Genomic DNA, 123008 nt, shown 5'->3' with positions numbered 1-123008 from the left:
CAATGTGTGAAGCCCATTTCCGGTGTCCCCCGCCGTGATATTGCTAAAATATTGCTAAAAGCGGCGTAAAACAATACTCACTCACTTACTTGCACCTACTGCACAGTGATCCATCATGTTAGGACAAACTGGAAAGACTACTCCAAAAGTCATCCTTGCGGGCATGTTGTCAGCTTGAGGGACGATGCTCTTGTGTTTGTCACTGTTAAGATGTGGGAAGCGGAGAGGGAAAGATCCAAACAACTCGGGGCAAGCAGTATGCAAATATGATGATGTCATTTCTGTTGTGGCGGACTTTATATAGCAGCAGGAGGACGCCTTCTATGCCAGTAGGATCCTGGCCTTTCAGCATCGTTGAACCTTGAAGGGGATTGTGTTGAAAAATAATTAGCCACCAATTCCATGAAAGCAGTCCAGCATAGATAGACATTTCAGACACCCCTCGAAAGTACACGACCCTTGAGTCGTCTGTGACCGCAAAATGTTCATTTCTCTTTATCACTGAGGTGCCACCATGTCTACCCAATATGGCGACCCATCTCGACGCCAAACCACGCGTGGTTATCGACCAAGGAACAGGATTATCTCAATATTCATTATTGACAAGTTTTAAGCATCCAGAAACCATCAGTTATTAGTGTTTAAAGCAACCTCTTTCAGGAATCAACCAAATTGGTTATCTTGAAGACAGTGTATTTCATTGTAAAATAAAAATTGGAACACAAATATCTATTGTCCTGCAGAGTATTGACGAAGTATATATTAGTTACGACGAAAGTTTAGTATTTTCCAACGATATACAGGGAAAGGGCAATAAACACTTGCATGTTCTTCACACATCTAAGATGATCATATTAGCTTCAACCCTCGTCGGTTTTCTGTCATGCATTCGTCTGTTCTCTCTTGACTTGCCTTTGCATGTGTTATTGACGTGTGTCGCACCTTTTATCATCACTATTTGATTCTGTTTCGCAACATAAGCACCTGCTTATAGTATAAACGGATATTTTTTTATTATTGTGGAAAGGTTTTTGTCGCTTGTATGTTGGTTAGTATCGTGGTGGTTCGATCACGTCATCATCAAATCTACGAATAAGTCGTAACAACAGATTAACAACAGAAATACATGGATACATAAATTAAAGAAAAGATTCACAATTCGTGAAACTGCATATAGAACGTGCACACTGTCAGGAATATATTGTTGTCAACAACAAATACAATGAGTATATTTATGTATATATGCTATTCCTTCTGCGAAGCAAGATTATATTTTTAAGCGGTTTACAAACTGTAACATCAATCAAGACGGGGTTAACCTGTAGCTCTTCAACGTCATTAGCCATTCCACATTCAAAACATAGCGAAACACAAAAGGGGTTACAGCTACGGACATTTGTTAGGTTTCGTTCTGCAAACATTAAGTGTGAAATTGAGCACCATTGTGTTCAGACTCGTAAATGTGTATCTCGCGTTCACAACCGTGTTCTGTCAGAGCAATGATACACGAAAGGGTCACTATGTATGGGGGGTGTAGTGCTAAACCGTATCACAAACATATTGAGCAAACACACGCGTTTTATGTATCTGCAAATTGTGACCAGTTTATTCATACATGGAGAAGTGATAGAGTCGGGGTATATTGAGACACCGGTACTAGTATCGCCCTCAGTGAGATGATCTAGGAATCTGTGCTGTCCATCCGTCGGATAAATGGTTAGCAAGAAACGTATAAAAATGTATTTAAATGAGACTTAGCAGACAGTCTTCATGTGAATGATCTGATAACATATTAAAATAGCCATGACTCATTTTTGCGTGTCTATGTTGATAAATTCATTCTCTACCTTTTTGATAAGATAATATATCTTTTTCAAAAGGCAGGCGATGTCGTATAAAGTGAGTGAGTGAGTTGGGTTTAACGTCGCTTTTAACAGTATTACAGTTATATCGCGGCGTGTCAGTTTAATGTGGGAGGAAAGCCCGAAGTGATGCAGGTCTCAGACGTTTACCACTTCGGTGAAACCCACGAGCACGGGTATGGTGCTGACAAACCTAGAAACATAATCGGGGCGAACCGGGATTGGAACCCACAATCATAGGTTTCTGGCATGCCCAAGGGACGCAACTCTGCACAGCGAATCGCGGCGCCTTAGACGACTGGGCCACCCGTACCCCCCTGATCTGACAATTATGTAGATGTGTAATGACAAATGAAGGATTTGACAATCGTGATCAACAAGTTCATGCCAGGATGAGAAAGTGAGTCTAAAATATTAAAACAAAGTCACAAAGGGTGCATTCTAAAATCACGCTACACGTGTGCCCAATACGATGGTACAGATATTTATCAAGACGTCCTCATGCACACACCTTTCTGTTACTTCCTTGAAGGTTTCATTTAGCACCGTTAAACACTGATATAAGATGGCCATCTGAACAGGTAAATGTTGTGAGGGGTATGTTATAAAGTGGATTCTATTCTTCTGTTTGGCTACAAAACATCACGATGTCTTTATCCCGCTCCTACATGTTGTTATGTCATGTCAGTCAAGCTAAGCCAATTGTGTGGCCTCGTACACTGGGGATCATGCCAACAATCGCTGATCCGCCTGGCAAAGACGCAATTAGTAACAGATTTAGCTGGAACATTGACTGAGGTTTAACTCATCCTTGGCTCACCACAGAACACGTAACCAACACGAAACACACAGGCTACAACCGTAATCTTGAAGGTAAAAGGATCAATAGATTCTAGACAGAAAACATTAATTGAATGTGTCATGTACATTTGGGCTGTTGAGACAACCAATACTACGAGATCAAAATAGTCAAGCAGTCCATATCCGACACTGTGTGTTTTGAAATGGTCCCCCTACAGACGAGTAGGTCATGAGGCGGATGAAGCGTTAAGACAGACAGGCAATGTCATGGGGAGATGAGGTTAGGCTGCTCAAGTCTCAGTGCGCCGTGGGCGTGACAGGTGCAAGGTAGGTGTGCACGTAGATGCGCCTTGTTTGTTTATATCTTGACATGTCATTCGTAACGCTGCAGTGTACTTTTTTATTAATTTCTTAGCATTTCAATATTTATTGTTTTTAAAATATGTTCTTCTGTGAATGTTAACACCGTGATCGTTATTGACATGTAAACTGACAATGTAACAAGAACATTCTTAACACAATCACCCGGTTGTGCTGATGAGCATATAGTGCATTCAGGATATCATGTACACAGGCATAAACAATAGCAGTGAGCAATGATAATGTTGTCAGTCGTGATGTACCTGTGCAGAACGGATTCCTTGCCACAATTTGCCACGATCAATATAGTCTGACTATTGACCTAAACTGTATACAACAAACAATCCTTATGACAATGAGCAATCATAATGTCACCAGTCACATGTACCTGGGCTATTGCGAAATCAAACCTTACACTTGAAATGCATTGTTCATATAGGAAATTGTGCTGTAGGGTTCAACATGCTTAGCAACAAACGTATTAAAGGTATTTAAATGAGACTTAGTAGACTTCATGGTAAGACAGATATTAGGATGATCTGATCACACTTAACATAGATATGACCCTTCTTTGTTTTAAATGTGGACTCATTTTGTTAGCATGTTACTTCTATGTTCTCAATTCAACCTACCGTTTGATAAAATAAATATATTATTTCAAAAAGTAAGCGATGCCCATTGATGACAACAGATCTGACAAATGTGCAGGTGTGTAATGCCACATGGAGGATTTGACAATCATGATCAACAAGTTGATGTGGTGGAGGGAAAGTGAGTTTAAAACAGTTCATCAAAGTCACCAAAAGTGCATTCTAAAAAATATGTTTTACAAAATGTTTAGAATGTGAACGTGACAACATCAAAACAGGACGTTTGCCACGAGTGGTGTACGTATGGCCGCTGTGTGGCTACTGTACACGTCGACACGGGCCTAGATCAGATTATGTCCACTGAGACAGGGACGTGATGGCACATAGAAACAGGGAGGAGAGACATGAGAACATACAGTTTTCCCGCGACGAAGAAAACGTATTTTATTTCCGTGAAAAGGATAACGCGACAGCATGACTGTACGTCAATGTGTTGTATGGTGTTGTTTGTGACGTATTGGTGTGTTTGGAAAGGTTTTTGTCGCTTTCATGTATAAGTTCATATTACGGTATAATACCGATCAAATAAACAGAATAACTAGTGAGTGAGTTTAGTTTTACGCCGATTTTAGCAATATTCTAGCAATATCACGACTTCAGAAATGGGTTTCACACGTTGTGCCCAAGGGGGAATCGAACCCGGGTGTTCGGCATAAAAAGTGAACGCTTTACTGCTGCTGCTCGCGCCAGATTAATTAGATTGTATTGGGATTTCAGTGACGTATTGATGAAACTCACGACCACTTATCTGCATTGTGCTGACAGACATAATCTTCTGTGCATGAAACACGCGATAGTTATGAAGGGACATAACCTTTTCAAGATAGATATCTTATAGCATCGTATTAAGAGAAAATGTAATGTTTATGCGCACAATAAAACAGTTCTCACTTTTGTGGATATTACACTGTAGAAACATTGTATGAATGTATCTTATGGTGTTGTGTGTATATCAGCAATTTCGTATCTTTATCACATCCAAAATGATCGTTTTACACAGTTAAATGTGAATGATTTTCATGCTCCAACAAAAACTTCGAAGATGTTTATATCCACGCATTCTAACCACATGTACCGGAGAAATGGATAATTTTATACGACTTTGTTGTACTGATTTTACGAAACGATTTTTTTATTACATGAGATCGTGAATTCTGACACGACTTTTGCAAACTCTGTAGGACAAACACTCGAATGTTATAACCTGATCATTATCAACACTAGTGAAGAAATAGGTAGTGTCCTCTTTTTTGAAAATCGTGCCGACAAGCTTACGTTAATACATGTGGTATTATTACGACATCAACATTACGTCAACAATGATGTCTGCATTATGTTCTATATTTTCTATATTTCGGCCAAATGTAGGCCAACCGCCCATGTTTACATTTGATTACATGACGTGCAGAATACATAAACATAGTTCTGAAAAAAGAGTTGACAAGGCTTTATCAGGATTTATGACATTATATCTTCAGAATTGTTTTACTTATTAGCATAGCATGATAAAGGTACAGATTCTGAAAACAAGTATCACTTCTTGTGGCCATTACAAAATAAACTTTATTTTTCTAAGGATGAAGGGTATAAGTTTCTTGTATATGTTTTGTACGTAAAAGTTTGTACGCAGAGTTAACTTATCGGAAGTGATATGCATCCTCATCTATAATTACGACATTGACATAATCGACACTTTGCGGTATACAACTGAGGTATAGCTGTTTTCCAAAAGTAATTATAAACATTGAATGTGATGATGTTTTGGTACCGTTTTGAGGCATACTAGGCCAATTCGATTACTAGGTATACTTCATGCGTGACATGAATTCAGATAAAAATATTTTGATTTGCGAATATATTGCTGTTCCCATGTATATCCGAATCCAAAGCTTAACAGGATATATTAACGTTTCGAAACCCGATTCAGCTTGCCTTTATTTGATGCCTGTAACATCATACTGGAACAATCTTTCCTTGGGGGTTGGGGGGTTTATAACGGGATTCAGACATAGAAATAAGGTTCGTCCGGTATCTAATACGTCTTTTGTATGCATAAATAGATAAAGGATATTGGCCGCATTCTCCACGCACAATGTGGTAAGGGGTAGATATCTTAACACGAAGAAGGCGCTTACACGCCTACCTGTACATTTTCTATTTCCTCCATACCTCTGATCCATAAAGCAATATTTCGGGTATTATTTTTTATTGTAAAAAACAGTTCATGACCAAGATTATCTACTCTACATAATTGTTTCAAAATGCAATTTAGAGCTTTTCTCCCTTGCAAAAGTGATTTTTCGAAGCGTTTTGACCACGAGAGATTTCTTGAAATCATAATACTTAAGTATTTGTAAATAGATACACACTTAAGTATAGTACCTTGTAAAACCATTTTCCAATTCTTAATAGACGCCCCTCTTGAATAACATCACTTTAGTTTTATCCAAATTAACATCTAATTCATAATCAATGCAATATTCTCCAAAACATCAGTTCGTTTCTGCAAACCCTTATATAGTATCTGAAATTAGGATAATACCGTTTGCGAATAGCAAAAGAAACATTTGGTGTCAGATAAGGGTGCAAATGGATTCGAGGTTGGCTGCTTTCCACAGTTTTGATTGCTCATTCATAAACAACCCTGGCGGACTCCATGTGGACATTGAAACGTTTCAGAAAATGAGTTAGCACGTCTTACACATGATTTTACTAACTTATAGACTGATTGAACACATCTCAGCATTTTTTTTAGATACACCCCTTTCTTTTTGGACTTGCCACAATTTCACACACTTAACTCAGTATATAATGTTTACCCTTTTGTGATCAACTGGCGAATACCCAGGTCGAATACCTGCTTGCGATTCAACAATGTTACCATACGAAGTGAAGAAATAGGCATTGTCGAGAAGCTGAAGTTAATACTAGTGTTAGGCCATTAGCATTACGTCAACAATGATGCATGCATTACGTCAACAATGATGTCTGTATTACGTCAACAGTGCTGTCTATATTACGTCAACAATGATGTCTGTATTACGTCAACACTTCTGCTTGCCTTACATCTACAATGATGACTTCATTACGTCAACAGTACTGTCTGCATACGGAATGGTTTTACGCCCCATTCAGCAATATTCCAGCAATATCACGGCGGAAAATGGGCTTCACGCATTGTACCCATATGGGGAATCGAACCCGGGTATTCGGGGTGACGAGCGAACGCTTTAACCAGTAGGCTACCCGGCCGCCCCGATAGGGATAAGATGGGGATTATAAATTGACGTGTTTGTAACATTAGTGCGTAAATCCGCCATAATTTGTCAAACATTTATTCATTCGACAAGACATACTGCGTGTGAATGTCCCAATGGCGATTTCAGGAGGTTTATCCCATTCCTCTTGCAGCGCCTGGCCAGGTTCGGCCAACGTGATCGGCGGCCTATGACGGTTTCCCTATCATGTTCCAGACCTGTTCAATCGGGGTTTGGTCTCCGCCCATTGCTGGCCATGCCATTCTATGGGTGTGGTGCTGCTGGAGTTTAAAATTGACGATTCATGCACGGTGAGCATGGGCGTTGTCGTCCTGAAAGACAAAACGTCGACCCACACGCCTTGCAAACCGAACAACAAAGGATTTCAGTATCTTGTCCCGATAGTACTGTCCAGTGACCCTTCCTTGCACAATATGGACCGGGGTTCGGCAACATTCATAGTGATGCCACCCCACACCATAACCGATCCACCGCCAAATCTGTCATGACGTCTCAGGCTGACATTGCTTGCTTGACGTCCTTTTCGACGTCGTCAGACACGACCACACCTAAGTGCAAAGTGAATCGGGACTCATCTGAATACATGACACATGACCAGCGACGATTGCCACAGTTTCGACGTTGCGTACACCATTGAAGTCTGTTGACAATATGACGATTTGTAAGGGGTGGCACAACACGTGGCCGTCGAAGCAAGGAGATAAACGCGCAGACGATTTCTAATCGAGTTCCAATCGTAACTCGTACAATTTGATTCGCCGTTTGAGCTCAATTTCGTAGAGCCTGGTTTCGATCGACCCTGTCCTCTGTCGTTGATATGGGACGCCCTGAGCGGGCCGAACGTCAACATTTTGAGTTTGTTGGTATCTGTTCCATACTCTGCTAATAACAGACTGTGTAACTTGGAACGTATTGGCAACTGAAAGCATAATTCTGCCAGCATGCAGTGGACGCTCCACGCGTTGCAACCGCTCCATACACAAGCAATGAAAGAAATACATAAACAGTGAATAAGATCCAGTAAATAACAACTGTATGATTAGCAGAATCAATAAGATTGACAAAAATATGCCCCACAGATTAATCGACCTTCCTTGAAAGTGTCAAACTCAGGAATGGCACCCTACGCATATCTGAGGCGATACTGTGTGCGGCACGTGCACACTAATGATATGTTTTATGGAAAAGTTTTACTGACAAACGTTTTTGCAAAGGATATTATCAACAATTATCCTTCTAATACTTGATATTAACATTTATACTTTATGATCCCATACGTAAAGAGTATATATTGACTCGCTAACCTTGAGTACCAGAAAAATTAAAAGAAATGCTCGAGATTAAATTTACGGAATGAGATAGTTTCATCATTTTTGTCGTTTCTTTAATTTCTAGAGCAAGACGACCATCTATGTGTACTCCTCCAAACACATGATCAGCAAGTCCTATTCGTCAGCCATTCTTCAAAGAAAGGACTTATTGTATTCATTGGTTCAGTACACACACCAACATGCCAAAATTTGACATGATGGACGGTTCTAATGCAGGCAAATACCATTCTAACAGAAAACGCAACCTAATCCTCGGTGGACTATGTGCTGTTTTGGTCGGATTGTGTGTTGGTATTCTCATTGGTCGTTATGGAATATGTCCTGGCCAATCAGACCCCGAGTCCACACCTGAGAAAGATGGAGTCTTCCTTCCCGGTATCCCAGAAGCAATCATCAAAGATGGCGACCCGGAAATTGGCAAACAACTCATAGATGCAGTGGATAACACGAAAATTGAGGAATACCTAAGGTAAATGTCAAAGAAAATATGTTTGTAAATATTATTGTCTTGTATTTTCCTAGGAGCTCTTATTTGCATGGACAGTGTGTGTTTGTTTTGGCTGATTGATACAACAGCCATTGTTCTAATTGGTGGTTCTACTCTGGTTGCTATTTATAGATGCAAACATACAACAGGATTGTCACAAGATATATCCGTCAACGTGGTGCTAGCAATAAACTTACATAGACATCTGCAGGAGGTCACCAAGGCGATACATTAACTGATATCTTTTTAACAAGCAAAATTGAAACAAAATTGGAATTGAAAAGATAGATCAACTAGTAATCTTAAAGTTTGATTATGTACGTGCGTCTGTGTGTGCGCGCGCGGAAACGTATGTGTAAGTGTGCTAGTTAATGCTTGCGTACGTGTGTTTCCAAGCATATTTTCGCGTGACTGGTTTGTTTTTGTTTTTCAAACCTTTTTCATACAATGCTTAATCATATTTTGATGTTGCAGTTGATTTGGGCGGTATTGAAGGCACTGTCGGAAATGTATTTCTGTTATCTTACAATCAATTAAGACTGTCCATTCTGACATGAGTCGATGCACGTAAACCGCTAAAGACGTTATGACACGGGTCAACGTGGCAACATATATGAAAATAAATATCTTGATAACAAGTAGGATGGTCCATTTCGATATCTCAAGGTTGGTGATTTTTAATAGTATGTTGTCGAAGCTATTAAGCGCCCATGGAAATGCTTGAGTCTGTTTACATTTTGACCGTGTACATGGCGTCCCTTTTTTGAGAGGATTAGTTATAAAAGTGTCAATTCTGTTAGATAAAAACCCGTTTATGATTCTTGTTGTTATTCCCTCTCTATATCTTATCTGGTGGCAACAAATGAAAAAAACACACCCCAAAAACCCGAAAACATTAGTCAACAATTTGAAACAAGGAGAATGGTTGGTGCACACAGTATCATGTATGGTGAGGTGTAACTGTTCCCTGTCTGGCCTTCTATAAGAGCCGACTATGATGAAACCTAGAGCGTAAAACTATATTCATTCTGTCGCATGTTTCAGTGTGATTACATGTTTATTATACAATGCTATAATTTAATATTGGAATCACATACAAATGATTGTTTCTTTCCCTTTTATATTTAATTATCGGTATGAGTGTGTGCAAACGAATAACTATATTAAGCAGGGCAATAAATATGTATTCCAGACATCTCACACACAGACATATATGTTCCAGACATCTCACACACAGACATATATGTTCCAGACTTCTCACATACAGACATATATGTTCCAGACTTCTCACACACAGACATACATGTTCCAGACTTCTCACACACAGACATATATGTTCCAGACATCTCACACACAGACATATATGTTCCAGACATCTCACACACAGACATATATGTTCCGGACATCTCACACACAGACATATATGTTCCAGACTTCTCACACACAGACATATATGTTCCAGACTTCTCACAGACAGACATATATGTTCCAGGCTTCTCACACACAGACATATATGTTCCAGACATCTCACACACAGACATATATGTTCCAGACATCTCACACACAGACACATATGTTCCAGACATCTCACACACAGACATATATGTTCCAGACTTCTCACACACAGACATATATGTTCCAGACTTCTCACACACAGACATATATGTTCCAGACATCTCACACACAGACATATATGTTCCAGGCATCTCACACACAGACATATATGTTCCAGACATCTCACATACAGACATATATGTTCCAGACTTCTCACACACAGACATACATATTCCAGACTTCTCACACACAGACATATATTTTCCAGACATCTTACATATAGACATATATGTTCAAGACTTCTCACACACAGACATATATGTTCAAGACATCTCACACACAGACATACATGTTCCAGACTTCTCACACACAGACATACATGTTCCAGACATCTTACATATAGACATATATGTTCCAGACTTCTCACACACAGACATATATGTTCCAGACATCTCACACACAGACATATATGTTCCAGACTTCTCACACACAGACATATATTTTCCAGACATCTCACACACAGACATATATTTTCCAGACTTCTAACTCTGAAGCCACACGTCGCAGGGTCTCAAAATAACCTTGACCTTGGTAACTGGATCAAGGATAAATGGATGGAATGGGGGTTTGATGACGTCAAGCTAACGCCGTATGACGTCCTTCTGTCCTTCCCCGACGCCAACAACCCCAACGTGGTGCGCGTCCTGAACGAAACCGGGGGGATTGTGTACGAGTCGCCTTTGAAGGAAGCTAACCTGACTGGCGAGGATGACCCTGATGCGCTGCCGCCGTACAACGCTTACTCCCCTGCAGGCTTAGTGAAGGTGAGCTAAACGGACATTTAGTCATCCTGACCACAAAGATGGTCTGTTGTTATGTAATCAATGTAATCAATCCCCTCTTCCTGTAGAAATCTCTTACCCACCCGCAATGTAGAGCTCAGCCCATTAGGCTCGCCAGAAACTGACAGTTTGTTCAAAGCTACAGTAAACCCAACTCAATCACATACTGAAGAAATGTCCTTCACACTGACAATGAATAGTTTGGACGATGATAAGTACAATAGATCAGAAGACGATGTTTTTGTTGCCAGGGTGACATGGTGTTTGTAAACTACGGGCGAGTGGAGGACTATGATTGGCTGGAGAAGAACGCCAGCATGAACGTCACGGGGAAGATCGTAATCGTCAGATACGGGAAGATCTTCAGGGGAAGTAAGGTCAGTATTGATAGAGTAAGATACCTACCTATAACCTGAATACACAGAGAGTGTTACATGACGGTGTGTGTCACACTGACTTTACGAAATGTGTGTCATGAATACATTGTACATTTACATCAGGAGCTGTTTGTTACATGTGCTTTATCATGATTAGGTTGGGAGGTCGTATAAAAAGGGATCTCGTGAAGAGTAAACAGGTTAAATTACCCAAACGCAATGCATCCGATAAACATGCTCGCGCCACCATTGCATCACCAATGCATCACCATTGCACCAACAATGCATCACCATTGCATCACCATTGCACTACCATTGCATCATCACCATTGCATCGCCTATGCATCCCCACGTGTATCACCTATGCATCACGGTTTAAGGTAAGAGTATGACAGGAAATTGATGCCTTTGTGAAAGTAGTCATCCAGTCGAGAGATTATCTCCGTGGTCTATGGATAGGGTGTCTTCCCGGAGGAGGGAAGGTCGATCCCCGCCGCGTCAAACCAAAATTCAACAAGATGGTACTTGTTGTTACCCTGCCTGGTGTTCGGCTTTAAGGGGATAAAACTCAGACACTGAGACGTTAAACCCCTTTTCTCCTCACCATAATGTCGAGACTATTGATGACAGGAGCGTAAAAATGGCAAGCATTTGGAAAGCTTTTGACGGGGAATTCATTCCGACAGTCTGCGGGTGTTTTCAACAAGTAAAGTATTGTTATTTCAAGAGATTTGAATAAATTATGTATTGGCAAGCCGGTAATGTCAAAATGCGTCATGATCATTGTAGACGACAGACCGCGATGACCGTCAGACAACACCCACGGCGACCGTAAAGAAGTAGATTCGGATTATTATCTGACATACACTCGTTATGGTAGAGTCATTAACCACATGAGATTAAGTCAATGAAATGTACTCAATCCGTTCAAAGCTCCAGGATTAAAATGTCGTCGACCAGTGATTTCATCAAGATGGACTCGGCGTCACAGCGTCAGACAGTTTTGTCATTGACGTCTTACAACGTGCAGTGAAGATTCGAGGTTTAGAGATGGCCGAATCGTGTTTGGAGACGTTGTCATGAGCGTTACACCAGCATTGTACCATAGCACAGCACAACTGGTATTGTGGTGGCTCGGTTATGGTGTTGGCTGGCATCGTCTGAGGCGTGCTGATGGTCGACTCACAGAGGTTTGACATGAGGTTTTGTGGCCAGTCGCAGTCACCTTGCGCGTTGAATTGGTCGTCGGTTTGAATTCCAACAGGGGGTGCCGCCCGACCCAAAGCAGCTCGTTTTTCAATCTATTTTGAAATAGGAATACCCGTCTACTACCCTGGCCAGCCAACGAGCCTGATCTTAACCCCTTTGGAAAATCTCTGTTAAGGTCGTGTGCGCCGCATAGTTATATGGCGCCTGACAAACAGAGTGCCAACTTTGAAAGGCTATCATGGATACCCTCATCCAGAGGATGCCAAGACGATGTCAGGCAGTTGCTCGGGTCCGCGAAGGTCGCAGTCGTTTTTAACACTCACTCCTCATATCACATCCTCGATGTGCCCATTGGGTTGTCACCATGCGATTCAGTATATAACTGAACACAGTCAACATACATGTATGCAGGACGTCAACAATTATAAGAGAGTGAAGTTGTTATATAACACGACAACAATGATAAATGTCTTATGTCAATGGAGTCTACATTGTTTCGACAATGATTCAGTGCGCGTGAAATCTTTGTCACACGATTAGAGGGGGGGGGGGGGGGGGGGGGGGGTTAATTTGTTGTTTAACACCACACTCAGCAATATAAGATGCTCTCACAGCTAAAAGACAATGATTTAAAGTATATAAATTCAGTATGATTAAGTCTGCGTCAAGCTTCGTGTTTGACAGATATTGTATACGTCAGAGTGCCAAGATATTAATGCATGGCATCGTGTGGAACTGTAGGTTCAGATAGCTGCGGACCACGGCGCGACTGGTGTCATCATCTTCTCAGACCCAGCTGACTACACGTGGAAGGGCGACCCACGTGTCTACCCGGAAACATGGTGGCTGCCAGGGTCAGGGTCACAAAGGGGGACAATCTTCCTTGGAGATGGCGACCCGCTAACACCAGACTATCCAGCAATCAGTAGGTTTGACACCAAACACGCACAATAAAGTTCTTGAAATCAGTATGATTCACATTCCTACAATGTAATCATTTCTTTGTTTTCAATGCTGGAGTATAACCTGAAAAGGAGAAGTGGGGATCTGACAGCTTTGAACATTGTGACGTCATTACATATGACGTTACAAATGGTAACACGTCATTTCTGTGGTTGGGCGCAGGACATCATTATTATGTGTGTGCTTCGTATTGATTTGTTGTTAATTGCTTATTGTAAACCTGTCATTATTTCAGAAACTGCATATCGGTATCCTGAGAATGCTTCTGAAGTTGTACTCCCTGAAATACCAGCACATCCTATCGGATATGACATTGCCGAAAAAATACTCAGGTAAATTCTTGTTGCTTTTCAATCAGAAATCTTCTTGGTCATTTAGATATCTCGAAACATCAATTCTGTTAATCCAAGGAAGCAAAATGAAGTTAGTTGAGGTGCATACATATTCATATGTTTTCAATTTGTTCGACCCACAGAGAGATGGGCGGAGAGGAGGCCCCGCTTGACTGGAGAGGGGGTCTCAACATCACCTATAGACTGGGGCCAGCTCTGGAGAAGACAGGGTGGTGGGTATGATTCTCCAATAACCGTCTCTACACCATGGATGTGTATATTCTTTCTTGGGAGTCACTGTTAAAGACTCCAATACTTAAATGATGTGAATGTTTCAGCAGCCATATTGGCAAACTCACCCGTGCATACTCAGTAGTCAGCCAATGTTTGAGGAAATGGCAAGAGATTTAGTCGGGTGTTCATGATATGTGTCATCGTTCTTGCATGGATTGATGCTATCAACAACTGGTTTGCTTGTTGCGATAACTTACTGGCTGACGTCATCTAACTGTGTAACAACATTTACTCTCTCATTCCGATAATCTGACACATGAGCGTCCATTTTGTTTTCTGGGGAGATTCAAAGTTAATGCAATACAGTTAAAACAGTGCATCCATGTCACACCGAGTTACCCGTAGTTCGAGGCGAACAGAGTGCCTATTTTAGACCAGAGCATTGATATTAGGCCAGAGAGTCGATATTAGGCCAGAGGGTCGATATTAGACCAGAGTCATGGGTTTAGGCCAGAGCGTCAATGTTAGACCAGTGTGTCGGAATTAGACCAGTGACGATGTTCGGCCAGAGTTTCGATATTAGACCAGAGTGCTGGTTTTAGTCCACAGTGAGTGAGTGAGTGAGCATAGTTTTTACGCCGCTTTTAGCAATATTCCAGCAATATAACGGCCTGGGGACACCAGAAATTGGCACCACACATTGTACCCATGTCGGGATTCGAACCCGGGTCTTCGGCGTGACGAGCGAACGCTTTAACCACTAAGCTACCCGACCGCCCTTTTGGCCAAGCCGTTGATATTAGGCCAGAGTATCGATGTTAGACAAGAGCGTCGATATTAGATTACAGCGTCGATGTTAGACCAGTGTGCCGGAATAAGAACAGAGTGTCGATGTTAGGCCAGAGCGTCGATATTAGGCCAGAGCTCGAGATTCGATATTAGACCTGAGGGTCGATATTAGGCCAGAGTGTCGGTATTTGGCAGGTTTTAGGCCAGAGAGTCGAAATTAGACCAAAATGTCGATATTAGGCCTGTGTTAACATTAGGTCAGAGCGTTCATATTCGGCCAGTGCTTCGATATTAGAACAGAGTGTCGGTGTTAGGCCATAGAGTCGATATTGGACCACAGCTAGGGAGTGTGTTTGGCTTTACGCCGTTTTCAGCAATGTTCCAGCAATATCACGACGGGAGACACCAGAAATGGGCTTCACACATTGTACTCGTGTGGGGAATCGAACACCGGCCTTCGACGTGACGAGCGAACGCTTTAACCACTAGGCTACCTCACCGCCCTATTTGACCACAGAGTCGATATTAGACCATGGAGTCGATATTTGACCATAGAGTCGATATTTGACCATAGCGTCAGTATAAGATCATAGAGTTGATATTAGACCATAAAGTTGATACTGGGCCAAAGCGTCGATATTAGACCATAGAGTCGATATTGGACCATAGAGTCGATATTGCACCATAGAGTCGGTATTAGACCATAGAGTCGGTATTAGACCATAGAGTCGATATTGGACCATAGCGTTGATATTAGAACTTAGAGTCGATATTAGACCATAGTGCCGATACGGCGGGATCATCAGGCTGCCTCGCGTTAATACGACAGTGCGCAGCAAAGGGGGCGTATTTAGTCGACTGGCTCATGTTACACCACCAGATCGGCCGGGTTACCTGTTGCATATACTCGCTAGCAAAGTCTAAGACGGGCATTCCAGACACATTGCTTTATGATAAATCGAAATTGAATAGCTTCATGGCTGTGTGTTTGAAGGAGTCGGGTGGATGCCGAACGTAAACACGCGGCCTGACCTTACAGTCTGACGTATGTACACAGCCGTGTTGAGTCGGCGCCTAGCAAATATCTGTGTCATAAACAGGAATAGAGGAGAAATAAACTGGTCGTTGTATAAAAGTAAACCTACATTCACATAGGTTTTATAACAGTAGAAGTGTTATTGTTCTTGCCAGTGGTTCAACGTGCGTGTTTGCATATGTGCTATGATAGTTCTGTGAGTGAGTTTGGTTTAGTTACCGGTATACCACGGCGTGCCAGATTGATGTAGTGCTGGTCTTAGACCTTTACCGCTTTGGTAATGGTGCACGGCTAGGGTGCTGTCAGACCTAGGAACATAATCGGGGCGGACCGGGGTCCGCTGATGCATTGCAAATATTGTATTTGTTGCCGTAGTGGTATGAATACTTTAGAGTTTGACACTGGAATATCAACCTAGTACATAATGGGTTCTGGCTGGTTGTGATTGGTTGGCAACAACGGAATTTATCAAGTGTACCAACAGGGTTCAAACAAACATTGAGATGGTTCTGAGTGAGTGAGTGAGTGAGTGAGTGACAGAGGGTTGGTGAGTGGGAGGATGAGTGAGTGAGTGGATGGATGAGTGATTGGATGATTTGGTTAGTGAGTGGGTAGGTGGCTGAATACCACGGTGTCATATACCTCATGGACTCTGAAACGTGCAAACGTGTGGTTGATAGCAAGAACAACGTTCCACGCACAGGGGCTCAGTGGGTGCAATCAGCCAGGGCACTAATGGCCACCTATGGTTACCAGACTTTCTTGCTGCCCGGAGAGCGGAAGGTCGACGGCTCGATCTCCGGCCGCGTCATTCCAAATGACGTTAAAAGATGGTACTTGTTGTTACCCTGCCTGACGCTCTGCATTAAGGGTCTTAAACAAGGACAGGTAGGCTCCGAGTCGGTATACTGCGTCTCAGTGGGGTTTTCATGTTAACCTGCACCATGATGTCTCAGTGGGCCAACACTATATGTCATCAGGAGGATTAGTAGACACACACACACACACACACACACACACACACACACACACACACACGCACACACACACGCACGCACACGCACACACGCGCACGCACACACACACACACACACACACACACACCGACACGCACGCACGCACGCACGCACGCACACGCACACACGCGCACGCACACACACACACACACACACACACCGACACACACGCACACACGCGCACGCACACACACACACACACCGACACGCACGCACGCACACACACGCACACACACACACACACACACACACACACACGTGCATGCACATCGCTATGTAAGTGCAATAATCTTGAACGCGACGTTGAACCCCATGACATCTCACCTCCTTCATCAGGTGGATTCCTTCATTCACCCCATCAATCAGTAAGCATATATCCAAAACGTTGTGTTCCTCATAAATAAAGAAGTTGACATCCATATAGTCTTTCTCTTATGTGAATTCACTTCTAAATGCCTAAAAACAAAAGACTTAACCTGTGACCTATTTTGTACCCTGCAATCACCACGTGACCAACTGGGAATACCAGAACACCAAACGGACATGGCATGACACAGCCCGCATATAATCAAAGTCATTATCTATTGTACGTACTAACATATATTCTTCTAAACTATTACATGTATGGCATATATTATTTGTGTTTCATTAATTCTAGGAAACATCATGCACTTTTTTTTTTTTTACAGGAAAATCCAAATGAACATTTCAACAAGAAATCAAATAAAGACTGCATACAACGTGATCGGCGTTATACGAGGGCAAATCGAACCCGGTAAGACAACATGTCTAAACATAACCTACTCAATGCAGTTGTTATAGTCCGCCTTGTGGTCTAGTGGATAGAGCGTCTGCCTGGAGAGCTGAAGTTCGGTTGTTCGATCCCCGGCGCGTCATACCAATAGACCTTTAAAGATGGTACTTGTTGTTAACTTGCCTGGCGCTCGGCATTAAGGGGCTAAAACAAGTGCTGGTCGGCTCAGAGTCAGTATACTGTGTATATGCAATAATCATGAACGCGACGTTAAACCCCATGTCACCTCACCAGGTTGTCATATTGAAATCCAGCACCGAATACAAGAGTAAAGTGGGGTGGGATTTAAAAGATAAGAAAATACAAAACTGTTTTTCACTAATTTCTGACATTTTAAAGTTTAGAATACTTGTTACCAGTCTTTAAATTAGTTTATGACGTAGACCGAAATCGTTTTTTTTAACAAATATAGCTGAAGAAAGATCGAGCTGACCTGGGTATTTTATGAATGTATAATTGTGGGAATATTTTGTTATAACATCGGGGAATAAATTGTCACAGCCGCGGGGAAAATTATGATAAGATTATTTGAATTATTTCACGTCGGAATGAATATTCAGGGCCAGCGGGAGAGAGGAACACACAGAAACAAATACGGATAGCCTTATACGAAACCAAATATTTTCCCATAGACTTCTGTAGTGACGTTATATATGTTTGAAAACAACTAGGCCTTCTACAGTCTGTATATGTACATGTATCCACAGTCACATTTTTTCTAGCTCAGCCAGTTCCTTTGCTGTGGAATCTGAACACGGCAACCCCAGTACCGCACCAAATGACACCTACTCGAAAAAGTTTAAAAGGACAGCATTAAAAATAGAAAAAAACATCGTCAGTTATAATTTCTGGATAGATGTACATTAAAAAAACCCATAAAGCTCTTACACAACATAATCCAGTCACAGCTGACAAATTTCTCAATCTGCATCCAATCGCACACTACGAAAGCGGATGTCCGAACAACTGATTCTGAATGGGTGAGACTATGGAACACGCCTTTGTTTGATTCGTTATGTTATGTCCACAGATCGTTATGTTTTGATGGAGGAACATACTGTGTACAACCCCATGAAGTAATGACGATGGCCATCTTTCTACATACACTATTATGTCCACAGATCGTTATGTATTGATGGAGGAACACACTGTATACAACCCCATGAAGTAATGACGATGGCTGTCTTTCTACATACACTATTATGTCCACAGATCGTTATGTATTGATGGAGGAAAACACTGTATACAACCCCAAGAAGTAATGACGATGGCTGTCTTTCTACATACACTATTATGTCCACAGATCGTTATGTATTGATGGAGGAAAACACTGTATACAACCCCATGAAGTAATGACAAACATCTTTCTACATACACTATTATGTCCACAGATCGTTATGTATTGATGGAGGAACACAGTGTATACAACCCCATGAAGTAATGACAAACATCTTTCTACATACACTATTATGTCCACAGATCGTTATGTATTGATGGGGAACCACAGAGACGCCTGGGTGTACGGGGCTATTGACCCGTCCAGTGGGACAGCCGTCATGATGGAGACAGCCAGGGTCACCGGGCAGTTGGTCAAGAGTGGTCAGTTAGCTGAAGGATAAACACACTATAATTATCACGCTGTTTGAATCTGATAAGACTCATTGAAACAAACTCATATATTGCAAGCCATGATATATTACAGACGTATTGGTATTGTATTACTCATGGCTTCTAATGGATTTGGTTCTTAGCCACTGATTGAATTTTAGAATTCATAAAGGATGTCTCTTTTGCCATCGAGTTATCAATGATGGTCCATTTTGTCAGTGAAGTCCGTCGTTCTATTGCTTGAAATTGCTAAAAGCGGGGTTAAACCATCAGGTGTCTTAGTAGCCAAACCCACACACCCACACACGCACTCACTCACTCACTCACTCACTCACTCATACTCCACTCCGACCTCTACGCTCGTATTATAACCTGCCCATATCTATCGCAGGACGCAAACAGACAATCCATATGCATGTTGTGGACACTAAATGTTTGTCAGTCTATCATAATGACTCTTCCAGGCAAGTGGCGCCCCCGTCGGTCCATCATGTTCTGCAGCTGGGGGGCAGAGGAATACGGACTTCTGGGGTCCACTGAGTGGGTGGAGGTGAGTAACACGTGGGTAGAGGAGTACAGTCCGCTGGGGTCCAGTGAGAGTGGGAGGGGGTGAGTGACACAGGAAGTAGGGGGTACGGTTTGCTGGGGTCCACTGAGTGGGTGGAGGTAAGTAACACGCGGGTAGAGGAGTACAGTCCGCTGGGGTCCAGTGAGAGTGGGAGGGGGTGAGTAACACAGGGTTTAAGGGAGTGCGGTCTGTTTGGTTGCTGTAAGGACTGGTTGAAGTGAATAAACTGGGGTTTGAGTTGAGTGCTGTCCTATGAGATCAGGGAGAAAGGTAATGATTACGATATTTTACTGTCGCTTCTAGAACCAAATATTGATTCTTGTGCGTGATGTTGCTCATCTTCGGAGACATCACATGTTTCACTTGTTCCAATGGGGATGCTGTTTTTGTATATCTACCAGTTTCAAGTTATAGTTTGTGATTACTTAAACGAGGTTTTGAGAAATGTGACCTATGGCCTTTGTTTTTAAAATATGTAAGATAATTCTCAATATTTGTAGATGACTTGACCAATCTGTATGTCCTTAACGTGCTGTTAGATGAATGGAAATCCCTAAATGAATGCGTGATTTTTTACATTTGAACTGAAGTTTATTTACAGTGGATTCATTACATTTTTTGGCTTACTGTTTAAAAAGATTGTTTTATTTAACCCAACCAACATTTTGACCAGAAATATTAATATTTGCTGCCAAAGCATGTTTAAGAATCATACATTTGTTGTGTTATCTATATAGGACTTGTAATCAATTATGTTTTATATTATTGGTACTAATAGTGGGTATATATCAAGTTCTGCCTGACAGACCCAGTTTTCTTGCCTGGGTTTTCCTTGTGCTGACCATTTAAAGACACTGTTTCTTTAAATGTGATTTCCAAAGATAACTACATTTATAACAACCAATTTGTACTTTACACCAATTCTCTCCTCCCATACCTTACACTTCCTTCCTCTGCACATTACATTATATCGCGGCGAACAGTTGATGCTCTGCAGCACTGAAACTGTTACTCCCGCAGCAGGGCCCGTGAAGATCTGGGGTAGAATAGGTCTGCAGTAACCCATGCATGCCGTAAAAGGTGACTATGCTTGTCGTAAGAGGCGACTGACGGGATCGGGTGGTCAGGCTCGCTGACATGGCTTATTCATGTCATCGTATCCCAAATGCGTGGTTCGATGCTCATGATATTAATCACCGGACTCGATTATTTACAGACCGCCGTCATATAGCTTGAATATTACTGAGTGCGGCGTCAACAACAAACCAACCAACCAACTATCGCAGGAGATTTTACCGGGGCAAAAACAAGCAAATAGTTGTCCTGATGGAGAGATCCGATCATGAAGTGGATCTTTAGCGCTAAGAATAAACAGAGGGAACACATGATATATAAACACCCAGCTTACCTAGTGTAACTTACGTGATAGGAACGCTGGCTGTGATTCGTACCAATATCATTAATACTCTTCCTTGACATTGTAACATATGAATATTTCATCTTCAGCAATACCGGAAAAACCTAAGGGAAAGAGCGGTCGCCTATCTCAACGTAGACATTTCAATGCAAGGTGAACATTGAATACACTTTTATTTCACATATCACTTTGTGCATATGTAAAACAGAAATATGTTATTACATGCCCATGTGTGCTATCATTGTATTCGCGAGTTGTATGATTAATATCTGTGAATGTATTTAATATCCCCTTTCTCATTACATGTTCCGGCTAGGGAACGACACGATCCGTGCCCTGGGAACGCCGCTCCTGTACCGTGCTACGTATGAGGCGGCAAAGAAGGTGAACACAGAAATAGTGTGGTTGATAGTATGAGTATCGAACTGTTTGATGAGATGACCTTGACACGTTAAATCAACCAAATAGCCAGGTGCTCGCCTAATTCCGTGGAGTGCACTGATGATGGTATAGGAACAAAGGTGCCCCTGTCGTCAAAGGCGCCGCAATGCGTTGTACAGAGTTGCGTCCCTTATGCGTTCTGGAAATCTGTGGTCCTAGGTTCGAATCGCAGATTCCACTGATTATGTTCCAAGGTTTGTCAGCGCCATACACGTGCTCGTGGGTTTCACCTTAGTGGTTAATGTCTTAGACCTGCATTACTTAGGAATTTTCCTCCCTCAAAAGGCTGACAGCCTGTGGCATATCTGTTTAAAGGGGCGTTAACCCCTACTCAATCATTCTGATACTGAGGAAGAAAAGTGACCATTATTAACATTGCCAAGGGTGATTTGATTGAATGAAATTGGTTTAAAGCCAAGAGCATTCTAAGCGACTTAACCAGTGTGGCAGGAAGTCAAGGCCGTTTGTCGAGATTAACTGTTTTGGTGAAACCCGTGTTTGGTGAAACCCGGGTTTGGTGTTGGCACAGCACGTTTCTTGGATTCGAACCCACGACAAACGAAACTTGCACGACTGACAGACGGACGTGTGTAAATCTGCACATCGAGTTCTGTCCAACTTACAATAGACAGCTGTGAGTGAAATTATTCTGGATAAAGCCGAAATCGTCGCTGACAAAGGTAAGGGGGTAAATAGGGAAAAAAATCAGTGTCCGGAAGGTGCTTTTTATCACATGTAGACATACACGAATCACATTGCATTACTCGGTGGTCTCAGGCGCCGCGTTGTTCTGTTCAGTGTTGCGTCCCTTAGTTGTGTCAGGATCCGCTAATCGCGGGTTTGAATTCAAGATCCCTTGTTTGTCAGGCACCGTTGAGAGTTTTACCAATGTGGTAAAACGGTTCAAAGCGGCTTTAAATTCACTCACTCACTCACTCACTCACAGTACCGAGTCTAATCCAGACTGTACATACAGGTCCCAAACCCTAACCCTGCCGAGAGGGCAGCTGGGAGGACGACGGCCTACGACACCTGGCTGCACACCTACCCCTGGAAGGATGAAGACGGCAACTCCAGGAACATACCTGTGTAAGACATGCTACCGCATACAATGGTCATTGAAATTTACCCTGAGAAGGTCCTTGACAGATATGGTATGTGTACGTAAACTGAAATTGCTGAATGGAAGATGGAGTTGCAGTTCACGATCGGTTGCGTATAACGGCTCAGGGTCGTTCCACAGCGTTTTCGTAACGTTGGGATGATTTTAACCCCCGTACTGTAACATAACACTTCGCGCTAAGCTTGTTTTGCGGAACGATGCCATGGCTAGGCTTCTGTGTTACTCTGTCCATGTATCCGACAACTCCAGCGATAAGAATATGGAAGAGTCCGCCATCTGTCATCCTCATCATAATCGTATGTTTAGGTCTGGCCTTAACAATCAATCAAAATCATTCTCGTTATTGGAGATCACAGCTTCATAGAATGACAGACCCGTGAAGATCCGGGGTAGAACAGGTAAAAGGCGACTCTGCTTGTCCTAAGAGGGGACTAACCGGATCTGGTGGTCAGACTCGCTGACTTGGTTGATGCATGTCATCGTATCCCAATTGCGTAGATCGATGCTCATGATGTCAATCACTGGATTGTATGGTCCAGACTCGATTATTTACAGACATATAGCTTGAAAATTGCTGAGTGCGGCGTTAAACAACAAACAAACAAACAAACAAACAAACAAATCATAGAATGACATTTCTAATTGAAATAATTATATTATATTATATATATTTATTATTATTCAAGGAAAGAATTGAAAGTTAACACAGATATGATGTTTTCTTTTTCTTGGCGTATATATACTACTAACAAAAAGTAAGGGAACTGCTGAAATGACAGTGAAGGCGTAATGACGATAATTGTGTGTAAAATAAATTTCGGGCTTGTAGATCAATAGCTGGTGTGTCCACCATGCATGTTGGAGGATACATGCACGACCCCTTGATTAACGTGCGTATGGTTGTCCTTGGTATTGCCCGAAGATGGTACTTGTTGTTACCCTGCCCGCCATTCCACCTGAAGAGCTACCCCAAGCTGATCCTCGTTGGCGGGTGCTGGGTCTCTTGCGTACGCTTAAAACTTTTGCCGATAATTATAGTGAATTTAACAACAACAGGACGCAAAGTTGTGTCAACATAACGCTGGCCAGCCAAATGTCCATTTACAAATCAGTTCGCCTCTGATGTGGGATACCGCCCCACACCATGACACCGCTCATGGTCCAGAATGGTTGTCCTTGCATACTCCTCGGCGCTAAGTTTAGCCAAGCCCACCCCAACCATTGCCGCAAATGGTAAGCTGTCATAACCTTCACAGGACGCCCAGCTTTCATGCGGGCTTCATCGAACCGGGTTTCAACGGTTGAGGTTGAAATTCGATTTCCTGTTATTGTACGGAATTCTCTATTGATAACAGAAGCAGGTGTAAATCTGTTGCCTAGGGAAGTTAATGTAATGACACGATTTTCTCTTGGTGTCTTGTTTGTTAGGCCTGCCACGCCTAGGTCTTATTGCAACCCCACCCGTTAGACGGTACTTGTCCCACAGATGCAACGCCATGGTATTATAAATGTACACCTCAACCATAGCATTATTCAAATCATTAGTTCCCTTATTTTTGGCCGTTTTATATAGACTGTCCTTTCATTTGGCTTATTCTTGTTGGACATAATTTGCTTTGAGTGCAAATAAGTACACATTAATATCTTTGAACCTTGTATGACATGTTCATGTTATGCTAGAGGTTTTATATGCAGGCCAATGCCACCTGTAGTTCATGCATAAGGTTAACTGATGTTCTGGTCACATCTACAGGATAGGCTCTCTCGGCTCCGGCAGCGACTACGCCCCACTGCTACACAAGGCGGGCGTGACGGCTGTAGACTTCAGATACACCTACGACACTGTATGTAACACACACAACTTTTTGTCAAAGACGGAATCATATCATATTACGATACGCGTATTATTAATTTCATCGATATCATTATGAGACTCATGATAATGTAGGTTCTTTGCACAGTTGGATTGGATTATTCTTTGTCATATCAAGAAAAAGAACGTAAAATAATAATTCCTCAAAATACCTATATTCGACTGGAATGATTTGTTCAAATGCCTGGTCACTTTTCGCCGACAATCTCTTGAAACACGAATTCGAAACGTTTTAACTGTAGCATCTTACATGTATGCAAATTAACGTGGAATCCTTTCTAATTTAGCTTACAACATGCAAATTAATCATTTTGTTTCCTTCTGCCAGAACAAATACAAGGTGGCGTCCTACCCGCTCTACCATTCTGTGTACGAGACGTTCTATGCAGTCAAAAACATTATTGACAAGGAATTTGAAGTGAGCCATTTGAAATGACAATATCCTTGAGCCCCTGCCAACATTTACCTGACGAAAACCCAACTTCATATTATAAATGATAAATGTATTACTTTATGGAATTGAAAACAAACCACTGGCACACTTAAAGCATTATCTGTTAATCGATCCCTACTCTACCTGCTAATATTGTCTGTTATATCAGTGTGGCTGAGCATAGTTCCGAGATGAGACAGATTTTAATTGAATCTACTTTCCTGCTTGAAACATAGCTGCAAAATCCTTTCCATAATCATAAGAAATCCCCCAGAAGACTATCAAATGGTGGGTCCCTAACATGCGACGAATGTATGCTGCGTTGGAACTCATGTCAGCCCTCACCCACTACCCCCAGTATCATCGCGCTATCTCCCGGATGGCTGCAGAGCTTGCACGTTCTCTGGCCGACTCCCTCATCATTCCCTTCAACGTCAGCGACTACAGCTGGGCCCTCGAAACCTACAGGAAAGCTCTCGACAAGGACTACGGCGACACGCTGAAAACGAAACTACCTAATTATGGTAGGTAGCGTGAACTGTACTAATGTACATGTGTGTGTGAGTGAGTATGGTTTTACGCCGCGTTTAGCAATATACCAGCAATATCACGGCGGAGGAAACCCAATCTCATTAAAATCAGATCTTAGTTTTCGCTACCGCTAAACAAAGATCTGAGGACATCCCATAACGGGTCACGTCAGAACGACCTTTCGCGAACTTTAACCGACCAATGAAATGACTGACAAGAAATCAACATTAGCCAATCAGAAGGCAGCTTTCTCGAGCTTTACGACACAAGTTTCAAACTGGCGACTACGCTTCGAAACATATTTTGACGTATTCTCGATTAAAAAATGTAAAACTTATAAAAAGAACACTCTGGAATGGCTTATAGATGGCCTAGATTGTATGGCTATAATAAAAAAAACTGTTAATGTCGTTCGGAATACCCTCTGTAAATTTTTTGAGGTTGCATGATTAGAAAACACATTCCGTCCATCACTTTCATGATCTGGTAAGCGACGCTCTGATAGGTTGGATGAAAGGTCGTTCTGACGTGACCCGTAATGGGATGTCCTCAGATCTTTGTTTAGCGATAGCGAGAACTAAGATCTGATTTGAATGAGATTGGAGGAAACCATAAATGGGCTTCACACATTGGACACATCTGGGGAATCGAACTCGGGCCTTCGGCGTGACGAGAGAACGCTTTAACCACAAGGCTACCCCACCGCCCCGTACATGTACTGAATCAAGTAATTCCACCAAAACACTGCTACGATCGATATGATCAATTACTCATCACTCGGTAAAAGAGGACTTAAATGTAGATGTATTTTATCACGACACATTAAATTCAAAACACGTGTATAAAATACAAATGTATATGCGTATACAAACATGCAGAAGAAACTCCATCGAAATCAAGTATTTGGGGGTTTGTGTATTGGATTGTACTGTCATAGCTGTACCTTGGGTAAAGAGCATACACGCTTATATTAACGCTTGGCATCCCACTAACTCCTGTGTTATATCTCCAGATGATCTTCGGGAGGTCATCGCGAACTTCAGTACGGAGGTGGAGGCCTTCAACGACAGAGTGGCCAAGATGAACAGGAATGAGTGAGTAAACATGGCGGAGGACGAGTTTGAGCAAACATTCAAATTATACGTTTGACAAAACTAGAATCCTAGAACATCCATAGTCAGAATGGGCTAGAAACGTTGAAGGATATAAGTATAAATATAAACCTCCACCATGGACAAACACGCCTTTGAGTGACTTGTATAATGTTTGTTTGTTGTTCAGCAATATTCCAGCTATATGACGGCGGTCTGAAAATAATCGAGTCTGGGCCAGACAATCCAGTTATTGATATCATAAGCAATCTATCCACGCAATTGGGATACGATGTCATGTATCATCCAAGTCAGCGAGCCTGACCACTCGATCCCGTTAGTCGACAAGCATAGTCGCCTTTTATAGCAAGCATGGGTTGCTGAAGACCTGTTCTTCTGTCATACAAAACTGATTTCGTCAAAATCGTAAAAGCTTTAGAAGTATCGAACTCGGTCACAGAAACAGTTGTAAAACATGATGTCATTTGGTATTTGGTGGTTATTTTGCCAATGTTCGCAAAGAACTATAAAAGGATTCCAAATAAGGTTAAATCTCATGTATACAGATACATGTACGTCAATTGCTGAACAACAGACAAACAAGCGAACAAAATAGCTGAATAGCTACCACATGCAATGCATGTATGTAAACAATGGGAAGTTATCTCAAAGTATGTCTGTACCACGAACTAAGTCTATAAGTTGTAATTGTTCAAAAGGTCATGCTAATTTTAAATTCACTCATTATAAAGCCTCAGCATATTTGGTTCTCCACCGTGACTTGCGGGTGTCTGCACTGACACTGTGCAAAGAAGCTACTTGTATTCGGATCGCCCAAATGGGGCGAGATGGTCCCGCATTTAGTTCAGTGTAAAATGAAGCTACGTGTGTTTCAGTCCTATGGCCATCCGGGCTGTGAATGATCAACTGTCGCTACTCGAGAAGGCGTTCCTGGACAATGAGGGTCTGCCAGATAGATCACAGAAAAAGTAAGAAAATGCCACACTCCACCAGCTACATATGACCCTGTTGTCCGTTTGAAGATACTGCGTAATTATGGTTACAATGAGTTAGAGAGTGATTAAGTGAATGATTTGACCTAACGCCGCTTTGAACAGTATTTCAGTCATATCACGGTGTTTCATTTTGCTGTGGAAGGAAAGCCCGAAGTGATGAAGGTCTTATACCATACCCACTTTGGGGAAACCCACGAGCACGAGCATCGACACACCTGGAAACAAATCAGGGCGAATCTGGCATTCGTCACATGTTTCTGACACACCTAAGGGACGCAACTCTGCACAGCGAATACAGGCGCCTAAGATTACCGGGGCACTCTTGTTTCTCATGCCAAAGCTGATGGGTCACGGTTAATCAATAATAACATTATACTAATTCTCAGTAGTGCTTGAACGATTAAATAAAACGTTCGTTTTTTGTTGAGATATATAAATATTTTTCCCTAGCCATAATCCTGAGTGTGCATATATTCTGATGCCAATTCTAAGTATAAGAAATGTCAAAATAGGGATTTTCCTGTAAAATATTATTTCTAAATGAGTCTTGTTTACGCCGCACTCATTATTTCAGCTATATAATGACTGCCTGTAAATAATCTAATCTGACCAAACCAAACGTAATAAAACAACAAAAACAACAGTTGATTGTACAATTTCCAATCGTCTACTTACCGTCATGTATTAATATCCCTATCCCTAAGTGTTCAGTATTGACGCTATTAACGTATACAATGTGTGTTTCAGGCACCTCCTTCTGGCTGAGAGCAGCACAGATTCCTACGCCAGTAGTAGTTTCCCTGGCCTGGTTGACCTGCTGTTTGAGATAGAGAAGGCCCCGGATGTTGATGCACGCTGGGAACGTGTCAAGAGACATTTCTCCGTCATTCTGTTCACCATCGACTCGGCGTCGTCAACATTACGGGATGTCATACGATTCATTCCAGAAAATTAATAATTATAATCAAGTCATTTTATTTTCAGTTTTATTACTCGTTTCCAATATGTGGACTATATAGTAGTATTTAAGAAATAAACGACGAGTGGGAGATGTTTATCGTAAATAAAATACTGCAGGGAGAATATTCTTATTGTACGATAAACATCTCCCACTCGTTGTTTATTTCTTATATGAGATAACAACACCATGTACAGCCTCTTTAAGGATGTTGATAAAATGTGCAACCTTTAAAAATAGTATCTTTAATTTTAATAATGATGACTCCCTGAATAGAATCTGACCTCGTCAATGTCGGAGAAGTCCGTCTTATTAACGTGCTACCAATTGATAAAATATGAAATTGTATAGAACCTTGTATCATCGATGCATTTCAAGTTCAAAAGGGGCGGTCGGGTAGCCTAGTGGTTAAAGCGTTCGCTCGTCACGCCGAAGACCCGGGTTCGATTCCCGACATGGGTACAATGTGTGAAGCCCATTTCTGGTGTCCCCCGCCGTGATATTGCTGGAATATTGCTAAAAGCGGCGTAAAACCATACTCACTCACTCAAGTTCAAAAGGGGAAGGAACTTGGCACGTGCGCATCAGTCGCGGAGAACACATATGTCACGTTCATCGTGCAAAGGCAGCACATACAATATAAATAAGTAATACAAGTTTTTCCTCTAAAAGTATTGTGTAAAAGTAAAGGAATGTGGTTGTTTTTTTAAGTTTGAGAACTTACTCTTAAAAGTCGGCACGTGATAAAAATCACATCTCCCCGACGGTGCTCGGCGATTCTCATTCACGAACAGGCAGTTGCGTGTATGTTCTCCTTAAGGCTTTCTTTTATAATTCAACCAACTCCCTTAACAACACCGTGTCTCAAGATTACACATAAAGGTCAGCATTTATTATATACATATGAATGAAATACTGGAATTTATCAGTGACGATAGATCAAGTTATCAGTCACTAGTGACTTATATAAAAAAAGTAATATCAGTCACTAGTGACTGATATAAACAAGGTGCCGGAACAACTTTCTCCTGAATCAAAACATTAAAGAGTTATCCCCCTTTGTTTACGTCAGATGCCGACTGTACTCAGTCTCAACCGCAGGTGCATAACTTCTCTTCAACTGACCACAGGGACGTTTTGGCGAGTCTGATATCTGAAAATAACATCTATGGCAACGTTAATAACTTTCTTGCATCGGACATGCTTCGCCAGACATTAGGCACAACTGGCGACAGCGAGACGTATCGCCGAGGCGAGAAGCGCCCGCTTGAATTTTCCGAGAATTGAACTTTCCAAATTCAATTCATGACAGCAAGCAACAATGTTTCAGTTAAAATGTTCGGGGTTCTATAAATGTGTTTATGTCAACTTTCATACTTATCTGTGAGAAAATTTGATCAATTTTGGCGGAATTTGTAAGCCTGGAGAGCGCTCAGCTGATCGTTCGACATGGTCACAGTACTAAACAATACACGTGAATTTCAGTATACCATTGTTTGCATGTATTATTTTGTTTATGCAGTTTACGTAAAATAAAAATGTTTGTGAAAACGTGTTCAAGCGGTTTATATAGAATCCATAAAATCCAAGAAGACATCAGTTTTCCAAGTTTTACATTCCACTGTTTATAAGCGTTACCATGATATCATTCCACACTCACCTCATACCCTCGACCCGTGAAGACCCGGGGTAGAATAGGTCTTCAGCAACCCATGCTTGCCGTAAAGGGCGACTATGCTTTCCGTAAAGGGCGACTAACGGGATCGGGTGTTCGGGCTCGCTGACTTGGTTGATGCATGTTATCGTATCCCAATTGCGTTGATCTTGATGCCAATCACTGGATTGTCTTGTCCAGACTCGATAGCTGGAATATTGCCGAGATTAGATTGGTAAGTTGACACGAGGACGGCATTTTTAGCAATTCTCCATGTGGTTAAAGGGGGCGCTACTCTTGTTTACAACACAAAGTTATGTCGTAAGATGACTGTTGATGCTCTCTCCACATAATGTTTGGTTTATAAGTGACGCTCTGAACCTTAATAATGCCACGATGCTTGCAATAGAACAATACAAAAGTGAGAATATGTATTCCAACGTATAATTGTTCCCGAATCCTGCGAGTCATAGGCAATTGCAGAAACTCACAGACTTGACATATTTAAGTAAAATATGTCAATGAGGGACTTGTCATTTACTAGAACCTCACCCCCACCCCCACACCCTTTCCATTATTAAATGACCAGTCCCTAACTTGAGCATGCCTACGTGTCGCTGCATCACTGGTTTTTGGTGAAAGTAACTTATAGGCTGTCTATCGGAAGGGGATTATCGTCTAGGAGAAGAAAAAACGTCGCAGATTACACTTCCACAATGCTTCTAACGAATTCGAATGACCCACTGATGCCAAAAAATAGCACCGCCTACGTCACGTTATTAAACACTGTTTAATAAAGGTGTTTTGTTAATAAACGGGTGATCGTTTCAGGAGTGAGTAAAGGTTTCCCCTATCCGTGCCCCTATGATGACATTTTTCATATTTTGTGCATGTTGTGCATGTAACTACTTTGTTTGGTGTGTGGTGGAATAATATATAGAGGTAATCACGCGAGTGTGTTTGGGGATGGTAAATATCCTGCATTAGGAATAAACATTGTATTTACCATCCCCAAACACACAAGCGTGATAACCTCTTTATCATATAATGTCATTCTTTAATTCTGTGCTTCAAAATGGCTTTCCCTCTCTCACAGACATTACCGAAACATTGCGAGTTTTCCTAGAATGCGCGCATTAATATGTATTACGTTACAGGGTAAGTGATGTGTCAGTGACAGCAGCCAATATAGTTCCAACTGAAATCTGTTTCTTATACAGTGGGGAAGCAACATGTACGCAAAACAACAATTGTTTTTTAATTGCCTCTCGCGGCAATCCATCGGTCTGTACGCTAGAGTAACTGTCCTTTGTCAAGGGGAAGCTACTCTAACCCTAGTCTATGAGACATCACGGCCACGGTAAGACGCTGTTGACAGTCTGTCTTGTCATAACGTTAAGAAGTGTAGTCAGATGTACACACATCGACAAAACGAAACAAGGTAACAATTCAAACATATTTCGGCCAAATCCAACTATTTTAATTTTTGGAGATGGTTTAAAGCCGCAGAGGTCTACAAGCACAGATATGGCTACTGATCACGCTCGGCTAGGCCTCGTGCCCTCGCAAAAAATGTTTCGAAATTTATGTCTCCAAAGTTGCCAAAACTTATAAAATGCCTTAGCTACGTCACAGTTAGACACTGATTTTCAGTATATTAGACTGTTCTTTTGATAATGATAGCAATTATCCCTGTAGTTTATCCAGTTTCCCGATTGTTAATTCTGACTCGATCGCCGAATGACGAGGGCGACGCCATGTTTGTTTATAAACAGTGAAAGTAGTCCCTACTTGACCTTTGATATTTGCATTTCTATCCGCATATGACCCCAACGGATATCGTTTTTATCCGTTGGCTTTATCCTGCCGAGAAACCTACCCAATATGTGATAAATCTCTGTTAAATGTTGACAAGCTATTTTAACAGTAAATCTCCTTGTTTGACTATTTGAGCAAAGGATAAGAAATTGTATGAGTAACATAAGGTTTCGAAAATTTGATGAATTCAATTTAGTGTCCTCTTACACAAGTGTAGTTTTCATCAATATGCCAGCCATGTCAGGGCAGGGGATAAAAGGGTAGGTGGTACTCCCGCCTTGTACCAACGCTGGGTCGGAATTTCCCCCGGTCGAACTAGCCGGTTATAACAGACACGGTGTTCAGACTGTGGTTTATTTGAAGGAGGGTTTGGTTTGTTGTTAACGCCGCACTCAGCAATATTCCAGCTATATGACGGCGGTCTGTAATATTCGAGTCTGGACCAGACAATCCAGTGATTAATATAATGAGCATCGATCCACGCAATTGGGATCGATGACATGCATCAACCAAGTCATCGAGCCTGACCACCCGATCCCTTTAGTCGCCTCTTACGACAAGCATAGTCTCCTTTTACGGCAAGCATGGGTTGCTGAAGACCTATTCTACCCCGGATCTTCACGGGTCGTTTGAAGGAGGGAAGCGTACACACTTTCAGTCACCGGTTCACCAGGTCCAGACCCACTTTTGTTTTCAGGTCGGAGTGATGAAGCCAGGGCACGGCTGTCAAAGGAACATTGTCTCAGTTTCATAAGACCCGTGAAGATCCGGAGTAGAATAGGTCTTCAGCAACCCATGCTTGGACATTCGAATAAAACACGTTTTTCATCTTCAAGATGATCATTACAATTAAAGCACACTCTGTCTTCAACCTTTAAATTAATACATCTGCCTGTTTCTATCCTTAAAGGTGCAATACCACATCTAAATTATGTAAAGGTAGATCTGTAACGCCGGGGCATAAAGTCCTTGACATAGTCTTCACAGCAGTAACAATCTTTAAAAATCCTATACATATGGTGTTTGCTTGTACCAGTATAAACATTGACTGGAACAACTGGTTGGGGGCTAAATCCGCGTATCCATCCTGCTATGAACCGTGCATGTACTTGGCTCTCTGGTTTATGTCAAAGCATTAAATGTAGTGAGCGAAATAGCTGTTAGAATAGGTCTTCAGCAACCCATGCTTGCCGTAAAAGGCGATTATGCTTGTCGTAAGAGGCGACTAACGGGATCGAGTGGTCAGGCTCGCTGACTTGGTTGATGCCTGTCATCGTATCCCAATTGCGTGGATCAATGCTCATGATGTCAATCACTTGATTGCCTGTTCCACACTGGAGTATTTACAGACCGCCGTCATATCTATAGCTGGAATATTGCTAAGTGCGGCGTTAAACAACAAACAAACAGTTTAATAGACGTAGCACTTACTGTATATATAAACCATCAAGACTAATACAAAAACTTTACAACAGATCATATATAGCACACACACACACACACCTGCCCGCCCGCACGCACACAAACATACACACACGCACGCACACACACACTAACTCTTGCTGTGTTCAACCGCAGTCAGCGTTGGGTTATCGATTTGTCACTCAGCAATATTCAAGCGGTCTGTGTATATTTGAATCTGGACCAGACATTGCTGTGTCTGATATCGGCTTCTGTCCACATATTTGGGAAACAGACCCGTAAAGATCCGGGGTAGAATAGGTCTTCATCAATCCATGCCTGCCGTAAAAGGCGACTAAGCTTGTCGTAAGAGGTGACTATCGGGATTTTGTGGTCAGGTTCGCTGACTTGGTTGATGCATGTCATCGATCCAGATTGCGTGGATCAATGCTCATGTTATAAATCACTGGATTGTCTGGTCCAGACTCAATTATTTACAGACCGACGTCATATAGCTGGAATATTGCTGAGTGCGGCGTCAAACAACCAGTTTCATAAATGTAGCACTTACTGTAACTTACTGTAAGTTGGTTAGTTGGCCACGGGGCCCAAATGATTGGTTGGTTTGGTTGGTTTGTTGTTCAACGCAATATTCCAGCTATATGACGGCGGTCTGTAAATAATCGCGTCTGGACCAGACACCAGTGATTGATTTCACGAGCCTCAATTCACGCAATTGGGATCGATGACATCTAGACCAATACAATCATATGTAGCACACACAAACATTTGGGACACAATGATATGCACAGGTTGCTGGGGGCCTACATTCTAACCCCGGAATCCCCATGGTATGCCATGGTTATATAATGTTAAACAACCCAACACAGGATGCCGTTCTCGTGAAACGTGAGCATTTCCCACGAAACGTCCCTACTTGCTCACAAAGATCACTGTAAGACACACAAACACACACACCGCCACAACATCCACTCTAGGCGTTGATCGTACAATAACAGGCGGTCACATCCACGTGGTTACCACGTGTCCACCAGTATATACCCACAACTGCACAACCACAATATAGTATCACAACCACTGCCGTTGTTTAACCGACTCGTTGTCTCTGCTATTAACAAGCAAGGCGAGCTTATATTAGCTTTACATATAATGACTTCCTCGGATTGGATCAGTCGACTTGGGGTCAGCGAAGTGTGACCTGTGTTGAAGTGGTAGCGACGAGTTATCGCCCTGACGAGAGTTGTGGACATTGATCACTGAGGAGACCCCGCCATGGCTACAGCTGACGGGGGTGCAAGCTTCCTGACAAGAGTGTTTGACACCGCCCGTGGGAACTACATCGCGTTAGCCGGGGTCGTCAGCGTGGGTGAGTATGGGTGAGGCGAGAAAGAGGCTGTGTGTGGAAGATATAAAACGTACATGCGTAGAGAAAGCATCACGTGTCTTCATTATATATACACATACACTCGCTGTGCAACGCCTGTACCTTGTCAGGCGAGTTTCGCTATGCTGTGAATCTGTAATCATTTGTATATTTGTCTGTTTCATCTATGTTGTTGGGTGTTGAATAAGGCGAACAACGACGATGAAATTAATATTAAGCTAAGTAGTAACTATGCTTATTCCTATGGTGTTGCGTGGCTAGAGCACTACTACCTGCTGAATTTTCGATTAAAACTAAACTTTAGGTAACACGCATTCCTATTGTGGATTCATAATACAAATCTCCTATGAATACACAGTTCCAAGTCGGCCACCTTAAGCACATTATGCCCTGGTTATTGTGTGGTATTCAGCCCGACCAGCCAAGCTTGCAGTCTCACAGATTGTTTAGGAAAGCAGGTCAGATTTTATGCACAGGTCGGGTATGCAGAACACATTAATAAACTCATAGCACCAGCGCCTGATCTACACAGACAGACGATAGTCATGTGAGTTTACTGACTGGGTTGTAAGCGACTTGACTCCTATTCAGAAATCTGGCATTGCGTCCCATTATTACTCACAAATAAGTTTGATATAAGTATCGACCCACTTATCGACATGAGTGGGCGCGCGGCAGCAGGTCAGTCAATACTAGAGCAGGTGCACAGACCCGTCTGGAATACAATCGTTTTCTACCACTGTGGCCAGACGTTGCATGAAATCATGCGCTCGGTGGGGGCACAGGTGGCCCAGTCGTCTTAGGCGCCGCGATTCGCTGTGCAGAGTTGCGTCCCTTGGGCACGCCAGAAACCTATGATTCTGGGTTCGAATCCCGGTTCGCCCCGATTATGTTTCTAGGTTTGTCAGCACCATACCCGTGCTCGTGGGTTTCACCGAAGTGGTAAACGTCTGAAACCTGCATCACTTCGGGGTCCTCCCACATTAAGCTGACACGCCGTGATATAACTGGAATACTGTTAAAGCGGCGTTAACCCCAACTCACTCACTCACTTATGCGCTCGGTCTGCAATTTCCAGTTAGAGTAGTTGTTCACATACATTGTTGGGATATTAGTGTTGCCTTTGTTAGATGCTTCCGATTTCCTGTTCGTCAAACATGCAGGAGAGCGGAAGGTCGGTGGTTCAATCACGGGCGACGTCATATAATATAAAATACCCAAATTATACTATGCTACTTCTTGTTACTCTGCCTGGTGCTAGTGGGCATTATAAAGGTGATAAACAAGCAGTGGCTGGCTCGGCGTCAGTGTACTGTTACTGTGTGGGATATCCACATAAAACTGCGGCATGCTATCTCAGCGGTATTAGTCCGGACACGCACAAGACCTCGCGCGCACGCACGCACACACATATGTATGCAGGTCACTGTATAAGTGCAATAATCTTGAATGCTATGTTAAACTCCATTTCACATCTCTTCACCTCTATTTTCCAACAACTGTTATCTGACAATGAAAAGATTATGGAACAAGGCTGGACGGATTCACGAGAGAATGATGACACTCTATGCTTTTGACATACATTTTGAAACACCTTAAAACAAATTACTTGGAGAATGTAATCCCATGGTAATCCCGAATGGACTCTGCTCCGGGGGGATCGGATGATAACAATGGCCCCCCTGGATAAGCATAGCCATAGGGTGGACGGTCACAATGGATGCCTACATCTCGGGTGTTAACGGACGTGTGATCTATGTGGCGGCTATGTTCGGTGCTCAGACTATCGATCACTGCTTCGTGTAGAACCGACTACCTGCATACCTCAGCAAGTAGTATTCCGACAAACCAGTGGTTCATAGCATGACCAACATTCCACACTGTCCATGCACGGTGACATTCACTCAACCAAGTCACACCTTGTACCAGCTCGATCCTCATTAATTGTACCCCAGAGCTCGAGATAAGCTGCGTATTTGCGTAAAATACGCATAAAATAACTGAAATACGCAGACAAATCAAATCCTAGCGTATCAAATACACAACAAAAACTATGATTACGCTATTGAAATAAAATTCATGCGTATATTACGACTATTAGATAAAATGCGTATATTACAACTGTTAGATAAAACGATTGCGTATATATTACAACTGTTAGATAAAATGATTGTGTATCAGCCGATCGCGAAATTCACTGACCGTAAGTTACATTCGGAAAAAAACCCTTCTGAAACAAACATACTTTTAGATGCCAATTGGAAAGCACATCGTGCCTAATCAATGTATATGTTGTATCTTAATTAGTCGCTGATTGGTGATTAAATAAATAAACAAATTAACAACAAAAATGGCTTCCCAGAGAGGGAGCCGCAAGCAGGCTCAGACGGGTATGCTACTATTCACGTTGTTTTAAATGATTTACTGGGATTTTTACGAAACAGGTTTTAAGTTGAATACCCAAATGTGACAAAACAGGTGGGTAAAAATTGAATACCCTCTAAAACTTGTGGATACCCAATCAAAATCAAACCCCTGGGTAAAATACCCAAATAACATAGCTCTGGGATGCCCATGGGGACTCGGAGTTAGAACAGCTATCTTTTCTTGAAAAAACTAAATTGGTGGACAGGATGATTGACATGGTTGAGTGTGTTCAGTGCCGTAGCCAGCCAGGGGAGCAGGGGGGTCAGTAAACGCCATGGAATCCCATGGAATGCAGACCACTGTAATACTTCTTTAGTACGTCACTGCTGTTAATTTACTAATGTGAAATCGTCTGTTTCCTTCATGTCTCCCAGGCATTGGGATAGCGTTGTTACGACAACTTGTCAGTGGGGGAGTATGTCGCAGCAACGTCCGTCTCAAGGGCAAGTTCGCCATCGTCACCGGCGCCAACACCGGCATTGGGAAGGAGACGGCGAAGGACCTGGCTGTGAGAGGTAGGGGTCCCCTTTGCTGTCCAAGTTGCGAATATTCAACGTAGTTCCACAAATTAAAGCCGAATGTAATCAGTCATGATGTTAGTGATTTTGTTGTCTCAGAAACCCGTCTTTCGTTTTAAAATGATTTCACAGTTTCGATAATGATCCCTAAATATGTAATTTTGTCTCTCTATACATGTACTTTCAACCATTTTGAGAATGAGTTCTTGTTGGTATTCACTTTGAAAAAGTGGGTACGGGTGGCCCCGTCGTCAAAGACGCCGCGCAGAGTTACGTCCCTTCTGCGTGCCATAACCATGTAAACGTTGAGAATCTAAATCACTTCGGGCTTTTCGCCGTAATATATAACTGCATACATGTTCAAAAGCGTCGAAAGATCCAGTTTACCCACTCTCTCAAACGCCCGTGAAGATCCAGGGTAGAATAGGTTGGCAGCAACCCATGCTTAACCTAAAAGGCGACTATGCTTGTCGTAAGAGGCGACTAACGGGATCGGGTGGTCAGGCTCGATGACTAGGTTGATGCATGCCATCGATCCCAATTGCGTGGATCGATGCTCATGGTGTCACTGGATTGTCTGGTCCAGACTCGATTATTTACAGACCGCCGTCATATAGCTGGAATATTGCTGAGTGCGGCGTTAAACAACAAACAACCAAATAAAACTCTCCCAAACGTGCTTGAGTCCACAAGGTGATATTCGAATTTGCTTTGTACATGTTCAGCTAATCACGATACACACAGTACACATCCCAATCTAACGTTGGCGAAGTCCATGTTGCTGACAGTGACTGTTGCCAGGTGCCCGTGTGTTGCTGGCGTGTCGAGACCCCCTGAAAGGTGCGGCTGCTGCAGATGATATATTCAGGACGACTGGACAAAGGTTGATGGTAAAGACATTGGATTTGGCGAATTTAGACTCGGTCAGACAGTTCGCGAAGGATATCAACGATGAGGAGCCGAAGCTTGATATACTCGTCAACAATGCAGGTACCGTTACACAAACATATGTATTGGGTGGTGATGGTTACTCCTAAGGTGGACCGCCTCCGTGGTCTAGTGGTAGAGCGTCCGCCCGGAGAGCGGAAGGTCCGGGGTTCGATCCCCGGCCGCGTCATACCAAAAGATGGTACTTGTTGTTACCCTGTCAGGCGCTCGGCATTAAGGGGCTAAAACAAGGCTCGGAGTCAGTATACTGTGTCTGAGTGGGGTATTCATGTTAAACTTCGGCATGGTATCTCAGTGAGCTAGCACTATAAATCGGCATCAGTCCGGACTAGTAGAAGCAGCCACACAAACACACACGTACATGCACGTCGCTATATAAGTGCAATAATCTTGGACACGACGTTAAACCCCATTTCACCTCACCTTACTCCCAAGGTGAACCTTCACATAACGATCTACCGCGTGTTTGGCTCCAACACCAAGCTGTCACGCTGTCAAGTGAAATACTGTTCAAAGTCGTGTTAAGACCAACTCACTCGGTCAAGAATGTTCCAGTGGTTGCTAAACATGTCACGAATTTAGTAACCATCAGTGAGTGAGTTGGTCTGTGTTTTTCACAATAACCCTGCTCTACCATGGCAGTGGAATCTATAAACTGGTTTTCAGACATTGTTTTTTTTACCTTGCCTATTCATAAAAAATAATGATCAATTGCAGCACTTTCTTTCCCAGGTCCAAACCCTTATAATATACTTGTTCCTTTCCTGGGAATTAAACCTCGAGGTTGTAAAATGCCTCCCTACATGTGTAACGATGTGCCCCAGTGTGCACATCACACTTGTACAATCTCAGCATGTTTTTGACGTCGTCAAAAAAGGTTTAAAACATCAGTTAAGTTAACGAATCAATATCCAGAGGAGTTATGGGCGATACGTCTTATAGCAATAACACTTCTACTTTATATATGTACAAGTTGTATAAATGGTTGGCTACGCTGATCTCCCTACACGTGTAATGATGTGCCCCAAGATCCTCTTCATATCATCTCAGCATGTTTTTTACATCGTTTAAAAGATTTCAATCAACAAATTAGTTAACGAAGCATTAATGGGACGCGTTACTTCTTCTACTAACTTCATTTGTATAGGGGGCGGTGGGGTAGCCTAGTGGTTAAAGCGTTCGCTCGTCACGCCGAAGACCCGGGTTCGATTCCCGACATGGGTATAATGTGTGAAGCCCATTTCTGGTGTCCCCCGTCGTGCTATTGCTGGAATATTGCTAAAAGCGGCGTAAAACCATGCTCACTCACTCACTTGTAAAGAGTTGGCTACGCTGATCTCCCTACAGGTGTAATGATGTGCCGGAAGGTGCTCTTCGTACCAGCTAAGCATGTAAGCATCTAAAACAACAAATTCGGTTTTTTAAGAAATCATTAATCAGACGAGGTATGGGCGTCATGTCTTCTACTTCATACATGTATCTGTTGTAAAGAGTTGGCCACGCTGTTCTCCCTACAGGTGTGATGATGTGCCCAAAGATGCTGTCCAAGCAGGGCTATGAACTTCAGTTTGCTACCAACCACCTGGGTCACTTCCTCCTCACCAACCTCCTGCTTGGGCTCATCCAGAGGTCCGCACCCAGTCGCATCGTCGTCGTGTCCTCGGGTATATATAAAAGTGAGTACCTTGCTCATCCTTAAATTACAGACTACCTCACGGGCATAGACCGCCTCCGTGATCTAGAGGTGGAGCGTCCGCCCGGAGAGCGGAAGGTCCGGGGTTCGATCCCCAGCCGCGTCATACCAAAAGACGCTAAAAGATGGTACTTGTTGTTACCCTGTCTGGCGCTTGGCATTAAGGGGCTAAAACAAGGACTGGTCGGCTCGGAGTCAGTGTACTGTGTCTGAGTGGGCTAGCACTATAAATCGACATTAGTCCGGACTAGTACAAGCAGTCACACACACACGTGCATGCACGTCGCTATATACGTCCAATAATTTTGGACGCGACGTTATACCAAATTTCACATCACCCTCACGGGCATTGGTGCAATCCGACTCTGGACTTCAATTTTACCACAAAACACATCCTTGGGACGTGACGATGCCGTCAGTTGGATTACTGGTTTGTTTAGAACAACCATTTGGACTGACGGGATCGAAAGAGTCAATGTCTTCACCATACATGATGTTCAGTTATTTTAGAATGGTTAGTTAGTCGCGACAGTAAGATGTCAAATCTGAACTTGCGAAATAGTTCTTTTGGAGCCATTGAAGAGCGCTTAGATGAAAGCTTAGGCCAGATGTTCTTATGGGTGTTTACGGGTTTTTTTTACCAAAAATGCGGGTCTGTAGGTCAAAAAAATAAATATAATATTATTCCAGTTGGAAAAAAATAGGTTGCGCAAAAAAGAAACAAAAAGTGGAGACGGGAGGAATGTGGATTCGTCATAATTCGGGTTCTAATGATACTTTAAATAATTTATCTACAATGATGGCCACATAAATTTAATTTTACTTTTTATTTATTTCTTGTAGGCGGAATAAAATGCACTAATTTTCAATTTCTTTATGCTTTCAAATTTCGAAAGATGTGAGTTTATAGATATTTAAGAGCCAATGGGGAGCTTGTTTGTATATTTGTTGTTTAACGCCGCACTCAGCAATAATCCAGCTAAATGACGGCGGTCTGTAAATAACCGAGTCTGGACCAGACAATCCAGTGATTGACATCATGAGCATCGATCCACACAACTGAGTGAGTGAGTATGGTTTTACGCCGTTTTAGCAATATTCCAGCAATATCACGGCGGGGGACACCAGAAATGGGCTTCAGACATTGTGCCCATGTGGGGAATCGAACGCCTTAACCTCTAGGCTACTCCCTCGCCCCTCCACGCAATTGGGATACGATGACATGCATCAACAAAGTCAGCGAGCCTGACCACCCGATCCCGTTGGTCACCTCTTACGACAAGCATAGTCTCCTTTTACGGCAAGCATGGGTTGCTGAAGACCTATTCTACCCCGGATCTTCACGGGTCGTTTGAATGAGGGAAGCGTTGCTCACACTTTCAGTCATACGACAAGCCTTTCGTGGCAAGCATGGGTTGCTGAAGACCTATTCTACCCCGGATCTTCACGGGTCCCAATGAGGAGCCCTAATGTGAATGCGTAGACGCCAGATATCATAGTAGTTCGAGATAATAAACACATTAGGCTCACTGTAAAACTGCGAATCGGACATGAAAGATGTCAAGCGCTAATGCCTGTTTCTGATCAGATGGATCAGTGGAAACTGGACTTTTGTAGTCCGTTAACTCTCTTGCCTCGGGAAGATGACTCCTCAAATTAGAGGTGATAGTTTACATGTGTGCGCCTCAATGCATGGACAGAAGGCGGTTCTGTGTTCTAATGAAAAGGCACGTTGCTAGAAGGAAAGGACATTGATAAACCGTGATACTGAGTTTAAATAAGCATTATATTTTGTATCAAATTAACTTTATTAATGCATTTTAGGTGAAATTCTATATAATTCATTTTAAGTGAAATTCTATATAATTCATTTTAAGTGAAAATCTATATAATTAATGCGTTGTTTTCAGGGGGCGACATCAACTTTGACGACATCAACAGTGAGAAGGAGTACAATCCTTACGCTGCCTACGCTCAGAGTAAAGTAGCAAATATTCTCTTTTCAAATGAGCTTGCCAAGAAACTTAAAGGTCAGTAAACACGTTTTGTAATGTTGTAGCAATGTTGTAGCGTTATTCATTATCTTACCTTACACATGAACGTCGAATTCGAGACCCATTCTATTATTTTCTATATACCCCGCAGATATATTCGGTACATTTTCTATGTTCATCGATGCAATTGCCGACTTTGGCATTACATTTGCAACATACCAACCGCACTATGCCATTCTCCCGATATTTACGATATTTTCCGAATGAAATAGATCAGAGGGGAAAATTTGTTTTCTGTATTCTGCTATTTTCCGATGAATGTGGAAAATGAGTATGGTGGATAAACTGTGGAATTCTTACCTATTCGGACCAAAACATGCGTGGATGAGGCGTATCTGCAATATAATTAGGTGTGCATTAAGATGACTTCATTGTCCATCGGTCTAAGTGTATGTTCATGGGGCCAAAACGATTGGTTGGTTTGTTGCTTTACGCCACACTCAGCAATATTCCAGCTATATGCCGGCGGTCTGTAAATAATCGAATCTGGACCAGACAATCCAGTGATTGACATCATGAGCATCGATCCACGCAATTGGGATCGATGACATGCATCAACCATGTCAGCGAGCCTGACCGGGGGGCCCAAATGAAGGCCTCGGGGAACATAAATTAACATGGAGGGTACATCAGCCCATGTCAACCGATGGACTGGTTGACGACTCACAATAAAACTATGTACATGTAAATTGTAAGTAAAACAGTATATGGTTAGGGATGAAGAATAGCAAGACATTCTTATCCAGCAGCAGCCACTGGAGTTCAAGCGGTCTAGAGCGCGGCAAATTACTACCTGTCGTAAGTCTATGTTAAAGTATGGAAGTTATGATCACCTTAGCGCTATGATCCCTTTGTGGAACGGGGCCCAGGTCGTAGGTTCGAATCCCAGATTCGCCCCGAGTATGATCATTGGTCTGTCAGTGCCATGTCGAATCTCTAACTGGGACATTCAAAACAGGTCAAACCCACTTTACAGGCGTTACCCATTGGCAGACACTGGGACTTTCTACAGAAAATACCCCGCCAAAGAGAAATGTTCTTCAGGATGTCCCTGCATGCTAAGTTACTTTACGAAAACAATAGGATGACGTCACTAGAGGTTTTAATGCGACGTTAACCATGTTCACTGGCTATTGTCTTCCAGGGACAGGTGTGACGGTAAACTCTCTACACCCTGGCGTGATCGCGAGTGACCTGACCAGGCACGTCGAGGACAGGGTCCCCGGCGTCCTGCGGTTCCTCATCAAGCCCCTCTACCTCTTGGTGCAGGTGCTCGCCTTCAAGACAGTGAAGCAGGGCGCCCAGACTTCTATCTGCTGCGCTGTGGCGGAGGAGCTGGAGGGAGTGACTGGGAAGTACTTCAGGTAAGGACGCGGTGAGATAGTCCATTGGTTTATGTAGACTAACCAGGCTTTCGATCAATAAAATTGTTACAACGATACTTTAGCATAATGTTCATATTTGTTCTGTGTTTAAGATCGATGGGTTCTGTCAGGGCTCACTTGCACAACGTGTTCCATGATCTTGGTTCAACCTTGTTAAATCACTGTGTGATATCCATTATTCGGTTCGGGCAGTTTTCCTATACATGATCATCATCGTGGCCTAGTAGATAGAGGGTCTGCACGGAAAGGGAAATGTCGGGGTTCAATCCCAGTCAGTGTAATACCAAAATAGGTTAAAAGATGGTGCTTGTAGTTTCCCTGCCTGGCGCTTGTCGTTAAAGGGATAAAACAAGGACTGGTCGGCTTAGAGTCTGATTGGGTATCCATGTTAAGCCACGGCATGATCGAGGCTAGCACTATTAAGCCACGTAAGTCCGGACTTGTACTAGGCCTAGACTAGCCACAGACCGCCTCCGTGGTCTAATGGTAGAGCGTCCGCCCGGAGAGCGGAAGGTCCGGGGTTCGATCCCCAGCCGCGTCATACCAAAAGACGTTAAACGATGGTACTTGTTACCCTGTCTGGCGCTCGGCATTAAGGGGCTAAAACAAGGACTGGTCGACTCGGAGTCAGTATACTGTGTCTGAGTGGTTTATTCATGTTAAACTGGGGGATGCTATCTCAGTGTGCTAGCACTATAGATCGGCATCAGTCGGACTAGTACAAGCAGCCACACACACACACACACACACACACACATACACGTGCATGCACGTCGCTATATAAGTGCAATAATCTTGGACGCGACGTTAAACCCCATTTCACCTCACCTAGACTAGCCACACGGAACACAGTGACACTAACATTTACCCCCTCAATTCAAAGTATTCCATGTGTATTGTCTTAAACATAAATGAAAAAGTAATAATAAAAAAGATTCGATATTGCATTACATTGTCATTTCTCACTTTCAGCGACTGTACACAGACGAAGTTGCTGCCTCACGCCACCGACGAGGACGCTGCCAGGAGATTGTGGAGGTTGAGTGAGGAAATGACCGGCCTCGTAACAGGAGCAGATAACTCCGGGAAAAGTAGCAAAACGAAGTCCGACCGTGTGGAATCGAATTCTGAGGACAAGAAAACTGAGAGACAGGAAACTGTGACCAAGTCTGGCTCGAAACAGACGACTGTTTGAATGTGTTAATACATAGTTCGGCTGCTGGGGATGTTTTAGTGAACATGTGGATATGTCAGGATTTCATTCTAAAAAAAGATTCACCCACATTGATGGCTTAAATGAGTTATGATTTATGCATGCGTGAAAGGTAATATAACTTATATAATCATGTGTGTAACCTCCACAAGATTAGATACAACAAATATTTACGAGATGATATTACTATTTAAGGAAGATATATTTAGTTGACATGGATTAAACGGATGACCATTATGTCTGGAAAACCTGAATACGTGTCCCTCGGCGTCCTTAGGATGGTAGGTCTCGTGTTCAAGTTCCAGATTAGCCCCGAGTGTGGTACTTGATCTGCCAGCACCATACCCGTGGCCACTGAGTAGGTTTTACAAAAGTGGTAAACCTATGAATATGTCTTCAGCAACCCATGACTCTTAAAAGACGACCAACGGGATAGGGTGGTCAGGTTCGGTAACTAAAAAATTGGTTCATAGGGGGCGGTGGGGTAGCCTAGTGGTTAAAGCGTTCGCTCGTCACGCCGAAGACCTGGAAACAATGTGTGAAGCCCATATCTGGTGCCCCCCGACGTGATATTTACTTGGTTCATACACCTCTGATATTCTCGGCGATCTATAGGTTCCAAGGTGTTTCCCAACTGCTATACCGGTAAAATCACAACATAGAAACAAACCTGCTGCTGTTATTTATTTGTTATATAAGCATAACAAGGACCACTGTCTTTTGATGTCTATGACATGTATGTAAACATTGATGTTTTGAACAAATTATTTTTTACGAAATAAATGTTTTATTCTTGGTAGTTTTGTTACATTTTCATGGGGGTCGTATATTGAGTAAGTTGTGATTTGTGGGTTGTTTAGAGACCGCACTTATGTCCTGATAATGCGATTAGGTAGCCAGCCGTGAACAAGGTAATTAGCATGACGCAAAATGATAATGCTCGGCGAGAATTGTCCGTGCCCCGTAATTTGGGTTACTCTTCCACATATCTCTGATGACCAGGGGGTCTAACGGCAATGGCAAGTTGCTCCCTTTTGTGTTGCCAGTTCAACTGTTTTTTTATTTGAATCCCAGATGCTTTGTTTCTTTGTTTGTTGTTTAACGTCGCACTCAGCAATATTCCAGTAAATTCCTGTAAATAATCGAATCTGGTCCTGACAATCCAGTGACTGACATCACCAGCATCGATACACGCAATTGGGATACGATGACGTGCATCAAACCAAGTCAGCGAGCCTGGCCACCCGATCCCGTTAGACGCCTCTTTTTACAAGCATAAACGCCTTTTACTGCAAGCATGGGTTGCTGAAGACCTATTCTACCCCGGATCTTCACTGGTCGAATCCCAGATGCAACACCGATCATAGGCATGGCAACACATATGCACTTGTTGATGGGTTTCACCAGAGTGGAAAACTTTACTTTTGTGTGATTTTCTGGATATCCGCACAAACAGCCACGTGTCTTTGCATGGGTACTGAGAAGTGAATAGCGGCATCAATGTCAACATAACATGTGGCACAACGTCTGTATCGTGAGAGTGCCACGCAGCTATACCGTGTCACAACGTTGATGACCGAGTGTGTGCGTGTACGCCCTGGTTGAACTAAGTGATGTTTCGAATCCCACAATGTTGCAACATCACTTGGTTATATATATATATATTGACTTGGTTAATGCTTGTCACAGTACCCCAATTGTGTGGATTGATGCACATGATAGTCACTGGAGTGTCTGGTCCATACTCGATTATATACAGACCGCCGGCATAGCCGAGTGCGATGTTAAACAAACGAACAAACAACAACAAAACAAAGAAGCATAGCATTTGCCAAGTTGTTGCAGTTGCGGGGTGTAATCCAATAAAACGCACAAATCGAAATAAACAAAATCGGGCCGTAAAAGGATATTTGATACAGGGTGACTAGGTGTATAGTGTACAAGCTTTATGGGCAGAAGGTATCCTCGATGATCAGGTCAATTTGTGTTTTCAGGGGGAAATATTCCATCCCGTCTATGAGGTCACATTATCTCCGCACCATTCATAACTATCACAGTCAGGGCTTCCAGATAATTTACCTTGATGAATTATTCCACTGACTACATGTGGCTATCGGCAGATGGACAAAAAGCACCATCAGGTAAAGGTAATGGGGTCATTGTTTTGCACGCCGCAACCCGTGATCTGGGGCGCATTGATGGATGTGTGCTAGTTTTCGAGGTGAAGAAGAAAACTGGTGCTTGCCATAAGGAAAGTATAGGAGGTGATATGTTCATAGACTGGATGGAACATCAGCTATTGCCCATTTTAAAAAAAAAATTAGTGTCATAGTCATGGATAACGCCAGTTATTACAACGTCCGGGAACCAGATACAGTCGCGCCAACCATGAGTTGTCTGAAGGCGACCATACAGGAATATATGACATTGTCGACTTCAGACCATCTGAAAGGAAAGTTCATGGAGAAAATTCGGCTGAATAAGAAACAAGTAAAGTACAAGACGAGTGCTAGCGGCACAACACGGTCTCGTTGTCTTACGTACGCCAGTCAGGCATTGAGCCTATCTTGGCTGAGTGTACAGAGGTCTAGGCAAGACATAACACAACATTCAAACTCACGCATGTCAAAGGGGGGGGGGGGGGGGAGGATCAACGCAGTCTTTGCTAGCTATCAGCCTCGATAAACCAGTTATCATACCTTTGGGTGATAGTACAGATTCATATACGTCATCAGCCGAGATAGATGCTACCTCAGAAGTCATCCATGGAAAAACAAATACTTCTTGATTCCAAAACCACAACCTTCCACTACACATCCCGTTTCATAGCTTTTAACTATTCCATCATTTATCCAAGAAAGTATAATCCAGTACATATCCTACATTGCTACCCCATCAACGCACATGTCAGTTAAGTACAACAACAGCAATATTGAGAGACCACCCCCAACTCGGGTGACCTTTGCACCTGTGAGAATGCACGGGGCGGTGTGAGGTCATCACCTCAGGACAGGTGTTAGGTAATTACCTCAGGTTATAGGCCGTTTCATACATGCATAACAACACACGAATATTTTAAGTTTATCATCATTTAACCTTTAAAAGTACGTTTAAGGGTAATCACAGTGTCCGTTAGGATAGGCTAGATTAGGTCAATTTGCGTTACTTTGATATATGCTATGTTCATAGCCCTGTGACCCTATTTATTAAATGAAGCCAGAAAAGCATGTTTCTAACATTTCCGACAGTACTTTATACCCCAGAATGAAAAACAAGAGAGAAAAAACTGCTTTTTCAATGCAAACGGTAAATAAATGTATAATATGAATACTTTGTTGTGTTTCATTTTTTTAAATTAAAAATCGCAATTAACGATGAGTGGTCACAGTGGCAATATTACAATATAGAGTGGTCACGGTGGGAACTTTCACCGCGTACATGTCTTCATTCTATCATGATAAATGATGATTATCAAAATAGAATGGAGATATGATAAACTGGCTAATGGAGGCCATAGAGAATGAGTGTATTTTTGCCAAAGTGCTGTTAATTATTGTGGTACAATTATATTCCAATAATAGTTATTTCTTTATAAAGTATCCTTCACACACAAATGAAGAAATCAGGAACGAGAGCCACTGTTAATGGAATTTGGAAATACGTTGAATATGGAAATCGGGTATTTTAAATGTATTAATTGAATGAAGTGTGTTTATAGAGTAAAATCCCTCTATTAAAGAGTTACTTCCCTTTATACGAGTACAGGCGGTGGTCCTCCCCGCTGATGATAAAATACCTCAATCGCACGGACTTTGAGCTCGACACACTATTGATAGGAAGAAGCTGAGTTTGTCATGACATGGTCAGGTTCGCCGCGAACAATTCTGACAGCCAGCCATTCATTAGATAGCCCAACCTGGTACGATTATCGGAATGAAAAATACTGAATAATTAGTCACACACAGTGGATGATAACATGGTTTCAACTGCGGCCGTCTGAAAAGGGTGTCTGCAAAGTGCTGAGTTATTTCTAGGTGCAACGATTGGAAACATCAAGAACATTGAACATTCGTTGTACCTGTATTCGGTGAGTTGCTTTGCAGTGTACTTATATATCATTCAGTGAAACAAGAATTACCTCCCCTTGAAGTAAACACCATGTTTGAATTATTGACTGTGAGTTCAGCGAATAATACAAATTACCGTTATACCAGCAACAGTCACTGTGTACAAGGTACTTTTATGAACACAGTTGTGAACTATAGTGCAATTCAAGAACAGGAAAATTCCTCAGACCTCATAAGAAAAACTTGAAAAACATGTTAGTTGTTTCTCACACAAGGTGTTCGGACTCCTGTTCGGCCTGACTGTCATAAACTTTTTGTAGGAAAGCTCCAAAATGACAGATCTCAGACGCAGTGGCTGAAATAATCTTTACCCACAATAGCCAGGCGGGCTAGTGACTCGTACTATTGCTAGGCGGTCTTGATCGTTGCAGACCTGTGGGCCCTCGTTTGTAAATACATGCTGGAAACAGTGGAGTTTATAATCAGTATTTTTCTCAGATTCACTTTACTTTTTGCCTTTAACATTTACAGCTTTGTAATCATTAAGTTAGCTTTTGATCTCAGGTGAGTCACACATCAATGTCCAATTCAAAATTGTCAGTGTAGGTGTAGCAATGAAATTTTCTACTGGACAGTCTGCCAGGCAGGAAAATATTTCACCTGGCCCTATAGGAATGTTACCAGCCATGAGACAGCGGGCAGGCTTTGTTTGTTTGTTTGTTTGTTGTTTAACGCCGCACTCAGCAATATTCCAGCAGCTATATGCCGGCGGTCTGTAAATAATCAAGTCTGGACCAGACAATGCAGTAACTGACATCATGATCATCGATCTATGCAATTGGGATACAATGACATGCATCAACCAAGTCAGCAAGTCTGACCACTCGATCCCGTTAGTCGAATCTTCCGACAAGCATATTTGCCTTTTACGGCAAGCATGGGTTGCTGAAGACCTATTCTAACAGCTATTTTCGCTCACTACATTTAATGCTTTGACATAAACCAGAGAGCCAAGTACATGCACGGTTCATAGCAGGATGGATACTTGGATTTAGCCCCAAACCAGTTGTTCCTGTTAATGTTTATAGGCCTACTGGTACAAGCAAACTCCGTATGTATAGGATTTTTAAAGATTGTTATTGCTGTAAAGACTATGTCAAGAGCTTTATGCCCCGGAATTACAGATCTGCATTTACAAAATTTAGATGTGGTATTGGATCAAAACATTTTAATTTAAAGGTTGAAGACAGAGAGTGCTTTAATTGTAATGATCATCTTGAAGATGAAAAACATGTTTTATTCGAATGCCCACTATACGATGATCTAAGATCCACTTTATTCACGTGTATAGCGGCTAAAATGTCCAACTTTACACCTATCAAACAATGAGAAATTGTGTGTCCTTTTTAAACATGAGGTATATATGTCACTGCCAAAACCTGCTTTTTACTATTACAACGCAGAAAGATATTGTTATATGGGTAAAACATTTTTTATCTGTATATATCATCGAGTTCGATGTATCTTCTCTCATAACTTTATATGAGTCGCCCTGTATTATTATTTCTATGTATAAACGTCTTTTTTATGCCTTTTTTTTTATGATGTACAACAGTGAGACGAAAATAAAATATCTGTCTGTCTGTCAGCCAGTTGAGCATGTTGAGTTAGAGAACTTTGTGACACTGCTAATTTACAGGTGAGAGTTCCCGGAGATGGAGTCTTTGGAGGAGATGTGGAGATCCCTGGTCGGGCTGACCCACAGCCATCACATTCTAATGTCCTCCGTGCTCGGAGTCGGTGAGTGCTGCCTTCATCAGTGATGGAGAGATCATCATGTTTACGGTATGCGAATGTAAGATCCACATACCCTTTACTTGTTTTTTTGTCATTTATTTTATCATCTATAAGTGGCATTGCCTAGTGGTGACACATTTGCTCAAAACAAAGAAAAGGGTTTGATTTGCCATGTATGAAGCCCATTTATGGGTTGCTTGTGGTTAGAAATACTTGTGATGATTATTAAAATCAAGAGTAAGAAGAGCTGATAATTAGGAGAACAGACATATTTCTTAACATATTTATTGAGATTCTGCAAATCATTAATAACCTGTACTGGCCCCAATTAATGTTTATGAAGTTTCTTTTGTGTCTGTTTGTGTAAAATCTGTATTCCTCGAGATACCAGTTTTGTCTTGTCTGCAGGATTTGGGTACATCTTGCTGCGTCAGTGGCTAGTGGGCAGCCCAGTGCGGAGCCAAGCACGGATGGATGGCAAGACAGTGCTGATCACTGGGGGAAACACAGGCATCGGCAAAGCTACAGCCCAGGAGCTGATGAAGAGAGGTAAAAGTGTGCACAACATGCCCCATAGTACTCCCATCAGCCCTGTCACAACACCCCATAGTACTCCCACCAGCCCTGTCACAACACCCCATAGTACTCTCACCAGCCCTGTGTCACAACACCCCATAGTACTCCCACCAGCCCTGTCACAACAAACCATAGTACTCCCACCAGCCTGGTGTCACAACACCACATAGTACTCCCACCAGCCCCATTTCACAACAACCCATAGTACTCACACGAGCCTTGTGTCAGAACACCCCGTAGTACTCCCACCAGCCCTGTCACAACACCCCACAGTACTCCCACCAGCCTTGTGTCACAACACCCTGTAGTACTCCCACCAGCCCTGTCACAACACCCCACAGTACACCCAGCCTTGTGTCACAACACCCCGTAGTACTTCCACCACCCCTGTCACAACACCCTACAGTACTCCCACCAGCCCTGTCACAACACCCCGTAGTATTCCCACCAGCCCCATTTCACAACACCCCGTAGTACTCCCACCAGCCCTGTCACAACACCCCATAGTACTCTCACCAGCCCTGTCACAACACCCCACAGTACTCCCACCAGCCTTGTGTCACAACACCCCGTAGTACTCCCACCAGCCCTGTCACAACACCCCGTAGTACTCCCACCAGCCCTGTCACAACACCCCTATAGTACTCCCACCAGCCTTGTGTCACAACACCCTGTAGTACTCCCACCAGCCTTGTGTCACCCCATAGTACACCCACCAGCCTTGCGTCACAACACCCCGTAGTACTTCCACCACCCCTGTCACAACACCCTACAGTACTCCCACCAGCCTTGTGTCACAACACCCCACAGTACTCCCACCAGCCCTGTCACAACACCCCATAGTACTCCCACCAGCCCTGTGTCACAACACCACATAGTACTCCCACCAGTCTTGTGTCACAACACCCCATAGTACTCCCACCAGTCTTGTGTCACAACACCCCACAGTACTCCCACCAGCCTTGTGTCACAACACCCCGTAGTACTCCCACCAGCCCTGTCACAACACCCCACAGTACTCCCACCAGCCTTGTGTCACAACACCCCGTAGTACTCCCACCAGCCCTGTGTCACAACACCCCATAGTACTCCCACCAGCCCTGTCACAACACCCAATAGTACTCCCACCAGCCTTGTGTCACAACACCACATAGTACTCCCACCAGCCCTGTCACAACACCCCATAGTACTCCCACCAGTCTTGTGTTGCAACACCCGATAGTACTCCCACCAGCTCTGTTTCACAACACCCAATAGTACTCCCACCAGCCTTGTGTCACAACACCACATAGTACTCCCACCAGCCCTGTCACAACACCCCATAGTACTCCCACCAGCCTTGTGTCACAACACCCCGTAGTACTCCCACCAGCCCTGTCACAACACCCCACAGTACTCCCACCAGCCTTGTGTCACAACACCCCGTAGTACTCCCACCAGCCCTGTGTCACAACACCCCATAGTACTCCCACCAGCCCTGTCACAACACCCAATAGTACTCCCACCAGCCTTGTGTCACAACACCACATAGTACTCCCACCAGCCCTGTCACAACACCCCATAGTACTCCCACCAGTCTTGTGTTGCAACACCCAATAGTACTCCCACCAGCTCTGTTTCACAACACCCAATAGTACTCCCACCAGCCTTGTGTCACAACACCACATAGTACTCCCACCAGCCCTGTCACAACACCCCATAGTACTCCCACCAGTCTTGTGTTGCAACACCCAATAGTACTCCCACCAGCCCTGTCACAACACCCCACAGTACTCCCACCAGCCTTGTGTCACAACACCCCGTAGTACTCCCACCAGCCCTGTGTCACAACACCCCATAGTACTCCCACCAGCCCTGTGTCACAACACCCAATAGTACTCCCACCAGCCTTGTGTCACAACACCACATAGTACTCCCACCAGCCCTGTCACAACACCCCATAGTACTCCCACCAGTCTTGTGTTGCAACACCCAATAGTACTCCCACCAGCTCTGTTTCACAACACCCCATAGTACTCCCACCAGCCCTGTGTCACAACACACCATAGTACTCCAACCAGCCCTGTTTCACAACACCCCATAGTACTCCCACCAGCCTTGTGTCACAACACCCCACAGTACTCCCACCAGCCCTGTCACAACACCCCATAGTACTCCCACCAGCCCTGTGTCACAACACCACATAGTACTCCCACCAGTCTTGTGTCACAACACCCCATAGTACTCCCACCAGTCTTGTGTCACAACACCCCACAGTACTCCCACCAGCCTTGTGTCACAACACCCCGTAGTACTCCCACCAGCCCTGTCACAACACCCCACAGTACTCCCACCAGCCTTGTGTCACAACACCCCGTAGTACTCCCACCAGCCCTGTGTCACAACACCCCATAGTACTCCCACCAGCCCTGTCACAACACCCAATAGTACTCCCACCAGCCTTGTGTCACAACACCACATAGTACTCCCACCAGCCCTGTCACAACACCCCATAGTACTCCCACCAGTCTTGTGTTGCAACACCCAATAGTACTCCCACCAGCTCTGTTTCACAACACCCAATAGTACTCCCACCAGCCTTGTGTCACAACACCACATAGTGCTCCCACCAGCCCTGTCACAACACCCCATAGTACTCCCACCAGTCTTGTGTTGCAACACCCAATAGTACTCCCACCAGCCCTGTCACAACACCCCACAGTACTCCCACCAGCCTTGTGTCACAACACCCCGTAGTACTCCCACCAGCCCTGTGTCACAACACCCCATAGTACTCCCACCAGCCCTGTGTCACAACACCCAATAGTACTCCCACCAGCCTTGTGTCACAACACCACATAGTACTCCCACCAGCCCTGTCACAACACCCCATAGTACTCCCACCAGTCTTGTGTTGCAACACCCAATAGTACTCCCACCAGCTCTGTTTCACAACACCCAATAGTACTCCCACCAGCCTTGTGTCACAACACCACATAGTGCTCCCACCAGCCCTGTCACAACACCCCATAGTACTCCCACCAGTCTTGTGTTGCAACACCCAATAGTACTCCCACCAGCCCTGTCACAACACCCCACAGTACTCCCACCAGCCTTGTGTCACAACACCCCGTAGTACTCCCACCAGCCCTGTGTCACAACACCCCATAGTACTCCCACCAGCCCTGTGTCACAACACCACATAGTGCTCCCACCAGCCCTGTCACAACACCCCATAGTACTCCCACCAGTCTTGTGTTGCAACACCCAATAGTACTCCCACCAGCCTTGTGTCACAACACCACATAGTACTCCCACCAGCCCTGTCACAACACCCCATAGTACTCCCACCAGTCTTGTGTTGCAACACCCAATAGTACTCCCACCAGCTCTGTTTCACAACACCCAATAGTACTCCCACCAGCCTTGTGTCACAACACCACATAGTACTCCCACCAGCCCTGTCACAACACCCCATAGTACTCCCACCAGTCTTGTGTTGCAACACCCAATAGTACTCCCACCAGCCCTGTCACAACACCCCACAGTACTCCCACCAGCCTTGTGTCACAACACCCCGTAGTACTCCCACCAGCCCTGTGTCACAACACCCCATAGTACTCCCACCAGCCCTGTGTCACAACACCCAATAGTACTCCCACCAGCCTTGTGTCACAACACCACATAGTACTCCCACCAGCCCTGTCACAACACCCCATAGTACTCCCACCAGTCTTGTGTTGCAACACCCAATAGTACTCCCACCAGCTCTGTTTCACAACACCCCATAGTACTCCCACCAGCCCTGTGTCACAACACACCATAGTACTCCAACCAGCCCTGTTTCACAACACCCCATAGTACTCCCACCAGCCTTGTGTCACAACACCCCATAGTACTCCAACCAGCCCTGTCACAACACCCCATAGTACACCCACCAACCCTGTTTCACAACACCCCGTAGTACTCCCACCAGCCCTGTGTCACAACACCCCATAGTACTCCCACCAACCCTGTTTCACAACACCCCATAGTACTCCAACCAGCCCTGTCACAACACCCCATAGTACTCCCACCAGCCTTGTGTCACCCAATAGTACTCCCACCAGTCCTGTTTCACAACACCCCATAGTACTCCCACCAGCCTTGTGTCACCCAATAGTACTCCCACCAGTCCTGTTTCACAACACCCCATAGTACTCCCACCAGTCCTGTTTCACAACACCCCATAGTACTCCCACCAGCCTTGTGTCACCCCATAGTACTCCCACCAGTCCTGTTTCACAACACCCCATAGTACTCCCACCAGCCTTGTGTCACCCAATAGTACTCCCACCAGTCCTGTTTCACAACACCCCATAGTACTCCCACCAGCCTTGTGTCACCCCATAGTACTCCCACCAGTCCTGTTTCACAACACCCCATAGTACTCCCACCAGCCTTGTGTCACCCAATAGTACTCCCACCAGTCCTGTTTCACAACACCCCATAGTACTCCCACCAGTCCTGTTTCACAACACCCCATAGTACTACCACCAGCCTTGTGTCACCCCATAGTACTCCCACCAGTCCTGTTTCACAACACCCCATAGTACTCCCACCAGCCTTGTGTCACCCAATAGTACTCCCACCAGTCCTGTTTCACAACACCCCATAGTACTCCCACCAGCCTTGTGTCACCCCATAGTACTCCCACCAGTCCTGTTTCACAACACCCCATAGTACTCCCACCAGCCTTGTGTCACCCAATAGTACTCCCACCAGTCCTGTTTCACAACACCCCATAGTACTCCCACCAGCCCTGTCACAACACCCAACAGTACACCCACCAGCCTTGTGTCACAACACCCCATAGTACTCCCACCAGCCTTGTGTCACAACACCCCGTAGTACTCCCACCAGCCTTGTGTCACCCCATAGTACTCCCCCCAGCCCTGTTTCACAACACCCAACAGTACACCCACCAGCCTTGTGTCACAACACCCCATAGTACTCCCACCAGCCTTGTGTCACAACACCCCGTAGTACTCCCACCAGCCCTGTCACAACACCCCGGTAGTACTCCCACCAGCCTTGTGTCACCCCATAGTACTCCCACCAGCCATGTCACAACACCCAACAGTACTTCCACCAGTCTTGTGTCACAACACCCCATAGTACTCCCACCAGCCCTGTGTCACCCCATACAGACATATGATTCTCTAGAGAAGCTTGATACCATTAGCTGCACCATCAGAGTGTTTTATTACACTGCTGGGAGCACACACTGAGTAGTAACTGAGTATATGTCTTGCTCCCTAGGGGCCAGAGTGATCATTGCATGTCGTGATGTGGTGAAGGGAGCTGCAGCTCTGAAGGACATCCATGTGGCTAACAGTCAGAACCAGGGCGCCTGCAAGCTACTGGACCTCGCCTCCTTCCAGTCCATCCGGTCGTTTGTGGACAACTTCCTGCAGGAGGAGAAGAAGCTGGATGTGCTCATTAACAATGCAGGTTCAAACCAAAGCTCTGTCTAACATCCTGGGTGCACCACCCTTGAAGATGTAGTACAGTCGATACTTTATTATTGCTGTTATAGTGAGCCCATCTACAGTCACATTTATGATGGTGGTAGTGCACGAGAATGAAATACGCAGCTGATTGTAAAACTTGCCACAGTCCTACAGTGGATATAAATTCATTATATACACACACACCAAACACTGCTTTGACTTACAAGTAACAATAATTATAAAGTTAATTTGTAAAATTGGTTGAAATATAATTCTTTGAGATATGAACATATCAGTTTTCCTGACAAAGTAGACACAATTTATGGACAACAACTTCTTAATACTGTCAAGGCAAAGTTGTTATCCATACATTGTATCTACTTTGTCATCTGTCAACTTCTAAGTTATGCCTATCAAACAATTCATCAGTGTTCCTGTTGTCTAGCGGTGGCTATAGGCCCGAGACTGGAGTCCAGGGACGGCTATGAGATGCAGTTTGCAGTGAACCATCTCGGCCACTTCCTCCTCACCAACCTGCTGCTGGATGTGATGAAGAAGTCCGCACCCAGCAGGATCATCAACGTTTCATCTAAAGGCTATGCAAGTAAGTCAGTGGTGCAAGGAACTTTACATTGAGACCACGTTGAACAACATTTGTAACGGATGGACAAACCAGTTGAAGAATCCCTCTTTCTGTTCTTAAAAAAAGGAGGGGCGGCCGGGTAGCCTAGTGGTTAAAGCGTTCGCTCGTCACACCGAAGACCCGGGTTCGATTCCTGACATGGGTACAATGTGCGAAGCCCATTTCTGGTGTCCCCCGCCGTGATATTGCTGGAATATTGCTAAAAGCGGTGTAAAACCATACTCACTCACTCACTCTTAAAAAAAGGTCCTGTCTGTGAACTTGGTGAATGTTTGACTCTCATGAAATGTATATGTATTCTGTGACTTTGACTATTAATTAATCTCTAAATATCAATCAATGCCACATCACTGTGTGTTAAGTTTAGAGGTGCCACTGTTACCACAATATACAAGGAAAACTAGACATTAAACATTGGTATGTACATATTAGACTTATGTTATACGCCTGCTCTAACTGATTGGGAATGTTTAGGGGGATTTGACTGTGTGTTTTGGCTGTGGGAGGGGTGGGGGGGTGGGGGAAATTAGTGGTCTGTGTGTAACACATGTGTATGCACACAACTGCATGCACATCAGTAAAATAATCTTGAATGCAACGTTCACCTCACCTTTCACTATTTGTCACACATTGTGTCAGATTATCTCCCCTTGACTGTTGACTGTGCCAGTGAGTCATGACCTCATTAAGTTTCATGCTAGCTTTCTTATGTGGTGCAGAAAACATGCAACATAAAAGAAACTCCACTCTTTTGTATTTCCAGTGGGAAAAATGAATTTTGATGACATCAACAGTAAAAAGGAATACAAAGCGTTTGATGTGTATGCCAAATCCAAGTTAGCCAATGTGCTGTTCACCAGGGAACTAAGCAGCAGACTTAGAGGTAAGCTATTACAGCTGATCATGGTAGCCTTGTGGTTAAAGCATTCATTCGCACTGAAGAACCAAGTTTGATGTCCCACATGGGTACAGTGTGTGAAGCCCATTTCTGGTGTTCCTCGCCATGATATCGCTGGAATATTGCTAAAAACGGCGTAAAACCATACTCACTCACAAGCAGATGACCAGTTTGTGGCTGTTCTGATTACAGTACAGGGCATGAAGTATACCAATGCTGTTCAGCTGTTGTGCATTGTAATTGTTCCATTTTTTTAATACATGAAATACTGTTTCATCCTGCTTTTGGGTCAATTTGTTTGTATCAGATAATTCTCCTTTTTAATATGTTAAGTCTCTAAAGTTACAACTGTTTTCTATCTGGTATGTGAATCCTGTTGAATGTAGATCAGAGTGTTTAGGCAAGTACTTGATTTGTTGAGAAGATAGTTCATGCAATAAACAGCTTGAATTATAATATAAATGAACATTAATGGAGGTTGTCAAAAGTTTCTATCTTGTGTGTGAACAGTTTTTAGTTTTAATACTTGGAAGATTTGCAAAGACAGATTTAATTCTATACTCACCACCAAAACAAACGTCAACTATAGAAACATGGCGAAGTATATAAGTTGAGAAGAGATGTTTCCAGTGTTGCCCAATTAATGACAAAATTAACAATCAGTCAAGTGTTACCACAGTGTGTCTTTATACTTATCATGATATGCTGTACGTGATTTCCAAACATGACATGCTCATCCTGCATGGCAAAAGGATCATTTCGAGTCATGGATCTATGACGTCACATGTGTTCATGAGTGTCAGTTCACACAACACACCAGTTTGTTCGATTTTGCATCGAACCAATCTAATATCTCTTGAATATGAGTAATTCTTCATATATTAAACAACATGTATGGTATTGGTGTTTCTTTTGGTAGTGGGGGGCGGTGGGGTAGCCTAGTGGTTAAAGCGTTCGCTCTCAACGCTGAAAACCAGGGTTCAATTCCCGACATGGGTACGATGTGTGAAGCCCATTTCTGGTGTTCCCCGCCGTGATATTGCTGGAATATTGCTAAAAAGTGGCGTAAAACCATGTTCACTCAGTCACTTTTGTCGGTGAGTATGTACATAAAAGAATATTAATGGTAATTGTTAAACGTGTTGCAGTGCCACTCATGAAATATCATCCAATGAAATAAGCAGCATATTTGTAAGCCACTGTTATCCCCTGTGTTTACCTTCAGGCAGTGGTGTGACGGTCAACTGTCTGCATCCAGGGGTGGTGTACACGGAGATCGGCCGCAACGTCACCCAGCTCGACTTCAATTGGCTCATCAAGTTCCTGTTGGGCACAGTGGGTGAAGCTCTGTACTACCTCTTCGCCAACACACCCAAGCAGGGAGCTCGCACCACTGTGTACTGCGCTGTGGCCCCAGAGATGGAGAACATCTCAGGAAAGTTTCTCTCGTAAGACAAGATATTTCAGTTCTTTGATATGCATTTAGAAGTTGGAAGAACATAAAGATGTGAAAGTTTTTATTGATAAAAACATTTTATTCTTTGCACAGAGATTTCAGGGCTTCTTCTTGCCGCCTGATCAGGTAAATACTGAAGAAGCGTATTGAGTTAATATATATCAGTACATCCCAAAGTGATCATCAGAAGTCATGCATGTGGCAATTAAGGCTAAAAAATAATAGTCTTGGTTCTCAGGCACCGCCCACATCATCGTAATGTCTGCTGCACATTTCGTTTTTATTTCCATTTTCATAAAAAAAAAAAAATCCTAATACCCTGTACTTAAAAACAATGCGATCCAATATAGCATGCAGTTACTTCCCTTCACATGCACACTGCTTTACTGTGCATCTCTCATTATGGTCACAGCGGCAATATGAGTTTGTATGCTGTTTATGTAGGGAGGCCTTTCCCAGGTTGATCGCAAACAACTGTTTATTTGGTTACATACTTGTTTGAATGATCAAAAACACCAAAGAAAACACCCGCCCGCACTGTATTTTCAAAAGTCATTGCATGAGAACTAATTCTTTTATTTTTTTTAGCCTATGACTTACCAAACTTTCGAGTTGAGAGAACTGCTACTACAGTAAATCCACTTGGCAGATGACAGGATGGAGAAAGCGCTTGTTTCCTAAAATGGAAATGTTCGAAAATGGAAGGGAATGCCCTGATTTGATTGCACATAATGGAAGTCTTACACTTGGAGTATCATTATTTAATTATTCATTTAATTTAACTAGTATGTAACCAAATAAGCAGTTGTGTACCATCAACCTGGGTATAGCCTCCCCTCATATATTGCTCCATTGCTATATTGGATCGCATTCTTTTTAAGTATTAGGATTTTTTTATTTTTTTGAAAATGAAAAACGAAACGTGCGGCAGACTTTATGATGATGCGGGCAGTGCCTGAGAACCAAGACTATCATTTTTTTAGCCTTAGTAAATGAAGGTTTGGTACAAACAGGTCCTGATTTTAACGAGATTGTTACTCCAAGGTGCTCATCTCATTGGCAGTCTCCACACTGAGTGAAGATCCAGGGTAGAATAGGTCTTCAGCAACATATGCTTATCGTAAGAGGCTACTAACAGGATCGGGTGGTCAGGCTCGCTGACTTGGTTTCAACAAGGACATATGTTTTGACATGTCAATGATCGGTGTTGCATCTGGAATTCGACCAGTGAAGATCTGGGGTAGAATAGGTCTTCAGCAACCCATGCTTGCCGTAAAAGGCGATTATGCTTGTCGAAAGAGGCGTCTAACGGGATCGGGTGGTCAGGCTCGCTGACTTGGTCTGATGCACGTCATCGTATCCCAGTTGCGTGGATCGATGCTCATGATGTCAATTACTGGATTGTCTGGTCCAGATTCGATTATTTACAGACCGCCGTCATATAGCTGGAATATTGCTGAGTGCGGCGTTAAACAACAAACCAAACTAAACCACTGAGTAAAAATACACATGTTGCAGTGACAGTCGGATCTGTGACCTGCTGCCTCATGCGATGGATGCAGATGATGCTGAGAGACTGTGGTGCCTCAGTGAGGAGATGGTTAAACTCAAGAAACAGGAATAAACATCATAGAAACTGCAACAATTGTCTACATAGCCCTCAACTTCTGTCTGGTATTCAGTCTATTCTAGACAGTCCGATTGTACCTGTGTCACTTCCAGGGTCTTCCTTCATATTGGATGATATTGACCTGGATGACCTTCATGAAACAAATGATGTTTTCTGGATAACCAAAGTCAGTTGGCAGTAGTATTGGTCGGACAACTATCTGTGTAAAGATCCAAGTTTGATGGGTGACTTAACGTAATAGTATCGGCCATGAAGTAGGCCACTGTCTTCCTGGTGCATTCATATATATTTGTCCAAAGGGACAAGATCAAATTTGCAGATATTTTTCTACAACTTTTGTGTTTTTGTATATTCGGATAAGTATTTGTCTACAGACAGAGCTTTTTGAAGATTTTCTTATAACCGTAAAGCTGGTTTAATTTAGTGCTAAACACTCTGTGCTTTCATTGATGCAAGCCACTAAGCAAGTCATCAGATGTACATAGGGCTTTATCCCAAGCATGTATAGAATTCATCAGGCACTGGAGTTGGACCTTATTTGATAGACTGGTTCTTGGCTGTTCTTGAGCTGCATGACCGTTATGATGTTTAGACCAGGACTCCATTATATATTCTGACAAATCAAAAAAATCAACATGTATGTTGGGATTTCCTCGTTTTTAACCTTTGAGAAGTGAGTAATATTGGACATTAACATGCGTTTGTTTCCTAAAATCAAACAGAACTTTCGTCAAAGACATTAATAATTTTGTAAGGCTCATCTTGCACCTTTTATTATAGGAATTCAAAGAGTCATAGTGATATAAGATTTAAGTAAGTATTTGTTGAATTTTTTCAGCACCTGACAGATATTGGAAGACAATAATGGTGGCCATTCCCATACTGTCTTCCCTCCACTTGATAAGATGTAGTGGTGTACTGGACCTCTGTCCTCCACAGCCATACTGTTTTTCCTCCACTTGATAAGGTGTAGTGGTGTACTAGACCTCTGTCCTCCACAGCCATACTGTCTTCCCTCCACTTGATAAGGTGTAGTGGGTGTACTAGACCTCTGTCCTCCACAGCCATACTGTCTTTCCTCCACTTGATAAGGTGTAATGGGTGTACTAGACCTCTGTCCTCCACAGCCATACTGTCTTTCCTCCACTTGATAAGGTGTAGTGGGTGTACTAGACCTCTGTCCTCCACAGCCATACTGTCTTTCCTCCACTTGATAAGGTGTAGTGGGTGTACTGGACCTCTGTCCTCCACAGCCATACTGTCTTTCCTCCACTTGATTAGGTGTAGTGGGTGTACTGGACCTCTGTCCTCCACAGCCATACTGTCTTTCCTCCACTTGATAAGATGTAGTGGGTGTACAAGACCTCTGTCCTCCACAATCTCAACAATGAATATCCTCACCTGTCTGCCATGTTTACCTCTGCCTATTCAGTGTTCACTTATGATTTTGTACCTGTTCATGTTTTGCATGTGTTTTTAGTGTTTGATGGTGAATGCAAACATGTGTTCATTGGGTGCCAGTTACTTTTCTTTTCAGCTACATTTTTATACTGTGATAATTTTAACTATATGTTTTTATCCTTCTATCACTGCTAGAAATCTACTAGTGTTTACTGAAATTACAATGAAATGCCATTATTGGTCACTTATAAGTTTAAACTTTCGAAAACTATGACCTAAAACACTTCTTTTCTCCATCTTCAAGGGGATGGGCACCCCAGCTTGTCTATATCCCAGAGTCTAGAGAATAAATTCAAAAAGCAGACCAACTCAAGTCTAGAATGATTGGGCAAGCCTAGATTGCCTCAGCTCTGAAATTAAGCGATGTTCTGAGGTCAATTTGAATTTTATTATTTTGTAGATATATATTTTTAAATAAGATCACGTTATTTCTGGGACTTAATGTTAGTCTACACCCTAACAATTGCATGATCCACTTACTACATGGGCCAAGTCTATTATTGAAAATTGTATCTTTACAATCATCCTGAAGGCAGCCATTTTAACAAACTGTAATATTCTAGAGTAATCTCCCTTTGAATATGCCTTTTAAGGCTGAACCTCAATACAGCTGAGGCGTTTTCAGGAGGGCGGGCGCTCGCGATATTATGCGAGCGTGCACTGTTGAACACGGCTAACCACACGAGCGCACGTGTGTAGTCCCGATCGAGCCCGAGAGGTAGTTCGCCTCGTAATCCAAGATGGCATTGCACATTGAACAAATGTTTGCCTTTGACGAGAATGGAACCAATGTCAAAACAATAATTTTTTAGACTAGATCTACCATCAAAAAGTTATTTTTCCATTTTCAATATATTGACCCGTGATGATCAGGGAAGACAATAGGTCTTCCGCTACCCATATGTTTGCCATAAGGATCGAGTGATAAGACTCGCTGACTTGGGTGATGCATGTATCACCATTGCACAGACCGATGCTCATGTCGATTGCTGGATTGTCTGGTCCTGCACAGGGACATGTAACTTATAATAAAACTAAACACTTTGTTATCATGAACATCAAAGTATGAACCCATCAAACTTGTGATGAAATTAAATGTGTGAACCTATGACACTTGTGGACAGGGCTGTTTTGATCCCCGGCGACGCCATTTTGGATGCTGTGCCGCGAGAGCGAGTATGCACCTCCCGTTCAGAAAGGCGTGATATTGCCTCACTGTATTCTCGTGTGGTCGCTCGCCCTCCTGAACACGCCTCTGGTGAAGATGTTTTGCTATACATGTTATAGGCACTTGTTTGTCTACAGGGGGGAACCACAGGGGGAAGAAATCCTGTGTCTTTGATGGGGTCAGTCAGTATTAGCAGTTTAGTCTATGCTACTTTTCAGTACATTTTAATATTATTATAGGGACGATTATTAGCTGAGTTTATCAGACCCAACAGACTTTTACTCAACTCGCGCTTCGGATTAGTGACCACAGTGACAAGCTGCTGGTTCCTAGGGAAGCATCCATGTGACTGAAATATATATTGTTTATTTCTTCATTATAACATGTTTCAATAAGATGAAATTAAATATCTGACTCTCTAAATTGTGCTCATGGGCTGGGTAAACTTGTGTGAATACAGGCAGGATTTATTGTAGGATATACTAGCAGGCCAAGTCCAGGGCCCTGTTCCACAAAGCGATCGTAGTGCCAAGACGATCGTAACTCCCATACTATAACATAGACTTACGGCAGTCTTAGCCCTAAGATCACTTTGTGGAACAGGGCCCTGATTTGGGAAACATTTATTACATAATGTTGTTAAAGTAAGTGGATAACAATGATAGATACTTTGGAAGACAATCAGATTTGAATGCATGTATATGTATAAAATGATTGACAGTTCTCTAAGAAAACTCTTTAAAATCTAAACGCTTGCTGTGTTCGGGAATATGTTCAATTGAGCTTGACTTTTTTACAAGCACCTCTATCAATTTGTTTTAATAACCAATGTCATTTATCACCTGAACACTTTCAGGGAATCAATTATCTATATTTGTATATATGGTAAATATTCCATGATTGTAATATTGATAATATGGTTTGCCAAGTACAACGCAATCTTTTATTTATTTTATACCTACCTCTAAATGTGTATCAACTTTGATGTGTTTGTCTACAATAATACCCTTGTTACAACCATACATTAGAATCCGTGAGTTTGATGTATGATTTAGTATTTTTGTGACAGAAAATGGTAATGCTAACACAAGTATGTATAACACATTCCTCTATCACAATTACAAAACATGGGGAGTGCAAATCCTTGCATGTGCCTTAAACTTACATTTTTTTCAAACTAAAGACTAGAAAAGCCATGTCTCTTTTCACATCCTTGACAATAATGAGTCTTGGATATTGTCATATAATGTGGAATCATATTTGATAGTTGTGATAGTGTATATCATGCATGTAGGTTGTGGGGGGTTTAAAGATATACAGTGTTTCAGGCTGGTGTATATCATGCATGTAGGTTGTGTGAGGTTAAAGATATACAGTGTTTCAGGCTGGTGTATATCATGCATTTAGGCCATGTGGGGCTAAAGATATACAGTGTTTCAGGCTGGTGTATATCATGCATGTAGGTTGTGTGGGGTTCAAGATATACAGTGTTTCAGGCTGGTGTATATCATGCATGTAGGTCATGTGGGGTTAAAGATATACAGTGTTTCAGGCTGGTGTATATCATGCATATAGGTTGTGTGAGGTTAAAGATATACAGTGTTTCAGGCTGGTGTATATCATGCATGTAGGCCATGTGGGGTTAAAGATATACAGTGTTTCAGGCTGGTGTATATCATGCATGTAGGTTGTGTGGGGTTAAAGATATACAGTGTTTCAGGCTGGTGTATATCATGCATTTAGGCCATGTGGGGTTAAAGATATACAGTGTTTCAGGCTGGTGTATATCATGCATGTAGGTTGTGTGGGGTTAAAGATATACAGTGTTTCAGGCTGATGTATATCATGCATGTAGGTCATGTGGGGTTAAAGATATACAGTGTTTCAGGCTGGTGTATATCATGCATGTAGGTTGTGTGGGGTTAAAGTTATACAGTGTTTCAGGCTGGTGTATATCATGCATGTAGGTTGTGTGAGGTTAACGATATACAGTGTTTCAGGCTGGTGTATATCATGCATGTAGGTCATATGGGGTTAAAGATATACAGTGTTTTTCAGGCTGGTGTATATCATGCATGTAGGTTGTGTGGGGTTAAAGATATACAGTGTTTCAGGCTGGTGTATATCATGCATGTAGGTTGTGTGGGGTTAAAGATATACATTGGTTCAGGCTGGTGTATATCATGCATGTAGGTTGTGTGGGGTTAAAGATATACAGTGTTTCAGGCTGGTGTATATCATGCAAGTAGGTTGTGTTGGGTTAAAGATATACAGTGTTTCAGGCTGGTGTATATCATGCATGTAGGTTGTGTGGGGTTAAAGATATACAGTGTCTCAGGGTGGTGTATATCATGCATGTAGGTTGTGTGGGGTTAAAGATATACAGTGTTTCAGGCTGGTGTATACCATGCATGTAGGTTGTGTTGGGTTAAAGATATACAATGTGTCAGTTTGGTGTATATCATCCCCAAAACACACTTGCGTTTCAGGTTACCTGGCCAACTATTTATTTCGCTTGCCACCCAAATGTTTTTATCATTGTTTCTGCATATTATGGTTGCTTTATTTATTTTGACCTACAACATATATATGTTTGAGAAACATATAACCTCAGTTTTAAACAAACGGTGTGTGCTAAAAGTCATGAAAAAAATAATATAGAAAATTGAACCCTACCAACGGAACCCATACAACCACAAACCTGTACAACCTAGGCTTTTAGCCTGGTGTTGAGAAGAGGTAACAATATATATGTTTCTATGGAGTTAATCAGCGCTACATGGTTATTATTTACTGTATACAGGTCTATGTCTTCCAGCACTGATGGCTGCGATATTTCATGGTTTATAGTTGCAGGAATATCTCTACAGACAAACTTTCTGGACATTAGCCACAAAACAAAGTCAGATCAACTTTTTAAATGATCTGAGTGCTACGCCCAAAATGATTTTCGTGTTGCAGCTGTCTTGTTTATTATTTACATGAATCTCACAACATTATTTGTCATGAACATTGTTCCAATATTATCAATATTTCAAAAGTAAAATACCTTTTTCAGGATGAACAAAGGATGCACAAATAATTAATTATTTGTTTCTAGTTTTGAAAAAAAGGTGGGGTAAGCACTCTCATTAAACAAGGATATGTCATGCTGAATTATTGTTTGTTTTTAAGGAATAAGTGTCAGTGAAAAATAGCAATAAATTCTTAAACTGCTGAAGACATAGCTTGCTGAAGGTGTTATGATAGCTATGGTATTTATATACATGATACAGTGATGTTCTGAGTTCCATGATACTGATCAAGTACTCAGGATCAGCATGTGTTTCCAAGTAGAGCAATAATATTCTTGCATATATATATTAGATGCACAAATTATGAGCATGTGTATGCACACAATACATCAATTATACAACGATAACATTGTATACTGTTACTAGGCCAATACAACATTGTATACATTGATAACATTGTATACAGTTAGTAGGCAAATACAGCATTGTATACATTGATAACATTGTGTACAGTTAGTAGGCCAATACAACATTGTAAACATTGATAACATTGTGTACAGTTAGAAGGCCAATACAACATTGTATACTTTGATAACATTGTGTACAGTTAGTAGGCGTATACAACATTGTATACATTGATAACATTGTGTACAGTTAGTGAGTCAATACAGCATTGTATACATTGATAACATTGCATACAGTTAGGGCAGTACAACATTATATACATTGATGACATTGTATACAGTTAGTAGGCAAATACAACATTGTATACATTGATAACATTGTGTACAGTTAGTAGGCCAATACAACATTGTATACATTGATAACATTGTGTACAGTTAGAAGGCCAATACAACATTGTATACTTTGATAACATTGTGTACAGTTAGTAGGCCAATACAACATTGTATACATTGATAACATTGTGTACAGTTAGTGAGTCAATACAGCATTGTATACATTGATAACATTGCATACAGTTAGGGCAGTACAACATTATATACATTGATAACATTGTATACAGTTAGAAGGCTAATACAACATTGTATACATTGATAACATTGCATACAGTTAGGGCAGTACAGCATTGTATACATTGATAACATTGCATACAGTTAGTAGGCCAATACAACATTGTATACATTGATAACATTGCATACAGTTAGGGCAGTACAACATTATATACATTGATAACATTGTATACAGTTAGTAGGCTAATACAGCATTGTATACATTGATAACATTGCATAGTTAGGGCAGTACAACATTGTATACATTGATAACATTGTATACAGTTAGTAGGCTAATACAACATTGTATACATTGATAACATTGCATACAGTTAGGGCAGTACAACATTATATACATTGATAACATTGTATACAGTTAGTAGGCTAATACAACATTGTATACATTGATAACATTGCATACAGTTAGGTCAGTACAACATTGTATACATTGATAACATTGCATACAGTTAGGGCAGTACAGCATTGTATACATTGATAACATTGCAAACAATTAGTAGGCCAATACAATATTGTATACATTGATAACATTGCATAGTTAGGGCAGTACAACATTGTATACATTGATAACATTGCATACAGTTAGGTCAGTACAACATTGTACATAGTGATATTGCATACAGTTAGTAGGCCAATACAACATTGTATACATTGATAACATTGCATACAGTTAGGGCAGTACAGCATTGTATACATTGATAACATTGCAAACAATTAGTAGGCCAATACAACATTGTATACATTGATAACATTGCATACAGCTAGGGCAGTACAGCATTGTATACATTGATAACATTGCAAACAGTTAGGGCAGTACAACATTATATACTAGTACATTGATAACATTGTATACAGTTATTAGGCCAATACAACATTGTATACATCATGTACATTGATAACAGTGCATACAGTTAGGGCAGTACAACATTGTATACATTGGTGTCTAAGCAGCCTATGATACCCAGCTTCATGGTGAATGTGTTGAATTATATAACAGACGGGACAGCTCAAAGTAGGAACACTAAGGTACTGCTGGCAAAAAAAATTCAAAGCTGAGCATTTTTTTTCTTGCATGTGTGTTCCAGTAGTGTCTCAGGATATTTATGTCACTATTACAAAATGAATATCACAATGTGATTGAAAAACTATTTGTTGTATGTTTATCAAGATATACAAGATTCTTGACATAATCCACTGACAGCTGTATTTGGACAAGATCTTTTCGTTACGCCTTTTTTAAAATTAAAGTCTGCATACAAACATTATTGATATAGAATAAATTACCATTGACAATCAGATAGCCTGCAGTGCAGAATTAAGAGCATGAAATGTTGGTTTCATTCAGGTTGTGGTGACAATCATGCCCTTTTCATGCAGGACGTGTGTTCTGTATCATCCTGGCCGTTTGTTTACTATTTCATATTTCTCTTTAAATTTAATACATTGCATGAGTTTATTTGGCTTCTAATGAATTTGGTATTAAATATTTCTGCAGAAATATTTGCTTTTGTTTTCATTTATGACTATCAGACTTCAAATGACGTCATTTTGTACTAAGATTAGGAAACGGATCTGACAAATGACATCAGCTCTCATGCTTTCATATTCCCAGAGAACCCTGTGGAACTGATGATGTCCCACGTGTTCTGAAGGCCAGGGGCCGCGGGTGACCCTGCCAGCTCAGGCACTGCAATTCCACTATGCAAAGTTGGGTCCTTTGGGCATGCCAGAGTCCTATGATCATGGGTTCGAAATCCTGGTTCACCCTGGTTATGTTTCTAGGTTTGTCAGCACCATACATGTGCTCTCTGGTTTCACAAAAGTGGCAAATGTCTAAGACCTGTATCACTTCGGGCTTGTCACCCACATGAAGCTGACACGCTGTGCCATCACTGGATTTGTGCTTAAAGTGCGATACCAACTCACTCACTCTGAAGGCGTGGTTCACAGAATTTTCTGGTTCCTATATATGTCAATTAATATTACAGGGTGCCGTTGTGCAGAGCGATCTTAGCGCTAAGGTGATCGTAACTCCCATACCTTAACATAGACTTACGACAGTCGTTTTACGTAGCGCTAGGGTTGTTTTGTACAACCGCACCCTGGTTATTTTCAGATTGAACGAGATTATGGAAGTTGAGGTAACGTGTTGATTGATTAAAAACTAAGTCAGCTGGCCTTGATTTGGAGAGATCGGCAACTCCAGGTTGGGTGGGGTGTAGGGGAATTAAGTGAGTGCTTTTAGCAATATTCCATAAACACCACACCTAATTGGACACTAGAAATGGGCTTCACACCTTATGACCATGTAAGGAAGCGAACCCATACGTCCCCTGCTCCCCAAGAGCTGAAATAGGGATCTTGGTGGCGTACTCTGTGACCTGGCTGATTGCTGTCAGCATCCCCCGTGCTCATGCTTCAGTCAGCGGTTTCTTCTGGTGCAGACTGGATTATTGAGGCCACCGTGATGTAGTATTCAATTTTGAACATTCATTCTACCATGATGCTGAAGAATGCTTATTGGTTAACAAAGGGTATATCAAATTTCAATTTGATACCACAAAATAAAGCCTTTTTCACACACAACTTGTGTATGCATCGACAGCCTGCATCGACAGCCTACATCGACCCATAGACAAATGGCTGCACGTTCAGTACCCAATACTATTTAGCGCGATTAAATTACAGGTAACCTAGCTTTAAATTGAAAATACAGTATGTTTATCCTCTAACTCACTTATTAGGACCCATATAGGACCTTCAAGATATCATTTTCAAACAGTTAAAGGATAATGATGCAACTATTCTAGAAGAACGGGCTAAACCACCGACATCCAAGCGTCGCTGCTCTCCTTTTAGCCCCCTTATGAATGAATAATCTCCGAGCTACCACTCTCCATAACAAATTACCATTTCGGGAACATAATCTTATTGAGTGTATGTCACAGTCAATGTGTAAAATGAATGAAACAGGCAATTTACAATACGCCAAAATATTTCAGTAATTTTACAATTATTTTTCCATTTCATATATTATGATAGTGAATTCCAAACATGTTTTTGCTTTATTTCATCGCCCAGTGACTGAAAATGATTAAAACAAAAGAAAGTCAATGTATAATTTCTAATCCTGGCATAATTAGTCTAATGCGATTTTTTAAATGCCTTTTGAACTTTTTAGTCAATCTGCCGGGGAAAGTATAATTGTAAATTGACTGAAATATTTTGGCGTTTTGTAAATTGCCTAAGTGAAAATTTAAGTCATTTTACACATTGACTATAACATACAATACATCATATAATATAACATACATTGACTGTATATAAGCAGTGGTCGTTTTTGCGAAATCCATGCATATTCATGGTATTCATATTCCGCCTCGAAGGGTGGTTCAAGTCATGAATTTGTATGAATTTCGCTGGATAGCCCTGTGTTATAATGAAGCTGTGATAGACATATTACAATGTCCCCTAGAGCATGACTTCGTGAGGGGTGGGAATCAGATACAAGTTTTGCGCCTATGCCTCCCGACAACGGGTATCCACCCCACGGTCGATAACATCTAGTGCCTTTAGCAACGACACACAGTGGTAGCACCAGGCAGCCCGCATGACGGGTTGCCAAGGGTTGTCTCAACACTGCATGATACCAAGAAGCATTTTCTTTAAGACACACACCAACGTGTAAATATAGACATCGGAATACTGTACGCCTGTATTATAGTTCATCCTGCCTATATAACTATATGCACCATCCCTCCTATATTTCCACTTATCTAGAACTTTTTATGCATCTTTTGGGAATACCTGCGTATGGTATTGATGCATTGTTGATAGTTAGGGACCGGTCATGTATTAAAACGGATGAGATCGGGTCAGAGGGAATCAGTGGAGAGTCACCAACAAATATGACCGTTTCTACATAATGCACGTGTTTGGGTAGGGTAAAAAATATGGACATTTTATGATCAAATATGAAGTTCTTTTGCATTTTGGCTTTTTGGGGAGGGTCATGAAAAGAAAAGTTTCCAAGGACATAGGGAGGCAGGGTGATCCCAAAATATAACAACTATTAGGGAAGGGTAATTATTTTCAGACATTAATGTATCAAAAACCGTTGAAACCCCGCCCCACAACCACCAACCTCAATCAATGACCCAACACTATCTATTGTCCGAACCCGATATTCCTCTAGATCAAAGATTGTATACATAACTAGAATACCCTTCTTCGGTCGATAGTCCACGTGAATACACGTGTGTGCTGTGGTGGGATATGAGCTCTGTGTATCTTGTCAGCTATTTTCTGACATCTGTGTTTTCAATGCGTGTAGCGTGATGAAACTAGGTCAGTGTGTTGTCAATGTATAAACTGAACCTTGAAATATAGTGTTATTGCCAAGTATCGAAACTAAGGTCAAACTCTATTTACGTATTTGTAGTCTAACGCTTTGTTGGACATCATTTGAGTCATACCACAACGTGTCATTATGTTGGGAGCAAAATGGAGTGGCTATGTGAATGTTGATAACGCCCTATTCAGTTATATTTCAGATATATCACAGTGTCCTGCTAATAATCGATTCGGAACCAGACAAACCGTGATTGAAAACATGAGCAAAGAACCAGATAAGCCGGGGCGATGACGCGCAATCAGCCAGGTCACAAAACCTGACCACCCGATCCCCATTGTATATTACACTCCCAATTGCAACAAGCAAGGGCACCTGGAACTGATTCTGACGCTAAATCCTCACAGGGGACAAAGCTGACGTACCCGGGAAGATCCGGGGTAGAATAGGTCTTCAGTAACCCATGCTTGCCGTGAAAAGCGACTCTGCTAGTCGTAAGAGGCGACTAATGGGATCGAGTGGTCAATCTCGCTGACTTGGTTGATGCATGTCATCGTATCCCACTTGCTAGGGTTGTTGCTCATGAAGTCAATCACTGGATTGTCTGTTCCAGACTCGATTATCTACAGACCGCCGTCATATAGCTGAAATATTGCTGAGTGCGGTGTTTAACAAATTCAAAAACAACGATCACGCAGATTGAAGACGTTTTATATATACCTTATTGAAACCCTTGAGCTAATGGTCATGACAAACCAAGGATTATAATCATGGAAAACGCTTAGTCCATCATCTCTCACAACACTTCTCGGCCCGTGAAGATCCGGGGTAGAATAGGTATTCAGCAACCAATGCTTGCCGTAAAAGGCGATTATGCTTGCCGTAAAAGGCGACTAACAGGATCGGGTGGTCAGGATCGCTGACTTGGTTGATGCATGTCATCGATCCCAATTGCGTGGATCGATGCTCATGTTGTCAATCACTAGAATGTCTGGTCCAGACTCGATTACTTACAGACCGCCGTCTTATAGCTGGGATATTGCTGAGTGCGGCGTTAAACAACAAACCAACCAACCAACCAACCACAACACTTCTCAGTATATGTCTTGTGAACCATCGTTAGTCGGATGAATGTGTTAATCAAATTGACTGCAGCATAAGCAAAACTTAACAAGGAAGATTGCTCACTGCATAGGCTCCCGCCATCGATTGGTTCATCACTGTTGAATGCAGCGTAAAGCCGCGACGATGTGGGTCGATACTCGACATATGCGTGTGCACTGTACATGGATGGGCGTTCCTTCCCGCCCATTTCCACAGTAACCGTCACTGTAGATTCTCTTGATCACTCACTGTAAAACGCAACTGTGACAACTGTTCACTTCTCATGGCTATTACCTTAAAAATACACGGAGGTGCATGCATATTGAGGTAGCCTAGTGGTTAAAGCGTTCGCTCGTCACGCCGAAGACCCGGGTTCGATTCCCGACATGGGTACAATGTGTGAAGCCCCTTTCTGGTGTCCCCCGCCGTGAAATTGCTGGAATATTGCTAAAAGCGGCGTAAAACCATACTCACTCACTCACTCACTCTTGATCACTCGTTGTAAAACGCAACTGTGACAACTGTTCTCTTATCACGGCTATTACCTTAAAATTACACGGAGGTACATGCATATTGAGGTAGCCTAGTGGTTAAAGCGTTCGCAAGCCCGGGACAGGTACAATGTGTGAAGCCCATTTCTGGTGTCCCCCGCCGTGATATTGCACGAATAGCGGCGTAAAACCTTACTCAACCACTCCACACAAATTATTTCCAAATGCGTACATTAAACATAATTGGCAAGTTTCGCGGAGATCAGATGATCAACACTTGAAAATTGCTTCGAGTCTCTGGTTATTTGCTGTGCTTCGCTGACCACTTCAGTGCATATTTTGGCAGAAAAGGCCGGTCTCATACCCAACAACGTGAAAAGGACATGGTCTAGCCCATGGTTCTATATACATGGATGAAAGGAATCGACCACTTATGAGATGGAGAGCCTGGGAGACAAACACTTTTGTCCCCTCTCTCGGGAAGAAGGGCTGAAAGAAGCCAGCCATGGAAGCTACATGAAAGCTGCCGCAAAAACACTTTTTAAATTAATGCTCGGCATATTTTATGAGCAATGCACTTAACTCCGAATTTGGCATCTCATATCCATCTCACTCCATCACGGGTGTACTCGTGTCCAGTGGCGGGTCAGAATGGATTTGAACTGTGCACGTCAATCACCAGTGCAAATACACCAAGACCTTCACCTCCTGACCGATTCTAAGATTAGTCTTAAGCTTCACACTACCTTTATTTTTATTTTCCGTGTCCGTTCTCATAAAACACAGATAAAATTAGACTTGAATGTGACAGAAATTGTCTCAGAGGCAGACATTATTATTATTATACTATACATTTATATACCGCAGAGGAGCGGTCGGGTAGCCTAGTGGTTAAAGCGTTTGCTCGTCACGCCGGAGACCCGGGTTCGATTCCCGGCATGGGTACAATGTGTGAAGCCCATTGCTGGTGTCCCCGCCGTGATATTGCTAAAAGCGGCGTAAAACCATACTCACTCACTCACTAAACCGCAGGTATCCAGCTACTGTCTGCTCAAATGCGGTATCGCCCTTATTAGGCATGACTTTTTTCTGGTGACATTTGAAACGTTCTTGTGACAGGGTGTCACCTGCTATTTCGCTTAGATACATAATGTGCGTTTAAAAAAAGGCCCAATTACTACACAATGTTACCATTATCTGTAAAAGGAACCATGTCACATACCACGCAAACATGTGAAGATTATGGTACAAGATACATTACCTTGTGATACACATGAATGATGTGCGACTGACCAATAGTCCTTTGTAACCAATCATGCAAATCAATGTTAAACTTTGTGTTTATTTGTATTAATGAAAAACGTTTTATGATACAAACGTTTATTATATCATATATCAATATACTAGTGTATGCATAACGATTCATCACACGACAGCGACCATGTTTCATTTTAATTTAATGTGATTGCTTGTTATGGTTGACGTATGCAACAGTAGCATAGATCTCCGAGCTTGTTTTATGATCGATCGTGATAAATATAGAACCTGAATCGATAACAATTAAGAACAATAGTAATCAATAAAGAATGTCGCGACAAGAACGATAACTCGTTGGAACTCATCGCAGCGCCAGCCGCGCGTGTATTTGGATCAGCTCGCGAAAAACATGGGCGACGGAAGGAAATGAACGTTGCTGATTTTGGAGTTTCATAACATGATTCACAAGCGATGGCAACTTAGAATGGCGTGAATTTCCACCAGCCCCAAACAGAATTAATTGGAGGAGAATGATAAAAAGGTATTGCTCGTGAATAGCAACTGGTAATTTTTTTCCTTCATGGTCGAGGTCGGTGAGGAATCGTCACGTTTGACAGCACTGGCGCCCTTACTAGAGGCATAATTACTCTATGCAATAACGGCCAATATACAATGGCTTTTATGCATGGCTACTTGGGTAAGGTGGTATTAGCCCTGTATCGCATATCGGGGGCCTGTGTTGTGCTCAACTGTTGTGTCGGTGGCAGTATGTGATATGGGAAATATGCCGGTGTGAAAATGGAGACTGCGGGCAGGTGACATCTGGGACAGTTGTGTGGGACTTCGTAGGATAGGTATAAAATTATTGATATTCAACTCCGTTATGTGCACAGGTTTTGACGATGGATTGTTGTCATATTTTGATTTAGTTTGTATTTATTTATGTGATTGTAAGCTGTTAAGATGTTCAATCTTTCTCTATGACCGTAGATGTTTCAAGTTTTATATCAATAAGTAAATTGAATCCGTATTGTGATCAATTTGAAGCATAATGTTGTTTTGTTTGTTGTTTAACACCGCGCTCAGCAATATTCCAGCTATATGGCAGGCAAAATGTTGTTTACATTGTATATGTTGTATCTTTTCTTTAACCTTTGAGATTTTAATGTCAAAGAGTAAGGTTGTTTCTCACAATTAACATGAAAAACCAAATTGACAATTTTGTAGAATTATATTAATTACAAAATAATTTCCGATTATACCTCATGATGATTTACTTATAGCTTCATACCACTTACCTAATTCAACCGAATTGTAATTCATCTTCAATAGTTCTCTTATCAAACTGTTTAAAACATTGTGGTCAAATTCTGTCTAGAAGACGGGTTGGTTGTTTGTTAAAATGTCCAGTTTCCATGGCAAGAGGACCTGTGAAGATCCGGGGTAGAATAGGTCTTCAGCAACCCATGCTTGCCGTAAAAGGCGACTATGCTTGTCGTAAAAGGCGACTAACGGAATCGGGTGGTCAGGCTCGCTGACTTGGTTGATGCATGGTCATCGATCCCAATTGCGTGGATCGATGCTCATGATATCAATCACTGGATTGTCTGGTCCAGACTGGATTATTTACAGACCGCCGTCATATAGCTGGAATATTGCTGAGTGTTGCGTTAAACAACAAACCAACCAACCAACCAACCATGGCAAGAGGTAAAGATCCACATCTGAACAAAGCTGAAATTCGATGGTGGTCCCTATATTTTACATTTAAAACATACAAATCATACGATTCAAACACACACCATGCACATCAAACATGATAATGGTTCATTAGAGGAAAGATTAAGGGATAGTGGGTGTTTTATGAAAAAGTGACCCATGACAGTTCTATTTTGTCAAATAAAAATAAAGGCTTGATGTGGAAACAGTGCATGTGGTTAGGATAGTGGGGAAAAAAGTGTTCCATGTAATAAATGACCAATCCCTAACTGTAATTATCTGAAACAAATTAAATCAAAATATACACTTGGCCTCTTATTGTTAAAGGATCTCCAGTTAGCTCCTGACAATGACGTTTATGTTCCTCAACAATTAGGGCAGTGAGATAGCCTAGTGGTTAAAGTGTTCACCCGTCACACCAAAGACCCAGGTTCCATTCCCACATGCATACAATGTGTGATGTCCATTTCTGGTGTCCCCGCTATAAAATTGCTTTGATATTGCTTTGATATTGCTATATTGCTGTGGTATTGCTGTCATATTGCTCACACAATAAATGTTTCAATGATTAGCGTAGCACCGTAATCTTGAAAGTTTAGTTGCCTGGACTGTATTAACAGTCTTGAAGGATCTCAGAGGTTAAAATGTTTTAATGATTGGTTAAAATTAGATAGTAGTGATCATTATGTGCCATGATTGATTTTAATTTGTAATTGGATACCATGAAGCCATATAGAACCTAACCATGATGACATCATTTCGACTAATTTGAGACGTCAGCATTTTAATTTTTTAACTTTGATGCCGGAATGAAGTAACTTTCAAATGTTTCTAGTCAAATCCCTGGCAACAAACTGATAACCTTTTCTGTATAGTGCATAACTTGTGAATTTTTTAGAAAGGACGTTATTTACTGCATTACATATGTTTGCTTCAGTATGGCTCCTGTTATATGATAATGATTAGAACTAAATGCCAAAGAGAACTATCCCCAAGTTACACCATTCTAACACCCCCCCCCCCCCCCCCCCCCCACACACACACACACACACACACACACACACACATATTTCATTGATACAACAATTAATACAATATACCACAACATAAGAATATACATCTCTGCATGACTAGATTTATTATTTATCACATTTTTGTTTGAATGCCAAAATATGTAGTTATTTCACTCTGGCATATATATTTTTTAAAACCAGTGGATGACATTACTAATATGGAACCTTAGGGCTATGTGTGTTGGCGTAAGTTTTTGACAGACATATTGCTATTTGTGTCATACGATATTGTTTTCTTGCTATAAGGCAAGAGACTTTTTACATGGGAATATAGTCCTAACTCTTATTTATATTTTTGTGGCTGTATGCCTTCATAGTGTCCTGAAGATCCGGGGTAGAATAGGTTTTCAGCAACCAATACTTGCCGTAAGAGGTGACTAACGTGATCGGGTGGTCAGACTCGCTGACTTGGTTGATGCATGTCATCGTATCCCACTTGCATGGATCGATGCTCATGATGTCAATCACTGGATTGTCTGGTCCAGACTCGATTATTTACAGACCGCTGTCATATAGCTGGAATATTGCTGAGTGCGGCGTTAAACAACAAACAAACAAACTTCATGGTGTCCAATTGATTTGTTACCTTGTAACAATGTAATGATTGATACAAAGGGTCAGTAATGATTTAAGAAAATTTAAGATCAAGTGTTTGTTTTCACTGTTGAAATATAATTGAATCTGTACATGATTATATAATGATTATATAAACACTTTTACACAACCCTTCATACATTTTCATTTAACATGCTTCAATAATATGTTTATTTGAATTGAATGGTAAAAGTAGGTACTTTGGTGTGTAATTGCGGAAAATATTAGTTAATGATAATAATCAATGACTACACAGCTGCTATAAATTGATTTTAGCCACATGGTTGTAAAACCATTGCCCTACACTTAGGATGAGGTATTTGTTTTGTGAAAAATGTACTGGTATCATTGTATGTCTGATACTTTAAGACATTGAGTAGTTTATTTACTAACCTTTCGAGCTAGTGTTGTTATGTAAGTTGGTGCGATTGGTTTATTTCTTGTTTAATGTCGTTCTCAGCATTATTCCAGCTATATGATAGCAGTCTGTAAATAATTATGTCTGGACCAGACAACCCAGATTAATCTCGTGAGCATCGATCCTTGCATTTGGGATACAATGATATCCAACTAACCAAATTACCCAATCCATTTAGTTGCGTCTTGCACAGTTAGTTGCCTCTGTTAGTTTGCTGCGAACCTATATTCTTACCTAGAATCCCCATAGGTTTTACGAGCTTACGAAAACATAGGGTTCACTTTGCCCATGTAAACTTTTTCTAGTCCTTATATCATATATATACAATGTACAACAATGAATGATCTTACGCAGTGATGCTGCTAGAGACAAATAGCATGAGGACTTTTCAATGAGTTTGTAAACTTTCTACAGGATATTCTTCTGTATCATGATCGGATTTGTAAAGGAACTTTAGGATATATTGGATTTCAGTCAGTGTCCTAGAAACTGAACTAGTCTGCACCTGTAGAAACCATGTTTGTCATCATGACAGTGTGCTTTGTGGGGGTACATCATGTCTAAATCTGTAGATCCTAGTGTGTGGAATAAGGTTCAAAATTTCATAATTGATGAATTATTTGAAAAAAGAGAAGATACAAATTTTACTTGTATTGCTTTCTTTCTTTGTATCCAAAGTGTTAAACAAATCATAAACGCAGATTCATTAAAATGAATTAACAGAACTTGAAAATCATCCATCACAGAGTTCATGATTGTCCTTGTAAGCTGAAACCAATCTATCATTGATGAGATTACTTATTACAATGCTAGTATATGAGTGAGTGAGTGAGTGAGTGAGTTTGGTTTTACGCCGCTTTTAGCAATATTCAGGCAATATCACGGCGGGGGACACCAGAAATGGGCTTCACACATTGTACCCATGTCAGGAATCGAACCTGGGTCTTCGGCGTGACGAGCGAACGCTTTAACCACTAGGCTACCTGACCGCCCCGCTAGTATATGAATCTTTTAAGAAGTTTGAAGGATATAGTATAATATAAAGTTGAAAACAATTACTAAGTGATTAGAAAATGTCCATATGATTTTGTTTGGGGATACTTTTGATGACAGAAGTACCTAGGCTCTGTGTGATAGCAGTCTGTTATTTGAGTGAGTTTGTTATTGGAGGGTGAGTATGTGTCTGTGTTACTGGAATGAGGGAGAGTCTATGTTATGTTAGTGAGTGTCTGTTATTGGAGGAGTGAGTGACGGGAGTGGGTGAGTGAGTTTGTGTTATTGGAGGAGTGAGTGCCGGGAGCGTGTGAGTGAGTTTGTGTTATTGGAGGAGTGAGTGCCGGGAGTGGGTGAGTGAGTGTCTGTTATTGGAGGAGTGAGTGCCGGGAGTGGGTGAGTGAGTTTGTTATTGGAGGGTGAGTATGTGTCTGTGTTACTGGAATGAGGGAGAGTCTATGTTATGTTCGTGAGTGTCTGTTATTGGAGGAGTGAGTGCCGGGAGTGGGTGAGTGAGTTTGTGTTATTGGAGGAGTGAGTGCTGGGAGTGGGTGAGTGAGTTTCTGTTATTTCAGTGGAGGAGGGTGGGATCCATGATCCACACCTTTAGGGCACAATGACACCAGGTCAGGCATTGTACACTGAAACTACAGATCATCGGTTGTGTTGGCTTGTATGACAAGTAGGGATGTCACGATACGACTATCTCATGATACAATACACATCGCGATACTTTGTTCTTGATATGATATGTATCATGATACTGAATTTGCGGCAATTCTTATTCAAATATTTTTTTTTTCATAGGGCACAAACACAATGAAAAACGCTTGAAATTTCCTGAATATCTTGTCTCATATATATTTGCAAAAAAAACATGTCTCATTTCAATCTATACTTTATTTCCGATAAGAGTGTCAAGTATTTTCTAGATTTAGATAAATTAGTCCCTGCTCGCAAAATACCTAAGTTGTGCATCCGAAATTAAATAAATTTAATGTGAATGAATGGGTCTGTGTTGTGTGGTGTGGTGTGGCGTGGTGTGGCGTGGTGTGGCGTGGCGTGGTGTGGTGTGGCGTGGTGTGGTGTTGTGTCGTCGGAGAATATGCATTGATGTACTGGTGACTCATGAGATCACTCATGACAAGCATGGGGTATCAGTAGAGAACATCTATCAGAAGCTTTGTTATGCCTTGGGAAGTTAGCTTGCTCAAACTTTCCCCATCCAGGCCAGTTTCTCTCCCCTGGTTGAAATCTAAACAATGTAGACAAAGTCAGCTTCATGTTTCCTGTGTCAAACGTTAGTTTGCAAAACAAGAGTCAATCAGCAGGAAGTAGTTCTTAACCAGGGTCCAAAATTGATAGCCCATAGTGATAATATTCCCTAATCTGTTTTGTTACCTGAAAAGAATATGGCAACAGGTTTCTGCAAAATTGAATGTCATGTTGCTTTTATTCAATTTGTTTAAGGAAAACTGTAACAATTTTATTGCTAAATATACCTTATAATATGAACCTTCAATTATAGACGGAGCTTTAGAGTTCAATAATATGAAAAAGACTACATTTAAATGGTTCTGACATAACAGATCTTTACAAAGTTGCAATCAAAGATGAATTTGCACTCATATACATTGGTAATGTTTGGCTGGTTGAAAAGGGAAATTACTACAGTGTTTGAATGAACGGTTAGAGTCCAAACTATTTCTGAATATATCTGATAATAAAATTTTTATTGATCTGCCATGCAGCCAAATAAGACTGCACGGCATTATCTTACACCAGTAAACAATGATACAAACTGTCAAATATTTGTATCGAAGTTCGATCTGAACATGTTAAATAGGTCGCTGAGAAGTGTTTCTTTGTTTTTTTTAAATACCGGTAATGAAATAAATCAGAATCCCCCTCGTTTCTCATATCACATGAAAAATGTATGCATGCTGTTTGTCATGGTGTGTTACCTTTCTTGCTGAAGAGTTACTTTTGGTGGCTGAGCCTGTTTGACTATGACATTGTTTCCAACAAAAGGGGAAAAGTTGAATGAAGGGCATTTCGAAAGTGGAAATATGTTTATTGCTTTATAAACCTCCAGGGGGCACGGGTGGCCCAGTCGTCTAAGGTGCCGCGAATCGCTGTGCAAAGTTGCGCCAGAAACCTATGATTATGGGTTCGAATCCCGGTTCGCCCCAATTATGTTTCTAGGTTTGTCAGCACCATACCCATGCTCGTGGGTTTCAACTAAGTGGCAAACGTCTGAGACCTGCACCACGTTGGTCTTTCCTCCCACATTATGCTGACATACCGTGATATAACTGGAATACTGTTAAAAGCGGCGTTAAACCAAACTCACTCACTCACCCACTTTATAAACCTCCAGTGACATCATCCCATTGACCTGCCAATGTTGTTATATCTCATAAAATCCCCAAAATGTGCAATAAATGGTATTTTATATATAAATTTTACATATAAAACCCCTGTATCTTCCTCCTTATTGGTCCTGTTATCAGTGAAATATTGTGGTGGCATGTGGTCTTGTGTACAGTAGACAAGTCACATGTCAGATGCACTTAATCAACGTTGGTCGGGCAGAGTAGTTAGATGGACGGCAGCTTGACTCCAGCGAGTTTTTAGGCCTTGTTCCTGCACCTGTGGTGTCTTCTTGGGGAAGTGACGTTGATGAGACGGTAATGTTTTGGACTGTTAACCTTCTTGTGTCTCACAGGATTCTTAGGTTCTAAACTACCCAGGGAGTTGAGAAGTTGAAAATGAAAATTGAGCCCACACTGACTGGGATAATAATTTGAGCATGCTCCTGTGTGGTATAGAAATGTAGCGCAATAGGAATGGCATTCTTATTCTTATTCTTATTCTTATATTAAGTACTATATGTAATTATATATGCTGCTGTTTTGGGAGGTCAGGCTAGCTGACTTGGTTGATGCATGTCATCGTATCCCTGGATTGTCTGGACTCGATTATTTACAGACCGCCGTCATATGGCTGGAATATTGCTGAGTGCTGTGTTAAACAACAAACAAACAAACAAACAAACAAACAAACAAACAAATCATTGGATAACAGTACATAGTGTGCCGTTAAACAAAAAATAAACCAAGAAACCAATCTCACCAACAAACATAACATTGCACATCTAAATTGAAAGGATTGCTGACATTTGGAACCTGTACAAGCTGCATCGGTGACCTGACCTATCTCATTTGAATATTCATTGTTTGGCTCACAAATGCTTTCGAGACAAGTAGGTGGTGCCCAGAATTTATGCAAACATATTTGATTTGTTACAGGTAGACAGTGTACACATGTGCATGTGCAGGTCATGACGATGAAATTGAATACGCTCCCCTGGACACACATGTTGCTCATAAGACTATTAAGAGGTCGGTGGGACATATAGATACCAGCTTTCTCTGAAATTCTCAAAAATGATTTCAATTATCATTTTCTAGAGCTTATGGTTATCTCTAGTCTAAAACATAGGGGACCGAGATGAGGACCAGCCAATCATCTTGATAGATAAAATATGGTTGCAGGTGCAACACGCTGTCCCTACATGTCGGCAGTTGGAGGGTGATATGGCTGTAGGTAGGGTTCTGCCTGTCTGGGGCTGGACCTCAGCTGATCCTAGTATTGGAGGGTGATATGGCTGTAGGGAGGGTTCTGCCTGTCTGGGGCTGGACCTCAGCTGATCCTAGTATTGGAGGGTGATATGGCTGTAGGGAGGGTTCTGCCTGTCTGGGGCTGGACCTCAGCTGATCCTAGTATTGGAGGGTGATATGGCTGTAGGGAGGGTTCTGCCTGTCTGGGGCTGGACCTCAGCTGATCCTAGTATTGGAGGGTGATATGGCTGTAGGTAGGGTTCAACCTGTCAGGGGCTGAACTCAGCTGATCCTAGTATTGGAGGGTGATATAGCTGTAGGGAGGGTTCTGCCTGTCTGGGGCTGGACCTCAGCTGATCCTAGTATTGGAGGGTGATATGGCTGTAGGGAGGGTTCTGCCTGTCTGGGGCTGGACCTCAGCTGATCCTAGTATTGGAGGGTGATATGGCTGTAGGTAGGGTTCAACCTGTCAGGGGCTGAACTCAGCTGATCCTAGTATTGGAGGGTGATATAGCTGTAGGGAGGGTTCTGCCTGTCTGGGGCTGGACCTCAGCTGATCCTAGTATTGGAGGGTGATATGGCTGTAGGGAGGGTTCTGCCTGTCTGGGGCTGGACCTCAGCTGATCCTAGTATTGGAGGGTGATATGGCTGTAGGGAGGGTTCTGCCTGTCTGGGGCTGGACCTCAGCTGATCCTAGTATTGGAGGGTGATATGGCTGTAGGTAGGGTTCAGCCTGTCTGGGGCAGGACCTCAGCTGATCCTAGTATTGGAGGGTGATATGGCTGTAGGTAGGGTTCAATCTGTCTGGGGCAGGACCTCAGCTGATCCTAGTATTGGAGGGTGATATGGCTGTAGGTAGGGTTCAATCTGTCTGGGGCCGGACCTCAGCTGATCCTAGTATTGGAGGGTGATATGGCTGTAGGTAGAGTTCAACCTGTCTGGGGCCGGACCTCAGCTGATCCTAGTATTGGAGGGTGATGTGGCTGTAGGGAGGGTTCAACCTGTCTGGGGCTGGACCTCAGCTGATCCTAGTATTGGAGGGTGATATGGCTGTAGGGAGGGTTCAACCTGTCTGGGGCAGGACCTCAGCTGATCCTAGTATTGGAGGGTGATATGGCTGTAGGTAGTGTTCAGCCTGTCTGGGGCAGGACCTCAGCTGATCCTAGTATTGGAGGGTGATATGGCTGTAGGTAGGGTTCAACCTATCTGGGGCCGAACCTCAGCTGATCCTAGTATTGGATGGTGATATGGCTGTAGGTAGGGTTCAACCTGTCTGGGGCCGGACCTCAGCTGATCCTAGTATTGGAGGGTGATATGGCTGTAGGTAGGGTTCAACCTGTCTGGGGCCGGACCTCAGCTGATCCTAGTATTGGAGGGTGATATGGCTGTAGGTAGTGTTCAACCTGTCTGGGGCTGGACCTCAGCTGATCCTAGTATTGGAGGGTGATATGGCTGTAGGTAGTGTTCAACCTGTCTGGGGCTGGACCTCAGCTGATCCTAGTATTGGAGGGTGATATGGCTGTAGGTAGTGTTCAACCTGTCTGGGGCCGGACCTCAGCTGATCCTAGTATTGGAGGGTGATATGGCTGTAGGGAGGGTTCAATCTGTCTGGGGCCGGACCTCAGCTGATCCTAGTATTGGAGGGTGATATGGCTGTAGGGAGGGTTCAATCTGTCTGGGGCCGGACCTCAGCTGATCCTAGTATTGGAGGGTGATTATGGCTTTAGGGAGGGTTCAACCTGTCTGGGGCAGGACCTCAGCTGATCCTAGTATTGGAGGGTGATATGGCTGTAGGGAGGGTTCAATCTGTCTGGGGCAGGACCTCAGCTGATCCTAGTATTGGAGGGTGATATGGCTGTAGGGAGGGTTCAACCTGTCTGGGGCCGGACCTCAGCTAATCCTAGTATTGGAGGGTGATATGGCTGTAGGTAGTGTTCAACCTGTCTGGGGCTGGACCTCAGCTGATCCTAGTATTGGAGGGTGATATGGCTGTAGGTAGTGTTCAACCTATCTGGGGCCGGACCTCAGCTGATCCTAGTATTGGAGGGTGATATGGCTGTAGGTAGTGTTCAACCTGTCTGGGGCCGGACCTCAGCTGATCCTAGTATTGGAGGGTGATATGGCTGTAGGGAGGGTTCAATCTGTCTGGGGCCGGACCTCAGCTGATCCTAGTATTGGAGGGTGATATGGCTGTAGGGAGGGTTCAATCTGTCTGGGGCCGGACCTCAGCTGATCCTAGTATTGGAGGGTGATTATGGCTTTAGGGAGGGTTCAACCTGTCTGGGGCAGGACCTCAGCTGATCCTAGTATTGGAGGGTGATATGGCTGTAGGGAGGGTTCAATCTGTCTGGGGCAGGACCTCAGCTGATCCTAGTATTGGAGGGTGATATGGCTGTACGGAGGGTTCAACCTGTCTGGGGCCGGACCTCAGCTAATCCTAGTATTGGAGGGTGATATGGCTGTAGGGAGGGTTCAATCTGTCTGGGGCCGGACCTCAGCTGATCCTAGTATTGGAGGGTGATTATGGCTTTAGGGAGGGTTCAACCTGTCTGGGGTCTGGACCTCAGCTGATCCTAGTATTGGAGGGTGATATGGCTGTAGGTAGAGTTCAACCTGTCTGGGGCTTGGACCTCAGTTGATCCTAGTATTGGAGGGTGATATGGCTGTAAGGAGGGTGATATCTGTCTGGGGCTGGACCTCAGCTGATCCTAGTATTGGAGGGTGATATGGCTGTAGGTAGGGTTCAACCTGTCTGGGGCTGGACCTCAGCTGATCCTAGTATTGGAGGGTGCTATGGCTGTAGGGAGGGTTCAACCTGTTTGGGGCTGGACCTTAGCTGATAATAGTACATGCAGGGTCTGAGAATGGATTTGTACCTAAAACACTGCTTTTATTTGAAGCAAAAGTCAAAACAGGTGATTATCACGAAAAGATGAATTTTGATAAGTTCTCCAAACGGCTGCAGGAAAAACTGATCTCCAATATTCCTCCCCAAGTCTGGTAATTGTTTTGGACAACACGCCATATCATAGCAAGTTGAGAAACATCTGAAATATAAGCATGATATTAAGTTTGACGGCAAGATGCTCAAAGCCGAACTGCTGTTTCTTGCAAAATCTAACACATCTGGTCCCGTGTACCTAGTAGATTCCATGCTAAAACAACATGGACATACTGTTCTGCGTCTACAGCATGCTGAAACCCCACAAACAATCACATGGGATTAAGTAAGGAATATTTCATTGAATCAACTTTCACTACGCTAAGGTCTCAACTTTCACAATCATTTGATGAATGACATGACACCATTCATTATTGATCTTAGGGGTAAAAAAAGTATTCTATTAAACAGCAAATGAATTCCTTTTATTGTCACGATACTTATCATTTGTATTCTGTGCAAGCTGTGAAGATCCGGGGTAGAATAGGTCTTCAGCAACCCCATGCTTGCTGTGAAAGGCAACTATGCATGTCGTATGAGGCAACTAAAGGGATCGGGTGGTCAGGCTCGCTGACTTGGTTGATGCATGTCATCGAATTCCAATTGCGTGGATGGATGTTCATGAGGTCAATCACTGGATTGTCTGGTCCAGACTCAGTTATTTACAGACCGCCGTCATATAGCTGGAATATTGCTGAGTGGGGCAACAAATAAACAAACAAACTTAAATTATAGACTCCCTTATGGGTGTTGGTCCAATCCAGTCCCACAACAAACAAACAAAAACAAATGTTATCTGTGCAAATATGCTGTTACCATCTTCAAGGTCACCGGGTACCTCACATCTGCACGTACTGTTATGTACCATTGAACATGCCACTAGAATACGTTAGCCTAGACAGGACACACACATATCCATCATACATGTCACGGACCATTCGCTACCCCCTTCTTCACAATGATACCGGCCAGTGGGTGGACCTCATACATAGTCCTACAGGGATTAATTGTAAGGTCACAACTCAACCTATCCTTGCTTACCAGAATTGTTCTTGTTTGCTGATTAGATTTTATAGTTCATTGGCAGGGTTTGATTTCATGCCACATTCTTGGCCAGGGGACGATACTCGCATTAGTTTCATGAATTAGATTACCTACACTGATAACAATACTTTGTTGTTAGTATATACTTATGATGCTCAGATGAGGTTATTCCATGAAAAAGTTGGGGAACGGGTGGCCCGGTCGTCTAAGGCATCGCAATTCACTGTGCAGAGTTATGTCCCTTGGGCACTCAAAATACCTATGATTGTGGGTTCAAATCCCGGTTCACCCTGATTATGTTTCTAGGTGTTTCAGCACCATACCAATGCTCGTGGGTTTCACCAAAGTGGTACATGTCTAAACCTGCATCACTTCGGGCTTTCCTCCCACATTAAGCTCACACGCAGTGATATAACTGGAACACTGTTAAAAGCGGTGTTAAACACAACTCACTCACTTATTCACTCCCATGAGAAAGTTGCTCCGAGAGGCCTCCAGTTGTGTTCAGTTTTGAAAGAAATGTTTATCTTGAGGGAAGTATAGCAACATTATTTTTGTCAGGTTGGAGAAGCTATTGAAACCCATTTTCCTTGTTCACCGAGTACAAGCTATTATGACTGCGTTACGGGTTACGCGATGTACTGAATTTTTTTGGGGGGTTATCATCAAATAATAAGGAAAATTTGGATTTTAAAATGTGAGAGGTTTCCTCTGATATTGTTAGACCAGGCACAGATATGCGTTTGTTTTCAAGTGTTCCACAAGGAACCCATAAGGATGTTTATGTATACCCTTTGGAATCTAAGTGTGCCCACAAAGAATACTTTCCATCCATATTTGAAAAAGAGCTAGATAATAAGCACTTGCAATTTTGATGCAAGTGTGTTCATATTTTCCTTTACCATGTATTTGTCCAGTTGACTTGTGCGAAAGTACATTAACACAGGCCTCATATCATTAACTTGATAACAAACAAATTTGATTTCTGTGTGTGCCCTTCAGGAACCAGGAGCTTATTTAAACAGGGCTTATACAATGTCATCCATGCCACTGACATTGTCATACAAGAAGCTTCAACACTGTAGACAGATGTCTTTGGTATAACCAGCATCCTGTCATATGTTAAAGGAAAAGCATGAGCTGTGATTACATTGAGGGCGAGGATTATGGATGAGCAACACAGACTTGTAATTCACACCGATGGGCCACGTGCATGTAAAGTGTGTCATGTTATTATTGTTCCAGTGTGCTAAACATGCTAAATAATCTCAATCCTCCAGTGAATAAAGGGGAAAGCATGTAAATGACCATAGTAACTTCAATAAAAATGAGGCTCGCTGACTTGGTTGATAAATGTCATTGATCCCAATTACGTGGATCGATGCTCATGATGTCGATCACTGGATTGTCTGGTCCAGACTCGATTAATTTACAGACCACCGTCATATAGCTGGAATATTGCTTAGTGCGGCGTTAAACAACAAACCAACAACCAATAAAAATGAAAAAAAATCCTTTTGTTGCATGTTGGTGTTACTGTGGGGTAGAGTTACAATAAAGGGTAACGTTCAGGTGGGGGATTGTGGTGTTACAAACTTCATTCTTTGGAGTCTGTTGTAGCTGATTTAATGATCAGTGTAAGACATGACATACACCATACTGTACACAAACCACCATGATCAAGTAGTGGGACAGGCAAACTGATTAAAATATTACTGCTTAAAGTGTGAGTACTATGTATGTTTCAGCTGGGAGAGCCTGTCACTGTTACATTTGTTAAGTGTAAGAGTATATGTGGTTCAAGTCTTGGTGAGTGAGTTTGTCCGTGTTGTGTTTGTTCAGCATATGAGTATATTTGTTGTATGTAATGGTGGAGCCCGTCTCTGTTGAGTTTGTTCTGTGTATGAGTATATGTGTTATTGGACATGATGGCGGAGCATGTCAGTGCTGCGATTATTTGGTGTATGAGTATATGTGTTATTGGACATGATGGCGGAGCATGTCAGTGCTGCGTTTATTTGGTGTATGAGTATATGTGTTATTGGACATGATGGGGGAGCATGTCAGTGTTGCGTTTATTTGGTGTATGAGTATATGTGTTATTGGACATGATGGCAGAGCATGTCAGTGTTGCGTTTATTTGGTGTATGAGTATATGTGTTATTGGACATGATGGCGGAGCATGTCAGTGTTGCGTTTATTTGGTGTATGAGTATATGTGTTATAGGACATGATGGCGGAGCATGTCAGTGTTGCGTTTATTTGGTGTATGAGTATATGTGTTATTGGACTTGATGGCAGTGCCTGGCAGAGTTGCGTTTGTTCTAGCCAAGGACCCGGGATTCGATTCCCGGGATGGGTACAAAGTGTGAAACCCATTTCTTGTGTACCCTGCCGTGATATTGCTGGAATATTGCTAAAAGCGTTGTGAAACCAAACTCACTCACTGACTGTGTGGGCATATGTCATTATGTGTTATTGGACATGATGGTGATCCTGTCATTGTTGCATTTGTTCTGTATATGTTGTAGGATATGATGGCATGTATTTAGTGTGTGGGTATATGTGTTGCAGGACATGATGGCGGAGTCGGAGGAATACAGCTCCCAGCTGCGGGAGGTGTTTGACATGTTTGACAAGACGGGGGAGGGCGCCCTGGGACGGGAGGCCCTGCTGGATCTATGCAAGGGTCTGCAGCTGGAGGAGTACTCGGACCTACTCCTGGACAAAGTGCTCAGCGACAAGAAAAAGGTGAGCTGGATAACACATGTTCGTCTACTTTCACCTGTCTGACCAATGTAGGACAGCCAATATGGGCCATGGACAAATGCCATTCAATAATAGGGGTGGTGGGGTAGCCTAGTGGTTAAAGCGTTCAATCATCACACCGAAAGGTCTGGGTTCGATTCCCCACACATGGGTACAAAGTGTGAAGCCCATTTCTGATATTGCTGAAATATTGCTAAAAGCGGTGTAAAACCATACTCGCTTGCTCGCTCACTCACTCACTCACTCACTCACTCACTCACCCACCCACCCACCCACCCACCCACCAACTCACTCACTCACTCACTCACTCACTCACTCACTCACTCACTCACTCACTCACTCCTTTTCCTAGTGAGACCTCATCCAGGGTATGAGATTTTTCTTTTTCGGAGTAAGACATGATGAGTTGAGACGCAAATAAGGTTTGGACTTTCAAATTTTGCAAATGTCCAATTTCTAAAATTGAATACAACAATTGTAATGTTTTCATTTTGGATGACAGGAATCGAACCTGCAACCTCCTGTTAAGCAGTCAAGCACTCTAACCATTAGACCACAGAACTGGTTTATGATTGGTTGTTCATTATATATTTTATGAGCATTTCTATAAATTTGGTAATACACTTTTATACGTAATATTGACAAATATTAATAAATGTTGTTTCGATGGTTCTTAAATTGAATAAAACAGCTGATCGCTATTTCCAGCTTATTTTACGAGAAACCCACACATGTAGTCTTATTCTCTGCGTATGAAACATTGTCCGCCATACAGTACCCAAATACCGTTAAATTTGTAAATAACCATATCTAGTGATGTTTTATAAAAAAAATCATGTTTTTATTGACCAAATTTTAAAACGGCAAAACAAGCACACAACTTGGTCAGTGAGCAGAAACTTCTTTTAAAGGTACTAATAAAATATTAATGCTTGTCCTGAAAACTGAAAACTTGTTGAAGATATTGTTAGCAAAAATCAATCTGAATTTCATGACAGGTGCAGTTTGATGACTTCAAGGAAGCTTTTGTTGGCATCCTACAGGATGTAGCACCCCTGAACTTAGATGACGACAAGAAAACGGGTGAGACACCTTCTTTGACTAATGCTGCAACTTCATGTATGCCTGATAATTATTTGAGCTATTAAGTGTTTACTCACAATTTATCATTCACATGGGGAGGCACGGGTGGCCCAGTCATCTAAGGTGCTGCAATTCATTGTGCAGAGTTGCATCCCTTGGGCACACCAGAAACCTAAAGTTGTGTGTTTGAATCCCGGTTCGCCCCGATTATGTTTCTAGGTTTGTCTGAGACCTGCACAACTTCGGGCTTTCCTCCCACATTAAGCTGACACGCCGTGATATGACTGGAATACTGTTAACTCAAACACAACTCACTCACTCATTCACATGGGGTATTGATTGCTTTCTTTTGGGATTTCATTATGCTTTTTCCCCTAAGGTTGCAGTCTGTTGGGTATTTTTACAGCACCGAGAGACATTTAAAGAATATATTTCTGCTTAAAATACTGTTTCAGGTGATTTCTAATTTCTATCTGTTTGTTTGCTACCCTAAATGTGTAACATGTTGCATAAACTGACAACAGCGATATACTTCTAATTAACAATAGCTGAGACATTGCACCTCTAAAAAATATGTGAAAGGACATGTATGTTGATACATTGGGTAATTACGCACAGTATTGTATAATACTATTACATTTTTACATTTTTCACTTGTACAAGCAACTCCAAATTAAGTTGGTAATTGTGATTTAATTTTAGTGTCTTATGCAAATATGAAGCATATCTGGAGCTCAGATAATTGGTTGTATCTTTGAAGTTGAGAAAAGCACTACAGGAATATATTTGTCTTGTGTCATGTCGCCGAAGACCCGGGTTCGATTCCCGACATGGGTACAATGTGTGAAGCCCATTTCTGGTGTCTCATGGCCGTGATATTGCTGGAATATTGCTAAAATCAGCGTAAAATCAGCGTAAAATCAAACTCGCTCACTTGTGTCATGTGACTGAAATGGTTATATTACATAGTTGATGAGTGTTGGACAACAAAGGCGCCAGGAGGAGTTTACATTAGTGTTACTTTAGCCACATCATCAATGTTGCATTAGTGTAAGATACAAGATCAAAGTGTTCGCAAAAAGCTCCTGCCCCTTTCCCGTAGATCTTGTGTCATGCCTGTAGTTTCAAATTTGTAAAGGTCCTTATTGCCTGCAGTAAATTTATGTGTCAACATACGTATACTGTATTTGACGTAATAAGCACCCAGGGCGCTCTCAAAATTAGAAATAGGGAGCTCGTATTAGAATATTATTTTGGTGAGAAAAAAAGAGTTGAAAGATCGTAAATTTCGTGGTTTATGCTGACAGCCTGAAATGATACAAAAGAGAAGTCTGTGCTTATTAAACACAACAGATATATTTTCCAGATTTTAATTGCCCATAATAAAGGGTGCATTTAACACACGGAAGTGTATTATACACGAATAAGTAAGTCTTGTGTACATTAATCAATCGGAAGGGGTGCTAATTGGGATTGTTGACGAGCCAATATATTAGCAAATATCGCCGTGGGTGTTTGTTAGAGTGGGGCGCTTACTACGTCGAATACGGTATGTCACAATCAGCTGGCCTGAAGAGTTTTACAATGGCCTGCAGCTTTTAAATTCTGTTGGTCCTGATGGCAGCCTGGCATTTTTATTTCAAACACTGAATGATCATAATTGATTTTGTCTTTTGAAAATTCATTTATCTGCGAGTCTTAGTGCACATGAATGTATGATGATTGTGCTGGTATTAAAAACATGGAATCCTTCCATGGTGGCACATCTGTGAAACATCCTGAACCTCAGGTACTTTGTTTCAGACGTCCATGTGACACCAAAGTATGTACTGGGTGGCAAGACGTACGGACGTCGCTCCAAGCCGGATGTCTTGAACGATGGTCAGTTGGATCAGCGAGCCATTGAGGATGAGGAACTGCTAGACATAGAAACTGCTGCAAACACTGGCCATCTTGGCTTCAAACAAGGAGGGCGGATTATCTCCCCTAGATCAGAGAACGAGGTAAGACAGTAACCTAGATATTTAGTTTGTAGGTAAGATCAGTTGAGCTTCTGTGATGTCGGTCATTCAACCCATTGCCACATATGGTCAATATTAAGTAGGTCAAAGGTCACATTATGCAGATAAAATTGTTATTGGTTTAGGTTAAAAAAATAAAAGAATTAGTTCTCAGGCAATGACTTTTGAAAATATAGTGCGGGCAGGTAGTGTTTTGTGTGTTTGTTTTTGTTTGTTCAAACTATAGTTTGTAACCAAATAAACAGTTGTGTACCATCAACCTGGAAAAAGGCCTCCCTACATAAACAAGCATACAAACTCCTATTGCCGCCTTGACCATAACACAAGATGTGCAGTAAAGCAATGCACATGTAAAGGGAAGTAACTACATGCTATATACTGGATCGCATAAATATTAGGATTTTTTTTTTTTTTTTTAAATGGAAATAAAAACAAAATGTGCAGCAGACTTAATAATGATGCGGCTGGTGCCTGAGAACCAAGACTATTTCTTGTTTCATGGTCATACAAGTAAGTCGATATGAAGGGAGCTAACAGGTCGTATGTTGACGAACCATACCACCATGGGAGCACAAGTGTGATGTCTTTGCTGCTAACAATTGTATGCAGTTATGCATGTGATACCCAGCAAGATGGGGATCAGGTGACCACAATGTGTGAGCCTACTCTAAAAATCACAAACACTATAGGTAAACTGTTAATAATTTTACTTTAACAACCAAATCAGCATTTTATCAACCAAAATGTTATAGTGTCTTCGACGTTTGAACTATGTGTGTTCACTTCTGTTTCAACTCTGAAGACAGATTTAACTCCTTGTTTTTGTTTTAAGAAGTGCCCTCTTTGCCATTTTTTTAAGAGCCCGGAGTGCTTATTACAGCGAATATAGAAGCTGGAACATTGCTGACTGTGGCATTAAAGTTAATTCGTCCACTCACTCATCATGTGGAGGGCTGTAACATAAGAGGACATTGCACATTATACTACTCAAAAGAAGTTAAAGAACAACTGATTATTTCATAAGACTAAAGTTAATGTTGGCGATAAATGGAATCGGTAGACACGAGTCTGAAACCATCGACAAACTCAAACTCCTGCCAAGTTAAACCTGCTCATTCATTAATAGTAAGTTTGATTGGGAAGTTGAAATACTTTTATGTACTTTGTTTCGAACACAAACAATTGGGGATCTTTGTCAATTTATCTCCCCTTCACTAATCCGCGAGGTCTGTTGCCCCGGAGGGTCCAACCTTTTAAGACATGCATGTGCATGTGGTACGAGCGATACGAGCGATACGAGCGATACAAGCAATATGAGCGGTACATGTTAACTTTTTGAGCAATTGAGTTTTAACTCTACCGTTTCTATTGTAATTGGGTTATTTAATTTTTCATTGGGTAACCAATGTTGTTTTACACATCTAATCGTCACTCTTTTGGGGTTTTCCCAAAATTAGTTAACATATTAAGATTTTAAAAAAATGTTTAAGATGTATATAACTGTTGTAAATATATAGGCTTGACTCGGAAAGTATATAAGCTTGTAATTGTGTTTCGGAAATTAGCTCCTTTGTACACATGCTGAACAAGCTTCATTGGGTATTTACATGGGGTATTTACATGGGGTATTTACATGGGGTATCAGGGATGACCATGACTGCTTATATTGTAATAGTAAACCACTTGATGTTTTTCCCCCATCTGATCACCGCGAGCACGTAACACCGGAAATATGAGCTGAATACATAGTGTTTATTCAATAACACTATGTATCAAGGCTCGCTAAATACAATGTTTATTCGTAAGACAGGATAACGTCTATGTTTCTGTATCCAAATGGATGCAGAAGATGCCCTTGTATTTTGCAACAAGAAAATTATGTTCAGTTTCTTCAAGAGTCTTAGTGACATGGGGGCGGTCGGGTAGCCAAGTGGTTAAAGGGTTGGCTCGTCACGCCGAAGACCCGGGTTCGATTCCCGGCATGGGTACAATGTGTGAAGTCCATTTCTGGTGTCCCCCGCCGTGATATTGCTGGAATATTGCTAAAAGCGGCGTAAAACCATACTCACTCACTCACTCACTTACTGACATGTGCATATTTTCTGAATGCAGTTTAACAATTGCACGTTTTACTTGGTTTTCTGAAAACTGTCTAATTTATCAACCCTACATTGTTTTGATATGTTCCCCACCTCCTTCGACTGATTGCAAGAGTCCCGTCGACAGACAACATTTTTCAGCTTGTTAGGAGACATGCCAAGAGCTTTAGAAGCTTTTTTTCAAGTTTTTATTAATGGCATAAAATGGTTTTTCCTCTTTCTGCTTCACATCAAAAGAAATCATACACCTTAAAAATCAGCTGTTTCACACCAGCTGAGTGGTGCATCTTGTCAGTCAACAACGACGTATATTATGTAGCACGTGCAGTACGTGATGCGCTGTTCCTCCTACCGTTGTGCCTATCTCCGTTCAAGATGTCAGCTTGTACACATAGCAACATGATAATTTCTAAAACAACTTTTTCCAGCAATGAGAATGAAAAAAACTGAGCAGATATTGTTTGGTACTGGGTATTCATTGCTGTCTTTATTGACATTTTATAGACTATTCCTGATTTTGTGTTATTTTGCAATTCATCGTTCTCATTTGTAATTAAAATTATATTTGCTATCTAATAAATAGACTTTATACTGCAGGTGTTTTGAAATACTATTGAATGAAAATCAGGATATAAAGCAATAGCAGGATATTGCATGGGTTGTAAGGGAAATAGCTTTTCAACATACGCTACGAAAACAAGAAGATACAACTATCATTTACATCTATTTATGTATCATACACATCTTGTGCTGTACTTTACTATTATTTTTAAGAGACCCGTGAAGATCCGAGGTAGAATAGGTCTTCAGCAACCCATGCTTGCCATAAAAGGCGACTATGCTTGTTTGTCGTAAAAGGCGACTAACGGGATCAGGTGGTCAGGCTCGCTGACTTGGTTGATGCATGTCATCGATCCCATATTGTGTGGATCGATGTTCATGATGTAAATCACTGGATTGTCTGGTCCAGACTCGATTATTTACAGACCGCCGTCATATAGCTGGAATATTGCTGGGTGTGGCGTTAAACAACAAACAAACAAAAAACTATTTTTAAGAACATGAGTATCAGAAATGTGTAAGAAATGGATCAATTAATTAACACCTGTGATGACTCAAGGCACTAAATGATGGGACACACTTTATAACTTTAATACGGGCAGATTAATATGGGTAAATCTCTTATTTCAATGTATGATGACTGGTTTGTATATTTCAAATGAAATGAGATGTAAGAGAAAATGTTGATTATGATAGTAGCATTTGAAAAACAGTTGTTTTATGCTGAGTGTTATTTCTTCTTCAATTATTAGTGAAGACATGGATACCAAAAGACGTTAAAAGATGGTACTTGTTGTTACCCTGTCTGGCGCTCGGCATTAAGGGGCTAAAACAAGGACTGGTCAGCTCGGAGTCAGTATACTGTGTCTGAGTGGGGTATCCATGTTAACCTGCGACATGGTATCTCAGTGTGCTAGCACTATAAATCAGCATCAGTCCAGACTAGTACAAGCAGCCACACACATACACGTGCATGCACGTCGCTATATAAGTGCAATAATCTTGGACGCAACGTTAAACCCCATTTCACTTCACCTCACCCAGTGAAGACATGGATGTATTAGGATAGTTGATCTGTGGTGTAGATCTGTCAAAGAAGTCCAGGTGCAGCAAATGTAGGCATTTCTCCAGTTTGGAAGTCCATGGTAGTATGAAAACTATTAGTTAGGATTGTCATGGGTAAAAACACAACGACTGATAAATATAATGAGTTGGCATTATTTCATCGATGTGAAATCTTACCACAGACTGACAGAATACGGGGGATGACTGTACCTCTCTGTTTTCTGAAGTAGAAAAGGGCAGTATACCGTTTTTCATGGTGTTTTCCCCACTATCTTCAATCGTGTCAATTGTGTTTTAGTTGAAGACTGAACAAATGTTGATATTCTCAAATAATAGTTACTACAAAATAAGTGTTTGTTCAAAATATTCAGTAGTAAATGACCATTTTTGATTGTGGGTGGAGCAAGGTTACATATTAGCTTGGATCTGTCTCTATATGCCACTAGTTGTAGCGACCCGTGAAGATCCAAGGTAGAATAGGTCTTCAGCAACCCATGCTTGCTGGACTATGCTTGTTGTAAGGCGACTAATGGGTGGTCAGGCTCGCTGACTTGGTTGATGTATGTCACTGTATCCCACTTGCGTAGATCGATGCCCATGGTGTCAACCACTGGATTGTCTGGTCCAGACCCAATATATGACTGTAGTCATATAGCTGGAATATTGCCGAGTGTGGCATTAAACAACAAACAAACAAACACTTGTTGTTGCAGTGCACATTGATTCCGGAACCAGACCGTAACCGTCGCTTATATCATTTCAAAAGGAGAGTTATTGCCCTTTGGGACAGAAAGATCGCACATTAAGTTTGGGTCCAACATTTTGTAATGAATAAGATTAAAAGCCTTATCAGAATATAAAAAAATGCCCATAGAAAAGTGATTGATATTAACAGTGAGAAATTTACATGAAAGGCTCATCTCCCAAAGGCTTTTCGTCTGAAACGTGCTAATATAATTTGTATCCCAATTGTGTGGATGGATGCTCATGATGCCAATCACTGGATTGTCTGGTCCAGACTCGATTATTTACAGACCACTGTCATATAGCTGGAATATTGATGAGTGTGGTGTTAAACAAATAAATAAACACAAAGCATTTGAAGCGCTTTAACTTTCGTAACTCCCATACTTCCATAAACTTAAGGCAGTCATAATGGGGCTCTGGTGCAGATAGACCAGGGTCAGAATTGGTGTGTATCTGGGATTTGAACCTGGGCCAAAGGATCCTGGCTTTGCTTAGAAATAAAACTCTACAAAATGTAACACAGCCATTTCTGACTCAAATTGGGGCAGTGGGGTTGCCTAGTGGTTTAAGTGTTCGCTTGTCACACAGAGGACCTAGGTTCGATTCCCTACATGGGCACAATGTGTGAAGCCCATTTCTGGTGTCCCCAGCTGTGATATTGCTGGAATATTGCTAAAATCGGCGTAAAGCCATACACCACTCACTCTTCCTCAAATTCACCTGCATGTTTTCAAGATCTATACATTTCAGGGTTTAATGTATGTTTATGAGAAAAATTATAACATTCTGTTGTCACCTATAGATACAAAAGTGTTGCTATGATGAATAGACCAGTTGTCACCTATAGATACAAAAGTGTTGCTATGATGAATAGACTAGTTGTCACCTATAGATACAAAAGTGTTGCTATGATGAATAGACTATTAAAAACTCAAAAACTATGTTTTTTCAATAACAAATTTCCTTCTTAAAACATTGTAGTTTTCATAGAACACAAGATTATGACTTTTTTGGGTCAAATATTCAACCAAAGAGAATTAATATCATACAAAGTTTCACCTATATTCAGTGCATGACCTGAGTATGATGATGTGCACTGGTGTGTGTGTTTGCTGTACCCACAACATAAGCATGATAAGGAGAGAACCACCTTTGTTTGTCTTCCTTTCAGTGGGTGGCAGTCAGTCACAGCTTATCCCAAGGACAAAGCTATAAATAGAACACAAAGAGATTCAGCTTGCCCAAGCTGTATTCTAGGCTTGCTATGTGTCTTCCTAATGTTCAACCACAAAGTCATACATGAGCTCAGGATTGAAAAAATATCAGAAATAGATTTGGAAATTTACAAGATTTGTTAGTCTGAAACTTAACGGCTTGTTAGATATACTGTTTGTTTTCCACTTGGGATATTTGTGCACATAACTTGTGGAGTGTCTAGTATAGCCTGGTGGTGTGCAATTACCTGTTCACTAGCTCTGAAGGGTGCTGTAAATTAAACATTAACCAATGCCTGATAAGATAATCAGGTACGCGCATGAAACACCTATCTAGAGGTACGTGGCTACACGGAAATTAAAGCAGTAAAACCCTGCTTGCTGGGGAACTAACTAGTCATGTGAGACGGCACCACCCTTGTTGTATATGACTCATTGCATGGTCAATTTCAGATCAATAAATTTTGATCCACACAGTGACATCTGTTGCCATGGCTGCTACAGGTAATCAAAGTCCTGCATGACAGTGGTTCTAGACATTGCTGTCTCGGCAGCTGTGTGACGGTGTGGTGTTGTGTCAGTGTCCAGGTGGTCAACGGCAGTGCCTGTAGCGGTGTTCAGCGGAGGTGTGTATCACAGTCCCTTATCACAAGTGCGGCGTATATCACAGTCCCTTCATTCTTTGACACTCTATGGTGTAAAGACACAAGTGATAATCAGTCAGACTTTGGATCAGGGATCTTGTTGGAGATCAAGGGTTAATGTTGTGTGTGCTGTTTTCCTGTTCGAAACATTGACTTACTTCCTCATCGAGTGGCGGGACTACAGTAGTAGTACAAGAAAGATGCGAGGGAACAGGTGGCTAAAGAAAGGCTGTGACTGATGTTTGTGAAGCTTAGAAATACACATCGTGTGATATTACTGGGTAATATGTCAAATGATGAAACTAGTTTTAAATGAAGCTGTCATGATAACTGGAATAACAAAACTTAGTATTGATGTGAGATCCTGATCGCCTAGGCTTCTCTGCAACACCTGTTTCTATTGTGAAGTCTGTTGTCAAAACTACAAGAAGTTTGCTGTCTGCTTTTGAATGAAGATAAATGTGAATATTAACCCTACAGCTGGTTGTGACGTATCAGATTACTAAACAATGAAAACATCTATATGAATTAGAGTTAGTCAAGAAACAGTCCAGAAACTGACCAGAAAGTGACAAACACTTGAATACCCTACCTGATTGTTTACCTAGCTTTGACAGACCAGGGATCTCTACCTTTTTGAAAAAAGAGAAGTTTGAGATATTTATCCATTGCCTTACTTTCCTAGGCTGGTGGTTATTATCATATAAGGTGAAAACTCTGAATAGCTGCATTATACCACACCTATGTGATAAGGCAGACCTATGCTGTGTACACAGGATTAATTGAAGTTATATTCTACTTGATAACACCCCAGTTTGTGATCAGCAAGATGAGGTTGTGGCGTATGTTGTGCAGATCCCGTCTGTTTTTTGTGAGCTGCATCGCTGTGACTTTATACTTGACACTTACATTTTGGACAATGAATTTGAAAACTGAAGAGAAGGTAGTTCTCCCCATTGAAGACTACAAAATCAGCATCAATGGAGGACGTGGTGAACATGGGGAGGGTGATGCTGAAGCTGCTGCACAAATTAGGAAAGAAAATGATGGTGGAGCTGCTGTGGACAGTTACCAAGATTTACATTTGGATTCAATAACTTGCAAAGAAAAGCAAAACTTTGTGTTCATCAAGTGCATGAAATGTGCTACGGAAACCATGGCAACCATTATTCGTCGGTTTGGTTACACCCGAAATCTTTCTTTTTTGACGCCAGTGAAGGATAAGTTGTATCTTGGCTGGCCGTATTTGATGACAAGGTTTGACTATCGCCCATCTAGTCGTGGTTATAACATCGTCATGGAACATTCAATCTACAATAAAACTATTATGCAGAAAATTATGCCGAAAGATACTCTGTATATCTCCATCATACGAGAACCATTTAGTCAAGTCAAGTCAACGATAAACTATTTCAAGGTGCTACAAATATTAAACATTACAAGTGGGAATGGGTTAAGTGAGTATTTACATAATTTAGAAAAGTATGAACCTATTTATCAAAGTCCTGAAAAACATCAGCCTCGATTTTGTATCCCTGATGGTTTCTCAATGACCAAGAACCTGATGTCTCATTGTCACGGGATGCCGCTGGGTTTCCCTGCTGGACGGCCAGACATTTCTGGTGATCCTTCAGCAGTTGACCGGTACATACAGGACCTTGGGAAGGAGTTCTACTTCATGATGCTTGTCGAATATTTTCATGAATCTCTTGTACTCCTGAAACGTAAAATGTGCTGGACATTTCATGATATTCTGTACAAATCTGTCAATGATGGTAATTACACTTACAAGGAAACACAACCTGACCCAGAGTTGGTGGCCATATACAAGAAGTGGAGTCCCGCCGACTACAAACTTTACGATCATTTTAACAAAACATTCTGGGAAACGGTTGCCAAGCAGGGTGGTGATTTCTTTGAGGAAGTAGCTGCGTTTGCCCAGGTGCAAAAAAGAGTTAGTCATTTCTGTGACTATGAAGATCAGGCTGACTTGAAGATTGAGACCAGTAAGTGGAGTCCGGGGTTCAGCATGGTCAGACTTGACTGCAAGATGTTGTGGCCGGACCTACTCCGACGGATCCAAGCACGTCACAATAAGGATGAGAAGGTGCTACTACAGAGGGAGCGGATGGCAGGAAGTGTTCACCATAAGCCTCAAGCATTGTGCTAGCCTTGTCTTAGCATTGTGCTTGTCTTGAGTAAACCTTGTGTTAGCATTGTGCTAGCCTTGTGTTAGCATTGTGTTGGCATTGTGCTTGTCTTGAGTGAACCTTGTGTTAGCATTGTGCTAGCCTTGTGTTAGCATTGTGTTGGCATTGTGCTTGTCTTGAGTGAACCTTGTGTTAGCATTGTGCTAGTCTTGAGTAAACCTTGTGTTAGCATTGTGCTAGTCTTGTGTTATTCTGCAAGTCTTACGTAATATCTTGTGTTAAATTTGTCTTTGTGTTAGGCTTGTTTTAGGTTATATACACTGAACAATAAACGTTTGGGATCATGAATATTTTTGGTAATATTTTTATGAAATTGTGTGCTCAGTGTTCGCTACAAAGAGTTCATGATCCCAACTTTTTTGTTCAGTATATACAATTGAAATCTTGTTTATTTGAATAGGGCTTATATCTAAGGTGCCACACTTGAGTGAGTTGCATCCCTCAAGCATGTCAGAAATGTCAGATGATGTCACATGATGGTCCCTGCAGTATCTGTGTCTGTGGTTTGATTGTTTTGACCTACAGATAGCTTGATATGTTTTCTTCACGCCGAAGACCCGGGTTTGAATCTCAACATCGGTACAATGTGTGAAGCCCATTTCTAGTGTCCCCTGTCGTGATATTGCTGGAATATTGCTAAAAGCACTGTTAAAAACCAAACTCACTAACTCACTCACACCCGGAAGCCATTTTTAAGTACTCACTCACTCACTCACACCCGGAAGCCACTTTAAACAGGTTACACTGAACATGCAGGAATCCTCTAGCCAATATGGCTGCCAAGTTGAGGAGTCCTTTGAGTTTGATGTTTGATATGCTATGTGAATGTACACAGTGTGCACACGCCGGTTTTCTGTTTATGCCTCAATAAACGCAAATAGATATTGCCCCGATACAGTTGAAGGGACATCAGACTCCTAGCGACGGTGATGGGCAGTTGTGTGACATTTACACTTTGAAGTCAGTGATGTGTTTTTGTCCAATATGTTTTTCTTACAGGATCAATAAAGCCTGTGATAAGAGAAAGTGCAACGATGAAATAAAATACCTTATTTTACTAAGACATTGCAAGTTTGTTATAATTCTTAATTTCAATATTTCCATTTTCAGTTACCAGGAGTTGGCATAGTAGGAGTTGTGATTATTGAGGAGATAAACCTGTGTTGTTCAGTGTGTTTATTGTATAATGAGAACACTAAATTTAGATCGCGTAATAGTGTGAGACCGAACATGTTAGTCTTCCTGAAGTCTTTGTACTATATCACACAAAATCACATCAGATAGAGCATTTTGACACAATGAATGTAGTGTCCCATGTCAGCAGAATTAAAACAACCATGGAATATTTTTTACAATACTGTTGATGTTGATTGTCTTGTCAACAGTCCACCTCCTGTAGTGGATAGTGTCTGCCCAGAGAGAACACGGTCGGCGGTCAGAAGATCCCCTTGTCGCATCATACCTAAAGGTATTAACAGATGGTACTTGTTGTTACCTTGCCTGGCTCCTGGCATTCTGGGTTAAAAACAAGGACTCCCTGGCTCAAGTCATATAATGTGTCTGAGTGGGTCAAAATATGTGTGACTGCAGCTAGGAGTCTCAGTACAAGCAACCATGCATGCATGTCACTATACAAGTGAGATAATCTTTAAATGAACATTGAACCTTGTTTCTCCTGACCCTCCTTGTCAGCGGATATCACACAGCCACATAATACTTGTACAAGATTATCGATCTCCCTTGTCAGCAGAATTCACACAGGTTCATAATACTTGTACAAGATTATCGATCTCCCTTGTCAGCAGAATTTACACAGCCACATAATACTTGTACAGGATTATTGATCTCCCTTGTCAGAAGAATTCACACAGCCACATAATACTTGTACAAGATTATCGATCTCCCTTGTCATCAGTATTCACACAGCCACATAATACTTGTACAAGATTATTGATTTCCCTTGTCAGCAGATATCTCACAGCCACATATTTTCTTGAGTATAGTGAGCACTTTTTTCCAAAAAACTACAGCTGTGTAGAAGGGGGTGCCCATTAGACACTGCCATAATGAGTTATGTCTCCCCCAGAATGGAGGGAGACATATTGTTTTTGGCACGGTTCCCGTCGGCGTCGGCATCGGCGTCGGTGTTGGCGTCGGCGTCGGCGTCGGCGTCGGCGTCGGCGTCGGCGTTCCCACCGTTTCCGGACCATAACTCAGAAACCGTTTAATATTTTTTTGCGAAACTTTGTATACACGTTAACCCAGCACTGAAGTGGTGCCTTTTGCTATTTAGAGATTTTTGACATTTTTATTTTTTCTCGTTTCCATGGAGATAAGTTGAACATAGGCTCTGAATGGGGGTAAGCTTTGTTTCCTGACCATAACTCAGAAACCGTTTAATATTTTTTCGCGAAACTTTGTATACACATTAACCCAGCACTGAAGTGGTGCCTTTTGCTATTACAGTTTCCATGACATCACATATGTCATTGTGTAGAAGACCTGCAGAGTCAGATACACGGGCAATTACATCACAGAGACTTTCCTTTGTGCCATATAACATTGCTACATCATTTCTGATATGTTGGGGATATTAATATATTTGTGTCCAAACTCTATTAGTACTTTAAGTGGATTTTCTACAAATACTTCAGTAACAAGAAAACTGTGCTACTTAGATAACTACACTGTCAGGTGGGTAAATGATTGAGGGATTAGTGGTGTTGATTAGATGCTGAAGTGGTGCCCATTAGTTGTTTGAAATTTCTAGGAGTTCTATTTTTGTCTCTGTTATTTAGTAATGGAGGGTGGGAATGAAGAGATGGGGTTTAACGTGAAGTAAACGAATGAATTGGGGTTAGGAGAGTGGGGGGAGACATATGTTTTTACGAGTAAAAACACTTTCTAGTTTTGATGTGTTTTTCTCCCAACGCAAAGACATCACCATGAGCATGTAACACCAGAAATACCATGTCAACAAATCCATACTGGAGTATCCTCACAATGTAATCTTCCAATTACACTGTCTGGTTATAAAAAGTGTTCATTGTGTATCTGGACTTATGTTTGTAACTTATTTCATTAATTTTATTCAAAATTCCTTTTAATATTGTTTTAATTAATTTCGGCGAAACCGTGTGTGAAGTGATTGGAAGATCACACAACTCACCGTTATTAACAGCAACCACGGTCAGGTTACCGCTATTGATTCTTTGAAGTGTACTTTAGTTGACAGAAAATGGATACATATATCATAAATGCCATACTTTGACTTCTATGTCAATATGTAGTTCTCGCAATCACGTACGTGGGAGCCTCGACAGTGACTGGTCAAATTGTTCCATGTAAAAAAAAATAACCGACAATAGTGATCAGCTGCACCGGAGTGCTACGCTTAGGGTTATTATTATTTTAAATATATTTAGTAAAAGCTGCAACTAAAATAACATGATATTGGAATATATTATTCGTGATAAAAACATAGTTTCAGATACAATTTTTCCTGATCCTTGCAAAATCCTTTAAAGTTATATCATTGTGTAAATTTTAACCAAATCACTGGTAGAATCCAAGAAAACATGTGTACAGTAATTTCCTATTTCCGGCTTAGTTTATGAGAAAATACACAAGGTAATCTACATCCCTGAATGTAAAACAAAGCCCAGCAGAACAAAAAATACAATTTAAACGGTATATCAACATACTGACCAAATTTCTTATCACCCGTTTGTTTAACGGAGTTTGCTGACGGGGTACGGTGTAATTTTTTTCTGTGCATAATATTCAAAACAATTTTTTTTTCCAAAATACTGAATCATACTTGGGTGCGCACTGTACTCAAGAAAATATAATGATATACATGCGTGGTCTTGATTCCAGATTTAAAGCACTGAAAATTGTCTGGTGTATGTAGTGTGAGCAGAGCTGTCCATGCAGATGGGGCTGTGGAACTGAAGCATCTTGCTCCATATGATTCATGATGGCAGCTCAATTAAGTGTTGGTTTGTTGATCTGAGGGATCTTGTTGTTGCATACCTCTTGGGCAGATCGCAGAGGTGTTCTGGAGCCATCTTGTTCACTCACTCATATGTCAGCTCACCCAGTGCAGAGATGTTAGTATCAGAGAGATATGTTCTCTTCTGATTGTTTCAATGAGGAGTGAGATCCGGGGCAGAATAGGTCTTCAGCAACCCATGCTTGCCTTAAAAACTGACTATGCTTGTCGTAAAAGGCGACTAACGGGATTTGGTGGTCAGGCTAGCTGACTTGGTTGATGAGCATCATCGTATCTCAATTTCATGCGACGTTAAACAACAAACAAACATGCAAACAGTGATCAGCCTAGCGGCTGAATTTTGAAGCCTTTGGAGATTTCTTAAGTCTGTTTGAGATGTTCCTGCGAAAAAAACTGTTGCAGTAATCAAGATGAGAGATAATCAAGGATCGTGCTGGTGTAGCAGACCAGTGAAGATCCGGGGTAGAATAGGCCTTCAGCAACTCATGCTTGCCGTAAAAGGCGACTAACGTGATCGGGTGGTCAGACTCGCTGACTTGGTTGATGCATGTCATCGTATCCCACTTGGATCGATGCTCATGATGTCAATCACTGGATTGTCTGGTCCAGACTCGATTATTTACAGACCGCTGTCATATCATGATGTCAATCACTGGATTGTCTGGTCCAGACTCGATTATTTACAGACCACTGTCATATAGCTGGAATATTACTGAGTGCGGCGTTAAACATAAAACAAAAACTAAGCTAGTGCAGCAGCTGTATCTGAGTTATCAGCGGACAAATTTTCTGATGTTTCATGGATAGTAATGATATTTTGAACTCAAGTCATTGATATGCACTGATATGCTGTGCCATTCTCAGTTTGGAGTCGAAGTATACACCCAAGTTCAAGACAGGATTAGAAAATGGCATCTCAGCCTGATCTATGGGCAGACTTTTGGTCATAAAATACTAAGTTGAAATAAAGGACAAAAGTATGCAATCATAGTCAAATGTTACAAATGAAAGTCAAAATACAAAACAAACATGCTGGTTAAAATATACAAAGGTGAAATATAGGTTGAAAGTACGCAATATAATAGTCAAATGTTACGAAAAGACGTCATATGAAAAGAACGTCAGTGCGCACTGACAACCCATACACAGCGGAACAAGCCGATTAAACTTGAAATGTTTAACAAATTGCAGCGCCATCTGGTGTTCTTATTGTCAATGTCCTTTAGCTGTTTAGCTGTTTAGTGACCTTTCGTGCGGACTGACGTTCTTTTGTAAACATTGTTCTTTCTTTTCATATGATGTCTTTTCGGAACACTTAACTATGATATTTTTTACCGTTATTTCAAGTTTGTATTTTTTGTATTTTGACCTTTATTAGTAACATTTAATACTTTATTCATAACATTTGACTATTATTGCGTTCTTTTGTCCTTTACGTCAATTTTGTATTTTTTTACCGAAAGGCAGCCCATACTGATCCTCAGTGAGATGTTAAGAGTAGTGTTATGCGGTTATATCAAGCCAGTGATGGTGATTCTTTAGAAAATAATTTCAAATCATCAGTCATCATTGTAGATCCACCTAAGACGTCAACAATAGAGAAGTCATCTGTGATTATATGACCAAGTGGTTGGGAGTAGTATGATGAGTCTCGGCAGATACTAGTTTTGGAATTTGCATCTTGAGCTGCTGAGTCCATTTTCTGCAACAAGTTCCTTTTATTTAACAACTTGCGTGAAATTGTATTTGTACAGGAAAATAAACTGTTGGTTGTTCCTGAAATTTGAAATATTGTGGGACCTTTGTGGAAACTGATTTTTGTTGGAGAATGTTTCTTTCGTTGTTTGCAAGTTTCAAGTTGAAGAACATGCAGCCTTTGGCAAATTTGGTGGAGTTTGTTTCAGGTTTGGCCAATCATCTCCCTGCAATACTGAGGGCTCTTTACTCTTTGTAGACCCATCCACCAGCACAACATGCTGGAGGTCTTACTTTGTGCTGTCTCCATGGTTTCGGAAGGAGAGGCAACAAGTTTTCCAAATGAAGTATCAGCTGGCATTCATCCTTTCTTGTGATCCTGGCTGCATTGGCATATTTGGATGATGGAAACATACTCAGTAGATTGATGTTGGCATTTCGTTGTTTGGTTGTTTTGTCATTACCTTCATATGGCATTGCTGTACACTATAAGGTTGACATCTTCCCGAGGCAAGAGAGTTAACTGACATTGAAAGTCCAGTTTCCACCCTTGCCGAACTAGGCTGGAATTCCTGGGCTCGATCGTAGCACCACCAGTGGCTATTACGAGTTATGTCCTTTCTATGACTCTCCTATTGACCAATAGGATTCAACCACTCGTATCACTTGCATTTGCTTCAAACAAAACGGTGGCGCCCAGTCAAGATGATCTGATCGATAATCAAGACCTATATTGCGATAAAACAATGCAGAATTAGTTGTTCCTATGTAGCATTGTAAACCACCCAAGCTATGACGTATGCAATGGCGGGAACCTCACTTTTTTCCTGTGTGTGCTAGAGTCAACATCTAGCCAACCCAGCCGACCGCCCAGCCAGCCAGCCAACCGTTAAGACACAGTACAGTTGCCGCACAGACTCCATGGGCCACACATATGATCTCCCCAGACCTCCAACCAACCAAGACGAAGTTTAACTTAGAGGCTCCGTTATACATGGGCAGCGATCACAAGCTGCACAGACCGTAATCATACAGGAATCCAGGACATGAGCGGATGATGAACTGCACGGAGAACACGTGGAGTGTACAGAATATTACAAATATCCACCCCCTGGGAGCTATACCCACGGTCACTTGGAGGTGGAAGCGGAGTTTCATGAAGAGATTAATCAGGTTGATGACTCACCCCAGAGGGATTATATAGAGGGATATATGTCATCGAGGAGTTATATCACCTCATGCCTGTACTCCAACCTCCTATCCACAGCCTGCTAGACACCATAGTCAGAATGCAGGAAGACTTACTCTGCACCCAAATCTCATGCTCGTGATATCAATCACTGGATTGTCTGGTCCAGACCTGATTATTCCCAAGTCTGGATGTCTTCACAGCTATTATGGGGTCAGCGTCAACAAATACTAGCACAAATTCATTCAAGAGATATTTCCAGCTAAACCAAGAGGTTGATAATGTCACAACCAATTTCTGCTCCCAAGACAATCAACGGCAAATTGGGACATATCATAGACAAAGTCAGACAAGATACAAGGAAGGATTCCAAGCATCAACTATCAGCCTAGCTGCCAAGGCACACAGATCTTCCCATCCCCAGAAGCGTACCGGGGATCAGGAGGACTCTTCATATAGACAGCCTCCAAAGAAGAAGTTTGTCCCTGGGTAGAATTCGTTCCAACTGAGTCGGGGGTTCGACAAGCGTCAGTCTTCTCTGGAATCAACTGTTTTTCAAGAAGCATCCTATCTTGAAATCTCAAGCCGTCAGATACATATTTCATCTAGTCGGAGCCAAGCTAGCAGCAGCAAATCTGGCCGTCAGGAAGCTACTAAAGAAGCAAGCCATTCAGATACATGCACGACACCTTGATGGCATACTGTTGATTAACATGCGTATGGTTGTCCTTGGTATTGCTCCAATTAGGTACTTGTTGTTACCCTGTCTGGCGCTTGGCATTAGAGGCGAAACCAAGGACTGGTCGGCTCGGAGTCAGTATACTGAGTCTGAGTGGGGTATTCATGTTAAACTGCGGTATTGTATCTCAGTGAGCTAGCACTAGAGAGAGAGACTGTTTCTATTCTGCAAGACTCATTCCAAGGGCATCACTAAGGCTACGATAGTGAGCTGTCTTAAAGCTACCGTTGCAGCAAGTTATACACAAGCTCAGAATTCCACGCCACGTCTTTGATCCTGCTCAGCTCATGAAATCAGAGCCCTAGCCATGAGTCTCGCTTCATGGACATCAGTCGCAATAGAACAAGTAGTTTCTTGCTGTCAGTGGGCCTCACAAAACACCTTCACCATGACGTCCAACTGGAACTAGAGGTCCCAATAAGTTGTTCCTCATTTGCATCGTAACCACCCAAGCTTTGACGTATGCAATGGCAGGAACCTCACTTTTTTCCCCACATCTTACAACTAGAGGTCAATGAATTGGGGAGGTGGGTGGGAGTACTTCTGAAGTAATAGAGGTAGTATTCTTAGAATTATTAACAATGATAACTATTGTTTAATAATCCTTACGATTACTATTGTTTCAATTTTATGTTTCAAACATACTTTCTATGAACCTAGGAAACAGGCGTAAAATATCTGTTGCGGGCGTACAGGCACTCTATAAGACATGATAAAAAGCATTGTTATTTATCAGTGCCTCTGTAGCCTTGTGGTACTCTCAATGAGCTAAGATAGGAAGGTTGCATTTTTGATCCGTCGTATAATAAAGAAAACATTTGTCATTTGATTTTACATTTCATTATATTGTGATCAAATGCAAAATATCTTTTTAGCGAGAAACATTCATATGTTACAATATAAACGGAAGTTGTATCAATAAAGTTCTGGTTATATCATATAAAATCCCTGGGAGGATGACGAGGTTTATGAAGGGTGTCAAATTGAAATAATTCTAGTTAACAGTACCCATTTAACAATGTAAAACACCACAAAGGATTCAGTGATAATTATAGCAAGGTCACCAAACACAACCTTTGTACATTGGTGCAGATGACTTCCGATGTTGTGTGTGAGCAGGGCTGGTGGGGGAAGCATTGTTAATGAGCTTCCTGTGTGTGTAACAACATCCTACTTCATTCATGACACCATGGCCGAGACAAGGACTCCAGGGAAACTGTGAGGACACGATGGGTTGTGAGTATTCTCTTCAAGGGAATTAGGATTTTTTAGCTTTCACAGTTTAATCTCTCAGCAGATCAGCAGCAAATATATTACAAAGTATTTCTTCCTGTTTATGGGTTAAGCAGCTTCATACATCATTTGAGTTGATTTGTGGATTTCTCTGTTGTGATTCCAGGACAAACATCCCCCCTCCCACGCCCATGCTGGTTGCATAAGGGTATACAAGTAAGGGTCCAAAGTGTGGAGTTTGTCTGACCCTTACTTAATGTTTGAAGTAGCATTAACCTACTCACTCACTCGGGACGGTCTGGTAGCCTAGTGGTTAAAGCGTTCGCTCGTCGATTCCCGACATGGGTACAATGTGTGAAGCCCATTTCTGGTGTCCCCCACCGTGATATTGCTTGAATATTGCTAAAAGCGGCGTAAAACCATACTCACTCACTCACTACTCACGCACTCATCATCTGGTCAATACAGACCCTGATACATGACAATGGGAATAGGTGAGGTGAGGTGAAATTGGGTTTAAAGTCATGTTCAAGATTATTGCACGTATACATGCATATGTGTGAGTATGCGGCTGCTTAGTACTAGTCCGGACTATTGTTTGTTTGATAGTGCAAGCCCAGTGAAATACCATGCCTTGGTTTAACATGAACACCCCACTCAGACACAGGAAACTGAGTCAGAGATGACCAGTCCAGGGATAGAACCACTGATTTTCTGCTCTCCAGGCAGATGAAGGGGCGGTCAGGTAGCCTAATGGTTAAAGCCTTCGCTCGTCACGCCGAAGACCCGGGTACGATTCCCGACATGGGTACAATGTGTGAAGCCAATTTCTGGTGTCCCCCCGCCGTAATATTGCTGGAATATTGCTAAAAGCGGCGTAAAACCATACTCACTCACTCACTCCAGGCAGATGCTCTAATCACCAGAGGTGGTGCATTTGAAATGTATTGAGATGACGGCATCATGCATTACATACAGTGAATACATATATAAACATCACTGTCCAAACACATTGATTCCAGCAACATGGCCATCTGTGCCTGGGTGTATCGAGGGAGCAATCAATAGGCAACAAGCGTATGACAATAACTAAAGGCTGATTCGTGAACAATAATCAATGATGACACATGCACAGTGTTGGAAATGACTTTAAAATGCATCATAAAATGAAGAAAGTCTCACGTGGCTCCGTATGTATCATTAATGTGCCAGATTTCTCAGTGCATGTGTTGCATTTACAGCCTGTCCAGTCAATATTTGTTGAAGGAGTCCATATCAGTATTATTCTGGATGTGTACATACTTGTATTGATAACTGAAATTTGCAGATGTTTTGTGTTACCTCACAAATATGTTGAGCACTGCACAAACTATTGCTGACCCATGAAGATCCGGGCTAGAATAGGCCTTCAGCAACCCATGCTTGCCGTAAAAGGCGACTATACTTATTGTAAGAGGCAACTATACTTGTTAAAAGAGGCGACTAACGTGATCGGGTGGTCAGACTCGCTGACTTGGTTGATGCATGTCATCGATCCCAATTGTGTGGATCGATGCTCATGATATTAATCACTGGATTGTCTGGTCCAGACTTGATTATTTACAGACTGCCATCATATAGCTGGAATATTGCTGAGTGCTGCATTAAACAACCAACCAACCAACCAACCAACCAACCAACCAACCAACCATGCCTCATAGACAAATGTTCTTGTTTTTGTTAACCTGCTATTGACTTTCGTGAATGGTTTATACCCAAACACCATCTGGAAAGGTCAGAGCCTTGAAATGGCATTGAGTAGTTGAGAAAATAAATATAATAATTAATATTCCAAAATACCAAATCAGGATTGATTCCTTGAACATCTGATCCTTCATCACAGCTTATAGGTCATACTTCATTTTCAACCGATCCTATCCTATGTTTGATGGAGAATTTATAGTTTAATACAAGGTTTACATGTATTCTATGTACTTCATGTTTGTCACCCTATGTTTATGCTGGGCCAGAGAGGGCCACAGTATCTCATGTTTGTCACCTTGTGTGGGTGTTGGGCCAGAGAGGTCCACAGTATCTCATATTTGTCACCTATTGTGGATGGTGGGCCAGAGAGGTCCACAGTATCTCATGTTTGTCACCTTGTGTGGGTGGTGGGCCAGAGAGGTCCACAGTATCTCATGTTTGTCACCTATTGTGGATGGTGGGCCAGAGAGGTCCACAGTATCTCATGTTTGTCACCTTGTGTGGATGGTGGGCAAGAGAGGTCCACAGTATCTCATATTTGTCACCTTGTGTGGATGGTGGGCCAGAGAGGTCCACAGTATCTCATGTTTGTCACCTTGTGTGGTGGTGGGCCAGAGATGGCCACAGTATCTCATGTTTGTCACCTTGTGTGGATGGTGGACCAGAGAGGTCCACAGTATCTCATGTTTGTCACCTTTTGTGGATGGTGGGCAAGAGAGGTCCACAGTATCTCATATTTGTCACCTTGTGTGGATGGTGGGCCAGAGATGGCCACAGTATCTCATGTTTGTCACCTTGTGTGGATGGTGGACCAGAGGGGTCCACAGTATCTCATGTTTGTCACCTTGTGTGGATGGTTGGCCAGAGAAGGCCACAGTATCTCATGTTTGTCACCCTGTGTGGATGGTGGGACAGAGAGGTCCACAGTGTCTCATGTTTGTCACCCTGTGTGGATGGTTGGCCGGAGGGGTCCACAGTATCTCATGTTTGTCAACCTGTGTGGATGGTAGGCCGGAGGGGTCCACAGTATCTCATGTTTGTCACCCTGTGTGGATGGTTGGCCGGAGGGGTCCATAGTATCTAATGTTTGTCACCCTGTGTGGATGGTAGGCCAGAGAGGGCCACAGTATCTCATGTTTGTCAGCCTGTGTGGATGGTGGGACAGAGAGGTCCACAGTGTCTCATGTTTGTCACCCTCTGTGGATGGTCGGCCAGAGAGGTCCACAGTGTCTCATGTTTGTCACCTTGTGTGGATGGTGGGCCGGAGAGGTCCACAGTGTCTCATGTTTGTCACCTTGTGTGGATGGTAGGCCGGAGGGGTCCACAGTATCTCATGTTTGTCACCTTGTGTGGATGGTAGGCCGGAGGGGTCCACAGTATCTCATGTTTGTCACCTTGTGTGGATGGTAGGCCGGAGAGGTCCACAGTGTCTCATGTTTGTCACCTTGTGTGGATGGTTGGCCGGAGAGGGCCACAGTATCTCATGTTTGTCACCCTGTGTGGATGGTTGGCCAGAGAGGTCCACAGTATCTCATGTTTGTCACCCTGTGTGGATGGTGGGCCAGAGAGGTCCACAGTATCTCATGTTTGTCACCCTGTGTGGATGGTTGGCCAGAGAGGTCCACAGTATTTCATGTTTGTCACCTTGTGTGGATGGTTGGCCGGAGAGGGCCACAGTATCTCATGTTTGTCACCTTGTGTGGATGGTTGGCCAGAGAGGGCCATAATATCTCATGTTTGTCACCTTGTGTGGATGCCAGGCCAGAGAGGTCCACAGTATCTCATGTTTGTCACCTTGTGTGGATGGTAGGCCGGAGGGGTCTACAGTATCTCATGTTTGTCACCCTGTGTGGATGGTAGGCCGGAGGGGTCCACAGTATCTCATGTTTGTCAGCCTGTGTGGATGGTAGGCCGGAGGGGTCCACAGTATCTCATGTTTGTCACCTTGTGTGGATGGTAGGCCGGAGAGGTCCACAGTGTCTCATGTTTGTCACCTTGTGTGGATGGTTGGCCGGAGAGGGCCACAGTATCTCATGTTTGTCACCCTGTGTGGATGGTTGGCCAGAGAGGTCCACAGTATCTCATGTTTGTCACCCTGTGTGGATGGTTGGCCAGAGAGGTCCACAGTATCTCATGTTTGTCACCTTGTGTGGATGGTTGGCCGGAGAGGGCCACAGTATCTCATGTTTGTCACCTTGTGTGGATGGTTGGCCAGAGAGGGCCATAATATCTCATGTTTGTCACCTTGTGTGGATGCCAGGCCAGAGAGGTCCACAGTATCTCATGTTTGTCACCTTGTGTGGATGGTTGGCCGGAGGGGTCCACAGTATCTCATGTTTGTCACCCTGTGTGGATGGTGGGACAGAGGAGGCCATAGTATCTGATGTTTGTCACCCTGTGTGGATGGTGGGCCAGAGAAGGCCACAGTACCTCATGTTTGTCAACCTGTGTCGATACCCTGAGATGTGTAACAATTTCAACAGTCTGAATAGGACAAGTTCTGTCATTGATGTGTCATTGTACCCTGACAACATAAAATGTTGATTTTAGCTTTCAGTCACTGGTTTCTTTGTCTCACCTAGATTCCATTATATACAGGTCTCCGTAATACACAGGTAGTTTGAATATTGCTGACTGTGAGGTAAAATAAATGCTTTCACTGCAGCATCTCACAGCTACATCCCTATTCTATTGATTAATGTAACATACTGTTTAAACATACAGCTGTCATATGGTGGCATCAACCATTGGAATATTGAATCAGCTAGATATTTAAATAAGCAGTCATATCATCTGTGGTTTATCTTGTGAACAGTATCACATTCTAACAATTTTAAATTTGAGGCAGTATGTATCAATCAGTAGGATTAATTCTGAAATAGTTTGTTTTCAATAACTTTAAGCCCTATGAAGATCTGGGGTAAAACCCATGCTTGCCGTAAAAGGCGACTATGCTTGTCGTAAGAGGTGACTACCGGGATCGGGTTGTCAAGCTTGGTTGATGGATGTCATTGTATCCCAATTGCTAAGATCGATGCTCATGACATCAATCACTGAATTTTCTGGTCCAGACTCGATCATTTACAGACTGACATCATGTAGCTGGAATATTGCTGAGTATGATGTACAACAACAAACAAACAAACAAAAAAACATTTACTTTGAAATCTTTCAGTGTATTGTTACATGTGTCATATTGCTCAGTGTGCTTTTTTACCTTTGGCATCCGTTACCATGGTTTACAAATACCTCATGAAAGAATTAATATTCCCTCCTGCTGAACATAGTGAAGATAACATTAGTTTTATTGGCAGGAGCTCCATGACTTCCATTAAATGATACAGTAAACTACGGTTATAACGAACTCAAAGTGACTACTATTTTTAGTTCGTTATAACCGTAGTTCATTATAAGCATATATACAGCATAACTACAGCAAATAGTTGGGACTAAAAAGTAAGTTTGTTATATCCGTCAGTTCGTTATCAGAGAGTTTGTTATAACCGTAGTTTACTCTATATGTTGGGAGGATATCTCAAAGATACAGCGATGTGCTATATAATATCTAATATGTGCCAGGTCTCTTATCGACACTTGCCTCAACTAAGTGAGGGGTATGAAGCAACATATAACACATGAAGTGTTGGATTTCTAATTGGCATCTGGGGCGGTTGGTTAGCCTAGTGGTTAAAGCGTTCGCTCGTCACGCTGAAGACCCGGGTTCGATTCCTGACATGGTAGACTAACATCTAGTCTCTGAAATGAACATATCGTACATAAAAAAACAGTTGTTCAGTTATCTTAATAAAAATATAATAAAAAGGAGCCCAGTGACTCTCTTCATTTTCTGATACTGCAGTGATCTAGACTTGCAAAAAATTATAGACTTGCATGGGCTGTATTTGATATATATTTGTATCAGGGTCTGTAAGACAGGCTACCTGACATGGGTACAATGTGTGAAGCCCATTTAAGGTGTCCCCCGCCATGATATCGCTGGAATATTGCTAAAAGTGGCGTTAAACCATACTCACTCACTCACTGACTCACTCTAATTGGCATCTCTATTATAAGCGCTGAATATGTTATATTTAAAAGCTTAGAAACAAAAGGTCCCATTTTAGCAGTTCTGGTCTGAAATAGTAAGTGCTTGGTCTCTACTGCTGGACCTCCATTACCTGATTGTTCAAAGTGCCAGGGTGCTAAATAGAGGAAACAATAACAACAAATTATTTGACATGGTTTCTTAATTATTAATATATCATACATTTATATACTGCACTTATCCAGGTACTAGTATCTGCTCAAATGAGACAATGACCAGTAATCACAATACTGTCAAATGAATTATTGTAAGAGTGTTGTCTTTGAAGAAATCTATGCATAAAATATGTTCTTATGGATGTGTTTAGGTACATGGTATGTAAATGCATATGATTGCATATTCATAAATATTTGATATTAGTGGCCACGAATATGAATTCAATTCATGAATGGATATGGTTCAATTCACCGAACATGCGAGTGAATCGTAACAGCCCTATAAGTCATGCCTGAACAGCAGATCCTGGCAACTGAGGGAGACAACTCTCTACTGTGAATTGCAGCACCTTTGACAATAGGGCTGGGACGGGAAACTCGGGTACTTGGGTCGGGTGGGTACTGAGTAAGACTCAGGTACCCACAGGACTACCCGGACCTGTGGTTAGACACATGATATATTGTTTAATGACAAAAATTATCTAAAACTCTTTGGTTACACTATAAGTCACTAATGTTCCCATTTCTTTCTGACTATGCTTCCATTCCTTCTGACTTTTATATGTTTGAATAAAGATAAAACTGCATGCAGTAAATTTTAGTGTATGCATGACCAGATCATTTTACATATGTATCTAAATACATTTTGTCCAGGGCTACATTCAAACTTTTCCCAATCTGACAGTTTGTACCTATCTCTTATAATCTACAGCGGGTACCCGCATAGGTTGAGTAATAGGGGGTGGGGGGTACCTGGGTAGTAAATTTGGACTCGTCCCAGCCCTATTTAACAATATTTGGCCCTCTGTTAAATATGTAATTCAGTGTATCATGTAAGATATGTCCAATATCAAAGAACTAATCCAATAGTTGTAAGCTTACCTTTGTCTTTGTTGTACAGGACAATGAGTTCCACATCAAAAGAAGACGGAAAGATGCCCCTCGGCCTCGGGGGATTCAGGACGAGACCTTTGAGGCTGAAGGTAGGTCCTTCTATAGTGAGATTGTCCAGATGAGATGGTAATTAGCAAGCAGTAATGTACAAATAATGGGACTGTTATCTGCTGTATACCCTACAGTTAGAAATGCCACAACCTTGTCTTCGTCTCTCAGATCACACATTATTTAGGAAATAACAATGCCCTTTCTTCATGCTGAGATTGGTAAGAAAATAAAAAAAAGTATGGTAAGAAAATAAAGCAGAATATTTTAAGTTTTTTTTGTTTTCCCTTAAATTTCACCCAAGCAACAATTCTTTTGAGAAATGTCTTTAAAAATTTATTTTGCAATTTTACTTTCCTTTTGTGACCACAATCAAAAGAGATCAAATTAATTGAATAAAAGATTGAAGGATTTGTACGTTGTCACTGATGAAAGAATATCAGCAAGTAGATAGTACACTGTTTTTATTATCCCTTGACGCAAAGTGGAAGGGGGATATAGGAATGGGTGCTGTCCGTCCTTCCTTCCGTCCGATCATCCATCCGTCACCTTCTGTTTCGGATGCAGAACTAAAAAACCTTACAAGATATCTCAACCAAACTTGGCACATTGATAGGTCTGGTGATGAACTGATGCCTTTTGATAGTTTGAGATTTTAAAAAAGATTATTTTTGAGTTTCCATGGAAATGGACTTTTTTTGTTTTGACTTTGACTGAAAATGGTGGTAGTGTTCCTTGACGGAACAGATCTTGAAAAAAGTACAATATTTCTTCACCAAATTTGGCATATACCGGTAGATAGGTCTGTGCTGGTGCCTTTTGATAGTTTGGGTTTAGAGAAACAATTATTTTTCGAGTTTCCATAGCAATGACTTTGACTTAGACTGAAAATGGTGGTAGTGCTCGTTTCCAGAGCAGATCTTGAAAACTGTACAGTATTTCTTGCCTTGGACAGAACTGGCCAGGGGGCATGTGTGACCCAGTTGTCTAAGGCGCCATGATTTGCTGTGCAGAGTTGCGTCCCTTGGGCACGCCAGAAACCTATGATTGTGGGTTCGAATCCAGGTTTCGCACCAATTATGTTTCAAAGTTTGTCAGCACCATACCCGTGCTCGTGGGCTTAATTTCGGGCTTTCCTTTCACATTAAGCTGACACGCCATGATATAACTGGAATACTGTTAAAAGCGGCGTTAAACCCAACACACTCACTCACTCACAACTGGCCATGTCATCTTGGCAGGGAATATGAGTATTTCATGCTTGGTTTTAGTTATTTCTTTAATAGTTAGTTAATTGTGTTAACCACTCATAATGTTTGCAAGTTTTTGTGTCAATTTAAGGTGGCTGGTAGTTAGCCAGTCGAGGTATTTAATCTGTACCTGAAAAATAGTTTATTGCTGGCTGATTAATATCAGAAAGTGTTTTCTCATTAACAGAAGTTTAAAGTGATGAAATATGGTCAAATGTCTTCCTTTTGCTGCAAGTTAATGGGTGGTAGCATGAATGTGTGCAAAGGAAGAAATGCTTGCTCAGCATCAATTGCAAGGTCACTTTAAATTCATTTAAGCAGCAATGACCTAACGTTTCCTGATTATCTTGCCTCAGTGATAGTTCAGTTGTGTAATCCCTACAAACAATACTGGCCAGATAATTGGTTCCATTGTCTGTGTTATGTAAGCTGGCTGGGTTACAGCAACCAGACTGGAGCACATCCCCACTGATATCTGCTGTGGAGGGCATGTACTATGTGCAGGATATTTTACTTCTGGACGTTTTCATATTTTATTGGAACTTTATAAGCATTAAACAGTAAGTATTTTGTACATCAGATCATGTTATGATGTATCGTACACTCTTGTTACAGAAACATTGACTTTGGAATCCAATGAGTGTAGTGGATCATGTTCAGAAAGATTTCTGTTTGTATGTTCACCCAGTTGAGAGGATGTCATTTGTTGTTTGTCATTTACAAAAGGTGAGGGGTAAGACTTCTGCCCTTACCCACTCCCCCCCACCCCCCACCCCCCCTCTTAAAAATATATATACTTGGAAGAAACACCCTAATTGTAAATATATATAGTGAGTGAGTATGGTTTTATGCCGCTTAAAGCAATATTCAAGCATATCACGGCGGGGGACACCAGAAATGGGCTTCACACATTGTACCCATATGGGGAATCGAACCCGGGCCTTTGGCGTGACGAGTGAACGCTTTAACCACTAGGCTACCTCACTGCCCCATAAATATGTATAACTTTTGGAGGGGGGATACGGCGGAAGTCTTTCCAGGCGAGGGACAGAAGTAACTCTCGGCAGGTTTGACAGTCACATTCAACCATCAGAGCCATCTCTGTATAGTTAGGGTGGTGTTGTGGGAGTAGAAGTGTTTGCTTGACATACCAGAGACCCTGATGATGATGATTACAATGTGGGAATTGTTTCCTTCTGTTCCTCCCCATTGTATATCATGTTACAATCTATTGTAGTTGATTCACTCGTCACGCCGAAGACCTGAGTTCGATTCCCGACATGGGCACAATGTGTGAAGCCCATTTCTGGTGTCCCCCGCCGTGATATTGCTGGAATATTGCTAAAAGCGGCGTACTCACTCCATACTCACTCACTATTGTAGTTGAACTGAGCCACAGTGATCTTGAAGTGACATGTTCCCTAACTCCTTCATTAAAGTGTTCAAAAGTCGTTGTGCATGTTTCCCTGTTGGCATATCATGTTAGAACAGGTCCCCTACTTTTGCTGGTCATAAAAGATGACCAAATTGATCTGATGGTCTGGCTTGTCGATTTGGTTAATTGTGTGTAATCATACCCCGACAGCATGGATAGTTGTTCAATCTCTGGATTGTCTGCTCCAGACTTAATTATTTACAGCCAGACGTCATACAGCTGGAACACTGCTGAGTGCGGTGTTCAGCAACAAATAAACATTAAGCATGTCCTTACATAAAGTTATCACTTGGCAGGAGTCGGAATATGATTGTCTGGTTAAGTAAGTCATAATTCTCATATCCACATCTCTTAAAATGTACGTTTAGTGACACTTTGTCCCTGTTTCCATGGAATCATGATCTTCTTGTCTTTCCATCAATGCAAGAAACTAGGGCTGGGACGGGTAACTCTCGTACTCGGGTCGGATGGGTACTGAATAGGCCCCGGGTACCCACAGGACTACCTGGACACGTGATATATATTGTTTAATGGCAAAAATTATCTTGAACTCTATGGTTACACTATAAGTGACAAATGTTCACATTTCTTTCTGACTATGCATGCATTCCTTCTGACTTTATATGTGTTCATAAAGATACAACTTCTGTCAACTTCAGTGTATGCATGACCAGATTAGTTAATGTGTATCTAAATACATTTTGACAGGAGTAGGGTCAAATGTTTCCCAATCGGACATTTTGTACCTATCTCTTGAGACCATCAGAGGGTTCCTGGGTAGGGTCGGGTGACAGTGGGGTGGGTACCCGGTTAGTAAATTTGGACTCGTCCCAGCCCTACAAGAAACACCTAGAGACAAAATGTTTGGTTTGAAATTGTTTTTTGTGAGGATGAAATGTGTCATCGAGCGAAATAATGAATGCTGCGTTATACTTAAGTGGAATTCCAGCTATACCACAACAGTCTGTTGATAGATACTCCAACCTGGCCCAGGCAAACAAATCATCCACACCCTCAGGGAACTTATTCTGCCTTGAGTGCTTCTTTGGAAGTTCTTCCTATTCTGCAAGTGGAGGCACACATGCTCCAGTTGCCTGAGGTGCAGAGTTGCATCTCTTAGATGTGCAAGAATCCTATGATTGTGGACTTGAATACCAGATTTGCTCTGGTTATGATCTTAGTTTGTCAAAACCATACCCATGCTTGTGGGTTTCATGAACCTGTGACCTGTGAAGATCCGGGGTAGAATAGGTCTTCTGTGACCACGCTTGCCGTAAAAGGCGACTATATATGCTTGTTGTAAGAGGCGACTAATGGGATCAGGTGGTCAGGCTCACTGACATGGTTGATGCATGTCATCGTATTCCAATTGTTTGGATCGATGCTCATGATATCAATCACTGGATTGTCTGGTCCAGACTCGATTATTTACAGACCGCCATCATATAGCTGGAATATTGCTGAGTACGGCGTTAAACAACTAACCAAACAAAACCAAAACTTTGCTTGCCGTAAAAGGCGACTATATATGCTTGTTGTAAGAGGCGACTAATGGGATCAGGTGGTCAGGCTCACTGACATGGTTGATGCATGTCATCGTATTCCAATTGTTTGGACCGATGCTCATGATGTCAATTACTGGATTGTCTAGTCCAGACTGGAATATTACTGAGTGCGGCTTTAAACAACTTCACTTCATGTTTTCCTTTAACATTAACTGACATGCATATGAGTTGATACACAGAAATACTTTTCAATGTGGTGCTT

The 123008-nt window shown here is 42.0% G+C and overlaps 5 protein-coding genes across 20 annotated transcripts in view; all 5 read left to right on the top strand.

The window, feature by feature from the left end:
- Positions 1–2687: 2687 nt before the first annotated feature.
- On the top strand, positions 2688–30549 carry LOC124140950 (N-acetylated-alpha-linked acidic dipeptidase 2-like). The gene is made up of 19 exons (XM_048403668.1): positions 2688–2990; positions 8347–8751; positions 10862–11147; positions 11417–11542; positions 13493–13676; positions 13950–14046; positions 14190–14279; positions 17811–17896; positions 19415–19534; positions 20008–20093; positions 21618–21681; positions 21845–21912; positions 22946–23058; positions 24846–24936; positions 25294–25383; positions 25757–25922; positions 26942–27023; positions 27917–28009; positions 28784–30549. Exons 2-19 carry the CDS (start codon positions 8462–8464, stop codon positions 28989–28991), a joined length of 2340 nt encoding a protein of 779 aa, XP_048259625.1. The 5' UTR covers positions 2688–2990; positions 8347–8461; the 3' UTR covers positions 28992–30549.
- A 4401-nt stretch (positions 30550–34950) lies between these two features.
- LOC124140951 (retinol dehydrogenase 14-like) lies at positions 34951–46305 on the top strand. Of its 2 annotated transcripts, XR_007223262.1 has the most exons (8): positions 34951–35254; positions 38074–38214; positions 39019–39207; positions 40683–40841; positions 42769–42888; positions 44057–44276; positions 45270–45542; positions 45849–45907. XR_007223262.1 is itself a non-coding variant. In XM_046508792.2 (7 exons), exons 1-7 carry the CDS (start codon positions 35161–35163, stop codon positions 45490–45492), a joined length of 1146 nt encoding a protein of 381 aa, XP_046364748.1. In that variant the 5' UTR covers positions 34951–35160; the 3' UTR covers positions 45493–46305. The 2 variants fall into 2 exon arrangements, 1 of the variants encoding a protein (XP_046364748.1); XM_046508792.2 differs by having other exon boundaries at positions 45270–46305.
- A 2960-nt stretch (positions 46306–49265) lies between these two features.
- Positions 49266–70217, top strand: LOC124140952 (retinol dehydrogenase 14-like). 9 transcript variants are annotated; one of them, XR_007223261.1, is made up of 9 exons: positions 49266–49597; positions 51277–51377; positions 51783–51923; positions 57231–57422; positions 57867–58025; positions 58828–58947; positions 60188–60410; positions 61937–66644; positions 66927–70217. XR_007223261.1 is itself a non-coding variant. In XM_048403662.1 (8 exons), the coding sequence occupies exons 2-8, from the start codon at positions 51293–51295 to the stop codon at positions 62040–62042; spliced, it is 1026 nt and encodes a 341-aa protein (XP_048259619.1). In that variant the 5' UTR covers positions 49266–49597; positions 51277–51292; the 3' UTR covers positions 62043–70217. The 9 variants fall into 9 exon arrangements, 4 of the variants coding, with proteins under 4 accessions (XP_048259619.1, XP_048259620.1, XP_048259621.1 ...); XR_007223259.1 differs by having other exon boundaries at positions 66759–70217; XR_007223257.1 differs by having other exon boundaries at positions 61937–66700; positions 66759–70217.
- A 6082-nt stretch (positions 70218–76299) lies between these two features.
- The window catches only part of LOC124140953 (trichohyalin-like), a 104084-nt gene continuing 57375 nt past the window's right edge, over positions 76300–123008 (top strand). For 2 of the 7 annotated variants that reach the window (XM_048403658.1, XM_048403655.1), the window contains exons 1-5: positions 76300–76463; positions 90902–91078; positions 92095–92179; positions 93983–94182; positions 118516–118597. In XM_048403658.1, coding sequence (XP_048259615.1) covers positions 90905–91078; positions 92095–92179; positions 93983–94182; positions 118516–118597 — 541 coding nt within the window. In that variant the 5' untranslated portion in view covers positions 76300–76463; positions 90902–90904. Of the gene's footprint in view, positions 76464–76567; positions 76777–84105; positions 84124–90901; positions 91079–92094; positions 92180–93982; positions 94183–111500; positions 111615–112764; positions 112802–118515; positions 118598–120012; positions 120367–123008 lie in introns of those variants that run through there. The other 5 variants (XM_048403656.1, XM_048403657.1, XM_048403660.1 and 2 more) reach the window with 5 other exon arrangements.
- On the top strand, positions 99890–102803 carry LOC124140954 (galactosylceramide sulfotransferase-like). The gene has a single exon (XM_046508800.2). The coding sequence runs from the start codon at positions 101360–101362 to the stop codon at positions 102698–102700; it is 1341 nt and encodes a 446-aa protein (XP_046364756.2). The 5' UTR covers positions 99890–101359; the 3' UTR covers positions 102701–102803.

Source organism: Haliotis rufescens, unplaced genomic scaffold, assembly GCF_023055435.1.
Source record: "Haliotis rufescens isolate VD_foot unplaced genomic scaffold, xgHalRufe1.0.p SCAF_3, whole genome shotgun sequence".
NCBI lineage: Eukaryota > Metazoa > Mollusca > Gastropoda > Lepetellida > Haliotidae > Haliotis > Haliotis rufescens.
This window is presented reverse-complemented; position numbering and strand designations above follow the sequence as displayed.

Bases quoted from the DNA above. Each gene is read 5' to 3' on its own strand.
- LOC124140951 (XM_046508792.2), top strand. From the start codon at position 35,161: ATGGCTACAGCTGACGGGGGTGCAAGCTTCCTGACAAGAGTGTTTGAC. The intron at 38,215-39,018 runs GTAGGGGTCCCC...GACTGTTGCCAG, and splicing joins GAAGGACCTGGCTGTGAGAG to GTGCCCGTGTGTTGCTGGCG. The intron at 39,208-40,682 runs GTACCGTTACAC...TTCTCCCTACAG, and splicing joins TATACTCGTCAACAATGCAG to GTGTGATGATGTGCCCAAAG.
- LOC124140952 (XM_048403662.1), top strand. From the start codon at position 51,293: ATGGAGTCTTTGGAGGAGATGTGGAGATCCCTGGTCGGGCTGACCCAC. The intron at 58,026-58,827 runs GTAAGTCAGTGG...TTGTATTTCCAG, and splicing joins TTCATCTAAAGGCTATGCAA to TGGGAAAAATGAATTTTGAT. The intron at 60,411-61,936 runs GTAAGACAAGAT...CACATGTTGCAG, and splicing joins ATCTCAGGAAAGTTTCTCTC to TGACAGTCGGATCTGTGACC.
- LOC124140950 (XM_048403668.1), top strand. From the start codon at position 8,462: ATGCCAAAATTTGACATGATGGACGGTTCTAATGCAGGCAAATACCAT. The intron at 19,535-20,007 runs GTCAGTTAGCTG...TGACTCTTCCAG, and splicing joins CGGGCAGTTGGTCAAGAGTG to GCAAGTGGCGCCCCCGTCGG. The intron at 21,682-21,844 runs GTGAACATTGAA...TGTTCCGGCTAG, and splicing joins CGTAGACATTTCAATGCAAG to GGAACGACACGATCCGTGCC.
- LOC124140954 (XM_046508800.2), top strand. From the start codon at position 101,360: ATGAGGTTGTGGCGTATGTTGTGCAGATCCCGTCTGTTTTTTGTGAGC.